This window comes from Ranitomeya variabilis, chromosome 2 (assembly GCF_051348905.1).
Source record: "Ranitomeya variabilis isolate aRanVar5 chromosome 2, aRanVar5.hap1, whole genome shotgun sequence".
Taxonomy (NCBI): Eukaryota; Metazoa; Chordata; class Amphibia; order Anura; family Dendrobatidae; genus Ranitomeya; species Ranitomeya variabilis.
This window is the reverse complement of record NC_135233.1, coordinates 561,338,874-561,483,052: the sequence shown is the minus strand read 5'-3', so window position 1 is coordinate 561,483,052 and position 144,179 is coordinate 561,338,874.

Sequence of the window (144,179 nt, the reverse complement as noted above, 5' to 3'; positions counted from 1 at the left end):
CGTGGCAGAAGGTGGCTGGCTGATATACGACAAACTAACAGAACTGACGTATATCCACTTTGTGACAATTTGAATCTCCATTTTTTTGTGGGAGACTGCACCAAAACTCAGGCAGCCCAGTGTATAATACAACACAATGTAAGTGTCAGAACGTGGCTGGCTGATATACGACAAACTAACAGAACTGACGTATATCCACTTTGTGACAATTTGAATCTCCCTTTTTGGGGAGGAGACTGCACCAAAACTCAGGCAGCCCAGTGTATAACACAACACAATGTACGTGGCAGAACGTGGCTGGCTGATATACGACAAATTAACAGAACTGACGTACTGTATATCCACTTTGTGACAATTTGAATCTCCCTTTTTTTGGGGGGAGACTGCACCAAAACTCAGGGCCAGTGTATAACACAACACAATTTAAGTGGCAGTACGTGGCTAGCTGATATACGACAAACTAACAGGACTGTAGTATATCCTCTTTGTGACAATTTGAATCTCCCTTTTTTGGGGGGGAGACTGCACCAAAACTCAGGCAGCCCAGTGTATAACACAACACAATGTAAGTAGCAGAAAATGGCTGGAAGATATATGAAAAAATACAAGGACTGTAGTATAATTTCAATCTCCCTACAATGATCTCAGGACAAGTATGGCAGCAAAACAAAGGACTGCTGCACACAAAAGTGTGGACAAATAAACAAGATAACTGTGCAGAAAGGAGCAACAGGATTTTTGCTTTTAAAAAAGCAGTTGGTTTGCACAGCAGCGTGCAAACAGCAATGCAGCTATCAGGGAGCCTTATAAGGCAGCCTAATAAGCTACAGAGCTGATGCACAAAAATATAGCCTCCACTGTCCCTGCAAAAAAAAGGTGGTGTTGGACAGTGGAAATCGCTACAGCACAAGCAGTTTGGGGGTTAATCTTCCCTCCCTAACTATATCCCTTCTTCTGATGAAGCTGCAGCAATCGCTCCCTATGCTTCGATCGGCAGAAGTAAGATGGCGGTCGGCATGCACGCCCCTTTATACCCCCTGTGACGCCGCAGAAAGCAAGCCAATCACTGTCATGCCCTTCTCTAAGATGGTGGGGCCAAGACCTATGTCATCACGCTGCCCACAGTCTGCGTCCTCCTTCATTGGCTGAAAAATGGCGCTGAACGCATCATATGAAACGCGACTTTGGCGCGAAGATCGACGACCGCATGGCTGATCCCACACTAGGATCGGGTCGGGTTTCATGAAACCTGACTTTGCCGAAAGTCGGCGATTTTTTAATTTGTCCATTCCGTTTCGCTCAACCCTAGTCATAATCACATAAGGAGATGACATCGAGCACATTTATAAAAAATTCTTTCATGTTTCTCCGAATGAAAAGGTGCATATTAAAAGCTATAGTTGCTGGACAAAAAGCCACCAAAAAAGGGCACCATTATAATCCCTGCACTACATTCATGTGCTCCATATTGACTATATCAGAGGTAACCTAATTAATAGTCCTGCATATACATAGTAACAGAGTAATTATCCTTGCTGCAGGCCAGCACTAGTTCTCCCCAGTGCTTACTTAAAACTAATTTTACATTTATTCATGTCATCAACTCTGCAATATATTCTGAATAATGGTTGCAGTCAATAAATGTAATGGGTTAATTTTATTCTGGACACCAACATAGCAATCAATTGACTTCAAATGCAAAGCTATTCTTCCCATATAGTTAGTTAATTATATAGATGGTGGCTTGTATTCAAATAGATTGTTTGTTTTTTTTTTTTTAAGAAAGTCTGTCAGCCCAAACAGAAGCATATAACCCTGTAGGGGACATAGCCCCTGGGCATTCAGGGATCATTATTTTTTTTCAGGGGGCATTATTTTTTCAAGGGGATGCTCAGGAGAAATTATTATTTTTAAAAGTCACCCATGGATACTAAGGGTGGCACCCTACATTAAGGTGGCACTCAGGAGAAATGTTAATATAAGATTGCCTGTAAGGAAAGCTATTCAATGCAAACATGGGCTTACAGTATTTTTCAGATTATAAGATGCAGCTTTTTCCTCCAAATTTGGGAGGAAAATGGGGGTGCATCTTATAATCCGAACGTAGCTTACCAGGGGGCGTGATGGGGGTGGATCAGGGTCACAGGAGGCAAGGTCTCTGCTGCAGGAAGGCGGTGAAAATGTCGGTGGTGAGGCAGGAGCGGAGTCCCCGCTCTATACATTGATTTCCTGGTGGTGGCCTTTGGGAAAATGCCCACCATCATTGAGCTGAGATCATGTATGAAGAGAGGAAATGATCCAACTTCCAAAAATGTATTAGATTTAAAAAAATTAATAAATTCAATCATGAGTGTAGATACAGCTACGTGTTTTGAACATCCATTGCATTCTTTTACATAGCTTTGTTAAAGAACACAATGGATGTTAGAAACATGTTGCTGTGTCTACACTCATGATGGAATCTATTAATGTTTTTTTAATCTAATACATTTTTGCAAGCTTGGAAGCTGGATCATTTCTTCTCTTCATTTCTACAAGTGGTTGCTTGCAGATCCGTGCCTCCTGGGACGCCTAGCTGGGGTGAGCTGGTTAATCCTTTTCTCTTTGTCAAATATACAAGGATATCACAAAAGGCGGGTTTATATAGTGTGGAGACCCAATCTGTACCAATCACCATAGAAGCCGAACCCACAAGCATAAATTAAACAATTTATATACAAACTCAAAGGAATTGCACTTATATTATTTCTAAACATCATAATTCATACAACGAGACAACATCAAATGAGGCAAAATGGTAGATTCCGTTACCTCAATGTCATTCATTTTCTTTAGAAAATCACTAGTATCCCAAATGTGATTTGTGATATAGTGTTTACTTGATGAAGACCTGTTATAGGTCGAAACGTTGTATATTTCTATGGTGGATGAACAACCAGGAGACAAGCAGCCCTGGAGATTCAAACATATTTTTCAAGCACGCCGAAGACACTCGATTAGCACACGAGCATGCACGGATAACACCTTATCCCCAAGCACATTCGCTCATCACTATATATTGTACAAAGAATAATAATATACTTTTAGAAGGTAGACACCTGGTATTTCTGAAGTAAAACAGTGAAAATGACACTGCAATTTAGCACTTGCAGGTGACTTCATGCAATTTTGCATAAAGGTGTACTGTTTTATAGGAAATTTGATAACTGCTCATTTTCTAATTCCTTAGTAAACAGAAAGATCGCCACTATCTGACATGTAATTAGAATGACCCATACCGCTATTATTGATAATAGAGGTTATGAGTTATAGTACAGTTCTTGTTTGAACCCCTGGGTCACTCTACGTTGTACAGGGGGAGAGGTGACGGTGTTGAGCATTTGGTGCAGAAATTTCTGCATCTCTTGGCAGAAAAAATGCAGTGGCAAAATTAGAACTTTTGCAGCATTTTGTAATTTTGCTTTTGGTACAGATTTTTTCCCACTCATTAGTGTGGGTGAAATCTGCACATCACAAATAAGCAACGTGTGCATGAGACTTCAGGATTCTCATTCACTATGCTGGTATAAGGAAACCCCTTAGGACTTGTGACAAACCTGGACTGAAAAAATGCAGCAAAAATGCAACACAGTCTTGTGATTGGCAAAAGAGGAGAAAACATGAAGAAAAGTGGACAAATTCCCATCCATGGGATTGTTACAAGGTTATAAAGGTGAGAGCTCTGATTTCATCCTGACATCTTTTTAGCTAACATCTTCTAGACGTATCCTTGATGGTAAAATATTAAATGTTTTTAATTCGGTATACAAACAGATTATATATATATATAAAAAATACATAGACTGACCCCAATACCATGCAGCTCATGATTCCACTCCATCAGGGCATCATACCATTAATTATAACTGTGCCGAATTTCTACCGGTGAGACTGGACATATTTTCACAGTGATATATTTGGCTGTTTGGAAGATATATGTAGTTAGCTGCACTTGTCTCCTGGTCAATTGTGTAATGTTATTTAAGGCATCATGAAATGTGCAGAATTCATGAATGTGCAGTAAAAATGCTTCACCTTAATGGAGATCTATTAGTGTAATGGACTGACCGTAAACACCAAGTCTGCAGAGTTTCATAAGGATTGAATGTCACCCTTGTGATGTGTTGCACCCATATTACATGAAACCAAAATATTAGTGATGACCGAATATACTTGTTACTTGAGATTTCCCGAGCACGCTCGGGTGACCTCCGAGTATTTTTTAGTGCTCGGAGATTTAGTTTTTATTGCCGCAGCTGAATGATTTACATCTGTTAGCCAGCATAAGTACATGTGGGGATTCCCTAGCAACCAGGCAACCCCCACATGTACTTATGCTGGCTAACAGATGTAAATCATTCAGCTGAGGCGATGAAAACTAAATCTCCGAGCACTAAAAAATACTCGGAGGACACCCGAGCGTGCTCGGGAAATCTCAAGTAACGAGTATATTCGCTCATCACTACAAAATATGTTTCTATGTACAGCAGCATGATGAATGCAATATACTAAATACATTTTATTGCACTAGAAATAAGTAAACTCAGAAATCAGAGACAAGGCCACATAGAATTATTAACAGATTATGCTGCCATACATAGCATATGGCAATACTAAAGTATTGCAGGTTATTAATATATGACTGATCAAAACGTGGGACTAAAAAAAGAAAAAAAGAAAAAGAATAATAATGTGTGAATACGTGCATACCAGGAGCCGCTACCTCCATATATAATATACAAAAAAAGGTTGCACTCTATCGTGCCAAAACACGTCAAATCTGAAATACATGAAATATGAATAGCAAAATATATATATGGAGGTAGCTGCTCATGGTATGCACCTATTCACACTAGTTTGGATGTGCCAGTCGTTTTTCTGTCATTTCTATGTTAGCTTACTGACTGAGCACTCCTCCCTTCACCATCTGGTTTTTAATTACATCTAGTCACACTTGGTTCCGGCCAACCCATATATGTAGGCTTTGCTGAGAGAGGTGTCCATATTCACCCAGGCATACAGACATTAGCCTTCAGTAAGTGTTCACATTTGGACAGGGAGGTCAGGTACCCAGTTTAATGAGACCACCTTGACGATGGTTGATGGGCTCACACTATTTGTCCAAATTCTGTGCTAAGTGTCTCAAAAATTTTTTTCCTAATGTTCAAAAAGCCATTTTGCTATTCATATTTCATGTATTTCATATTTGACATGTTTTGGCACAATAGAGTGCAACCTTTTTTTGTATACACTCAGATGTCATCCGGGTGAGGTTTAATGTTCCCTACTGACCAGTAGACCTGAATTGGTGAGAGTCATCCGACTATCAGAGACAAATCGTGCATGCCACAACTTTGTTCCTCGGGTCACTCGTTCTGAAAAAAAACAATCGAACATATGCACTGCCTCATAAAATAACATTTGTTCAAGTTGTGTGTCTGCACAAGCTCTTATAAAGAAAAGAAAATTAATCAACTCACCAATTCAAGGTAACAGTTGCTTCTTGGATGTGGTGCACTGACAAAGGTGAGGGCTGGTTCTTAGGATGTGTATGAGGTAAATTGGATCATTTCAACATCCGTAATTAAATAAAAAATAAAACATTTTATTTATTTGATTTCTCTAAAATTTCAATGGCAAAAAATGCAAAGATTAAAATGAACACTTGGCCAAAAGCTCATATGACATGTAATGAAGAGTTACTGTGTTATTGTCTGTGTCTATAATGCCAAAATGCCAACATATTGATCAGTGTTACAAAAAGATTATTATCACTCACAGTAATTTCAATCCAATTTCTAGTCAAATCTAGCTTTATCAGTATAGACTTGGAGCATGAAAAACACAAATATCTAGAAGAAACCCATGCAAACATGTTACAAAAACGTACAGTATACAAGCAATTATTCACTTTGCTTCGATTCCCAGGAACCATGAACTCCAAAGTGGGCTACTAACTATTCTGAAATTCCTGGACAGTCCATGAAAATTGGGCAGTTTTTTTTGCAAAATTAAGACTTTTTGGAGACTGAAGGAAATTATACAGATTATTTTGACTGTAATTGTCACCTTTTTCAGTTTGCAGTGAACTCAGCTGATGTCTTCATATCCAAATTATGGGCTAAAGACATATATTGGCTGCCACTGATTATTTGATAAACTGTCCAGAAAAATTTAAAAAGTCAAGTTGATAACCCCGGCTCTAAACAATCTTTGCTGTTCAACCCATATAATAATTTTTCTTACCTCTTACACTGAATCACCACTATATCCAAAAATATAAATGCATATTAGAGGAAAGTCAAAAACTGCAACCATAAAGTGTGTAAGGTAGACATACTTGACATATCCAGACATCTTTTGGCAGGAAAAGGAGACTAAGATTGGGATGATTAAAAATATTATTAAAATTCTCAACACTTTTGGGAACAAAACAGAATATACAGTAAATAATTTTTTTTTCTGTATCAAATTTTCTTACCTTCTTTGTGCCACCTGAAAAGGACAATAATAAGTGGTAAAAAAAAACCCTGCCAGTATAACTATCGCCAAATAAGTCTGAATCAGGCATACAGACAAGGTTTCAAATTGCTTCTTTTCTTGGTTACCTGGACCCCTCTCGTTATAGTCTTCCGTTAATTCCATTCTGCTGGCATCACTTGACAAGATACAAATGATGGCACTTTGCTTCATTATTTTGTAACATACAGATATAATTTGTTATTTATGACCACAAAATATAGAATCTTACATTAAAAGAGATTTAAAGACTGCAACAGAATGATTTTCAAACCAAAGTAAACCTAAAAAAAGGAAATCAAGAAAAAAAACCCGCAATGTAATCTACCTTTCTTATTCAGTTATCTGCCCATTTCAAAGACCCTCTCAAGCATTAACATATGGATTCATTGTGTTTTATATGAAAGTAAATTCTTCAAGTCTAAAAGATACACTATGAATAATTCTGGTGTCTTAATGGTTTGGACATAATGCAGTACTCAACTTAAACCATAAGGGAATAGGGCACTTAAGTGGCGTGTCACATTTCAAGGTAATAAATAGCAGATTGATTCAACCTCCAAGTTGATCCTAAAGTTTACTTCTATACAAAATGGAAAATACTGAAGACATAGTGATTTACTTGATAGAAATAAGACACTGTGTATTAGCTTAAATGGATGCAAAAGTCCAGAATTGAACATTTACTGCATTCTTTGTCAAAACACCATATAGATCAAGTTGCATTCTCTCTTCCCACACAATTTACTTTGTCTCGTTTTCAAAAGGATGGCATGTCTTTTACTTCTTAAAGGCTAGATTCTCCTGAATTTGTAACCTTAAAATATATATTTTTACGCCTCCATAAAATATGATGACCATCTTGTGTTACATGTTAGATTTTTATGCTTCATAAACTGAACAATTATTCACTCTTCAATCTATTGTATCTTTTCTTACAGAAAATACCTTGATGAAATCTATTTCTCAAACATATGCAAATTGTCTCTTCTGATAGGAAGAGGACTAGAACTCTGGTGCCACCTATAGGAAGTAGCAATCCTAAAAAGTCAATGTCAACCCTTTAACGAGCCTTGTCACATGACAAAGGATAAAAGCCAAACCAGAATCTCAATTTGCAGACACTTTGTTTCGAGGTACTGCCCCTCCTCAGTGCAAAGAGTGAGATCTGGTTTGGCTGGGTAAGAGGCGTCTGATCAGGATCCAAAGGGTAACATTTCTCCTTGCGGAGAGTGACATGTCAAGCATGCTGAGATGAGGAGACTTTGAAGCCACAATGCTCCTCTGGGAAATTCTCAAACATAGAAACGTAGCTGTATTTTTTTTCAGCCTGCTCATTTTTTTGTAGATACAAATGGCAAATATTTTGAAATATGAATTTGCTGAAATCGCCAAATTTTCCCCCAAAATTTATTTTACAATTAATTAAGTTGCACACATTTCACTACTGGAAAGCTTATGATTTCTTGTAAAATACACTTGGGAGAGAGGAGAGAGAGAGCTTCCTTGACCATAACTCACACTTTACAGCTAAGGAAGAGAGACCCGGCCGCTACTATTTAAAGCTTACACTTTACAGGAAAGAGAGAGGACCATGCTGACAATAACAACTTACACTCTATAGGAAAGAAGACCCCACTGACCATAAAAGCTTAAGCTCTGCAGAAGACAGAGATGTACACTTACCTGTACAAGATATAATAATCCGTCAGGCCACTCTGCCATAAAGGCCCGACTGTTAGAGAGCTGCAGTGATAGTTGACTTTGTGGGACTTTCTACCATCTCCCTACTGCATCTCTGGAGCTCAGCCACAGTGATCTTGGGGTTCTTCTGTACCTCACTCACCAAGGCTCTTCCCCCACGATTGCTCAGTTTGGCTGGATGGTCAGATCTAGGAAGACTTCTGGTGGTCCTAAACTTCTTCCATTTAAGGATTATGGAGGCTACTGTGCTCTTAGGAACCTTAAGTACTGCAGAATTTCTTTTATAACCTTGGCCAGATCTGTGCCTTGCCATAATTATGTCTCTGAGCTCCTTGGCCAGTTCCTTTGACCTCATGATTCTCATTTAGTGTGACATGCACTGTGAGCTGTGAGGTCTTATATAGACAGGTGTGTGCCTTTCCAAATCAAGTCCTATCAGTTTAATTAAATACAGCTGGACTCCAATTAAGGAGTAGAACCATCTCAAGGAGAACCACAAGGAAATGGACAGCATGTCTCTTAAATATGAATGTCTGAGCAAAGGGCCTGAATACTTATGATGTGATATTTCAGTTTTTCTTTTTTTAATAAATTCGCAAAAATTTCTACATTTATGTATTTCTTTCAGTCAGAATGGGGTGCAGAGTGTACATTAATGTGAAAAAAATGAACTTTTTTGATTTTTCCAAATGGGTGCAAAGAAACAAACAGTGAAAAATGTAAAATGGTCTGAATACTTTCCGTACCCACTGTATATAAATGTATTTCAATATTCTGATAATGGATTTACTTGATGGGAACACATGCTGCACATTTACTACCAAGTCAATGTGGATAGGCATTGATTGTGTGTCTATGCTGCTGTGAAAATGGGCGATGTGATGTCATCACCTAATTTGATCTTTGGTAATGTGACTCTGTGCGTCTTCCCTCTTGATCTGTGTCATCATACCAGAAGTGCACTCGATATTGCTGGGTGGATCCACCTTTGTACAGCGTAAAAATGCACTGTTGTTCTTTTGTATATTTCTTTCCTGATGAAGCCTTAGTGGGATGGTGAAACACTTGTCAGAAAAATTAGTATTAGGCTGGGGTCACACATGGCGTAAGACAATACGCCACGTATTATACGTCCGTACTACGGCCGTAATATGGAGAAATGTTCCCAAAATATTGATCCGTAGTCAGGGTGTGTCAGCGTATTTTGCGCATGGCATCCTCCGTATGTAATCCGTATGGCATCCGTACTGCGAGATTTTCGCGCAGGCTTGCAAAACCGACATCTAATGGATTTATGTGCTCAAATGTTCATTAAAACATATATACAGTATGTATATATATATATATATGTCATTGAGACACATACATATATATATATTCTGTATTTATATTTCATTCAGCGCGATATCTGTGAACAGCCGGTAATTCAATTGCCGGCTTTGCATTTCTCCTTCACAAACCCGACAGGATATGAGACATGGTTTACATACAGTAAACCATCTCATATCCCCTTTTTTTTTTTGCATATTCCACACTACTAATGTTAGTAGTGTGTATGTGCAAAATTTCAGCGCTGTAGCTGCTGAAATAAAGGGTTAAATGGCGGAAAAAATTGGCGTGGGCTCCCGCGCAATTTTCTCCGCCAGAGTGGTAAAGCCGGTGACTGAGGGCAGATATTAATAGCCAGGAGAGGGTCCATGGTTATTGGCCCCCCCCTGGCTACAAACATCTGCCCCCAGCCACCCCAGAAAAGGCACATCTGGAAGATGCGCCTATTCTGGCACTTGGCCACTCTCTTCCCACTCCCTGTAGCGGTGGGATATGGGGTAATGAAGGGTTAATGCCACCTTGCTATTGTAAGGTGACATTAAGCCAGATTAATAATGGAGAGGCGTCAATTATGACACCTATCCATTATTAATCCAATTGTAGGAAAGGGTTAAAAAACACACACACACACATGATTAAAAAGTATTTTAATGAAATAAACACAGCGGTTGTTGTAATAATTTATTGTTCTCGCAATCCATTTGCAAACCCTCGCTTGGCAAAATAATAAACGCACAATATACATACCTTCTGATGTCAGATCATGTCCCACGATGTAATCCATATGAAGGGGTTAACTAATATTACAGGCAGAGCTGCGATAATCCACTCGCTCGTGCCTGTAATCCCCGGGTGCTGAAAGGAAAGCAGTGATCTATACTTACATTGAGTCGCGGTGATGCGCCCCTGCTGGATGTTCTCATGAACTGCAGCCTGGGAACTTTTTCCCACGCTCCAGGTCATATGAGGACATCCACCAGGGGGCGCATCACCGCGACTGAAGGAAATGTAGGTCAATGACCTACATTTCATTCATTCGCTGGGGATTACAGGCACGGAGCACCGCTGCATTAGCAGGGCTCCTGCCTGTAATATTAGTTAACCCCTTCAGATGGATTACATCGTTGGACGTGATCTGACATCAGAGGGTATGTATTTTGTGCGTTTATTATTTTGCCAAGCGAGGGTTTGCAAATGGATTGCGAGAACAATAAATTATTACAACAACCGCTGTGTTTATTTCATTAAAATCCTTTTTAATCATGTGTGTGTGTGTGTTTTTAACCCTTTCCTACAATTGGATTAATAATGGATAGGTGTCATAATTGACGCCTCTCCATTATTAATCTGGCTTAATGTCACCTTACAATAGCAAGGTGGCATTAACCCTTCATTACCCCATATCCCACCGCTACAGGGAGTGGGAAGAGAGTGGCCAAGTGCCAGAATAGGCGCATCTTCCAGATGTGCCTTTTCTGGGGTGGCTGGGGGCAGATGTTTTTAGCCACGGGGGGCCAATAACCATGGACCCTCTCCTGGCTATTAATATCTGCCCTCAGTCACTGGCTTTACCACTCTGGCGGAGAAAATTGCGCGGGAGCCCACGCCAATTTTTTCCGCCATTTAACCCTTTATTTTAGCAGCTACAGCGCTGAAATTTTGCACATACACACTACTAACATTAGTAGTGTGGAATATGCAAAAAAAAGGGGGATATGAGATGGTTTACTGTATGTAAACCATGTCTCATATCCTGTCGGGTTTGTGCAGGAGAAGGAAAAAGCCGGCAATTGAATTTCCGACTTTTCACTAACAGAGCTGCGTATTTCTCGCAAGTCACACTGCTGGTCCGTGTGGAATCCGTATTTTTCTCGCCCCCATAGACTTTCATTGGCGTATTATTTGCGCAGTACGCTGACAAACGCAGCATGCTGCGATTTTGTACGGCCGTAGAAAGCCGTATAATACTGAACCGTAATATACGGCTGATAGGAGCAGCCCCATTGAGAAGCATTGTGCCGTATGTAATGCGAGTTTTACGGACGTAGTTTATGCGCTCTTACGTACGTAAAACACGCATGTGTGACCCCAGCCTTATAGTTCAAAAGTAACAGGATGATACACAGAAAAAAGTATATTGAAGAATTGCATGTTTTATGTGTTTTGGCTTACAAATATTGATGTGAAATACTGACCAAATTATTTATGTGAAAGTGGTCCAACAATTCCCTAGATTTCTTTGCTAAAGATTGATAGATTCATTGATTGATTGATATAATGGGACAGCAAGTTAAATGACCTTCTACTATCCTTAATGCTTTGTAAATACACATAAAGTAAATTGAGCTTTCTAAAGGTACCTTCACACTGACCAACTTTCCAACGATAACAATAGCGATCCGTGACGTTGCAGCATCCTGGATAGCGATATCATTGTGTTTGACACGCAGCAGCGATCTGGATCCTGCTGTGATATCGTTGGTCGGAGCTAGAAGGCCAAAACTTTATTTGGTCGTCAGATCGGCGTGTATCGTTGTGTTTGACAGCAAAATCAACGATGCCAGCAATGTTTTACAATGGTAACCAGGGTAAATATCGGGTTACTAAGCGCAGGGCCGCGCTTAGTAACCCGATATTTACCCTGGTTACCATTGTGAAAGTAAAAAAAAAACCACTACATACTCACCTTCTGATGTCTGTCATGTCCCCCGGCATCCGCGCTGCTTCTCAGAGCTTCCTGCACTGACTGTGTCAGTGTCGGCCGTAAAGCAAAGCACAGTGGTGACATCACCGCTGTGCTTTAGGGCCGGCGCTTACACAGTGCAGGGAAGCGGTCGTCGGGGGACACGACAGGCACCGAAATGTAAGTATGTAGTGGTTTTTTTTTTTTTCATTTACACTGGTAACCAGGGCAAACATCGGGTTACTAAGCTCGGCCCTGCGCTTAGTAACCTGATGTTTACCCTGGTTACCCAGGGACTTCGGCATCGTTGGTCGCTGGAGAGCTGTCTGTGTGACAGCTCTCCAGCGACCACACAACGATGAAACAGCGACACTGCAGCGATCGGCATCGTTGTCTATATCGCTGCAGCGTCGCTTAGGCTACTTTAACACTAGCGTTAACTGCAATCCGTCTCAATGCGTCGTTTTGCAGAAAAAACGCATCCTGCAAAAGTGCTTGCAGGATGCGTTTTTTTCTCCCTTGACTAACATTAACGATGCATTGCGACGAATTGACACACTTCGCAACCGTCGTGCGACGGTTGCGCCGTGTTGTGGCGGACCGTCGGCTGCAAAAAACGCTACATGTAACGTTTTTTGCTGCCGACGGTCCGCTTTTTCCGACCGCGCATGCGTGGCTGGAACTCCGCCCCCACCTCCCCGCACTTCCCCACACCTCACAATGGGGCAGCGGAGGCGCTGGAAAAATGCATCCGCTGCCCCCGTTGTGCGGCGCAGAGAACGCTAGCGTCGGTAAACTCGGCCTGACGCACTGCGATGGGCCGAGCCCGACGCTAGTGTGAAAGTAGCCTTAATGTGACGGTACCTTAAGACTTTTCATGAAAGTTTTGCTTTTAGATTACAAATAATTAATTATATACATTTTGTATTAATCCAGTGAGTATACATGGCTCAAAAAATTAAATGAACGCAAATAACACATTGGGCCTCAATGAACAAAGCTTTAAAGACTGAAAAAAAAATACTACTATAAATTGTGTAATTAGCGGAAAACAAAATTACATATCAAGGGTCCATGGAAACCAGTAGCGTAGCTAGCAGGGGGGCAGAGGGTGCGGTCGCCCCGGGCCCACCACACACAGGGGCCCACCCGGAGCTATGCATTGCTACACTTAATTATATCAGCGTGCACAGCCCGCCGATATAGTTACTGTAAGCTCCGTGGTAGAGAAGAGGGAGACATGATCTCCCTGCACTACCGCGGGCAGTGGCTGAAGAGAGAGGAACAGATTCCCCAAAGCACCCACCCCCCCATGCAGTGCCAGCACTGTACCTGACCTGACAGCTGCCTGCCTCCAGTATACTGAAGACATGCCCACATTGCACGCTGAGTACTGGGCATGTCTGCTGCAGAGCAGACAGGAAGAAGGAGCATCTTTTTCCAGTGAGTGAGAGAGGAGCAGGAGTCAGGACACAGGGGTGTAAGTACAGCTCACACTACTACTCTACTCTGCTGCTCTCCTGATAAGACCCAGCAGGATTCCTGCACTGTATCTGCAGTTTTTAAGGCACTGAAGATTTATGGGTGCTGGTCAGTAATGTGATGTGCACCCACCCTGGATGCAGGACCCCACAGAGGAGGATATACGGTATGTCTCTTTCCTATATATACCATATATGGGAAAGGGTCAAATATCCTCATGTGCGGGGTCCTGCAGCCAGGGTCATGTCCATGAGTGCACATTACTGACCAGTCTTGTCAGTATATATATATACACACACACACACACACACACACACTGTATATACACATACTACTGGTCTGATAAGACCCCAACCCATTTATATGTTCTATCCTGTAGCCTGGGTCAGGATCCCATCAGACCAGTGTCTGCAGGATTTCATATCAGTAAATCTAAGGTGGTAAACATGAAAAATACAAAACACGAAATATGAAAAATAAAAGCTAAAACCTTTTATTAAAAAAGTTGAGGATGAATATATATTTACTATATGGAGACCCGATGCTATCGCTTCGGGAGGGCAGTAATGTCACGATGGGGGCAGGCTTTGTAGCGTTGATAATCTCTCCCCCCATGTGCTCACCCACCTATCCACTCCCTCTTTCCCCCGTCTGTGATCTCTTCTTTGACCTGACTACCCCATGTGCTATGCGCTCCTCTTGTACAAAGATGGCGGCGGTCAGTGAGTCATTCGGCTGATCCCAGCAGTGGCATGTTTGCAACAGTGTTCCGCTGGTGGTACTGCACAAGAGGATGAGTATAAAGTGTGTGTGTGTGTCTGCTGCCTACGGCGTATACAGTGTGTGTGGGTGTGGTGCGTATGGCGTATACTGTGTGTGTGTGTGGTGCGTACGGCGTATACAGTTTGTGTTTGTGTGTGGTGCGTACGGCATATACAGTGTGTGTGGTGCGTACAGCGTATACAGTGTGTGTGGTGCGTACGGCGTATACAGTGTGTGTGGTGCGTACGGCGTATACAGTGTGTGTGGTGTGTACGGTGTATAAAGTGTGTCTGTGTGTGGTGTGTATGGTGTATAAAGTGTGTCTGTGTGTGGTGCGTACAGTGTATATAGTGTGTGTGTTGCATATGGCGTATACTGTGTGTGTTTGTGTGTGTAGTGCGTACAGTGTATACAGTGTGTGTTGCATATGGCGTATACTGTGTGTGTGGTGTGTACGGTGTATACAGTGTGTGTGTTGCGTATGGCGTATACTGTGTGTGTGGTGTGTACGGTGTATACAGTGTGTTTGTGTGTGTGGTGCGTACGGCGTATACAGTGTGTGTGGATGTGTGGTGTGTACGGTTTATACAGTGGGTGTGGTGCGTATGGTGTATACGGTGTGTGGTGCGTACGGCGTATACAGTGTGTGTGGTGCGTACTGTGTATACAGTGGGTGTGTGGTGAGTACGGCGTATACAGTGTGTGTATGGGTAAATGGGTGCGGGTCCACTTACATATACTCAGTCTAGACCACAAGATCCCCAAGGGGCAGAAGAGGAAAGAGGAACAGAAGAGCCAGAGGGTGTACTTTTTTCTTTAGATTGGTAATATTCTACCTCCCCCTCTTTTTTCTGGTTCCCTCATTTCCGTTTCCCTCTTTGCGGTCTTGTCCAGACAAGGGTATTCCTTTAGGGATACCTGGACACATTCAGGGAGCTATACCCATATGATGGCCTCTATACACACACCCACTGGCAGTTTCTTCTATTTAGGTCTTTGTCATATATTTCAGGGCTGTGCAAGTATCAGCCCACAGAGAGGGACAGACAGTGACCAGAATCCAAGGAGTGGGAGCTACAGCGGGTTCCATTATACAGCGTGGAAGCTAATGCGGAGGTCATTATACAGCGTGGACACTAATGCGGGGGTCATTATACAGTGTGGAAGCTAATGAAGGGGTCTTTATAAAGTGTGGTAGATAATGTGGGGGCCATTACACAGCGTGGGACCTAAGGCAGGAGTCATTATACAGTGTGGAAGCTAACGCAGGGGTCACTATACAGTTTGAAGGCTGCTGTCGGGCCATCATACAGTGTAGGCCATCATACAGTGTGGGGACTACTGTGGGGGCCTGTGAAGAGTATGGGGCTACCGTGAGAGCACAAAGGAGACATTGTACTATGTAAGGGCACAGTGGTGGCATTACTATGAGATGCTGTATGAGGAGCATTGCATTTGTATCACACAGCAGGAGCAGTAATAGGGACACATACGGCAGCAGCTCAGTATTGGGATATCAGCAGGATGAGGAGTTTGTGCAGGCTGGGAATAGATGGTGATGGGGCTGGAATATGAGAAGTGAAATATGTCTTTGCTGTATTCTCTGCAGCTGAGTCCTGGGTGGAAGAAGTCGCCATCTCGGTCTGGGCCAGATGGAAAAGACGGGAAAAGTGAACGATTCCATCAGAAAGAACGTCAGTGGTAAGTCACCATCTGTAACTGTGCTGTGATCTCTTGTATGCTTTGTAGGACTGGTATCTACCCCTATATGGTCACAATATGGTGGTAATATCAGTATTGGTCTTGTGGAGATGTTTTTTTTTTTGTTGAAGCAGGATCATCTGATGAGGTTCTCCTACGTCCACTATTAGGGTGCATCACCATGTAATCAAAGGTTAGGGGCCCACTCAGATGTCTCGCCCCCCTGAGTTGAACTCCTAGCTACGCCTCTGATGGAAACCCAAACCATCAATCATTAGAAAGCTGTATTCCAAATCATTTTGAAAAACAAAGTATACAATTGAAAAAATAGTCAGATCCAATTTGTATGAATTTCATCGTAGCAACTCGTAATGTGAATCAGTTTTGTCCTAGGATCTATGTGCCGGTATGCTTTCATGACAATGTTTGGACAATGTTTGGGCATGGTATCAGATGTTGTCCTGGGGGATCTTCTGCCAGACATGGATCTTGTTGGCATTAATTACACAGATACATAATTATTAGGGCTAGTAGAACGCACCAAATAATTATGGTATAAATAAAGGATGGTATAAAGTGCGTTCGCAGCTCGGGGTCCACCGTGCAGAGATGGAACCTGCTGCTGAGTAATGACAGACTATATAGAGGTATAATGTGGATACACACATGGGTTAGCTTCATCCGGTATGAAGGAAGTGAATTCTGTTACGTTGCAGGCCGCGGTACCGCACTGGCGGTCACTGCTATCAGACGCAGTATCGTGTGCTACCTGTGCGGGATAGCACTGTCAGGCACTAGGTAGCTTCCACCATTCACGAACAGTCAACAACACTAGGGATGGGAATGATTCGGAGCTTTCATCCATAGACAGGCATACATCCATACACACACGTTAATAAGTTTATACTAGCGCATGGCCGTGCGGCCATGCGAACCTTTTATAGCAGAAGCTCTCCAGAACCTTCCTAGTGGTTCAATAGGAGCTGCTACAGGACCTGAGCATGTTACCCCCGATCTCCAATGAGAGGTCGTCCCATGGGCATGCTCAGAAGAAGAAAAGCAGGACTTAGTCCCAGGGACGCCTGGTCGCCGCTGATCAGTACTGGTTACAATGGCTGAGGCTGGAAGGACAGCAGTAACCAGCTGCATAGTATCAGCTTGAGCCTGATGCTGGGACTGATGTCTCTCCTGAGCTGGCTCCACTGCGGCTGGAGGAGAATGGGAGACCGCAGCGAAGATGGTTCAAAAAAATAATTAAAAAAATAAAAAATAATAGCTACTCCTGTATTAGCACTGTTTCTTCTTATGTGAACATGGTCTGGAAGGCGAGTAGTTTTCTTTCTTTCAACCACTTTGAGTCCCATTTAAGTGTTACCTTAAATTTTCAGAGCAGTGTATTTTGCAGCAACCTTATCTGCAGCATCCATTTTCATTTTGCTTGTTTTTATTTCTCTTCTTCCAACAGCCAGAACAGTTTTTTAATTTTCTGTCAAAAATAGTAATTTGAGGGATTATTTTCTGTAGGACAAGAAATAGATCTTATTTTATTTTACGACATTCACTTGGCAAAATAATAACTTGGTACCTTTATTCTGCAGGTCAGTACAATTATGACAGTGTGAAGGAGAAAATGTCTAATGAAATGAATTATTAAACCTTATATAAGTCAGTTCAGAGATGGCGATTGTGTCTTCGAAACTGTCTTGAAGATCCTTGAAATGGTCTTGGAAGAAATCTTTGGAATGCAGGAGTGAAGGCACTGGAATACCCCATATTTGAAAATGAAGTTGGAATGAACCAATCAGAGGGACACTAACTATTCTGAAGTTGTGCGACCTCCCCCATTTCGTGTTTTTAGTATGTTCCTTTGTTCAGAATAAACCAGTTATGAGTGAGCCATCACTGAGAGAGGCTGTGTGTGTATCGTCTTTGTGAATCTGATACATTCTGGGCCTCTAAGTTAGCACTCAGCTTATATTTGGTCAGGTACAAGCAATCATATAGATCTCCCTTTAAGAGATCACCCTCACATTTTGGCTCCCAACGTGTGGCCCATCGAGGATGTACACTCCCCAGACATTGACACTCAGAATGGATCGAGGAAGAGCATCCAGAGTGGTTCGACTAGGAGACTGATCACCTCCATAAAAACATGGTAAGTCTGCTGATTCCTTTATGAATCTGTAGTACTTGCCTGTGTTTCTCGAACCATCCTGTGTGTTCTGTACTCGTGTTTGCCGAGTGTCTGTGCCGCCCTGACACGGTGGGTGTGGGATACATACACCTGGTGACCTTAAAAGAACCCACAGCTACTGGCTGTGAGGAACACAAACCGTGATTGATTACTTGTAACCTGCATGTCATGTCTCATACCAGCACTGTGTGCTGGGCTATCTGAGTCTCTGCCTGTGTGTAGCAGGCAGGGGGATAGGAGGTTGTCTATGATACGGTGAGCGCAAAGTTGCTCCTAGAAGTCTCGGGTGCGGAGCATGGCGTGATAGAATCATGGGTGGTCGAACCACGTAGTGCAAAAAACGGTAGAAACCTCTTTGAACCCTAGCATTGTGCACAAGGTCTGAGATAGAAATCCCAGTTACAGAGGATGGTCAGTTTTTGTGTTTGTCTGTCCATCTGGTTATGTGTGTCTGAGAGTGTTGTCCCTCTTCCAGAATTAGCCATCCTGTCTCTGACCGCACGTGAGATACGGCGAGATTTTGTGTTGGTGCTGGGGTGTGCGCAAATTCTGTGTGGTACCAGGTAACTCGACCCAGTCCGAGGGGAGACACGGCGTTAATACAGCAAACATGACTCTTTCTTTGTGCGGTTCATTGATTTGGGCTGGGACTTCTGGTGAATGGATAACAACTCCGTCTTTTTGTTTGTCTAAAGCCAGCAGAAAATGGAGACGTGTTTGCAGTTCTGTAAAAGAGGAGGGAATGTGATGATGGCAGATAAGACTGCTGTATGATAGTGTTTGCCAGAGGGGGGAAGAAGTCTATATATATAATATGAGGTGATTTGATGAAAATATGTGTATTCCCCGAGAAAGGCAGATTACAGTAGTTAAACCGGCAGGGAGTTATTAAAGGAAAGAAAGGAAGTTGGAAGATGAGGAATTGCTGCAAGTAAGTTTAGCATGGTGTAGAACAACAGAAAATCTTTCTGTCTAAGGAAAGTTGGGTGACTGACTTAATGAGGGTTTTCTGGAAATGTATTGAAGTAAAAAAGAGGATCTTTAAATGATGCTGGCTTGTTAGATTAGGCTGAGATATTATGGAAAAAACCTGCGTAATTAGAGGTGATGTGGAGGAAGAAAAACATGGTGATAAGTTTTAGAATGAAAAAGTATGAAACAAGATGGTGCTGAACGCCATGCTGCTCCCAGTTTGTCTCCACCCCTTTCCCCTTGTCCCTAGAGGATGAACATGTTGTGTATGTAGGAACTAGAATTTAGTTTGGGTGGAGACCTGTCCTGTATGTGGTGCCCCCTGTTGGCACATAGGAACTATTAAACCTATTTCTAAGCTAGGATTGTATCCTTTGTTATGCCCCCCCACCATTCATGTGCATAGTGTGCCTCTTGTCCAGTGCCCCAAATGCTACGCCCCCATAAGTCTTGGCCATGCCCTCAATGAGTATTATACCTGCACTGGATGGCACCAGCACCCCCTTCAGGCCCTGCCCTCTAGTTCTTTTCTTGATAAAATCCAAATGGATTCAGCAGTTATTAATACGTCTGTCTTTTACTGCCATATGAGACTCACTAGGACGATTACTCAGCCAGGGTGGGCAGCCCACCTCAACCCCCTTCTGTTCTTTTGCAGTGCTTATCTGGGTTATAGCCACGAGACCTTACATCTCAGCCTAGGGGATCAGTTATGGTGGAGCCCCAGGAGAGTGTATGGCGTCCCTGGGATCCTAGTGAAATGCTGGCCATAATGAGTAGAATGAAAGACCCTGGAATATTTCCCATGTCATTTGTTACAGAGGATAAAGAAAAAAAAATAGGAATGCTTTCTGCTGTTGCTGGTGAGATTTAGAGGAACAGATTAGCCTTCCAGAAAGTCATTCTTCATGATATCCAACAGGATTCTACTGAATCAGGAGAAAATATTATACCCGGCTCTGGCAAAGTTAAAGGTTTAAAATCTGTGAGTATAGAGTCACTAATAATGTCCCACTTAGAGTATTAAAGTCATATTCCCAGCTCTGATAATGCAAAAACCTGGTCTAGAACCCCTCTTACATAGACCAGGCAAGGGCAAAGCAATTTAATGTGTAAAGTAGAAAAATATTTAGAACTGAGAGTCCCCAGTGGTTGATATATATCTTTCCTATATGTGTAAAGTATGCACACAGATGCTGCGCAGGGGGATAGTCCCCTCCTTCTACCTTCAGTCTCTTTGGGTCAGTCGGGGTCATGAAGCCGTGCTGCTGGGATAGCCCCCCTCCCTCTCTCCCCCTTCTCTCAGTGCTGAGATCTCAGGTTTCACTGTGTCTGATAACATCAGCATTCATGGCGCACTACTGATCTCAGCAATCCTGCTCCCTCTGGGGGAAGAGGAAGGAAGTGGGTGGTAATGGAACCTGCCTGACCTGCTAGTGGAACTATAACAAGACCATGACTGTGCACATATAATGTCCTACAGGGGGGGTTCAGTCATGGTGCCGATGTCCCACTAGATTACCCAGTCCATGAGCTCTTTGTGGATGGATTGCAGTATTGTGTGGATGACCAGTTCTATGCCGAATATGCTGTTGGTCCATGAAACCATAAATGTGGAACCGTTGCCCCCACACATGGCGGCCCAGAAAGAGTACTCTGACGTGACGCACAAACATGACTGCATAGATGAGTCAGGAGACAGTGGGTTTTGCACATGTCCATGATAAACCTGATCCTAATGCAGATTTTGAGTTTTTTCTTGTAGATGGCTCCAGATACCACCAGGATGGGCGATTCTACATTGGATATGCAGTAGTATCCTCACATGAGGTAATCTGAGCTGAACCACTTGCTCCTCACATGTCGGTGCAGGAGGCAGAGTTGAAGGCACTCACTGAGACGTGTAGAGCCGCTGCAGGTAAAGTCGCTAATATTTACACAGATTTGAGTTATGGATGGGAAATATCCCATGATTATGGCCCTATCTGGAGAAGCAGAGCGTTTCTTACATCGGCTAGTAAGCCCATTAACAATGCAGAGCTGGTGAAACAATTAATGGAGGCATTGATGTTACCAGTCCAGGTTGGCATAATCTAGGTAAAAGCACACACAAATGGTGACTCCCTGGAGGTAGAGGGCAACAGAAGGACGGACGAGGCTGCTAAATTAGCAGCAAGGCGGCCTAGGGAGCAGTGGACGGTGGCGAGGAGTCAGCGTATTCCAGCCACACTGAGCCTAGATGTCCTGAAATCCCTCCAGCTGCCCAAACAGAGAAGGAACACGGGGGAGAATGGGAGCTGAACTCGAATGGAGAATGGGAGAATAAGGATAAATTGTATATACCAAGGTCCCTGTTCCTAATTATGGCGCAAGCAATATATGGCCCCACTCACACCTCAAAATGTCACATGTGTACCATGGTAAATGCCTTCTGGATCTCTCCTGGTTTCAGTTACGTAGCGGTGAAATTCGTACAGTCATGCCTCATCTGTGCACAGCACAACCCAGGTAAAACTGTAAAAAAAAAAAAAGTCCCTAAGAAAGTGACACTCAGGCCTCTCTACCCATTTCAGAGACTGCAGACTGACTACATACAGCTACCCAAGGTAGGAATGTGTGAATATGTCCTAGTATGTGTAGATCTGTTCTCTGCTTGGCCGGAAGCCCATCCTGTAAAATGTGCTAATTAATGTTAAAATGACACTTAAACTTAAAAATTCAGAAGGCTATGACAGACACATGAAAGAATTAAAGAATTGGGTAGAGCGTTTGTCTCTTGCACTCTCTTCAGTCAGATGCAATCCAAATAGAAAGACAGGCTTATCTCCTCCTGAAGTCCTGCTTGGTAGTGCCCCAAAGACGTGTCTGTACTTCCTATAAGTACTACAGACTATGTCCAGGCCTTGCAGAAAAAGACGTAATGTGGTGCATAAACCTGTATTGTCATCCATTCCAGATCCTAATGAAAGTGCAGATGTGCATCAGCTGAATCCATCCACCCTACTTCCTCTTTCCAGGGGGGGATTCAGTGGACCTCGACCACCCATGGCCAGAAACCACCAACCCTCTAAATGACCTTTTATCAGATGAACTAGGTCCCTTCAATCATGATTATCTGGAGCACATGCTATCAGCGACTCAACATTTACCTAGGGTATCGGAAACACCGCTACCAGGAGCCGACCTTGTGGTGTATACAGATGGATCCAGATATGCTGATGATATTGGACGATTTCACACCGGATGAGCTGTAGTGACCCAAGAAGAACTTATTTCAGCTGGATCCTTGCCACCTTCAATGTCAGCACGGGAAGCCGAACTCAAAGCTGCAACTGAAGCCTGCAGGATTGCAGAGGAGAAGGTGGTTAACATCTACACAGACTCCAGATATGTTTTTGGAGTTGCCCATCATTTTGGATGACTGTGGGCCACTAGAGGGTTCCAAACCTCAGTTGGGACCCCTGTGAAGAATGCCGAAGCAATTCGCCAGTTAATGGAGGCTCTGACGCTCCCAAAGACAATAGCAGTCCAAGGCTCATGGCAAGTTGGGCTCTGCAGAAGCAAAAGGAAACTACTTTGCAGATCAGATGGCAAAACAGGCAGCCCTGTGGGAACCAGGGAAAGAGGAAGTAGGGGTGTATGTGGTTACAAGAAGTAAAAACAAAGCTATGCGGGAAAAATGAAGAACCACAGCTACCTCCCGTGACCAAACTAAAGAAACATCAGGACCAAATGGAGCCTGAGGAAATAGACCAATGGATCAGCAAGAAGGCACTGAAAGGTCAAAATGGATTATGGCAAATAGATCCTGACCAAGACGAGTCTACCCACAGTTTGCAACCCGGGGACTTCGTCCTGGTTAAAAGGTTCACTAGAAAATCACCTCCTGAGACCAGATACGAGGGTCCGTACTAAGTTCTCCTGGCAACGCCTACCTCAGTGAAACTCGAAGGGAGATCAACATGGATCCACGCTTCACATTGCAAAAAAAGTGGACCAACCTCCCGAGTAATACATATCCTTGCCATCATCTACCTAATGTTGTTATGTATAGGAAATGGGTAACAGGTAGCTGTAACTAAAGAAAAGGGAAATATTACTTTCTGGTAAAATTCCTCGAGTACAGTGGTAGCTACTTATGGGTTTGATGCCCGTTATATATTACAGGGAAGTGGGTGTGGGGAGCCAGAAGCGTCATGACTCTCGCGAAAGACAACAGTTTGTATTCTTTATTTGTGGTAATTGGGAAAGAAGAAATATAAACTGTGGTTCTTGGACATCTATAGGATGGGATGCAAGTGATAAAGGGTGGGCATATAAACCGACCCCTGCCTTCAAACAAAAGAGTAGTAAAGGGAAGTCCTTACTTACGCGGAAGGCCATCATGCCTTTTCATCTTATCCCTGAAGGTTCGCTTCTGACTAATCAGACACAGCCCCAACATATTAAAGGGGAATTGCCCCCAAAGAAAGATTTGACCCTCATGTGTATGTTGATGCTATAGGGGTACCAAGGGGGACCCCTGATGAGTTTAAAGCAAGGGACCAGGTTTAAACTGGATTTGAGTCTATAATCCCTATTGTAACTCAATAAAACGTAGGTTGGAATAACTACATATATTATAACCAACAAAGATTCATAAATTATACTAAGGGGATAGCTGAACAGTTGGAAGCTACATCCACTCTGGCTTTCCAAAATTGGATATGTTACTAGCAGAGAAAGGAGGGGTATGTAAAATGATTGGAGAAACTTGTAACTTCGTCCGCGATAACACAGGTCTGAATGGAAAGGTTACCTTAGCTAAAAAAAAAAACAACTTGAATCCCTATCTGAGGAACTTAAGAATAAATCAGGAATTGCTGATCTTTAGGATACTTGGTTTGGGTGGATGGCAGGATGGCAGAAATCGTTGACACAGATTGATACAATTATTATAGTAATCCTTATTTTCATGTCTGTGGTTTCTTGTTGTATATTTCCTTGTGTTAAACAGATGGTTACCAAGAGCGTGGACAGCCAACCCCTATGCTGGTTTTCCAAGAAGATGGTGATGGCCATGATTCCACTATAAAACCCCTGAAGACCAATTCGATTTATTAAACAGGGATACATATATATATATATATATATATATATATATATATATATATATATATATATATATATATATATATATATATATATATATAATTGATTATATATGATTTCCACATGAATAAAGACTGTATCAAGTGGGGTAAAAGTTCAATATTGCCCATCTAATGGACAGAACAGATGTCACAAACTATATACTGTGTTTTCTATTTGTCTTTTTGTGTTTGTCACTGTCCCCTGTGTGTATTATTTGCAGTGGTGAGGCTAGCATCCCTTGCCGGCCAGTGCACTAGTCAGGTTAGAGTTAGGTAACAGTGAGGGACGAAGATCCTGGTGGCGGTGGGGGGAAGGACCCACTTAGGGCGTTAGGGCAGTGCAGGGACAGGTTCAGGTTAAATTCAGGTGGTGACCATTCCCCATTTCCCTATCGGTAAGGCCTTCCTTTCCCCATTTTCCATCCCTTTCTGTGTGTTATGCATTCATGGACTGACCAGCTATTGGGTCATATTATATTGTGACATCAGGTTAATAATTGATTTAGGGGGGACTGTGAAGGAGAAAATGTCTAATGAAATCAATTATTAAACCTTATATAAGTCGGTTCAGAGATGGCGATTGTGTCTTCGAAACTGTCTTGAAGATCCTTGAAATGGTCTTGGAAGGACTCTTTGGAATGAAGGAGTGAAGGCACTGGAATACCCCATATTTGAAAATGAAGTTGGAATGAACCAATCAGAGGGACACTAACTATTCTGAAGTTGTGCGACCTCCCCCATTTCGTGTTTTTAGTATGTTCCTTTGTTCAGAATAAACCAGTTATGAGTGAGCCATCACTGAGAGAGGCTGTGTGTGTATCGTCTTTGTGAATCTGATACATTCTGGGCCTCTAAGCTAGCACTCAGCTTATATTTGGTCAGGTACAAGCAATCATATAGATCTCCCTTTAAGAGATCACCCTCACAACAGTATTGAATTGATATAGTTTTTTCTGCTCTATTACTCTTAAAAAAATAATGATAATAAATACATAGAACTATTTCATATGTAAAAATAGAGTTGCAGTCTAAAACTTTACTTTTTACGCCAATTGAGATGTGTGTGGGTTTGTTTACTGTGGAGAATAATGTTTTTATTGTCACCAAGAAGAAGTTTTTAATGATTGTCTGAGTAATATGCACAGAGAGTATCAAGATCCGCTGCTGGCAGCTCCCTTTGCAATTGCCAGATTATGATTTTCCAGATGTGCTTGATAGGACACACTGTCCAGCAACACTGCAGGCCATGGTAGCACAGTAAAACCACACAGGTTGTGAAAAGGTCTCAGGATTCAACACTCGGTGGAATGATGAAAAGATGCCATGAGTGGTGACAAGTGAGTATACTTTGTTTTTTTAACCTTTTGATGGACCTTTGCGGCTCATTAAAATGAATCTGTATCTAAATGAATTGCAAAAAAAAAAATGTTGATGTTATATTTCCTGAAGAAGGAGTCATATAGAATAAACCACCATTAATTTCTTCACTACGTCTGGCTTCGAATTGACAAGCAGTGCGGACATAATCCACAAATCTTCCATTATAACAAAAAAGCGCATTTTGTTGAATTCGTAATTTTGTAATATTCAATACCACTTGAATATATTCTCCCATCGCTAGTTTAAATTAAAAAGAATATTGAGTGAAAAATCAGCTCGCCAAAAGAAGTCAGGGCAAATGTATATAGACGTCCAAGAAATGATGCTCAGATGTAGTATCCCTGACAGCAGGAACATGAGAAAAAAGAGGAAATCCAACATCACGAGTAGTGTTGAGCGATACCGTCCGATACCGGTATCGGTAAGTATCGGTATCGGAAAGTATCGGCCGATACCGGCAAAGTATCGGATCTAATCCGATACCGATACCCGATACCAATACAAGTCAATGGGACTCAAGTATCGGACGGTATCCCTGATGGTTCCCAGGGTCTGAAGGAGAGGAAACTCTCCTTCAGGCCCTGGGAACCATATTAATGTGTAAAATAAAGAATTAAAATAAAAAATATTGCTATACTCACCTCACCGAGGGAACCGGCAGCGTTGTTTGCTTAAAATGTGCGCTTTTCCTTCCTTCCGTGACGTCACGGCTTCTGATTGGTCGTGTGCCGCCCATGTGGCCACGACGCGACCAATCACAGCAAGCCGTGACGTAATTTTCAGGTCCTACTAGGCATTCAGTATTTTAAAATTACGTTCCGGCTTTGTGATTGGTCGCGTCGCGGTCACATGGGCGACGCGACCAATCACAAGCCGTGACGTCACGGGAGGCAGGAGACGCGCGCATTTTAAAATGCGCACGTGTCCAGCCTCCCGTGACGTCACGGCTTGTGATTGGTCGCGTCGCCCATGTGGCCGCGACGCAACCAATCACAGCAAGCCGTGACGTAATTTCAGGTCCTTCAGGATTTTAAAATTACGTTCTGGCTTGTGATTGGTCGCGTCGCGGTCACATGGGCGACGCGACCAATCACAAGCCGTGACGTCACAGGAGGCAGGAGACGCGCGCATTTTAAAATGCGCGCGTCTCCTGCCTCCTGTGACGTCACGGCTTGTGATTGGTCGCGTCGCCCATGTGACCGCGACGCGACCAATCACAAAGCCGGGACGTAATTTTAAAATACTGAATGCCTAGAAGGACCTGAAAATTACGTCACGGCTTGCTGTGATTGGTCGCGTCGCGGCCACATGGGCGGCACGCGACCAATCAGAAGCCGTGACGTCACGGAAGGAAGGAAAAGCGCGCATTTTAAGCAAACAACGCTGCCGGTTCCCTCGGTGAGGTCCAGGCTGCGTCGGAGAGGTGAGTATAGCAATATTTTTTATTTTAATTCTTTCTTTTACACATTAATGTTGTTTCGATATCAATACCCGATACCACAAAAGTATCGGATCTCGGTATCGGAATTCCGATACAGCAAATATCGGCCGATACCCGATACTTGCGGTATCGGAATGCTCAACACTAATCACGAGGAATGAGAAAAAATATAAAAAATTCAATTTATTTAAATACACTAAAGCACAACAAAGTGCAATAAAAGGTAAAAAGGAGGTAAGAGGGGGAATCTAAATGAAGCATCTGATTCATTTTGGGCATCCGTGTCCTTACTCAAAGGCATAGTGAGTGAAACTTCCCAATAAATTTGTACACATATAATTCCCACAGAAACTAATCAAAAAGAAGGGCCACACCCCTTAATTAAATGTGCATAAATACGCAGACTAATGACTTCAATTGATAATCAAAAATGAAAAAATCAGCCAAAAACAACTAATAAGTACACATGGATTTTCATCCTTCAAAAAATACACTACATCAGAGCAGTAAATTAGGCCCACAGGAAAGTAACATAGTAACATAGCTTTTAAGGTTGAAGGAATACTCTAAGTCCATCTATTTCAACCCATAGCCTAACATGTTGATCCAGAGGAAGGCAAAAATAAACATGTGGCAAACACTAAGCTACACATTGGGGAAAAAAAATTCTTCCCAACTCCACATACGGCAATCAGACTAGTTCCCTCGATCAATGTCCTATCAAGGAATCTAGTATGTATAACCTGTAACATTGCACTTTTCCAGAGAGGCATCCAGGCCCTTCTTAACTTTTAGTAGTGAATCACTCATTACAACATCATGCGGCAGAGAGTTCCATAGACTCACTGACCTTACAGTAAAGAATCCGCGTCAGTGATTATGATTAAACCTTCTTTCTTCCAGCCGTAGAGGATGCCCCTTGTCTCCGTTTCAAGTCTAAGAGTAAAAAGATCATTAGAAAGGTCTTTGTACTGTCCCCTCATATATTTATGCATTGTAATATGATCACCCCTAAGCCTTCATTTTTCCAAACTAAATAACCCCTAGTATAATAACCTGTCTTGGTATTGCATACATCCAAGTCCTCTAATAACCTTGTTCTTCTCTGCACCGACTTTAGTTCAGCTATGTCTTTCTTATAAACTGGAGACCAGAACTGCACACAGTGTTCTAAGTGTGGTCCTACTAGCGACTTGTATACAGGTAAAATTATGTTTTCCTCATAAGCATCTATGCCTCTTTTAATGCATCCCATTTTGCTATTTGCCTATGCAGCAGCAGCTGCCTGACACTGGCCACTAAATTTGAATTTGTAGTCCACCCATACACCCAGGTCTTTCTCAGTGACAATTTTGCTCAGTGTTTTACAGCTAAGCACATAGTTATACTTCTTATTACCACTGCCAAAGTGCATGACCTTACATTTATCCCCATTAAAGTGCTTATCCCTCATTTGCCATTTATCAGCCCAAGCTTCCAGTTTACAAAAATCTTCCTGTAATAATACTGAAGAGGACAATTTGCTTATTCCAGATGCATTCTGGGAAAAGCGAAGAGTCTCCCCTCAACAAGAAGATTGATGGGTACAATCAGGACCAGGTGCTTGGAAAGCATCGCCAAACCAGGAATTGAAGCTTAAAGGGAACCTGTCACCTGAATTTGGCGGGACCGGTTTTCGGTCATATTCATGCTCTGTCCTCTGTAGTACACAGCGAAATACTTCTGGCACCGGCACACTATGTCCCAGAAGTATTTTGCTGTGTTCCGGGACATAGTGCGCCAGCGCATGCGCACTAATGCTTTTTGGCTTTGCCTGCAGTTGGGCAAAGCATACTGCGCGTGCACAAGGCAAGATTGCTTTGCACAGGCATGTACTACAGAGGACAGAACATGAACTTCAATCCAATATTGCGGCCAGCATGCAGCCAGCGGGTAAGGAAAGGGTGAATCAAACACCCGAAAAGTCCCCGATAAATTGGACAATTTGCATATTCCAGGTGCCTTCTGGTAAAAAACAAAGAGTCTTCCCTCAGCAAGAATATCATTCGGTACAGCCATGACCAGCTGCTTGTAAAGCATCGCCAAATGAGGGACTGAAGCTTGACGAGGATAATTTGCATATTGCAGGTGACTTCTGGGAAAAGCAAAGAGTCTACCCTCAGCAAGAACATTGTTAGATTGAAGCTTGAGGAGGACAATTTCGATATTCCAAGTGCGTTCTGGGGAAAGCAAAGAGACTCCTCTCAGCAAGAAGTTTGTTGGGTACTGCGGGGACCAGCCGCTTGGAAAGCATTGCCACACAAGGGATTGAAGCTCGAGGAGGACAATTTGCATATTCCAGGTGCCTTCTGGGAAAAGTGAAGAGTCTTCCCTCAGCAAGAAGATCATTGGGTACAGCTGGGACCAGCTGCTTCGAAAGTTTCGCCAAACTAGGGACTGACGCTTGAGGAAAATAATATGCATAAGCCAGGTTTCTTCTGGGAAAAACAAAGTCTCTCCCTCAGCATGAAGATCGTTAGGTACAGCCGGGACCAGCTGCTTGAAAAGCATCACAATGCTAAGGATTGTAGTTTGAGAATGACAATTTGCATATTCCAGGTGCCTTCTGGGGAAAAGGAAATAGTCTCTCTTCAGCAAGAGGATCATTGGGTACAGCCAAGATCAGATGCTTGGAAAGCATTGCCAAACCATGGATTGAAGCTTCAAGAGGTCAATTTGCATATTCTAGGTGCCTTCTGGGAAAAATGAAGAGTCTTCCCTCAGCAAGAAGATCATTGTGTACAGCTGGGACCAGCTGCTTGTAAAGCATCACCAAACTAGTGATTGAAGCACGAGGAAGATAATATGCAAATGCCAGGTGTCTTCTGGGAAAAAACAAAGAGTCTCCCTCAGCAAGAAGATCGTTGGGCACAGCTGCGACCAGCTGGTTGGAAAGCATTGCAAAACCAAGGATTGTAGTTTAAGAAAGATAATTTGCATGTTCCAGGTTCTTCTAAGAAAAGCAAAGAGTCTTCTCTCAGCAAGAAGAACATTGGGTACAGCCAGGACCAGCATCTTGTAAAGCATAGCCAAATTAGGGATTGAAGCTTGAGTAGGTAATTTTTCATATTCCATGTGACTTCTGGGAAAAGCGAAAATCCTCTCCACAGCAAAAAGATTGTTAGATTGAAGCTTGAGGAGGACAATTTGCATATTCCAGGTTCATTCAGGAAAAAGCAAAGAGTCTCCTTTCAACAGGAAGATTGTTGGGTACAGCCGGGATCAGCTGCTTGGAAAGCACGCCAAACCATGGATTGAAGTTTCAGGAGGACAATTTGCATATTCCAGGTGCCTTCTGGGAAAAGAGAAGAGTCTCCCCTCAGCAAGAAGATCATTGGGTACAGTGAGGACCAGCTGCTTGTAAAGCATTGCCACACTCAGGATTGAAGCTTGAGGAGGACAATTTGCATATTCCAGGTGCCTTCTAGGAAAAGTGAAGAGTCTCTCCTCAGCAGGAAGATCAATGGGAACCATTGGGACCAGCTGCTTGGAAAGTATTGCCAAACTAGGGATGGAAGCTTGATGAAGATAATGTTCATATGCCAGGTGTCTTCTGGGAAAAGCAAGCAGTCTCCCTCAGCAAGAGGATCATTGGGTACAGCCATGACCAGCTGCTTGGAAAGCATTGCAAAACCAGGAATTGTAGTTTGAGAAGGACAATTTGGAAAGTCTACGTGCCTTCTGGGAAAAGCATAAAGTCTCTCCTGTTGGGTACAGCCAGGACCAGCTGCTTGGGAACCATTGCTAAACAAGGGATTGAAGCTTGAGGTAGACAATATGCATATGCCAGGTGTCTTCTGGGACAAGAGAAGAGTCTCCCCTCAGCAAGAAGATTGTTGGTTACAGCGGGGACCAACTGCTTGGAAAGCATCACCAAACCAAGGATGGAAGCTTGAGGACAATAATTTGCTTATTCCAGTTACATTCTGAGAAAATCAAAATGTCTCCTCTCAGCAAGAAGATCGTTGGGTACAGCCAGGACCAGCTTTTTGGAAAGCATCAACAAACCATTCATTGAAGCTTGAGGAGGACCATTTGCACATTTCAGGTGTCTTCTGTGAAAAGCAAAGATCATTGGTACAGCTGCTTGGAAAGCATCTCCAAACCAAGGATTGAAGCTTGAGGAGGACAATTTGCATATTCCAAGTGCCTTCTGGGAAAAGCAAAGAGCCTCCTCTCAGTAAGAAGATCATTGGATACAGCAGGGACCAGCTGCTTGGAAAAAGCATTGCCAATCCTTGGATTTAAGCTTGAGGAGAACAATTTGTATATTCCAGGTGCCTCCTGGGGAAAGCAAAGAGTCTTCTCTCAGCAAGGACATCATTGGATTGAAGCTCGAGGAGGACAATTTGCATTTTCAAGGTGCCTTTCGGGAAAAGCAGAGTCTCCTCTTGGCAAGAAGATTGATGGGTACAGATGGGACCAGTTGCATGGAAAGCATCACCAAACCAGGAATTGAAGCTTGAGGACAATTTGCATATTCCAGGTGCCTTTTGGGAAAAGCAAAGAGTCTCCTCTCAGCAAGAAGATCATTGGGTACAGCCAGGACCAGCTGCTTGGAAGGCATCACCAAGCCAGGAATTGAAGCTTGTGGAGGATAATTTGCATATCCCAGGTGACTTCTGGACAAAGCAAAGAGTCTCCCCTCTGCAAGAAGATCGTTGGGTATATCCAGAACCAACTGCTTGAAAAGCATTGCAGTACTAAGGATTGTAGTTTGAGAATGACAATTTGCATATTCCAGGTGCCTTCGGGGGAAAAGGAAATAGTTTCTCTTCAGCAAGAAGATCATTGCGTACAGCCAAGATCAGATGCTTGGAAAGCATTGCCAAACCATGGATTGAAGCTTGAAGATGCCAATTTGCATATTCCAGGTGCTTTCTGGGAAAAATGAAGTCTTCCCTCAGCATGAAGATCATTGGGTACAGCTGGGACCAGCTGCTTGTAAAGCATCACCAATCTAGTGATTGAAGCTCGAGGAAGATAACATGCATAAGCCAGGTGTCTCAGCAAGTAGATAGTTGGGTACAGCGGCGACCAGCTGGTTGGAAAAAATTGCAAAACCAAGGATTGTAGTTTGAGGAGGATAATTTGCATGTTCCAGGTGCTTTCTGGGAAAAGCAAAGACTCTTCCCTCAGCAAGAAGAATACTGGGTACAGCCAGAATCAACATCTTGTAAAGCATCGCCAAATTAGGGATAGAAGCTTGAGGAGGAGGATTTGCATATTCCATGTGACATCTTGGAAAAGCAAAGAGTCTCCCCTCAGCAAAAAGAATGTTAGATTGAAGCTTGAGGAGGACAATTTGCATATTGTGATGAGGGAACAGCCGCCATCTTGGACGGGCATACTAACAGAGATTGGCGTGACTCCATTTTGTCTCCTGGTCACAGGTCTGCAGAGAGGAGTGCTCCTGGCCCCCACCTTTTCTAATGAATAAAGTTCTTTTCAGTATGTTAACGGGCTGAGCACAATGAAGCAGGCAGATAGCATTTCAAAGCCTGACTGAGGAAGCCACCCCAGCAGGGAGCTGGGAAGTGCTTAGAAGTGCTTGGGGGCTTAATTAAAGCACGCATGTCAAGTGGCCACTGGATACACATCTATTATGGCTGTCCATTCGAACCATCTCCAACATGGAATCGTGAATTATAGAGGCATCATCCGAGGTACCGGCTCATAAAAAATATTCCCCTCGCCCTAAAGAAATTGCGCATCTAACAGTGCGACTCCCATGTCCGTGGGAGGTCTGAAACCCGAGATATAGAGATCAGCCTCCCACAGGGACCGAATGGGTCCAGGTTTGATCCCAGTACGACCGGCAGAACAAACCACAGGCGCTGGTACTGCCCGTGTGCTGACCCGATCATCCTGAGAGAAGTTATCCCATTTATTAGATATTGGAATAAATCTCACAGGGAGGCAGAGGGGTGGAGATTGCTAAGCCTACCCAGCTACAGGGGGAGGGACACAGCAGGGTTAAGAGCTGGAACACTTGGAGAGTGGGCTAGAACAGAGGAAGATGACTAACTAAGGGACAGGGCATATGCCAGCCAGAGGGGAGCAAGCACACGCTTTCTGGTGGCTGCCCGGCAACTAAGTTTTGGACCTGCGGAACGCTGAGCCCCCCGGCTTCCACAAGCGACCTTCAACCTGGTAAATTGACCTCCAGCTTTATACCTTTAAGCCTTGTATTATTATTGTTATATTGTACTCTGACTGTAACTATTGATATATTGTGATTGTATATTTCTTGTAATTACCTAGTGCGCCCTTAATGCAATTAAATCATAAATTAATTTTGGGCTGATCCTTTTACTCTGATTGCGAATCTTAGAATACCAAGTGTGGGTATCAGGGCAGTCTCCCCGGCGGCCATTTGCTGTAGGTGCAGTTCCGTTACTGACCTGAGAGACAAAGGGGGCGCCGGAGAGCTGTGCCTGTGTAGTGACGTCACGGATTGGTGACGTGGGAGGAACAGGGCTTCCTTCACACATATTCTGGGTGTATTCAGGAAAAAGCAAAGAGTCTCCTCTCAGCAAGAAGAATGTTGGGTACAGCTGGGACCAGCTGCTTGGAAAGCATGCCAAACCAGGGATTGAAGCTTGAGGAGGACAATTTGCATATTCCAGGTGCCTTCTGGGAAAAGCGAAGAGTCTCCCCTCAGCAGGAAGATCACCAATTTTTTGCCTCTAGGACATTATTGCAAAAAAGCTTGGCTGATTGAGTAGATTACACACGAAGAAAGACACACAGCAAGTCAGCCAGATCTAGGAGCAACATGGCTGATGTGACAATCTACATGGTGAGCTGCCGCATGTGCTACATGTTCACAGATCGACCAGAACAAGAATCCAACTTCAGCTGCCAGAAGTGTAGATTACTGGCCCTTTTAGATGAAAAGGTGAGGGGTCTGGAAGAAAGAATTGCAACTTTGAAACTCATCAAAGAAAATGAAGACTTTCTAGACAGAACAGAAGCATCTCTATTGGTCACAGAAGGTGAATAAAGTGTCAGGGAACCTTCAAAAGCAGACGAGTGGAAGCATGTGACAAAAGAAGGAAAAAGACCATGGAGACATCACCAACCACACAACTGATAAACCAATAACAAGGCCTTGTGGAGGACGAAGATGGCACACCTAAGGATTAGGCACTACCAGCAAGCAAAGAAGAAAAGGGCACACTTTTGCAACACCCAGAAGTGACAACAAAAAGTATAACAAAGAAGTGTGGTAGTGGTGGGAGACTCACTACTGAGAGGCACAGAAGCAGCCATTTGCAGACCGGACATAACCGCAAGAGAAGTATACTGCCTCCCAGGTGTGAAGATCAAGGATGTGACAAATAGGATACCAAAGCTCATCAATTACAAAGACTTCCACCCATTTCTACTGATACATGTTGGCACTAATGACATTGCAAGGAAGGAGCTACCAACAATCTGCAAGGACTTTGAAGAGTTGGGGAAGAAAGTATAGGAACTGGATGCACAGGTAGTTTTTTCTTCTATCCTTCAAGTAGACGGGCATGGCACCAGGGGATGAAACATGATCCTTGATGTGAACATCTGGCTAAGACGATGGTGCAAACAACAAGGATTCAGATTCCTGGACCATGGTGTGAATTACCTGTATGATGGACTCCCCGCCAGAGACAAACTACACCTCAACAAACCTGGAAAGCAGACATTCGCCAGAAGACTCGCTATACTCATCAGGAGGGCGTTAAACTAGAAGACAAGGGGACGGGAAGAAAAACGTTGGACATGAACATAAAGCCAGAAATATACTGATGAAGGATATGAGGTGCGGCAAAGAAGACCCAAGACATCATACTCAAAAAGGAGGTAAGAAAATTTCTAAAGCAATCCACGGGGAAGAGTTTGAAACAAAACAAAATCTTCTAAACAGCATGCTGCCAGAAGCCTGACAAACAAGATGGAAGAACTAGAAGCAGAAATATCTACAGGTAACTGACAGTGGGAATAACCGAGACATGGTTAGATGAAAGCTATGACTGGGCAGTTAACTTACAGGATTACAGTCTGTTTAGAAAGGATTGTAAAAATTGGAGAGGAAGAGGGGTTTGTCTTTATGTAAAATCTTGTCTAAAGTCTACTTTAAGGGAGGATGTTAGCGAAGGGAATGAGGATGTCGAGTCCATATGGGTCGAAGTACATGGAGGGAAAAATAGCAACAAAATTCTCATTGGGGTCTGTTACAAAACCCTAAATATAACATAAATCAGGGAAAGTCTACTACTGAGAGCTCATACTCACTTGCGCAAAACTCGGATGAGTCTCGCATGGCAATACCCGGCACAGAGGAGCGGAGTGTGCGGCTGCATGTATTCCTATGTGGCCGCACGCTCCAATCTGAGTGCCAGCAGCAGCGCCGAGAATTAACATGCGAGACTCATCCGAGTTTCGCGCAAGTTAGTATGAGCCCTTAAGCAGATAGATGAAGCTGCAACCCAAAATGAGGTCCTTGTTATGGGTGACTTTAACTACCCAGATATCTACTAGGAAACAGAGACCTCCGAATCCAATAAAGGCAACAGGTTTCTGCTAATAACCAAGAAATATTATCTTTCACAATTGATGCAGAATCCAACCAGAGGAGCAGCACTTTTAGACCTAATACTATCTAACAGACCTGACAGAATAATAAATCTGCAGGTCATGGGGCGTCTAGGAAATAGCGACCACAATATTATACAGTTTGACTTGTCTTTCGCTAGGGGGACTTGTCAAGGAGTACAAAAACACTGAAGTTTAGGAAGGCAAAGTCTGACCAGCTAAGGCCTCTTTCACACTTCCATCTTTCTTTTTCCATCACAATGCGTCGTTTTGTGAAAAAAACGGATCCAGCAAATGTTTCTGCTGGATCCGTTTTTTTCTCATAGACTTGTATTAGCGACGGATTGTGACGGATGGCCTTCCGTTTCATCCGTCGTGCACTGGATCCGTCGTAAAAATGCTGTCTGTCAGCCGGAGACAACGCACAGAGGAACGTTTTTTTGTGTACGTCGGAAAATCACTCAGCGACGGATCCCGCACTGACTGTCATTGGCTATAATGGAAGCCTATGGATGCAGGATCCATCGCTGACTGTCAAAAGCAGGAATCCAGTGACGGGTTCCGTCTTTTGAAACTGAGCATGCGTGGAAGAATTTCCAGTTAGGGAAATTTTCTCTTGCTCGCTCTCTCTCTCTTTTTACTATTAATGCTGCCTATGCAGCATCAATAGTAAAAAGATATCATGTTAAAAATAATAAAAAAAAATCTTGATATTCTGACCTTTCGGCGTCCCTTTCAGCCTTCCCGATGCTCGTGACGCTCGTGATGCTCCCATTCCCAGTAATGCATCACGGCAATTACCCCAGATGACGTAGTGGTCTTGCGAGACCGCTACGTCATCGGGTCATTTCGCAAGGCATTATTGGAAACGGGAGCATTGGGTAGGCTGTGGGTGACGCCGGAAGGTTCTTACTTTTTTATCTTTTTTATTATTTTTAACATGGGATGTGTTGTGTATGAGTTTTTGCAGTGGAAAACCGCTGCGAAGACGCATACACAACAGGTACACATAGCCTCGACGGGTCCATTAAAAAAATGGACCCATTGTACCTGTTTTTTACAATCTGCACAGGATCCATCTTTTCAACATTTTGACGGATCCTGTGCAGATTGTAAAAAAGGAAGTGTGAAAGAGGCCTTAGAGAGACACTTAATCTGATTGACTGGGACAATGTCCTCAGAAATATATAGATAATAAATGGGAAATGTTTAAGAACATCCTAAATAGGCACTGTAAGCAGTTTATACCTTGTGCAAATAAAAGGACAAGAAATAGGAAAAACCCAACGTGACTAAACAAAGACGTAAGAGGGGCAATAAACAGTAAAAAGAAAGCAGTTAAACTACTAAAGCAGTATGGCACTATTGAAGCTCTAAAAAACTACAGGAAGAAAAATACCGTACATACTTGAGTATAAGCTGAGATTTTCAGCCCATTTTTTTGAGCTGAAAGTGCCCCTCTCGGCTTATACTCGGTGTTATGATCCTAGTGGTAGAGGATCGCTGAAGTTCCAGCTAAGTCTGCAAACACAAAAACTAGCTCATAGGGAGGTGGTAACTTGGCTGACCGTATACCTGATCCTAGCACAACAACTAGAAGTAGCCGGGGATCGTACCTACGTTGATTCTAGACGTCTCGCACCAGCCGGAGAACTAACTAACCCTTTCAGAGAAAATAAGACCTCACTTGCCTCAAGAGAAAGGACCCCAAAGTTAAAATACAAGCCCCCAACAAATAATAACGGTGAGGTAAGAAGAAAAGACAAACGTAAGAATGAACTAGATTTAGCAAAGAGAGGCCCACTAATTAATAGCAGAAAATAGGAAGAGGACTTATGCGGTCAGCAAAAACCTTACAAAAATATCCACGCTGAATATCCAAGAACCCCCGCACCGACTAACGGTGTGGGGGGAGAATATCAGCCCCCTAGAGCTTCCAGCAAAAATCAGGAATCACATTATGAACAAGCTGGAACAAAATAGAAGCAATGCGAATAAACAAAAATAAGAAAGCAGGACTTAGCTTATCTTGCAAAAAACAGGAGACCAGGAGTCAGGAGCAAACAGACATAGACTGACTACATCGATTCCAGGCACTAGACTGAGTTTCCAGGAAGTCTAAATAGGAACACCCAAGGCCTAACGAACCAGGTGGGTACCAACCTGGAGAAAGATAATCCAAGAGTAATACCGCTAGTGACCACAAGAGGGAGCCAAGAAATATAGTTCACAACAACTCGGGTTGCTGTCCCAGGGGGGTCGGTGGGGGAGCGGCAGCTGTCAAATCATACTCACCTGCTCCTGGTGCGTCTCTGCATCTCTGGCGCTGGCAGCTCTTCCTGTGTTCAGCATGCACGTGGTACCGCTCATTAAAGTAATGAATATGGACACATATTCATTACTTTAATGAGCGGTACAATGTGACCGCTGAACACCCGGAGCAAGCTGCCGGCACCGGAGACCATCTGTCACTGACAAGCAGGGACCGTGCCAGGAGCAGGTGAGTATAGCGGGGGAGGGTGAGCATTGCGTGATATTTACCTCTCCCCGTTAAACTGCCGGGCGCCGCTCAGTCTTCTGCATCCCCTGGCTGTGACTGTTCAGGTCATAGGGTGCAATGACATGTTTAGTGTGCGCCCTTTGCCTGTACAGTCACTGTGGAAGACAGAGCGGTGACCAGCGGTGGAACGAGGAGAGGTGAATATCGCACGTGCCGAGGGCCTGAGGGATGAGGGGTGAGTATGTGATTTTTTTTTTTAATTGCAGCAACAGCATATGGGGCATAATCTATGGAGCATTTTATGGGGCCATCAATCTTTGAGCAGCATTATATGGGGCTCATGTTTCTATGGAGCATCTTATGGGGCAATTATTAACCTTTATTCAGCATTGTATGGGGCACATGTTTCTATGGAGCATCTTATGGGGCTATTATTAACCTTTATGCACAATTGTATGGGGCACTTGTTTCTATGGAGCATCTTATGGGGCCATTATTAACGGTTATGCAGCATTTTATGGGGCAAATGTTTCTATGGAGCATCTTATGGGGCCATCAACCTTTGTGCAGCATTGTATAGGGGCAAATGTTTCTAAAGAGCATCTTATGGGGGCATTATTAACCTTTGTGCAGCATTGTATGGGGCATATTTTAATATGGAGCATCTTATAGGGCCCATCATAAACTGTATGGAGCATTATATGGGGCCTATTTTGTATGGAGCATTTTATGGGGCCCACCATGAACTGTATTGAGCATTATATGGGTTTCCTGATTCAATATGGATATTCAAAACACTTAACCTACTGTTGCCTCAATTAATTTTACTTTCATTGCTATCTATTTTTATTTTTGAAATTTACAGTAGCTGCTGCATTTCCCACCCTAGGCTTATACTCGAGTCATGAAGTTTTCCCAGTTTTTTGTGGCAAAATTAGGGGGGTCGGCTGAGCCAGACACTGAGACCGACATCTCTGCTGAGCAGGCTCCACGGCGGCTGGAGAAGAATGGGAGACCGCAGCGGAGATGGCTCGAGACTCCCCCTGTGCAGAAGCGGGAACTTGACCGCTAACATTAACCCCCTCCTAGGCCCTCCTCCTTGGACCTTGCTATGCTCGAAGGCCACAATGAGCTGCGGAGCTCAAATGTGCTCAGCAGGCTCCCAAGACCTGTCCTCTGGGCCATAACCCTTCCAGTCCACCAAATAAATTTTTTTGCCACGTACCACCTTGCACCCCAAAGTAGCGTTCACCTCGTAATCATCCTTAGACGACCCCGATGTCCCAGCATATGACTCGGAGAACCGGGACATGTAAACGGGCTTCAAAAGGGACACATGAAATCTGTCAGTGATACCTAGGTGTGGAGAAAGGGCCAGACGGTAGAACACAGGGTTAACCTGTTTGAGGACCTAGAAGGATCCCAAGTAGTGAGGTGCAAACTTAGTGGACTCACCTCGCAGCCTGATGTTATGGACGGAGAGCCAGACAAAGTCACCAGAAGAAAAGGTTGGAGTGGGGCGCTGATGTGTATCAGCGGAGGACCTCATTCTCTCCTTGGAGACCCGGATGGCATCCTGACTGCGGTCCCAAATGTCCCGTGCCTCCACAGCCCAGTCTGCCACCCTGGAGTCAGCGGAAGACACGGGCATAGGCACAGGAACCCGCAGATGCTGACCGTAGTTAAGAAGGAATGGAATCTGCCCAGTGGAGTCGGCTACGGCGTTGTTCAGCGCAAACTCCGCCCATGGTAGCAAGGATGCCCAGTCATCCTGCCTGGCTGAAACAAAATGTCGCAGATATGTGACCAGGGTCTGGTTGGCCCTCTCTACCAACCCATTCGTCTCGGGATGGTATGATGAAGAGAGATTCAACTCGATGCTGAGTAGACGACAAAGCTCTCTCCAGAACCGAGATGCAAACTGGGGACCCCGGACACTGACAATTTTGTCCAGCATGCCGTGTAGGTGGAAAATGTGTTTTATATGCAACGCTGCCAAGGCCCGCGCAGAAGGTAGCCGTGGAAGCGGCACCAAGTGCACCATTTTAGAAAAATTGTGTCGGTGATTACCCAAATGATGGTGCAGCCAATGGACTTGGGTAAGCCCACCACAAAGTCCATCCCGACCATCTCCCAGGGCCTATCTGCCACCAGCAAGGGATAAAATAACCCAGCTGGCCGTTGTCGATTAGACTTATTTTTGGCACAGGAGACACACGCCAGAATATAGTCTCCGATGTCCTGGGCCATATGCGGCCACCAGTACGTCCTCGTCAGAAGCTCACATGTCCTTTTGGTCCCAAAGTGTCCACCCACCCTGGACGAGTGAGCCCAAGAGAGAACCTCCGGTCACAAATTTGATGGCACGAAGGTCTTGCCCAGGGCCACAGACTCTAGCAAAACTGGAGCCACAGACCTTAGGCTCTCAGAAGGGGCAATAAGCCAAGGTTCCTCCTCCTCCACTGATGACACTACGGAGTGGGAGAGAGTGTCGGCACAAATGTTCTTCTCCCCGGAGAGAAAATGGAGGGTGAAATGGAACCAGGAGAAGAACGGGACCATCTGGCCTGGTGGGAATTTAGCCGCTGGGCAATCTGAATATAGACCAAGTTCTTGTGGTTGGTGTAAACTTGGAAGGGAAAGCGAGCCCCCTCCAGGAGGTGACTCCACTCCTAGAAGGCCAACTTCATAGCTAGCAACTCCCTGTCTCCGATGGAATAATTCCTCTCCGCCGGTGTGAAGGTCTTAGAGAAAAAAAAGCAAGGATTCTTCCGACCTTGAGCATCCTTTTGGAATAGGACAGCTCCAGCACCGACAGATGAGGCATCCACCTCCATTATGAAATGTTTATCTACATCGGGGTGATGTAGAATGGGAGCACTAGCAAAGTGGGACTTAATAGAGAGGATGGCCTTGGAGACCTCCTCCTACCACAATTTGGGATTTGCTCCCGTTTTGGTGAGGGCAACCAAAGGAGCTACCAAAGTTGAGAAGTGGGGAATGAACTGGTGATAGTAATTAATGAACCCCATAAAGCGCTGCACCACTTTGAGAGAATGGGGTTCCTGCCAGTCCATCACAGCCTGTAGCTTGGCGGGATCCATAGCCAATCCTTGGGCCAAGATAATATAGCCCAGGAAAGGCAAAGACTCCCGCTCAAACACACACTTCTCCAACTTGGCATAGAGGGAATTTGCCCTTAGGAGGTCGAAGACTTTGCAAACATCTCTCCGGTGGGAGTCTACATCTGGAGAGTAGATGAGAATATCATCCAGGTTGACTGCAAATGAGGTGGAGAGCATATTCCAGAAGATATCGTTCACAAAGTCTTGGAAAATGGCTGGGGCATTACAGAGCCGAAAGGGCATCACCAGAAATTCATAGTGCCCATCCCTGGTGTTAAAAGCCATCTTCGATTCGTCCCCCTCACGGATGCGAATCAGGTTGTAAATAACCCGCAGATCTAGTTTAGTAAACACCCTTGCTCCCCAGAGCCTATTAAAAAGCTCAGATATCATGGGCAATGCGTACTTGTTCTTAATGGTAATGGCGTTAAGACCCCTGTAATCTATGCATGGATGTATTTCTCCGTACTTCTTCTGCATGAAGAAGAACCCAGCCCCTCCGGGCAGGGCCGGACTGGGACTAAAATTCAGCCCTGGCATTTGAAGGTACACAGGCCCACTTGTCACATGGTGAATATGTAATATCTTTGTGCACCTGTAGGTCTCAAGAAGTGAGGGGAGTGTAACACGACTATATCACATATAGTCACAGCTGTGCCCAGTATTACAGCTCAGTCCTATTTAGTGCTCTTAGGTGTAGGAGCGGGTAAAACTGCTATTTTACACACAGAGTGGGGTCTCATAGATAATGAAGATGATGCTGCGGCCTCTTCATACACAGTAGCTGATGGACAGTGATGCAAAGGGTCAGATACCAATGAGCTAATATTTATGTATTTATTTTACTCACTGATATAGCACCACAGGTCTTTACAGACGTTATCATCACTGTCCCCATTGGGGCTCACAATCTACATTCCCTATGAGTCTTTGGAATGTGGCAGGAAACCAGAGAACCGGAGGAAACCCACACAAACACGGGGAGAACATACAAACTCCTTGCAGATGTTGTCATTGGTGGGATTTGAACTCACGACCCCAGCGCTGCAAAGCAACAGTGCTAACCACTGTGCCACCAAAAATCTCTACAAAGGCCAAGATCTGTATTAACGCCATATCGTGACCATATAGCAGTAGATATCAGCTCTGCAGAACATATAAGAGATCACAGCACAGTTAAAGATAACTTACAGATTACTTTCTTTCTGATTGACTCGTTCACTTTTCCCATCTTTTTCATCTGGCCCAGACCGACATGACAACTTCTCCAGCCACAACTCGTCTGCAGAGAATACAACAAAGACACATTTCACTTCTCATATTCCAGCCCCATCACCATCTATTCCCAACCTGCACAATCTCCTTATCCTGCTGATACCCCAATACTGAGCCACTGCTGCCGTATATGTCCCTATTACTGCACCTGATACCCCAATACTGAGCTGCTGCTGCCGTATATGTCCCTATTACTGCACCTGATATCCCAATACTGAGCTGCTGCTGCCGTATGTGTCCCTATTACTGCCCCTGATACCCCAATACTGAGCCTCTGCTGCCGTATGTGTCCCTATTACTGCACCTGATACCCCAATACTGAGCCGCTGCTTCCGTATGTGTCCCTATTACTGCACCTGATACCCCAATACTGAGCCGCTGCTGCCGTATGTGTCCCTATTACTGCCCCTAATACCCCAATACTGAGCCGCTGCTGCCGTATGTGTCCCTATTACTGCACCTGATACCCCAATACTGAGCCGCTACTGCCGTATGTGACCCTATTACTGGCCCTGATACTCCAATACTGAGCTGCTGCTGCCGTATGTTACCCTATTACTGCCCCTGATACCCCAATACTGAGCCGCTGCCGCCGTATGTGTCCCTATTACTGCCCCTGATACCCCAATACTGAGCCGCTGCTGCCGTATGTGACCCTATTACTGCCCCTGATACCCCAATACTGAGCCACTGCTGCCGTATGTGTCCCTATTACTGCACCTGATACCCCAATACTGAGCCGCTACTGCCGTATGTGACCCTATTACTGCCCCTGATACCCCAATACTGAGCCGCTGCTGCCGTATGTTACCCTATTACTGCCCCTGATACCCCAATACTGAGCCACTGCTGCCGTATGTGTCCCTATTACTGCACCTGATACCCCAATACTGAGCCGCTGCTGCCGTATGTGTCCCTATTACTGCCCCTAATACCCCAATACTGAGCCGCTGCTGCCGTATGTGTCCCTATTACTGCACCTGATACCCCAATACTGAGCCGCTACTGCCGTATGTGACCCTATTACTGGCCCTGATACTCCAATACTGAGCCGCTGCTGCCGTATGTTACCCTATTACTGCCCCTGATACCCCAATACTGAGCCGCTGCCGCCGTATGTGTCCCTATTACTGCCCCTGATACCCCAATACTGAGCCGCTGCTGCCGTATGTGACCCTATTACTGCCCCTGATACCCCAATACTGAGCCACTGCTGCCGTATGTGTCCCTATTACTGCACCTGATACCCCAATACTGAGCCGCTACTGCCGTATGTGACCCTATTACTGCCCCTGATACCCCAATACTGAGCCGCTGCTGCCGTATGTTACCCTATTACTGCCCCTGATACCCCAATACTGAGCCACTGCTGCCGTATGTGTCCCTATTACTGCACCTGATACCCCAATACTGAGCCGCTGCTGCCGTATGTGTCCCTATTACTGCACCTGATACCCCAATATTGAGCCGCTGCTGCCGTATGTGTCCCTATTACTGCCCCTAATACCCCAATACTGAGCCGCTGCTGCCGTATGTGTCCCTATTACTGCACCTGATACCCCAATACTGAGCTGCTGCTGCCGTATGTGTCCCTATTACTGCCCCTGATACGCCAATACTGAGCCGCTGCTGCCGTATGTGTCCCTATTACTGCCCCTGATACCCCAATACTGAGCCTCTGCTGCCGTATGTGACCCTATTACTGCCCCTGATACCCCAATACTGAGCCACTGCTGCCGTATGTGTCCCTATTACTGCACCTGATACCCCAATACTGAGCCACTGCTGCCGTATGTGTCCCTATTACTGCACCTGATACCCCAATACTGAGCCGCTGCTGCCGTATGTGACCCTATTACTGCACCTGATACCCCAATACTGAGCTGCTGCTGCCGTATGTGTCCCTATTACTGCCCCTGATACCCCAATACTGAGCCTCTGTTGCCGTATGTGTCCCTATTACTGCACCTGATACCCCAATACTGAGCCGCTGCTGCCGTATGTGTCCCTATTACTGCACCTGATACCCCAATACTGAGCCACTGCTGCCGTATGTGACCCTATTACTGCACCTGATACCCCAATACTGAGCCGCTGCTGCCGTATGTGTCCCTATTACTGCACCTGATACCCCAATACTGAGCCGCTGCTGCCGTATGTGTCCCTATTACTGCCCCTGATACCCCAATACTGAGCCTCTGCTGCCGTATGTGTCCCTATTACTGCCCCTGATACCCCAATACTGAGCTGATGCTGCCGTATGTGTCCCTATTACTGCCCCTGATACCCCAATACTGAGCCTCTGCTGCCGTATGTGTCCCTATTACTGCACCTGATACCCCAATACTGAGCTGCTGCTGCCGTATGTGTCCCTATTACTGCCCCTGATACGCCAATACTGAGCCGCTGCTGCCGTATGTGTCCCTATTACTGCCCCTGATACCCCAATACTGAGCCTCTGCTGCCGTATGTGACCCTATTACTGCACCTGATACCCCAATACTGAGCCGCTGCTGCTGTATGTGTCCCTATTACTGCCCCTGATACCCCAATACTGAGCCGCTGCTGCCGTATGTGTCCCTATTACTGCCCCTGATACCTCAATACTGAGCCGCTGCTGCCGTATGTGTCCCTATTACTTCCCCTGATACCCCGATACTGAGCCGCTGCTGCTGTATGTGTCCCTATTACTGCACCTGATACCCCAATACTGAGCCGCTGCTGCCGTATGTGTCCCTATTACTGCCCCTGATACCCCAATACTGAGCTGCTGCTGCCGTATGTGTCCCTATTACTGCCCTTGATACGCCAATACTGAGCCTCTGCTGCCGTATGTGTCCCTATTACTGCCCCTGGTACCCCAATACTGAGCCGCTGCCGCCGTATGTGTCCCTATTACTGCCCCTGATACCCCAATACTGAGCCGCTGCTGCCGTATGTGTCCCTATTACTGCACCTGCTGTGTGGTACAAAAACAGCACTCCTTTTACTGCCCTACATAATAATGCCACCACTGTGCCCTTTAAATAGTAATAATGCCTTTGTGCCGTCTATATGGTAAAATTGCCCCCACTAGAAAATATTAATGCACTGTGCAAATGCACTTGAAAACAGTATCCACATTTTTCCCCTAGAAAGTAATAATGCCCCTTGTGCACATGACTGCCATAATACTCTGAGTGCCCCTATAACAATGATGCTTCTTAAGTGCCCAGTTAACATCTACTAAAGTCCCCTGAGTCCCCAATGTACAACTGCTTTATATACATTATGATGGGCAAACAGCTTCCCTATATACAGTATAATACACCCACAGTTACTCTATACACAATATGATGTTCCCACAACTGCCCTCTACACAGCATTATGGGCCTTAAACTCCACTATACATAGTATGGTGGGCCCACAGCTTCTCAATGCACAGTATGGTGGTCCCACGGCTCCCCTATACACAGTATATTGGGCCCACAGCTCCGCTATACAGAGTATGATGTCCCCACTGCTCCCCCAAAATACTGAATACCACAGTAGCCCTCAGACTGTATAATGGCCTCCAAATTAGTCACCAAACTGCATAATGGCCCCCGCACATTAGCTCCCAAACTGTTCACTATAATGCTCCTCCACATTAGCTCTCAAACTGTATAATGGTCCCCGCATTAGTCCCCAAGCTGTATAATGGCCCCCGCATTAGTCCTCAAGCTGTATAATGGCCCCTGCATTAGTCCCCAAGCTGTATAATGGCCCCTGCATTAGTCCCCAAACTGTATAATGGCCCCTGCATTAGTCCCCAAGCTGTATAATGACCCCTGCATTAGTCCCCAACCTGTATAATGGCCCCTGCATTAGTCCCCAAGCTGTATAATGACCCCTGCATTAGTCCCCAAGCTGTATAATGGCCCCTGCATTAGTCCCCAAGCTGTATAATGGTCCCTGCATTAGTCCCCAGCTGTATAATGGCCCCCGCATTAGTCCTCAAGCTGTATAATGGCCCCTGCATTAGACCCAAGCTGTATAATGGCCCCTGCATTAGTCCTCAAGCTGTACAATGGCGCCTGCATTAGACCCAAGCTGTATAATGGCCCCTGCATTAGTCCCCAAGCTTTATAATGGCCCCTGCATTAGTCCCCAAGCTGTATAATGGCCCCTGCATTAGTCCCCAAGCTGTATAATGGCCCCCGCATTAGTCCTCAAGCTGTATAGTGACCCTTGCATTAGTCCACAAGCTGTATAATAGATGGTGAATTAGTCCCTGAATTGTATGAGGGCCCCCCACAAAGTTTCAGAGTCCCACACACTACGTAGAAGGGTCTCCCATTGTTTATGATGCCCCCACATCACATCACATCACAAGTTTTAATAAAAAATAAATCATATACTCATCTAACCCAGGATCCTGACAAGTCCAGTGGCAAGGCAACGCAGTGTAGCATGTGCCAGAATTCTGAGGCCCCCAGCGTGCGTCGGCGCCTCAGTCATTCTGTAGACCTGAGGCATAAAGCGATCTGCGGTCTACAGAACAGAGAGCGTTAGTGCAGGGAGATCTACTGCAGGGATCAACTGTACGTATATGCACTGTTGTGGATTCTGTTTGTGGGCTCCCTCTGGTGGTTACTGCTGGTACTGGGTGACTTTGGTGGGTTGCGGCCTTTGGTTTCCACCTGTCCATCAGTGGCTGGGTGTTTCCTATTTTACCTGGCCTTTCTGTCATTTCCCTTGCCGGCTATCAATGTATTCAGATGTGCTCTGTTTGGTTCCTGCCTACCTGCTCCCAGATCTTTCAGGATAAGCTAAGTGCTGATTTTCAGTTGTTTGGTTTTTTGTCCAGCTTGCTTATTATGTCTCTATGCTAGCTGGTAGCTCTAGTGGACTGAGGTTCTCCCCATGTGCCATGAGTTGGCACATGGGTTCTTGTAATCTCAGGATGGTTTTTTTGATTAGGGTTTTTTGCTGACCGCTCAGTCCCCTTTTGTATCGTTCTGCTTTCTAGTTTACAGCGGGCCTCAATTTGCTAAAACTATATATATCATCTCTATGTGTGTGCCTTCCTCTCATTTCACCGTCAATACATGTGGGGGGCAACTATATCTTTTGGGGTTCATTCCGCTGGAGGCAAGTGAGGTCTTTATTTTCTCTGCAGTGCTAGTTAGCTCTTAGGCTGGTGCATGGCGTCTAGAACCAACGTAGGCACGCTCCCTGGCTATCTCTAGTTGCGTTTGTCAGGCGTAGGGCAGCGGTCAGCCCAGGTTCCATCACCCTAGAGCTCGTCCGTAATATATTTGTACTTTGCTTGTCCTGTGCTATCCCTAGCCATTGGGATTCATGACAGTATAGCCGGCCCACAAAGTGTTAATTGTTTGGGCTGAAGCAGGAGAAAGAGAAGTGTTTAAGGGAAATTTTTATTTTTTATTTTTTTTTCCCTTCAGAGTTTTGCTGCCTAGCCCTTAATTGCTGTCTAGCTGCTTCTTACCTCCTCTTAACCCTTGAATGGCTCTGATCTTAGCTGTTTAACATGGATGTCCAGAGTTTGGCTTCCAGCCTGAGTAATCTCGCGGCAAAAGTTCAAAACATACAGGATTTTGTTGTTCACACTCCCATGTCTGAACCTAGAATTCCTATTCCAGAGTTCTTTTCTGGAGATAGATCTACCTTCCTGAATTTCAGGAACAATTGTAAATTGTTTCTTTCTTTAAAATCTCGCTCCTCTGGAGACCCTGCTCAACAGGTCAAGATTGTAATATCTTTCCTGCGGGGCGACCCTCAGAATTGGGCATTTGCATTGGCACCAGGGGATCCTGCATTGCTCAGTGTGGATGCGTTTTTTCTGGCATTGGGATTGCTCTATGAGGAACCTAACCTGGAGATTCAGGCTGAAAAGGCTTTATTAGCCCTCTCTCAGGGGCATGATGAAGCGGAGATATATTGTCAGAAGTTTCGGAAATGGTCGGTGCTTACTCAGTGGAATGAGTGCGCCCTGGCTGCAAACTTCAGAAATGGTCTTTCTGAGGCCATTAAGGATATTATGGTGGGGTTCCCTACGCCTACAGGTCTGAATGAGTCTATGGCTATGGCCATTCAGATTGATCGGCGTTTACGGGAGCGCAAACCCGTGCACCAGTTGGCGGTGTCTTCTGAACAGGCACCTGAGACTATGCAATGTGATAGAATTCAGTCCAGAAGTGAACGGCAAAATTATAGGCGGAAAAATGGATTGTGTTTCTATTGTGGTGATTCAGCTCATGTTATATCAGCATGCTCTAAACGCACAAAAAGGGTTGATAAATCTTTTGCCATTGGTACTCTGCAGCCTAAGTTCATTTTGTCTGTGACTCTGATTTTTTCACTGTCTTCCATTTCCGTCGATGCCTATGTGGATTCGGGCGCTGCCCTGAGTCTTATGGATTGGTCATTTGCTAAACGCTGCGGTTTTAGTCTGGAACCTCTGGAAGTTCCTATTCCTCTGAAGGGAATTGACTCTACACCATTGGCTATGAATAAACCGCAGTATTGGACACAAGTGACCATGCGCATGACTCCCGTTCATCAGGAGGTGATTCGCTTCCTTGTACTTTATAATTTACATGATGTACTAGTGCTTGGTCTGCCATGGTTACAAACTCATAATCCTGTCCTGGACTGGAAAACAATGTCTGTGTTAAGCTGGGGATGTCAGGGGGTTCATGATGATGCACCTCCGATTTCAATCGCTTCATCTACTCCTTCTGAGATCCCTGCGTTTTTGTCTGACTATAGGGATGTTTTTGAGGAGCCTAAGCTCAATTTGCTCCCTCGCATAGAGATTGTGACTGTGCTATAGAATTGATTCCTGGCAGTAAGTTCCCTAAGGGTCGTTTATTTAATCTGTCACTGCCAGAGCATACTGCTATGCGGAATTATATTAAGGAGTCCTTGGAAAAGGGACATATTCGTCCATCTTCGTCCCCTCTGGGAGCAGGTTTTTTTTTTGTGGCAAAAAAGATGGTTCCCTGAGGCCTTGTATAGATTATCGCCTTCTGAATAAGATTACAGTCAAGTATCAGTATCCATTGCCATTATTGACTGATTTGTTTGCTCGCATTAAGGGGGCTAGGTGGTTCACTAAGATAGATCTTCGCGGTGCGTATAATCTGGTGCGGATAAAACAGGGTGATGAGTGGAAAACCGCATTTAATACGCCTGAGGGCCATTTTGAGTATTTGGTAATGCCTTTTGGACTCTCCAATGCTCCGTCAGTCTTTCAGTCCTTTATGCACAATATTTTCCGTGAATATCTGGATAAGTTTATGATTGTGTATTTGGATGATATTTTGGTGTTTTCTGATGACTGGGAGTCTCATGTTCTACAGGTCAGGAAGGTGTTTCAGGTTCTGCGGGCCAATTCTCTGTTTGTGAAGGGCTCAAAGTGTCTCTTCGGAGTCCAGAAGATTTCTTTTTTGGGGTACATTTTTTCTCCTTCTACTATTGAGATGGATCCCGTCAAGGTTCAGGCGATTTGTGACTGGACACAACCTACATCTGTTAAGAGCCTTCAGAAGTTCTTGGGGTTTGCTAATTTTTATCGTCGGTTCATTGCTAATTTTTCCAGTATTGCTAAACCTTTGACTGATTTGACTAAAAAGGGTGCTGATGTTGCTGATTGGTCTCCTGCGGCCGTGGAGGCCTTTCAGGAACTTAAGCGCCGGTTTTCTTCTGCTCCTGTGTTATGTCAACCAGATGTTTCACTTCCTTTTCAGGTTGAGGTTGATGCTTCCGAGATTGGAGCGGGGGCGGTTTTGTCACAGAGAAGTTCTAATGGCTCGGTGATGAAGCCATGTGCATTCTTCTCTAGAAAATTCTCGCCCGCCGAGCGCAATTATGATGTGGGTAATCGGGAGCTTTTGGCCATGAAGTGGGCATTTGAGGAGTGGCGTCATTGGCTTGAGGGTGCTAAACATCGTGTGGTGGTCTTGACTGATCACAAGAATCTCATTTACCTTGAGTCTGCCAGGCGTTTGAATCCTAGACAGGCTCGTTGGTCGTTGTTTTTTTCTCGTTTCAATTTCGTGGTTTCATACCTGCCAGGTTCAAAGAATGTGAAGGCAGATGCTCTTTCCAGGAGTTTTGTGCCTGACTCTCCTGGAGACTCTGGGCCTACTGGTATCCTTAGGGATGGGGTAATATTGTCCGCCGTATCCCCAGACTTGCGACGTGCATTGCAGGAGTTTCAGGTGGATAAACCGGATCGTTGTCCACCAGAAAGACTGTTTGTTCCGGATGATTGGACCAGTAGAGTCATCTCCGAGGTCCATTCTTCTGTGTTGGCTGGTCATCCTGGAATATTTGGTACTAGAGACTTGGTGGCCAGGTCTTTTTGGTGGCCTTCCTTGTCTAGGGATGTGCGTACCTTTGTGCAGTCTTGTGAAGTGTGTGCTCGAGCTAAGCCTTGCTGTTCTCGGGCCAGTGGGTTGTTGTTATCCTTGCCCATCCCGAAGAGGCCTTGGATGCACATTTCCATGGATTTTATTTCTGATCTCCCGGTTTCACAGAAAATGTCCGTTATCTGGGTTGTGTGTGACCGCTTTTCTAAGATGGTTCATTTGGTGCCCTTGCCTAAGTTGCCTTCCTCCTCTGAGTTGGTCCCTTTATTTTTTCAGAACGTGGTTCGTTTGCATGGGATTCCGAAGAATATCGTTTCTGACAGGGGATCCCAGTTTGTGTCTAGATTTTGGCGGACGTTTTGTGCCAAGATGGGCATTGATTTGTCTTTCTCGTCTGCATTCCATCCTCAGACGAATGGCCAGACGGAGCGAACTAATCAGACCTTGGAAACTTATTTGAGGTGTTTTGTTTCTGCTGATCAAGATGACTGGGTTGCTTTTTTGCCACTGGCCGAATTTGCTCTTAATAATCGGGCTAGTTCGGCCACGTTGGTCTCTCCTTTTTTTTGTAATTCGGGATTCATCCTCGTTTTTCCTCTGGTCAGGTGGAGCCTTCGGATTGTCCTGGAGTGGACGTGGTGGTGGACAGGCTACATCAGATTTGGAATCAGGTGGTGGACAATTTGAAGTTATCTCAGGAGAAGACTCAGCAGTTTGCTAATCGCCGTCGCCGCGTGGGTCCCCGACTTCTTGTTGGGGATTTGGTGTGGTTGTCTTCTCGTTTTGTCCCTATGAAGGTCTCTTCTCCTAAGTTCAAGCCTCGGTTCATCGGTCCTTATAGGATCTCGGAGATTCTTAACCCTGTATCTTTTCGTTTGGATCTCCCAGCATCGTTTGCTATTCATAATGTGTTCCATCGGTCGTTGTTGCGGAGGTATGAGGTGCCCGTTGTTCCTTCGGTTGAGCCTCCTGCTCCGGTGCTGGTGGAGGGAGAATTGGAGTATGTTGTTGAGAAGATCTTGGATTCTCGTGTTTCCAGACGCAAACTCCAGTATTTGGTTAAGTGGAAGGGTTATGGTCAGGAGGATAATTCCTGGGTGGTCGCCTCCGATGTTCATGCGACTGATTTGGTCCGCGCCTTCCATAGAGCTCACTCTGATCGCCCTGGGGGTTCTCGTGAGGGTTCGGTGACCCCTCCTCAAGGGGGGGGTACTGTTGTGGATTCTGTTTGTGGGCTCCCTCTGGTGGTTACTGCTGGTACTGGGTGACTTTGGTGGGTTGCGGCCTTTGGTTTCCACCTGTCCATCAGTGGCTGGGTGTTTCCTATTTTACCTGGCCTTTCTGTCATTTCCCTTGCCGGCTATCAATGTATTCAGATGTGCTCTGTTTGGTTCCTGCCTACCTGCTCCCAGATCTTTCAGGATAAGCTAAGTGCTGATTTTCAGTTGTTTGGTTTTTTGTCCAGCTTGCTTATTATGTCTCTATGCTAGCTGGTAGCTCTAGTGGACTGAGGTTCTCCCCATGTGCCATGAGTTGGCACATGGGTTCTTGTAATCTCAGGATGGTTTTTTTGATTAGGGTTTTTTGCTGACCGCTCAGTCCCCTTTTGTATCGTTCTGCTTTCTAGTTTACAGCGGGCCTCAATTTGCTAAAACTATATATATCATCTCTATGTGTGTGCCTTCCTCTCATTTCACCGTCAATACATGTGGGGGGCAACTATATCTTTTGGGGTTCATTCCGCTGGAGGCAAGTGAGGTCTTTATTTTCTCTGCAGTGCTAGTTAGCTCTTAGGCTGGTGCATGGCGTCTAGAACCAACGTAGGCACGCTCCCTGGCTATCTCTAGTTGCGTTTGTCAGGCGTAGGGCAGCGGTCAGCCCAGGTTCCATCACCCTAGAGCTCGTCCGTAATATATTTGTACTTTGCTTGTCCTGTGCTATCCCTAGCCATTGGGATTCATGACAATGCACATTATACATGCTGATTATACATGCTGATTAATTAAGGGCAGTGCAGCTTTGGGTGGGCCCCCTGAGGCCCAGGGTAACCGTCCGCTCTGCACCCTGGTAGCTGCGCTGCTGTATACTGTGGCTACAGACATCAGATGTTACACCAGTCACATAGTTCCCTGTATATAACATCCGATGTCTGTGCACCACTTATATCATATCCCTGATATATCCTAAACTATGTGTACAGACATCAGATGCTATATACAGGATTATATGTCATGTTGTATATTACACTATGAGTACAGACATCAGATCTTATATCATCACATATTATTGTGTATATAAGATCAGATGTGTGTGCACATTGTATAGGATATGAGTGACATATTCTCCTGTACAGTATGTGTACTATGTGCACTGTGTATACTATGTGCACTGTGTATTGTATATTATGATATATGCATTGCTCCTGGACCGGGCTACAGGACATACATGATATAATATACAGTAGCTATATATATATATATATATATATATACAGTGCCTACAAGTAGTATTCAACCCCCTGCAGATTTAGCAGGTTTAATAAGATGCAAATAAGTTAGAGCCTTCAAACTTCAAACAAGAGCAGGATTTATTAACAGATGCATAAATCTTACAAACCAAAAAGTTTTGTTGCTCAGTTAAATTTTTATAAATTTTAAACATAAAAGTGTGGGTCAATTATTATTCAACCCCTAGGTTTAATATTTTGTGGAATAACCTTTGTTTGCAATTACAGCTAATAATAGTCTTTTATAAGACCTGATCAGGCCGGCACAGGTCTCTGGAGTTATCTTGGCCCACTCCTCCATGCAGATCTTCTCCAAGTTATCTAGGTTCTTTGGGTGTCTCATGTGGACTTTAATCTTGAGCTCCTTCCACAAGTTTTCAATTGGGTTAAGGTCAGGAGACTGACTAGGCCACTGCAACACCTTGATTTTTTGCCTCTTGAACCAGGCCTTGGTTTTCTTGGCTGTGTGCTTTGGGTCATTGTCTTGTTGGAAGATGAAATGACGACCCATCTTAAGATCCTTGATGGAGGAGCGGAAGTTCTTGGCCAAAATCTCCAGGTAGGCCGTGCTATCCATCTTCCCATGGATGCGGACCAGATGGCCAGGCCCCTTGGCTGAGAAACAGCCCCACAGCATGATGCTGCCACCACCATGCTTGACTGTAGGGATGGTATTCTTGGGGTCGTATGCAGTGCCATCCAGTCTCCAAACGTCACGTGTGTGGTTGGCACCAAAGATCTCGATCTTGGTCTCATCAGACCAGAGAACCTTGAACCAGTCAGTCTCAGAGTCCTCCAAGTGATCATGAGCAAACTGTAGACGAGCCTTGACATGGCGTTTTGAAAGTAAAGGTACCTTACGGGCTCGTCTGGAACGGAGACCATTGCGGTGGAGTACGTTACTTATGGTATTGACTGAAACCAATGTCCCCACTGCCATGAGATCTTCCCGGAGCTCCTTCCTTGTTGTCCTTGGGTTAGCCTTGACTCTTCGGACAAGCCTGGCCTCGGCACGGGAGGAAACTTTCAAAGGCTGTCCAGGCCGTGGAAGGCTAACAGTAGTTCCATAAGCCTTCCACTTCCGGATGATGCTCCCAACAGTGGAGACAGGTAGGCCCAACTCCTTGGAAAGGGTTTTGTACCCCTTGCCAGCCTTGTGACCCTCCACGATCTTGTCTCTGATGGCCTTGGAATGCTCCTTTGTCTTCCCCATGTTGACCATGTATGAGTGCTGTTCACAAGTTTGGGGAGGGTCTTAAATAGTCAGAAAAGGCTGGAAAAAGAGATAATTAATCCAAACATGTGAAGCTCATTGTTCTTTGTGCCTGAACTACTTCTTAATACTTTAGGGGAACCAAACAGAATTCTGGTGGGTTGAGGGGTTGAATAATAAATGACCCTCTGAATAAACTTTTCCCAATTTAAAAAAAAAATCAACAAAGAAATAACATTCTTTTTTGCTGCAGTGCATTTCACACTTCCAGGCTGATCTACAGTCCAAATGTCACAATGCCAAGTTAATTCCAAATGTGTAAACCTGCTAAATCTGCAGGGGGTTGAATACTACTTGTAGGCACTGTATATATATATATATATATATATATATATATATATATATATATATATATATACAGTGTATGATGTCCTGCAGCCAGGCTCAGGAGCAGTCAGCCTATGATCCTGTATACAGCTGCCTGCTGTGAGTTATTGCTGCAGCTTGTTCCTGCACACAGATCAGGCCACACTGGAGCTGATGACCCCACTGACAGCGCGACCCCATCTGTGTGAAGCTTCAAGCTGGACAATAAATCATCTCACCGGCCTCAGCTCGACTGCAGACACCACGGCCAGACAAGATCCGATTCTGTCAGAGACCTCCTGCCCAGCCCCCTGCTCTGCTGACCTCATCACTGAAGCTCCTCTCAGCCCGGCCGGCTCGCAGGTGACGTCCACCCTCACATCATGTGGTGTGTCTGCAATGCTGGGATGTCCGGGCCGGCACTTGTACAACTTGATGGTACAGTGCCGGGAGGCCTAAAACTTCTGCACGGGGCAGACCTGCACAGCGCCCCCTGCTTGTGTGCATGATCGCGCTGCAGAATTGAAATCAGCAGAGCCAAGGGGCGGCACAGAACAGCACAGTGCAGCCCCTTTCCTGGTCCTGCTGGTTTCATCAGTGCAGCGTGATTGTGTGTGCAGGCAAGCTAATGCTGCGCCTGCCAGACATGCATGCTGAAGAGGGAGTGGAGGTGATCGAGCGGCCCATTAGAGGGACCGGCCGTTCTGGCATTTGCCAGAAGTTCCCGATGGCCAGTCCGGCCCTGCCTCCGGGTGACACTGACTTCCTAATGAATCCCCTTGCCAGATTCTCCTGGATGTACTGAGACATCGCCACCATGTCTGAGAGAGACAATGCATAGACTCGACCCCGGGGAGGCTCAGCACCAGGCAAGAGGTCAATAGGACAGTCATAGGGGCGGTGAGGCGGAAGGGTCTCCGCATCCCTTTTGGAGAACACATCTGCATAGGGCCAATATTGCTTGGGGAGAGAGGAGAGATCTGCGGGTACCTCAGTAGTAGCAACCTGAACACATTCCCTCTGACATCTACCCCCACAAGATTCACTCCATCCCAAAATCCTGCCTGTGGACCACTCAATATGAGGAGAGTGATACCGTAGCCAAGGTATCCTAACAGAACCTCATCAATTCCCTCAGTAATGACAAGCAGAGATATTATCTCCTGATGAGATGGCGACATGGATAGAGTAAATGGGATGGTCTGGTGTGTAATCTGTGAGGGCAGTGTTGACCCATTCACCATTCGTACAGTCACTGGTTGGTCAAGCATCACCATAGGTATTGCGTGTCATTGGGCGAAGGCAGAAGACATAAAATTGCCCTCCTCCCCGGAATCCACGCAAAGCTCTACCGAATGAGTGGATGGGCCAATGGTAATTGTCCCCTTAACCCCTTTCTGACATCTGACGTACTATCCCGTCGAGGTGGGGTGGGCCCGTATGACCACCGACGGGATAGTATGTCATATGCGATCGGCCGCGCTCACGGGGGGAGCGCGGCCGATCGCGGCCGGGTGTCAGCTGCCTATCGCAGCTGACATCCGGCACTATGTGCCAGGAGTGGTCACGGACCGCCCCCGGCACATTAACCCCCGGCACACCGCAATCAAACATGATCGCGGTGTACCGGCGGTACAGGGAAGCATCGCACAGGGAGGGGGCTCCCTGCGTGCTTCCCTGAGATGATCGGTACAAGGTGATGTACTCACCTTGTACCGAGCGTCTTCTCCCTGCAGTCCCCGGATCCAAAATGGCCGCGGGGCTGCATCCGGGTCCTGCAGGGAGTACTTCCGGGTCAGGGTCCGGAGCCGGCTGCAGAGCTTCCTGCTCCGATGAAAGTAAGATCGCCCATCTGACAGAGTGCTGTGCAAACTGTCAGATGGGAGATCAGTGATGTCCCCCCCTGGGACAAAGTAAAAAAGTAAAAAAAAAAATTTCCACAAGTGTAAAAAAAAAAAAATTCCTAAATAAAGAAAAAAAAAATATTATTCCCATAAATACATTTCTTTATCTAAAAAAAACAAAAAGAAAACAATAAAAGTACACATATTTAGTATCGCCGCATCCGTAATGACCCAACCTATAAAACTGTCCCACTAGTTAACCCCTTCAGTGAACACCGTAAGAAAAAAAAAAAAAAGAACCAAAAAACAACGCTTTATTATCATACCGCCGAACAAAAAGTAGAATAACACGCAATCAAAAAGACGGATATAAATAAGCATGGTACCGCTAAAAACGTCATCTTGTCCTGCAAAAAACGAGCCGCAATACAGCATCATAAGCAAAAAAATAAAAAAGTTATAGTTCTCAGAATAAAGCGATGCCAAAATAATTATGTTTTCTATAAAATAGCTTTTATCGTATAAAAGCGCCAAACATAAAAAAATTATATAATTTAGATATCACTGTAATTTTACTGACCCGAAGAATAAAACTGCTTTATCAATTTTACCAAACGTGGAACGGTATAAATGCCTCCCCCAAAAGAAATTCATGAATAGCTGGTTTTTGGTCATTCTGCCTCACAAAAATCGAAATAAAAGTGATCAAAAACTGTCACGTGTCCGCAAAAGTTACCAATAAAAACGTTAACTCGTCCCGCAAAAAACATGACCTCACATAACTCTGTGGACCAAAATATGGAAAATTTATAGGTCTCAAAATGTGGTAACGCAAAAAATATTTTTTGCAATAAAAAGCGTCTTTCAGTGTGTGACGGCTGCCAATCATAAAAATCCGCTAAAAAACCCGCTATAAAAGTAAATCAAACCCCCCTTCATCACCCCTTTAGTTAGCGAAAAATAAAAAAAATTAAAAAATGTATTTATTTCCATTTTCCCGTTAGGGCTAGGGTTAGGGTTAGGGCTAGGGCTAGGGTTAGGGTTAGGGCTAGGGTTAGGGCTAGGGTTAGGGTTAGAGCTAGGGTTAGGGTTAGGGCTAGGGTTAGGGCTAGGGTTAGGGCTAGGGTTAGAGCTAGGGTTAGGGATAGGGCTAGGGTTAGGGCTAGGGTTAGGGTTAGAGCTAGGGTTAGGGCTAGGGTTAGGGTTAGAGCTAGGGTTAGGGTTAGGGCTAGGGTTGGGGCTAAAGTTAGGGTTAGGGTTGGGGCTAAAGTTAGGGTTAGGGTTTGGATTACATTTACAGTTGGGATTAGGGTTGGGATTAGAGTTAGGGGTGTGTCAGGGTTAGGGGTGTGGTTAGGGTTACCGTTGGGATTAGGGTTAGGGGTGTGTTTGGATTAGGGTTTCAGGTAGAATTGGGGGTTTCCACTGTTTAGGCACACCAGGGGCTCTCCAAACGCGACATGGCGTCCGATCTCAATTCCAGCCAATTCTTCGTTGAAAAAGTAAAACAGTGCTCCTTCCCTTCCGAGCTCTCCCGTGCGCCCAAACAGGGGTTTACCCCAACATATGGGGTATCAGAGTACTCAGGACAAATTGGACAACATCTTTTGGGGTCGAAGTTCTCTTGTTATCTTTGGGAAAATAAAAATTTGGGGGGCTAAAAATCATTTTTGTGGGAAAAAAAAAGATTTTTATTTTCACGGCTCTGCGTTGTAAACTGTAGTGAAACACTTGGGAGTTCAAAGTTCTCACAACACATCTAGATAAGTTCCGTAGGAGGTCTAGTTTCCAATTTGGGGTCACTTGTGGGGGGTTTGTACTGTTTGGGTACATCAGGGGCTCTACAAATGCAACGTGACGCCTGCAGACCAATCCATCTAAGTCTGCATTCCAAATGGCGCTCCTTCCCTTCCAAGCTCTGCCATGCGCCCAAACAGTGGTTCCCCCTCACTTATGGGGTATCAGCGTACTCAGGACAAATTGGACAACAACTTTTGGGGTCCAATTTATCCTGTTACCCTTGTGAAAATACAAAACTGGGGGCTAAAAAATCATGTTTGTGGAAAAAAAAAAAGAATTTTTATTTTCACGGCTCTGCGTTATAAACTGTAGTGAAACACTTGGGGGTTCAAAGTTCTCACAACACATCTAGATAAGTTCCTTGGGAGGTCTAGTTTCCAATTTGGGGTCACTTGTGGGGGGTTTGTACTGTTTGGGTACATCAGGGGCTCTACAAATGCAACGTGACGCCTGCAGACCAATCCATCTAAGTCTGCATTCCAAATGGCGCTCCTTCCCTTCCAAGCTCTGCCATGCGCCCAAACAGTGGTTCCCCCTCACTTATGGGGTATCAGCGTACTCAGGACAAATTGGACAACAACTTTTGGGGTCCAATTTATCCTGTTACCCTTGTGAAAATACAAAACTGGGGGCTAAAAAATCATGTTTGTGGAAAAAAAAAAAGAATTTTTATTTTCACGGCTCTGCGTTATAAACTGTAGTGAAACACTTGGGGGTTCAAAGTTCTCACAACACATCTAGATAAGTTCCTTGGGAGGTCTAGTTTCCAATATGGTGTCAACTGTGGGGGGTTTGTACTGTTTGGGTACATCAGGGGCTCTGCAAATGCAACGTGACGCCTGCAGACCAATCCATCTAAGTCTGCATTCCAAATGGCGCTCCTTCCCTTCCGAGCTCTGCCAGGTGCCCAAACAGTGGTTCCCCCCACATATGGGGTATCAGCGTACCCAGGACAAATTGGACAACTTTTCGTGTCCAATTTATCCTGTTACCCTTGTGAAAATACAAAACTGGGGTGCTAAAAAATAATTTTTGTAAAAAAAAAAAAGAATTTTTATTTTCAAGGCTCTGCGTTATAAACTGTAGTGAAACACTTGGGGGTTCAAAGCTCTCAAAACACATCTAGATAAGTTCCTTAGGGGGTCTATTTCCAAAATGGTGTCACTTTTGGGGGGTTTCAATGTATAGGCACATCAGGGGCTCTCCAAACGCAACATGGCGTCCGATCTTAATTCCAGTCAATTTTGCATTGAAAAGTAAAAATGGCACTCCTTCCCTTCCGAGCTCTGCTATGCGCCCAAACAGTAGTTTACCCCCACATATGGGGTATCGTAGTACTCAGGACAAATTGCACAACAACTTCTGTGGTCTAATTTCTTCTCTTACCATTGGGAAAATAAAAAATTGGGGGCAAAAAGATCACTTTTGTGAAAAAATATGATTTTTTATTTTTACGGCTCTGCATTATAAACTTCTGTGAAGCACTTGTTGGGTCAAAGTGCTCACCACATATCTAGATAAGTTCCTTACGGGGTCTACTTTCCAAAATGGTGTCACTTGTGGGGGGTTTCAATGTTTAGGCACATGAGGGGCTCTCCAAACCCAACATGGCGTCCCATCTCAATTCCAGTCAATTTTGCATTGAAAAGTCAAATGGCGCTCCTTCCCTTCCCAGATCTGCCATGCGCCCAAACAATGGTTTACACCCACATATGGGGGTATCAGCGTACTCAGGACAAATTGTACAACAACTTTTAGGGTCCATTTTCTCCTGTTACCCTTGGTAAAATAAAACAAATTGGAGCTGAAATAAATTTTGTGTGAAAAAAAGATACGGTAAATGTTCATTTTTATTTAAACATTCCAAAAATTCCTGTGAACCACCTGAAGGGTTAATAAACTTCTTGAATGTGGTTTTAAGCACCTTGAGGGGTGCAGTTTTTAGAATGGTGTCACACTTGGTTATTTTCTATCATATTGACCCCTCAAAATGACTTCAAATGAGATGTGGTCCCTAAAAAAAAATGATGTTGTAAAAATGAGAAATTTCTGGTCAAATTTTAACCCTTATAACTCCCTAACAAAAAAAAATTGTTTGCAAAATTGTGCTGATGTAAAGTAGACATGTGGGGAATGTTACTTATTAAGTATTTTGCGTGACATATCTCTGTGATTTAAGGGCATAAAAATTCAAAGTTGGAAAATTGCAAAATTTTCTAAATTTTCGCCAAATTTCCATTTTTTTCACAAATAAACGCAAGTTATATCGAATAAATTTTACCACTAACATGAAGTACAATATGTCACGAGAAAACAGTGTCAGAATCGCCAAGATCCGTTGAAGAGTTCCAGAGTTATAACCTCATAAAGGGACAGTGGTCATAATTGTAAAAATTGGCCTGGTCATTAACGTGCAAACCACCCTTGGGGGTGAAGGGGTTAAAGGACAATTTGGATTGGCCAGGGTTGGCTGAACGCACCGATTATATTTAGATATAATTATTGGTGCATTCGTAGCCTGGCGTCCACCGTGCAGGAGACGAACCTGCTGCTAGCAAATGGTGGCACAATATGGCAGTATAAGCGAACTCTCTTATTTCACAGAGTCGCACAGAAGGGAAAACGCTGTGCCCTGTTAGCGTCACAGGGGAACACAGCTGCCTAACAGAGCAAAAGCAATCAGTGGTCAGGGAGTAGCAAGCACTCAACACCTCCTCTCCGGTGGAGCCGGAATTCTAATGGCTTTACGCCAGCCCTGAATTCACCACACAAAACTCCTCACCGGAGATGCAGGTATTCTAGTGGCTTATTTCAGCCGGACCCTGACCACAAGCAGACAAGACCACTGAATAGCAAAAGCTCATGACATAAGCTGATCCTAACGCATGGCCGTGCGGCCATGCAAACCTTTTATAGCTGCAGTAACTTCAGGACCTTCCTAGAGGACCAATGGGAGCTGCCACAGTGCCTGAGCAATTTCAGGACCTTCCTAGAGGGCAAATGGGAGCTGCTGCAGTAACTGAGCATGTGATCCATGACCTCAAATGAGAGGTCTTACCTTGGGCATGCTCAGAAGGGGAAAAGCAGGACTTAGTCCCAGAGACGTCTGCTCGCCGCTGACCAGTAATGGCTACAATGGCTGAGCCTGGAAAGGCAGCAGTAACCATCTGCACAGGATCAGGCTGAGCCAGACTTTGGGACCGACGTCTTCACTGAGCAGGCTCCACTGCGGCTGAAGAAGAATGGGAGACCGCAGCAGAGATGGTTTGAGACTCTCCCTGTACAGAGGCAGGAACTTGACCTCTAACAAGAGACAAAGAACACCCTATACTAAGAGTCACCAATCTAACCCAAGAATTGGTGCAAAACCGGCTAAATAAGATTAAAATAGATAAATGTCTGGGTCCTGATGGCATATACCCACAAGTGCCAAGAGAACTAACTAATGTAATAGATAAACAATTATTTCTTATATTTAGGGACTCTATAGTGATGGAGTCTGTTCCACAGGTCTCAGTGAATTATATCGTGGCACAGCTGTGTTGGTGCACTAGATAGGTTCCCCAAACCAGTAAACATATAGTAGATAATTAGGCGCTCAACTTATTCGTGGTTGTAGCTTTGAAAAAAGTTTTTTTTATTGCAGTCCAAAATAAAACGTTTCGGTCAACACGAGACCTTCTTCAGTAAACTGCGTTCAAAATATATACAAAAAAGAATAATAAGATACATAACTATGTATACAACAATAGGTATCATGAACAAAAAAATAAAAAAATTTAATCTCATAACAAATAGGTGCAGGGTGGTGGAGGTGAGGGTTGGAACAATAAGGAGAGGAGAGAAGGAGTATCTTACATACCCGACTGATCAAGTGGTAAGTATAGTAGGTGTCCCTTAACATCGGAAAACGGACCTTTACACTAAACCAACTGACAAAAATAGTCTTTTACGCTTTCAGAGTCTCCACCCCATTGCTATTAAGAAATCTATTCCCCGGTCACAGTTTAAAAGAGTGCAAAGAATAGTGACGGAACCAAATCTCTTAAAAACCAGAACGGACAAAATGTACACCAAATTTAGAGAACGTGGTTACCCACCCAATCTATTGACTGACGCTATTAATCCTCCTACTACACCATGTTCACCTGCCAATAAGAGAATTCCATTTGTCCACGTACACCATCCATACGTGCATATCTTACATCATACCATTAGACAACATTGGAATATACGACGCACAGCTCATCCTGGTATTACTGAGTTTCAGGAACACTTTTTACCATGTTATAAACGTCCTGCTAATGTTCAGGACTCTCTAGTCAGGGCCGACTTTGTGGGTACCAAACATAATACAACCCAACAATTTCTTAATAATCCCAAGAATGGCACTTTCCCGTGCCTACACTGCAATCAGTGTAACAACGTGATTAGGGGTGATTCTTTTTGCCATCCACATTCTGGCAAAAGATATAAGATTAAATGTTTTTCGACTTGTGACGCTTCCTTTGTAGTATATTCCATCAAGTGTCCTTGTGGCCTTCTTTATATTTGGGAAACTACCCAGCCTATTAAGGTCCGCATCTCTAAACATAAGTCTACTATTCGGTGTCAAAACATGTTGCTTCCGCTCCCATTTCACTTCATTTCCAAAGGACATAATATTTCACAGCTCAAATTCCAGGTCTTAGAGCACATCCCAATACCTAGACGAGGGAGCAACAGGATCCACCTCCGTAAGAAAAGGGAAGCCTTTTGGATCCATGAACTTCAGACCCTTGCACCAAAGGGTTTCAATAGAGAATATGATCCACTGGCCTTCTCCTGAGTTACATCTCTACACATACGTACTATTAAGGTTAAATCCGAGACAGGTCTCTTATATATAATCTTATATGCATAACTTAGGATATACTGTCTAGTTCAAACCCTCATACCTGTATGTATTTGTATAATATACTGCTCCTATGATGTTACTAATATATTTGTCTTTCTCTACAGAGTCGCCTATATTGATTACTCCATGCAAGTCACCTCCTGGTCTCTCCCCACCCTTGGACTCTCCCCTCCTTTTTTTCCCCACCCGACTGCTCCTTATCTCTCAATTGTCTCACATTACCATCACTCTAGTACATCCAGACACTGTATATATACATTACATTGCCCCAGTTGTCTTCTCAATATATGCTGTTTTTCCTGACTATTGTGATCATGTGCCTATTCTGTGTCACATTACTCGCATTTGGACCACATACCTGGGACAAATTCTCCCATTGTTACCATTTACGAGCACTTCAGTACTTGTTTCCTAGTTACAGCGATCATGTGACCACCTTAGGTCACGTGGTACACAGTCTGGCATTGCTTTTAGTTACCATGACCACAGAGCATGCTCAGTACAGTCCTATGACTGCATCACAAGCTATGACTCACTTCCTGTATCGGCACCATCATTGGTCCCGCCCACAGCCTATTTCACTGCATTCAGTATGCCCCTACGTTATCTAACCAGCGGCGGACACCGCGTTAGAGGCGCAACACTACAGACACTTATGGGTAAGCATTACTTACATGCTGCATACATCTTAGCGACTGCACTCTTATCTCCTATGTATATTAGAGGCACGCATATCTACCGAGTTCGCCCTCCTTTATCCAAGTGACGTATTCTACTATAATCCGCTAACCTGGTGAGCTACATATTGGACACAACATTATGGTGTTATTGTATCTATCTTACGTTAGGCCCTCACACCACGGATTCTCCATTACTCACATTTAGTTTTGCATTTATTCATATGCTTCATTACTAGTGTTGAGCATTCCGATACCGCAAGTATCGGGTATCGGCCGATACTTGCGGTATCGGAATTCCGATACCGAGTTCCGATACTTTTGTGATATCGGGAATCGGTATCGGAACCATATTCATGTGTAAAATAAAGAATTAAAATAAAAAATATGGATATACTCACCTCTCCGGCGGCCCCTGGATCTTACCGCTGTAACCGGCAGCCTCCGTTCCTAAGAATGAGCGCATGAAGGGCCTTCGATGATGTCGCGGCTTATGATTGGTCGCGTGAGTGTTCATGTGACCGCTCACGCGACCAATCACAAGCCGCGACGTCATCGCAGGTCCTTCACGCGCTCATTCTTAGGAACGGAGGCTCCCGGTTACGGCGGTAAGGTCCAGGGGCCGCCGGAGAGGTGAGTATATGGATATATATATATACACTCACCGGCCACTTTATTAGGTACACCTGTCCAACTTCTTGTTAACACTTAATTTCTAATCAGCCAATCACATGGCGGCAACTCAGTGCATTTAGGCATGTAGACATGGTCAAGACAATCTCCTGCAGTTCAAACCGAGCATCAGTATGGGGAAGAAAGGTGATTTGAGTGCCTTTGAACGTGGCATGGTTGTTGGTGCCAGGAGGGCTGGTCTGAGTATTTCAGAAACTGCTGATCTACTGGGATTTTCACGCACAACCATCTCTAGGGTTTACAGAGAATGGTCCGAAAAAGAAAAAAAATCCAGTGAGCGGCAGTTCTGTGGGCGGAAATGCCTTGTTGATGCCAGAGGTCAGAGGAGAATGGGCAGACTGGTTCGAGCCGATAGAAAGGCAACAGTGACTCAAATCGCCACCCGTTACAACCAAGGTAGGCCTAAGAGCATCTCTGAACGCACAGTGCGTCGAACTTTGAAGCAGATGGGCTACAGCAGCAGAAGACCACACCGGGTACCACTCCTTTCAGCTAAGAACAGGAAACTGAGGCTACAATTTGTACAAGCTCATCGAAATTGGACAGTAGAAGATTGGAAAAACGTTGCTTGGTCTGATGAGTCTCGATTTCTGCTGCGACATTCGGATGGTAGGGTCAGAATTTGGCGTAAACAACATGAAAGCATGGATCCATCCTGCCTTGTATGGAGCATCTTTGGGATGTGCAGCCGACAAATCTGCGGCAACTGTGTGGACCAAAATCTCTGAGGAATGCTTCCAGCACCTTGTTGAATCTATGCCACGAAGAATTGAGGCAGTTCTGAAGGCAAAAGGGGGTCCAACCCGTTACTAGCATGGTGTACCTAATAAAGTGGCCGGTGAGTGTATATATATATTAATTAGGTCACTTAGGGCTGTACCCCATATACTTGGACCCAACTGATGTACAGGGACACCTGCTATACTTACCACTTGATCAGTCGTGTATGTAAGATACTCCTTCTCTCCTCTCCTTATTGTTCCGACCCTCACCTCCACCACCATGCACCTATTTGTTATGAGATTTAATTTTTTTATTTTTTTGTTCATGATACCTATTGTTGTATACATAGTTATGTATCTTATTATTCTTTTTTGTATAAATTTTGAACGCAGTTTACTGAAGAAGGTCTTGTGTTGACCAAAACATTTTATTTTGGACTGCAATAAAAAAACTTTTTTCAAAGCTACAACCACGAATAAGTTGAGTGCCTAATTATTTACCATATGTTCCACAGGTCTGGCGCATAGCAAATGTGGTATCAATATTCCAAAAGAGCTCTAAAAGTGAACCTGGAAATTATAGGCCAGTAAGCTTAACCTCTACTGGAGGGCATTCTAAGAGATGCTATATTGGAGTATCTGAAGAGGAATAACCTCATGACCCAATACAAACATGGGTTTACGAGGGACCGTTCCTGTCAAACTAATATGATAAGTTGCTATGAAGAGGTAAGTTCCAGACTGGACCAAAGAAGCGCAGTGGACATGGTGTATATGGACGTTTCAAAAGCGTTTGATACAGTGCCACACAAAAGGTTGATACATAAAATGAGAATAATGGGGATAGGGGAAAATATGTGTAAGTGGGTCGAGAGCTGGCTTAGGGATAGGAATCAAAGGGTGGTTATTATTGGAGCACACTCGGACTGGGTTGCGGTTAGCAGTTGGGTACAACAGGGGTCAGTATTAGAAATATTTTGGAAATATTTTTACGCTCTCTGGCAATGAGTCTCTGTCTCAATTTTTGCTGCCTTGATTTGCTTTTTACAGAATTTTATTAATTTCCTGTATTTATGTAATGCCTCATCACTAGTGTTGAGCATTCCGATACCGCAAGTATCGGGTATCGGCCGATATTTGCTGTATCGGAATTCCGATACCGAGATCCGATACTTTTGTGGTATCGGGTATCGGTATCGAAACAACATTAATGTGTAAAAGAAATAATTAAAATAAAAAATATTGCTATACTCACCTCTCCGACGCAGCCTGGACCTCACCGAGGGAACCGGCAGCGTTGTTTGCTTAAAATGCGCACTTTTCCATCCTTCCGTGACGTCACGGCTTCTGATTGGTCGCGTGCGGTCCATGTGGCCGCGACGCGACCAATCACAGCAAGCCGTGACGTAATTTTCGGGTCCTTCTAGGCATTCAGTATTTTAAAATTACGTCCCGGCTTTGTGATTGGTCGCGTCGCGGTCACATGGGCGACGCGACCAATCACAAGCCGTGACGTCACGGGAGGCAGGAGACGCGCGCATTTTAAAATGCGCGCGTGTCCAGCCTCCCGTGACGTCACGGCTTGTGATTTGTCGCATCGCCCATGTGACCGCGACGCGACCAATCACAAGCCAGAACGTAATTTTAAAATCCTGAAGGACCTGAAATTACGTCACGGCTTGCTGTGATTGGTTGCGTCGCGGCCACATGGGCGACGCGACCAATCACAAGCCGTGACGTCACGGGAGGCAGGAGACGCGCGCATTTTAAAATGCGCGCGTCTCCTGCCTCCCGTGACGTCACGGCTTGTGATTGGTCGCGTCGCCCATGTGACCGCGACGCGACCAATCACAAAGCCGGAACGTAATTTTAAAATACTGAATGCCTAGAAGGACATGAAAATTACGTCACGGCTTGCTGTGATTGGTCGCGTCGCGGCCACATGGGCGGCACGCGACCAATCAGAAGCCGTGACGTCACGGAAGGAAGGAAAAGCGCGCATTTTAAGCAAACAACGCTGCCGGTTCCCTCGGTGAGGTGAGTATAGCAATATTTTTTATTTTAATTCTTTATTTTACACATTAATATGGTTCCCAGGGCCTTAAGGAGAGTTTCCTCTCCTTCAGACCCTGGGAACCATCAGGGATACCGTCTGATACTTGAGTCCCATTGACTTGTATTGGTATCGGGTATCGGTATCGGATTAGATCCGATACTTTGCCGGTATCGGCCGATACTTTCCGATACCGATACTTTCAAGTATCGGACGGTATCGCTCAACACTACTCATCACTACCTATTTGCTTTAATTCTCTAAATGCTTTCTTTTTGTCACTTAATGCGCCCCTTACAACTCTTTTTAGCCATAGTGGTTTTCTCCTATTTCTAGCATGTTTATTCCCATAGGGTATATAATGTGCACAGGTCCTATTCAGAATGCTAATAAACGTCTCCCATTTTCTTTGCATACTTTTATATCTCAAGATATCGTCCCATTTGATTGCAAAGTGTGCATTCTGTTTTTTTTTCCTTTTTGGATTGTCTATTGTAGTCATTAGTATGTGTATTCATGTATAACACTGGTCAACAGCATTTTTGGTGCCAAAGATATTTCATCGAATTTAGGGTATTTTTGGGGTGCTGATTCTGAATATGTCATCAGTTTTGCCAGATTGGCTCAAGTTTTTGAGATTTTTGGTATCTTATTTATAGCACATGTGGGTAAATGCGACGCATCATCTCATTAATTTCTTTGGATTAGTACTTGAACTGAGCAGTTCTCAATATAGTTTTGTGTTAATTAGTGTTCTAAAAGTTTGTTCATAGCTTGATTTTTGCACTAACTTTATGTTGTTGTCTGTTTTCCAGTGAAAAGCATGAACTCATCAAGAAGAAGTTGTCTTAACGATCCAGACTCATTCTGTTACATTTGTGGTGAATACACACTGCCAAAACATAGAAGAAACATAACAGACTTCGTAAAAAAAGTGTATTTTGCCTATTTTGGGGTTATGCTTGGGGACCAAGACAAGTTTTGGGCACCACACATAGTGTGCAAAGCATGTATCGAATTATTACGAAAATGGAGCAAAGGAAAAAGAAAAAGCTTCAAATTTGGTGTTCCAATGGTGTGGAGAGAGCCAAAAAATCATCATGATGACTGTTATTTATGGTAAACACAGGTACAGGCACATCTTCACAATGAGGGACAGGCCTTCTTGCAGATTCCATGTTACTCCCATTTTCGTTTCTTATGCTTATTGAATCCTTGCACTTGCACTGCACAGAAATAACAGTCATCATGATGATTTTTTGGCTCTCTCCACACCATTGGATCACCAAATTTGAAGCTTTTTCTTTGTCCTTTGCTCCATTTTCGTAATAATTCGATACATGCTTTGCACACTATGTGTGGTGCCCAAAACTTGTCTTGGTCCCCAAGCATAACCCCAGAATAGGCAAAATACACTTTTTTTACGAAGTCTGTTATGTTTCTTCTATGTTTTGGCAGTGTGTATTCACCACAAATGTAACAGAATGAGTCTGGATCGTTAAGACAACTTCTTCTTGATGAGTTCATGCTTTTCACTGGAAAACAGACAACAACATAAAGTTAGTGCAAAAATCAAGCTATGAACAAACTTTTAGAACACTAATTAACACAAAACTATATTGAGAACTGCTCAGTTCAAGTACTAATCCAAAGAAATTAATGAGATGATGCGTCGCATTTACCAACAAGTGCTATAAATAAGATACTAAAAATCTCAAAAACTTGAGCCAATCTGGCAAAACTGATAGCATATTCAGAATCAGCACCCCAAAAATACCCCAAATTCATTAAAATATTTTGGACACCAGAAAAAAAAAAATTTTTTTGTTGACCTGTGTAATTAAGCATTTAATTAAAGGGTATCATCCATCTTTTTGATTAATTTCCAGGAACCAAATACCGTATATACTCGAGTATAATCCGACCCGGGTATAAGCCGAGACCCCTAATTTTGCCACAAAAACTGGGAAAACTTATTGACTCGAGTAAAAGCCTAGGGTGGGAAATGCAGCGGCTACTGGTACATTTCAGAAATAAAAATAGATACCAATAAAAGTAAAATTGATTGAGATATCAGTAGGTTAAGTGTTTTTGAATATCCATATTAAATCAGAAAGATGTTTAGAATTGAGTGTCCTCAATTCTAAACATTTTTCTATCTACTGGCTAACATGGTACCAAGATATATATCTTTCCCATATTAAATCAGGAGCTCCAAATAATGCTCCATACAGTTCATGATGGGCCCCATAAGATGCTTCATACAAAATACGCCCCATATAATGCTCCATAAAGTTCATGATGGGCCCCATATAATGCTGCATAAAAGGTTAATGATGGCCCCATAAGATGTTCCATAGAATATTATGCCCCATATAATGCTGCACAAAGGTTAATGATGGCCCTATAAGAGGCTCTATAGAATATTATGTCCCATATAATGCTGCACAAAGGTTGATGGCCCCATAAGATGCTCCATAGATTATACCCCATATTATGATGCACAAAGGTTGATGGCCCCATAAGATGCTCCATAGCATATTATGCCCCATATGCTGCTGCTGCGAGAAAAAAAAAATTACATACTCACCTCTCATCGCTCAGGACACTGGCACTTGCGATATTCACCTGTCCCTGTTCCACCACCGCGCGCCGCTGTATCTTCCAGCTCTCTGCTGTGACTGTTCAGGCAGAGGGCGCGCACTATACACGTCATCACGCAGTCTGACCTGAACACAGCCCGAGGACCCGGAAGACGGAGCCCGGCGGTGGAACGGGGACAGGTGAATATTGCATGGCTCACCCACACCTGTCATACTCTCCCTCCTAGCACGGTCCCTGCTTCTCCGAAGCGATGGTCTCTGGCGCCGGCAGCTTGTTCCTGTGTTCAGCAGTCACACGGTACCGCTCATTAAAGTAATGAAAATGAGCTCCTCCCCCATGGGAGTGGAGTCGCGTCCATATTCATTACTTTAATGAGTGGTACCACGTGACCGCTGAACACAGGAACAAGCTGCTGGTGTCGGAGACAATCTGAGATGCAAGGACCACTTCGGGAGCAGGTGAGTATGTGACAGCCGCTGCTCCCCCTCCCCCACCGAACCCCTGGGACAATGACTCAAGTATAAGCCGAGAGGGGCACTTTTAGCCTAAAAAAAATGGGCTGAAAATCTCGGCTTATACTCAAGTGTATACGTATGTATAAATCTATATAGAACATTCACATTCATATGCCTATGATTAAGGACATGGATGTCCGAAACACATAAGGTTGTTTATTTAGAATCCCCTCTATTCCCCTTTTCACACTTTTCAATGCACCTTGTTGTTTTTAATGGATTGAAATAAATTTAATTTGAAACATATTTTTTTATTCCTTATGATGCCGGATTTCCTCCTTTTTCTAATATAATAAAGCCCGGGTAAAGACACAGTTGTAGTTATTGGAAATCCCTAGGTGTAAAGAGGTGAGATGTTCCAAACTATTGGGCTATGATCTGATTGTTAATTAATTTGAGGATAAACATTAAAACATGAAGTATCACCATTTTTTAAAACTCATTTTCTTGTATTATTATTATTATTTAAGAAGCCATTATTGGCTGTCAGATAAAATCTCCAAACACTATATTTTACAAGTTACAAGTGAAACTGTAAGCTCCTTCCATGTTGGGCCTTAAGAAAATTCTCATTTGCCCCCTTATCAAATGACTCACTTATGGTTACTCACAAATACAGCATGAAGCCAGAACCTTATAATTAGGCAGAAATTAAAAATTAAATGTATCTAATTTGTGCAGCTATTATGTCCAGTTAAAGATCTGGTTAACTGCAAATGAGCCACTCATTCCAAACCAAGTCAATATCCTCTACGCCTCTGCACTGCAAATTGTGTAAAAGATACTTGTAAATTATATTATATAGTATAAAACATTTCTACGCCAATGGATTTCTCTGTCATAAATACTCTGATTAAAATGTAAATGTTGCCACCCTATCAGGTTTCCATTAAGACAGCTCTTTAAACCTCACATTAATCAGCAGAGATATGGAAAAAAAAACAGAGGCGCTCAGCTCATCCATTCTAACTGCTTATGACAGATAACAAACCTCTATATTTACCCCAAACATGTTCTGATCTATCAATTATGCCACGGTTCACCCTTGTGCTAATTGTGCATTTTCTCCTCTAATGCATTTGTGCTGTTATCTCATAAGATAATGAAAGCCAGGAAATCAATAAATATAAATTATACATGCAAAGGAGGACTGCTGCGAACATAAAGTTTCTAATTAATTGCACTTGATTAATTTATATCCTTTAATTATCTTGCTAAGCCACAGACAGCATAAATATCGAAACAATCTGCGTATTGCTATGTCAGTCATAAAAAAAGCAGACGTAGTAGATCACTGGATCCTCACAAACTGCCGAGCCAGTATACACGAAAAGGCAGAGTCATAGCGTATAATTATCCCAAGGCTTTGAAGACAAGTAGTAATAATCTATCTTGTGACAGAGAAAATATGGTATAAAACTGTTTGACTTAAGTTAAAACAATGATTTAATTGCAGGTTGCATGAAGAGAAATGAGATTGTAACTTAGATATGATGCGAAAATTATTACTGTAATATTAATATCATTATTATGTTTTGCATGTTTTGCATGGTATTACTTTTCTGTAAAACAAAGTTGAAAAGAGTATGTGTAAAGAACATTGTGCACTCTTCTTTTAAGCTTTCTGTATTGTAAAATAAAGCATTGTTTTATGAAAGCTTTGGAAAATTGTTAGAAAAATATATTACATGGATTTCATAAGACATACTATATGGAAATATTTGGCCAAAACTAGAGATGAGCAAATCTGGCGAGATTCAAATCCGATATCTTTTTGATTTTGCACACAGCGAATTACAAAAGTTTGCATTCTGGAGAATACAGATTTTTGTAAAATTGGAGAAAATACCAATGGAGGATAGAAAACAAAGAAAGTGACACTCACCACAGGCAATTCAGTATAAGGCACTTTCAAATCATAGCAAAAAGAGACATAAATGAAATGAGCATCAGCTGTTTCGCATGAGTACATGCTTCTTCCAGCTCTCACACAAGACCCAGAAGAAGTGTGTACTCAGGCGGAACAGAAGTTGCTTTATTTCATTCATATCTTTGTTTACAATCCTGCAACAAACATACAGTGCCTTTTAATGAACTGTCGGTGGTGAGTTCCACTTTCCTCATTTACTATCCTCCATTGTTATTTACTAGCTCTATATCAACCTGAGCACCACAAGATATGGCTATTTTATCTGGATATTTTTTGCTTGGTCCTATTATTTCTTCAATGTGAGTGTGGTGGTAGTTGATAGTGTCGGCATTTTTCTTTTGCCTCCTGTAAAATTCAAAAAGTAACTTCCACTACAATTACTTTGCCCAACTATAGTAAAAACATATTCTCACTAGTGATGAGCGAATATACTCGTTGCTCATGTTTTCCCGAGCAGCTCGGGTGATCTTCGAATATTTGTTAGTGTTCGGATATTTAGCTTTCATCGCGGCAGCTGAAAGATTTACAGCTATTAGCCAGCTTGACTACATGTGGGGATTCCCTAGCAGCCAGGTAACCCCCACATGTACTCTGCCTGGCTAGTAGCTGTAAATCATTCAGCTGAGGCGCTGAAAACTAAAACTCCAAACACTAACAAATACGGTTGAGCGAAACGGATCGGACAAATTGAAAAATCGCCGACTTTCGGCAACGTAGGGTTTCATGAAACCCGACCCGATCCCAGTGTGGGATCGGCCATGCTGTCGGCAATCTTCGCGCCAAAGTCGCGTTTCGTATGACGCTTTCAGCGCCATTTCTCCGCCAATGAAGGAGGACGCAGAGTGTGGGCAGCGTGATGACATAGGTCTCGGTCCCCACCATCTTAGAGAAGGGCATGACAGTGATTGGCTTGCTTTCTGCGGCATCACAGGAGCTATAAAGGGGCGTGCACGCCGACCGCCATCTTACTTCTGCCGATCTGAGCATAGGAAGAGGTTGCTGCAGCTTCGTCAGAAGCAGGGATATACTTAGGGAGGGAAGATTAACCCCCAAACCGCTTGTGCTGTAGCGATTTCCACTGTCCAACACCACCTTTTCTTTGCAGGGACAGTGGAGGCTAGATTTTTGTGCATCAGCTCTGTAGCTTATAAGGCTCCCTGATAGCTGCATTGCTGTTTGTACGCCCCTGTGCAAACCAACTGCTTTTTTAAAAGCAAAAATCCTGTTGCTCCTTTCTGCACAGTTCTATTGTTTATTTGTCCACATATACATATCTTCCAGCCATGTTCTGTCACTTACATTGTGTAGTGTAATACAGTGGGCCTGGTTTTTGCAGCAGTTTCCCACACAAAAAAGGAGATTTAAATTGCCCCTAAGTGGATCTGCGTCACTTCTGTTTGTCGTATATATCTGCCACCCACGTTCTGCCACTTACATTGTGTAGTGTAATACAGTGGGCCTGGTTTTTGCAGCAGTCTCCCACATAATAAAGGGAGATTTAAATTGCCAATAAGTGGATCTGCGTCAGCTCTGTTTGTCGTATATCTGCCAGCCACGTACTGCCACTTACATTCTTACATTGTGTAGTGTAATACAGTGGGCCTGGTTTTTGCAGCAGTCTCCCACACAAAAAAGGGAGATTTAAATTGCCACTAAGTGGATCTGCATCAGTTCTGTTTGTCGTATATCTGCCAGCCACTTTCTGCCACTTACATTGTGTAGTGTAAGGCTGGTTTCACACTTGCGTTTTGATCTGCAGCGTTTTTACCGAAAAAAACGCATGCTTTTTTTTCCCCTATGTTTAACATTAAAAACGCATGCGTTTTTTTGTACGCGTTTGGCCGCGTTTTACGACGCATGCGTTTTTTGCTGCAGGCGTTCTTTTGCAGAAATGCAACATGTAGTAATTTTCAGAGGCTTTTTTTGCCGCAAAAAAACACATGCGTTCATTTGCGTTTGATTTGCGTCAAAAAATACATTGATGTCTATGGAAACGCATGCGTTTTTGCGTACATGCATTTGCTTGCATTTTAAAAATATGTGTTTTTATAGAAAAAAACAAGAATACACTCTGATAAGCCACCCCCCACCATCAGGGTGATAAAGGGATCCTAACCCTAAACCTACCCCTAACCCTAGGGATCCAAACACTAACCCTAACCTTAACCCTACCCCTACCCCTAACCCTACCCCAAACCCTAACCCTACCCCTAACCCTAACCCTAACAATATGACAGTGAATACTCTCCGAGTTTATATTTTTAGTACTCTATAGCAATACCATATTTCTTGGGGTTTCCACATTGAACAAAGCTTTTTATTAGAAGAATGTCCTGGTCTCCAGGTCAACATAATAGCCAATCCCTATGGATCCCTAGGATCCCTTGGGTTAGGGTTAGGGGTAGGGTTAGGGGTAGGGTTTGGATCCCTAGGGTTAGGGTTAGGGGTAGGGTTAGGGTTAGGGTTAGGGGTAGGGTTAGGGTTTGGATCCATAGGGTTAGGGGTAGGGTTAGGGTTAGGGTTTGGATCCCTTTATCACCTTGATGGTGGGGGGTGGCTTATCAGTGACCTGGTGACCAGGACATTCTTCTAATATAAAGCTACCCCTAACCCTAACCATAACCCTAGGGATCCTAACCCTAACCCTAACCCTATCTAATTCTATTAATAGTGTGTTTTCTAGTTGATTTTGATGATTGGCAGCTGTCACACACTTCTCAGCATGCGTTTCAAAAACGCAAACGCAGGAAAAAACACATGTAAACGCGTCAAAACGCCGCGGTTTTTTTTCTGCATGCAAAAATGCATGCGTCTAAAAAAAAAAGCATTTGCACGCGTTTACATGCGTTTTTTCACCACCTGCATTTTTTTTTACAAACGCTGCAGATCAAAACGAAAGTGTGAAACCAGCCTTACACAGTGGGCCTGGTTTTTCCAGCAGTCTCCCACATAATAAAGGGAGATTTAAATTGCCCCTTAGAGGATCTGCATTTGTTCTGTTTGTTGTATATCTGCCAGCCACGTTCTGCCACTTACATTGTGTAGTGTAATACAGTGGGCCTGGTTTTTGCAGCAGTCTCCCACACAAAAAGGAGATTTAAATTGCCCCTAAGTGGATCTGCGTCAGTTCTGTTTGTCGTATATCTGCCAGCCACGTTCTGCCACTTACATTGTGTAGTGTAATACAGTGGGCCTGGTTTTTGCAGCAGTCTCCCACATAATAAAGGGTGATTTAAATTGCCCCTAAGTGAATCTGTGTCAGTTCTGTTTGTTGTATATCTGCCAGCCACTTTCTGCCACTTACAATGTGTAGTGTAATACAGTGGGCGTGATTTTTGCAGCAGTCTCCCACACTAAAAGGAGATTTAAATTGCCCCTAAGTGGATCTGCGTCAGTTCTGTTTGTCGTATATCTGCCAGCCACGTTCTGCCACTTACATTGTGTAGCGTAATACAGTGGGCCTGGTTTTTGCAGCAGTCTCCCACATAATAAAGGGTGATTTAAATTGCCCCTAAGTGGATCTGTGTCAGTTCTGTTTGTCATATATCTGCCAGCCACGTTCTGCTACTTACATTTTGTAGTGTAATACAGTGGGCCTGGTTTTTGCAGCAGTCTCCCACATAATGAAGGGAGATTTAAATTGCCCCTAAGTGGATCTGCGTCAGTTCTGTTTGTCGTATATCTGCCAGCCATGTTCTGAATCTTACATTGTGTAGTGTAATACAGTGGGCCTGGTTTTTGCAGCAGTCTCCCACACAAAAAAGGGAGATTTAAATTGTCACTAAGTGGATCTGCGTCAGTTCTGTTTGTCGTATATCTGCCAGCCACTTTCTGCCACTTACATTGTGTAGTGTAATACAGTCGGCCTGGTTTTTGCAGCAGTCTCCCACATAATAAAGGGAGATTTAAATTGCCCCAAAGTGGATCTGTGTCAGTTCTGTTTGTCGTATATCTGCCAGCCATGTTCTGCCTCTTACATTGTGTAGTGTAATACAGTGGGCCTGGTTTTTGCAGCAGTCTCCCACACAAAAAAGGGAGATTTAAATTGCCACTAAGTGGATCTGCGTCACTTCTGTTGGTCGTATATATGCCAGCCAAGTTCTGCCACTTACATTGTGTAGTGTAATACAGTGGGCTTGGTTTTTGCAGCAGTCTCCCATACAAAAAAGGGAGATTTAAATTGCCAACAAGTTTATATACACCTTCTACCATGTTTTATAGTACCATATAACGGTTGTTAGTTTGGTTACATTTTCCCAAAAATGAGGAAGTCTGGTGGAAGAGGCCGTAGGCGGTCATTGCCAGCTGGTAATGATGGTGGTGGTGGTTGTGGTGGAGCATCTGGTGGTAGTGGGAAAAGCAAAATAGCACCTAAGACTCGAGTTGTTCAGACAACATCATCGTCTGGCTACACAAGGCCTCAAAGGCTCCCTTATCTGGGAGTAGGAAAACCGCTTTTAAAGCCGGAGCAGCAGGGACAAGTTTTGTTTTTTATTGCTGACTCAGCCTCTAGCTCTTTCGCCTCCTCTTCAGAAAGTTCGAAATATAAAAGCAGCGAGTCGTCAGTGGTTGCTCCCGGTCAGGAACAAGTCGCTTCCTTGTGTCCTTCACCCAAAGCAAAAGTGAAGGATGCCGCAGGCGACACTACAGTTTACTCCATGGAGCTCTTTACACATACCGTGCCAGGGTTAGAAAGGGAAATAGTTAACAGCCCATTACAAGATGAATCGGACATGGAGTGCACAGATGCACAGCCACAGCTAGATTATTATGTTGTTCCATTGACTCAGATCACTACATTGCCCTCGCAGTGTACTGAGCCAGAATCTGACCCTGATGAGACTATGGTGTCCCGTCCTGAATGCTATAGCACCTTACACAGTGACACATAGGAAGGTGCACAGGACATTGAAGAGGAGGTGATAGATGACCCAGTTGTTGACCCAGATTGGCAGCCATTGGGGGAACAGGGTGCCACTGCCAGTGGCTCTGAAGCGGAGGAGGATGATCCGCAGCAGGCATCAACATCGCAACAGCTTTCATCTGGCAGGCCCGTATCAGGCCAAAAACGTGTGTCTAAAACAAAAACAGTTTTAGGACAGCGTGGCCATCTGGTGAAAGTAGCACAGCGTGCAATGCCTGAAAAGGTATTTGATAGTAGGAAGAGTGCAGTGTGGCAATTTCTTAACCAAGATCCGAATGATCAGTGCAAAGTTATCTGTAAGAAATGCTCAAAGACCTTTAGCAGAGGGAAGAATCCCCTAAATTTAAATACAACGTGCATGCGTAGACATTTAACCAGCATGCACTTGCAAGCCTGGACTAACTACTAGGGTTGAGCGACTTTCATTTTTTTAAGATCGAGTCGGGTTTTGTGAAACCCGACTTTGTCCAGAGTCGAGTCGAGTGCAGTCGGCCGATTATCGCTAAAAGTCGGGGATCGACCGAAACACGAAACCCAATGCAAGTCAATGGGGAAGCGTAGTCGGCAGTGAGTGGAGGCCAGGAAAACACCTACAGTGCCCATTTTAATGCCAAAAACATCCATTCTTGTTTCTGAAGCTTGTCAATCTTAATTAACTTTATAATAATAGTTGGGCATTGGAACTTGGGGGTCATTTGGCAAAAGTTGTGGGGGGTAGGGCTGGTTCAAGGTTTTAGTGGGCCCAGGAAACGTGGACTACGTCACGGCGGTGGAGCAGGGAGAGGCAAGTATTTCAACGTTGCAAGTGCTGTGATCCTGAGCAAGCAGGGGGGGCCCACTCGTTCGCATTGGCACTGGCACAGGGCCCCTCAAAGTACAGCGGTGTGTTTGCATGGCGGGGGCGCCTCCCACCAGCAGCGACACTTTTGCGTACTCTGAGGGGCCCTGTGCCAGTGACGTCGCCAACGAGTATGCCCCCCACACCTGATGAAGGAACCTGCACTTTCATCTGCACCTTCCTCTTTGTCCCTGTGTAAGGCGGTATAACATGCGGGAAGGGGAACCTTACTTTCAGCAGGGTCAGATTCTGGCTGTGTAGAGTGCAAGGGGAATGTAGTGGTCTGGGTCAATGTACCAGCAGACTAATCTAGCAGTGGCTGGGCAATGGGCAGGATGAGGAGGAAACAGATATAGGGCCAAAGAATAAAGTAGGCTAAATGCAGTTCAAAATTGGTAACCGGACTAAACAGGCGGCACTGCTTTGTTCAGTGGAGTAGCAAACCCAAGAGCAGCAGACACTGTTTTAAGGGCGCAACCACACTAGTAGGCCAAATGCAGTTTAATATCTGATACTACAGGCCGAAAGCCAGAAGGTAGAAGCTCAGCTGTATTCAGTTGAGGGCAACACCAGGGAGGGGCAGACACCGTTAGTAGGCCCTAACCACCAATTTTTAAAAACACAGAACTTAATGAGAGCCAGAAGGTTGAAGCACAGCTGTATTCAGTTGAGGACAAACACCAGGCAGGGGCAGACACCGTTAATAGGCCCTAAACACAATTTTTTTATTTAAAAACAGCACTTAATGAGAGCCAGAAGGTTGAAACTCAGCTGTATTCAGTTGAGGGCAACACCAGGGAGGGGCAGACACCGTTAGTAGGCCGTAACCAAAGTTGAAGGCCAAATGCAGTTTAATATCTGATACTATGGGCCGAAAGCCAGAAGGTTGAAGCACAGCTGTATTCAGTTGAGGACAAACACCAGGCAGGGGCAGACACCGTTAGTAGGCCCTAAACACCATTTTTTTATTTAAAAACAGCACTTAATGAGAGCCAGAAGGTTGAAGCACAGCTGTATTCAGTTGAGGACAAACACCAGGCAGGGGCAGACACCGTTAGTAGGCCCTAAACACCATTTTTTTATTTAAAACACAGCACTTAATGAGAGCCAGAAGGTTGAAGCTCAGCTGTATTCAGTTGAGGGCAACACCAGGGAGGGGCAGACACCGTTAGTAGGCCGTAACCAAAGTTGAAGGCCAAATGCGGTTTAATATCTGATACTATAGGCCGAAAGCCAGAAGGTGGAAGCTCCGATTTAGACAGTGGAGGACAATTTGAATTAGGGACTGCAGACAGACTTAGTAGGCTGTCCCCTGTGGACCATGCATCCACCACATTAACCCATTGCGCCTTAATGGACACGTAATCTTCCGTGGCCATTCCTACAGGTCCATGTGTCTGTTGTCAGGTGCACCTTTGTACTCACCGATTGCCAGAGTGCATGGACAATGCGGTCTTTTACATGCTGGTGGAAGGTTGGGATGGCTTTTCTCGCAAAAGAAGTGTCGACTGGTTAGCTTGTAGCGTGGTACAGCGTAGTCCATCATGGCCTTATTAATAGTAATTAAATATATAATTAGGCTCTATGAACTTTTAAATAGGTTCCAGGGGTACACGGGCAGCATTGGTGTGGTCAGTGGAGGAGTATTGCAAGTAGGGGCCGCAGACAGGCTAACAAAGGCCTAAAATAACTAACAATAGGCAGGCATGGCAGTTTAAAATCGGTTACATGGATACACAGGCAGGCAGTATTGTGGTCAGTGGAGGAGTATTGCAAGTAGGGGCCGCAGACAGGCTATCAAAGGCCTAAAATAACTAACAATAGGCAGGCATGGCAGTTTAAAATCGGTTACATGGATACACAGGCAGGCACTCCAGGCAGTATTGTGGTCAGTGGAGGAGTATTGCAAGTAGGGGCCGCAGACAGGCTATCAAAGGCCTAAAATAACTAACAATAGGCAGGCATGGCAGTTTAAAATCGGTTACATGGATACACAGGCAGGCAGTATTGTGGTCAGTGGAGGAGTATTGCAAGTAGGGGCCGCAGACAGGCTATCAAAGGCCTAAAATAACTAACAATAGGCAGGCATGGCAGTTTAAAATCGGTTACATGGATACACAGGCAGGCACTCCGGGCAGTATTGTGGTCAGTGGAGGAGTATTGCAAGTAAGGGCCGCAGACAGGCTATCAAAGGCCTAAAATAACAAACAATAGGCTCATGGCAGTTTTACATCGGTTACATGGATACACAGGCAGGCAGTATTGTGGTCAGTGGAGGAGTATTGCAAGTAGGGGCCGCAGACAGGCTATCAAAGGCCTAAAATAACTAACAATAGGCAGGCATGGCAGTTTAAAATCGGTTACATGGATACACAGGCAGGCAGTATTGTGGTCAGTGGAGGAGTATTGCAAGTAGGGGCCGTAGACAGGCTATCAAAGGCCTAAAATAACTAACAATAGGCAGGCATGGCAGTTTAAAATCGGTTACATGGATACGCAGGCAGGCAGTATTGTGGTCAGTGGAGGAGTATTGCAAGTAGGGGCCGCAGACAGGCTATCAAAGGCCTAAAATAACTAACAATAGGCAGGCATGGCAGTTTAAAATCGGTTACATGGATACACAGGCAGGCAGTATTGTGGTCAGTGGAGGAGTATTGCAAGTAGGGGCCGCAGACAGGCTATCAAAGGCCTAAAATAACTAACAATAGGCAGGCATGGCAGTTTAAAATCGGTTACATGGATACACAGGCAGGCACTCCAGGCAGTATTGTGGTCAGTGGAGGAGTATTGCAAGTAGGGGCCGCAGACAGGCTATCAAAGGCCTAAAATAACAAACAATAGGCTCATGGCAGTTTTACATCGGTTACATGGATACACAGGCAGGCAGTATTGTGGTCAGTGGAGGAGTATTGCAAGTAGGGGCCGCAGACAGGCTATCAAAGGCCTAAAATAACTAACAATAGGCAGGCATGGCAGTTTAAAATCGGTTACATGGATACACAGGCAGGCATCATTGTGGTCAGTGGAGGAGGATTGCAAGGAGTGTCTGACACAGTTAGTACTCCAAAAAAAAAAAACAATTTAATGTCTCGCAAAACAACTATAAGTAAAAAAAGGGTGGCATGCTTAGGTACTGGGGTGGGCTCATCTGCAGAGTTTATGACAAAGTAATTTGGCAGTAAATTAGTATTTACTGGTGTCAATCTAGGACACTGCCCCAGACTACTTTAACTAGCATCATAGATGCAAACAAATTGGTATTGTTTGTCAGTACCAGGCATTGAATGATGTCAGTGCATAGACTAAACATTGGTGGACCTGTGTGAGATAATTTTGCACGTGGTACAGCACAGTTTGAGCTGGGGGGGGGGACTCTCTTGTGGCCGGCGGTACCGCCCCAGGGCCCCTCATGTTACAACGGTGTGTCTGACGTTGGGTGCGCACCACCACTGCCAGAGACACTACATTGTACTATGAGGGACCCAGTGGCAGTGCCGTCGACCAAAAGCGGCCACACCCACCTCTTCAGACAAACAGCACTGTAACGGGTGCTTGCGCCAAGTGGCGAGACAACGGCCCCGTGGGGGGAGTTTTCCCATTGAGGGAGGTGTAAACATGTCGTATGGACAAACAGCTGCTGCAAATTAAGAGATAGGAAGACTCAGTAAGACCAGTCCAGAAGCAAGACCTTTTTATAGGAAAGCTAGGTGTCAGCCGAGAAAGGTGGGGCAAAATAATTTGAAATCCAGGAGTGGTTCATTTTAATGAAGGTGAGATCATCCACATTTTGGGTAGCCAGACGAGTCCTTTTTTCGGTTAATATTGAACCAGCAGCACTGAATACTCTTTCTGACAGCACACTAGCTGCTGGGCAAGCAAGCTCCTGCAACGCATATTCTGCCAATTCAGGCCAGGTGTCTAATTTGGATGCCCAGTAATCAAATGGGAATGACGGTTGAGGGAGAACATCGATAAGGGTTGAAAAATAGTTAGTAACCATACTGGACAAATGTTGTCTCCTGTCACTTTGAATAGATGCTGCAGTACCTGTCCTGTCTGCGGTCATTGCGAAATCACTCCACAACCTGGTCAGAAAACCCCTCTGTCCAACGCCTCTTCTGATCTGTGCACCTCTAACACCTCTGCCCTGTAGCCCCCTGCAGCTTGTGTGAGAACCACCACCGGCGCTGTGTGCTGGGAGTGCCTGAATCAAACGGTCTACAAGAGTAGCTTGTTTGGTTGCTAATATTTGTTCGAGGTTCTCATGTGGCATAATATTTTGCAATTTGCCTTTATAGCGAGGGTCAAGGATGCAGGCCAACCAGTAATCGTCATCGCTCATCATTTTAATAATGCGTGTGTCCCTTTTGAGGGTACGGAAGGCATAATCCGCCATGTGTGCCAAAGTTCCAGTTGTCAAATCTGCGGTTGTGCTGGTTGGAGGGGCTGTTACAGGCAAATCTACGTCACTTGTCTCCCTTAAAAAAACAGAACCCGGCCTTGCAACGCCACTAATTTCTGTTGGCCCAGGAGAAGCTTCCTCATTCAAAAAGTACTCATCCCCATCATCCTCCTCGTCCTCCTCCTCCTCTTCGCCCGCTACCGCGTCCTCTACACGGCCCTGACCAGACAATGGCTGACTGTCATCAAGGCTTTCCTCTTCCTCGGCTGCAGATGCCTGCTCCTTTATGTGCGTCAAACTTTGCATCAGCAGACGCATTAGGGGGATGCTCATGCTTATTATGGCGTTGTCTGCACTAACCAGCCTTGTGCATTCCTCAAAACACTGAAGGACTTGACACAGGTCTTGTAGCTTCGACCACTGCACACCTGACAACTCCATGTCTGCCATCCAACTGCCTGCCCGTGTATGTGTATCCTCCCACAAAAACATAACAGCACGCCTCTGTTCGCACAGTCTCTGAAGCATGTGCAGTGTGGAGTTCCACCTTGTTGAAATGTCGATGATTAGGCGATGCTGGGGAAGGTTCAAAGACCGCTGATAGTTCTGCATACGGCTGGAGTGTACGGGCGAACGGCGGATATGCGAGCAAAGTCTGCGCACTTTGAGGAGCAGGTCGGGTAACCCCGGGTAACTTTTCAGGAAGCACTGCACCACCAGGTTTAAGGTGTGAGCCAGGCAAGGAATGTGTTTCAGTTGGGAAAGGGCTATGGCAGCCATGAAATTCCTTCCGTTATCACTCACAACCTTGCCTGCCTCAAGATGTACAGTGCCCAGCCATGACTGAGTTTCATTCAGCAAGAACTCGGACAGAACTTCCGCGGTGTGTCTGTTGTCGCCCAAACACTTAATTGCCAATACAGCCTGCTGACGCTTGCCACTAGCTGTCCCATAATGGCACACCTGGTGTGCAACAGTGGCAGCTGCGGATGGAGTGGATGTGCGACTGCGGTGTGTGGACGAGCTCTCGCTTCTGCATGAGGAGGAGGAAGAGGAGGAGGGGGGGCTAACGCCTACAGCCAACTCTTTCCTTGACCGTGGACTAGGCAAAACTGTCCCAATATTGCTGTCCCCTGTGGAGCCTGCATCCACCACATTCACCCAGTGTGCCGTGATGGACACGTAACGTCCCTGGCCATGCCTACTGGTCCATGCATCTGTTGTCAGGTGCACCTTTGTAGTCACAGACTGCCTGAGTGCATGGACGATGCGGTCTTTAACATGCTGTTGGAGGGCTGGGATGGCTTTTCTAGAAAAGAAGTGCCGACTGGGTAGCTCGTAGCATGGTACAGCGTAGTCCATCAGCGCTTTGAAAGCTTCACTTTCAACTAACCGGTAGGGCATCATCTCTAATGAGATTAGTCTAGCAATGTGGGCGTTCAAACCCTGTGTACGCAGATGCGAGGATGAATACTTCCTTTTCCTAACAAGAGTCTCATGTAGGGTGAGCTGGACTGGAGAGCTGGAGATCGTGGAACTAGCGGTGGTGCCGGTGGACATGGCAGACTGAGAGAGGGTTGGAGATGGTATTCTTGCCGGTGCCCTACATGCAGTGTTTCCTACTGCAAACCTGGTGATTCCCTGACTGCTTTGGCCTGGCGACAAAAGTTGCACAGATACTGCCGGTGGTGCGGGAAATGGTGGGTTTACAGTGAGGGAAGGGATGTAGCGTTGCTGACTAGCTTCATTGGCCGAGGGTGCTGCAACCTTTAGGGACATTTGGTAGTTATTCCAGGCTTGCAAATGCATGGTGGATAAATGTCTATGCATGCAACTTGTATTTAGACTTTTAAGATTCTGACCTCTGCTTAAGGTAGTTGAACATTTTTGACAGATGACTTTGCGCTGATCATTTGGATGTTGTTTAAAAAAATGCCAGACTGCACTCTTTCTACTATCGGATAACTTTTCAGGCATTGCAGACTGAGCTTCTTTAACCAGATGGCCACGCTGTCCTCCAACAGGTTTTGGTTTTGCCACGCGTTTTTGGCCAGATACGGGCCCGGTAGATGAAACCTGTTGTGATGTTGATGCCTGCTGCGGCTCCTCCTCCTCCGCTTCTGAACTACTGCCGCCTGCACCCTGTTCCCCCAATGGCTGCCAATCGGGGTCAACAACTGGGTCATCTATGACCTCCTCTTCTATGTCGTGTGCAACTTCGTCTGTGTCACCGTGTAAGCCGGTGGTATAGCGTTTGTGACGGGGCACCATAGTCTCCGCTGGGTTTGATTCTGCCTTAGTACACTGCGAGGGCAATGTTCTTGTCTGAGTCAAAGGAACAGCATAGTAATCTGGCTGTGGCTGTGCATCTGTGCACTCCATGTCTGATTCAACTTCTAATGGGCATGGCCTGTTAACTGTTTCACTGTCTAACCCAGGAACGGTATGTGTAAAGAGCTCCATGGAGTAACCTGTTGTGTCGACTGACGCATCCTTCACTGTTGTTCTGGGTGAAGGACACAAGGAAGTGACTTGTTCCTGACCGGGAGCATCTACTGATGATGCACTGCTCTGACATTTGGCACTTTCCGAGGAGGAGGCGAAAGAGCTAGAGGCAGAGTGAACAATGAAAGCCAATACTTGTTCCTCCTGCTCCGGCTTCAAAAGTGGTTTTCCTACTCCCAGAAAAGAGAGCGTTCGAGGCCTTGTGTAGGCAGACGACGTTTTTGGCTCAACAACTCGAGACTTAGGTGCTGTACTGCTTTTACCACGACCACCTGATGCTCCACCACCACTACCATCATTACCAGCTGACAATGACCGCCCACGGCCACGACCTCTTCCACTAGACTTCCTCATTGTTTGCAAAACGTAACCAAAGTAACGCTATTTGTTACTGTAAAACAACTTATAAGGTGAACTCAAACTTCTGTAGAATTTATATATACCTTTATAGGTGCCTGACACTGAAAGGAAAATCAGGCCCAATGTTACACACTCGGTTTTCTGTGCCCCAAAAATTTGAGACAGATGGCACACACAGGAGCAGCACTCAAGCAGACTTGCCAATATTTATCTCCCACTAATTTTTTTTTTTTTGAAAAGGGAGAATTTACCAAAAAAAAAAAAAAGGCCCAGTATTACACACACACTGCTTTTCGGTGGGACACAATGAGAGACAGATGCCACACACAGGACTGGCACGGAGGCAGACTTGCCAAGATTTATCTCCCACTAACTATTTTTTTTTTTTTAAAAGGGAGAATTTACCACCAAAAAAACAAAAAGGACCAGTATTACACACTGCTTTTTGGTGGAACACAATGAGAGACAGATGCCACACACAGGACTGGCACGGAGGCAGACTTGCCAAGATTTATCTCCCACTAACTATTTTTTTTTTTTAAAAGGGAGAATTTACCCCAAAAAAACAAAAAGGACCAGTATTACACACTGCTTTTCGGTGGGACACAATGAGAGACAGATGCCACACACAGGACTGGCACGGAGGCAGACTTGCCAATATTTATCTCCCACTAACTATTTTTTTTTTTGAAAAGGGAGAATTTACCCCCCAAAAAAAAAGGACCAGTATTACACACTGCTTTTCGGTGGGACACAATGAGAGACAGATGCCACACACAGGACTGGCACGGAGGCAGACTTGCCAAGATTTATCTCCCACTAACTATTTTTTTTTTGAAAAGGGAGAATTTACCAAAAAAAAAACCAAAAAGGCCCAGTATTACACACACACTGCTTTTCGGTGGGACACAATGAGAGACAGAAGCCACACACAGGACTGACACGGAGGCAGACTTGCCAAGATTTATCTCCCACTAACTATTTTATTTTTAAAAGGGAGAATTTAGACAAAAAAAAAAATGGCCAAGTATCACACAGTGGTTTTTTCGGTGCCACACAATGAGAGTGAGATGCCACCCACAGCAATGGCACGGAGGCAGACTTGCCAATATTTATCTCCCACTAACTATTTTTTTTTTTAAAAGGGAGAATTCACCCCAAAAAAACAAAAAGGACCAGTATTACACACTGCTTTTCTGTGGGACACAATGAGAGACAGATGCCACACACAGGACTGGCACGGAGGCAGACTTGCCAAGATTTATCTCCCACTAACTATTTTTTTTTTTTAAAAGGGAGAATTTACCCCAAAAAAACAAAAAGGACCAGTATTACACACTGCTTTTCGGTGGGACACAATGAGAGACAGATACCACACACAGCAATGGCACGGAGGCAGACTTGCCAAGATTTATCTCCCACTAACTATTTTTTTTTTTAAAAGGGAGAATTTACCCCAAAAAAACAAAAAGGACCAGTATTACACACTGCTTTTCGGTGGGACACAATGAGAGACAGATGCCACACACAGGACTGGCACGGAGGCAGACTTGCCAAGATTTATCTCCCACTAACTATTTTTTTTTTTTTAAAAGGGAGAATTTACCCCAAAAAAACAAAAAGGACCAGTATTACACACTGCTTTTCGGTGGGACACAATGAGAGACAGATGCCACACACAGGACTGGCACGGAGGCAGACTTGACAATATTTATCTCCCACTAACTATTTTTTTTTGAAAAGGGAGAATTTACCCCCCCCCAAAAAAAGGACCAGTATTACACACTGCTTTTCGGTGGGACACAATGAGAGACAGATGCCACACACAGGACTGGCACAGAGGCAGACTTGCCAAGATTTATATCCCACTAACTATTTTTTTTTTGAAAAGGGAGAATTTACCAAAAAAAACCAAAAAGGCCCAGTATTACACACACACTGCTTTTCGGTGGGACACAATGAGAGACAGAAGCCACACACAGGACTGGCACGGAGGCAGACTTGCCAAGATTTATCTCCCACTAACTATTTTTTTTTAAAAAAAGGGAGAATTTACCCCCCCCCCCAAAAAAAAAAAAAAGAACCAGTATTACACACTGCTTTTTGGTTGTGACACAATGAGAGACAGATGCCACACACAGGACTGGCACGGAGGCAGACTTGCCAAGATTTATCTCCCACTAACTATTTTTTTTTTGAAAAGGGAGAATTTACCAAAAAAAAACAAAAAGGCCCAGTATTACACACACACTGCTTTTCGGTGGGACACAATGAGAGACAGAAGCAACACACAGGACTGGCACGGAGGCAGACTTGCCAATATTTATCTCCCACTAACTTTTTTTTTTTTGAAAAGGGAGAATTTACCCCCCCCCCAAAAAAAAAAAAAGAACCAGTATTACACACTGCTTTTTGGTTGTGACACAATGAGAGACAGATGCCACACACAGGACTGGCACGGAGGCAGACTTGCCAAGATTTATCTCCCACTAACTATTTTTTTTTTGAAAAGGGAGAATTTACCAAAAAAAAAAAAAAAAAGGCCCAGTATTACACACACACTGCTTTTCGGTGGGACACAATGAGAGACAGAAGCCACACACAGGACTGGCACGGAGGCAGACTTGCCAAGATTTATCTCCCACTAACTATTTTTTTTTTTGAAAAGGGAGAATTTAGCCAAAAAAAACAAAAAATGGCCAAGTATCACACAGTGGTTTTTTCGGTGCCACACAATGAGAGTGAGATGCCACCCACAGCAATGGCACGGAGGCAGACTTGCCAAGATTTATCTCCCACTAACTTTTTTTTGGAAAAGGGAGAATTTAGACAAAAAAAAAAAATGGCCAAGTATCACACAGTGGTTTTTTCGATGCCACACAATGAGAGACAGATGCCACCCACAGCAATGGCACGGAGGCAGACTTGCCAATATTTATCTCCCTGCAGTTATCTCAGAAAAGTATGGCAGGCAGCTAGAAAAAGGACTGCTGCACACAAAAGTGTGGACAAACACACAAGATAGCTGTGCAGAAAGGAAGGAAATACAGGATTTGTGCTTTGAAAAAAGCAGTTGGTTTGCACAGCATCGTACACACACAGGCACAGCAACGCAGCTATCAGGGTCAGGGAGCCTTCTAGGGCAGCCCAATGAGCGACAGCGCTGAGGAAAAAAAAATGTAGCTTCCACTGTCCCGGCAAACAAAAGGTGGTGTTGGACAGTGGAAATCGCTACAGCACAAGCGGTTTGCAGCTTTATGTACCCTGCCTATCACTATCCCTGCTTCTGAAGAAGTGGCAGTAACCTCTCCCTACACTCACATCAGCAGCAGTAAGATGGCGGTCGGCGGGAACGCCCCTTTATAGCCCCTGTGACGCCGCAGAAAGCAAGCCAATCACTGCAATGCCCTTCTCTAACATGGTGGGGACTGAGATCTATGTCATCACGCTGCCCACACTCTGCGTCCACCTTCATTGGCTGAGAAATGGCGCTTTTAGCGTCATTGAAACGCGACTTTGGCGCGAAAGTCGCGTACCGCATGGCCGATGCAACGCTGGGATCGGCTCGGTTTCATGAGACGCCGACTTTGCCAAAAGTCGGCGACTTATGAAAATGAACGATCCGTTTCGCTCAACCCTAGTAATCAGTGCTACTCAGATTCCTTCTGACTACCTTGCTCCCAGTCCATCCAGGATAAGCTAAGTTTTGTTTGCTCATTTTTTGATCAGCAGTGTTTATCATGTTTTCTGTTCCAGCTTGCTAAAATGTAATTCCCTCGCTTGCTGGTTGCTCTAGTGGGCTGAGTTTCTCCCCACACACCGTTAGTTGGTGTGTGGGTTCTTGAAATCTCAGGATGGATATTTTGTAAGGGTTTTTATTGATCGCATAGACCCCTGCTCTATTTTCTGCTTTCTAGTACTAGTGGGCCTCTTTTGCTGAATCTGATTTCATCCCTAAGTATGTGCCTTCTTCTTACTTCACCGTTAATATTTGTTGGGGGCTTCTATATCTTTGGGGATTATTTCTCTGGAGGCAAGCGAGGTCTTTCTTTCTCTTTAGTGGTAGCTAGTTCCTCAGGCTGGCTCGAGACGTCTAGGAATTTTTTAGGCACGTTCACCGGCTACCTCTAGTTGTGTTGGATAGGTTCAGATTTGCGATCAGTCCAGTTACCATCTCCCTAGAGCTCGTCCTTAGTTTAATCACTTGCTGATCTATTTGTGATCCTCAGCCACTAGGGATCATAACAGCCCAAATAAGTAAGTGGACTAAATGCAGTTCAAAATTGGTAACAGGAATAACCAGGCACCATTGCTTGGTTCAGCAGAGGACAATTGTAAGGAGTGCCTGACACAGTGAGTAGGCCCAAATAAGTAAGTGGGCTAAATGCAGTTCAAAATTGGTAACAGGAATAACCAGGCGGCATTGCTTTGTTCAGCTGAGGACAATTGTAAGGAGTGGCTGACACAGTGAGTAGGCCCAAATAAGTAAGTGGGCTAAATGCAGTTCAAAATTGGTAACAGGAATAACCAGGCGGCATTGCTTGGTTCAGTGGAGGACAATTGTAAGGAGTGGCTGACACAGTGAGTAGGCCCAAACAAGTAAGTAGGCTAAATGTCTGCCAACATTTTTTTCAGAAATAACCAGGTGGCATAGCTAGGTACAGGGGTGGGCTTCTCTGCTGAGTAGCAGACAGTGGTAGTAGGCGCAACGTATTAACTGGTCTAAATGGAGGCCAGGGCCCCTGTATATTTTAACTATCATCTATCATTTCAACAAATTTGTATTGGCAGTGCCATTGAAGGATTTAACAGCACAGACTACACAGAAGGGGAGGAGGGAGAGGTAAGTATTGCAAGTGGTAGAGCACTGTTTGAGCTGGGGGGAACACTCTCTCGTGGGCTGCGGTACTGGCACAGGGCCCCTCATATTACGACGGTGTGTCTGACGTTGGTTGTGCACCACCACCGTCAGAGACACTTCATTATACTATTAGGGACCCTGTGCCAGTGCCGTTGCCCAAGTGTGGGCACACCCACCTGTCCAGGCAAACGACACTCGCACGGGTGCTTGCGCCAGGTGGTGACCACGGCCCTGTGGAGGGAGTCAGCCCATTTAGGGAGGCATTAAAATGGCCTGTGGTGGACATTCAGCAGCTGCAAATGGAGGAATTGGAGATGTCAGTAAGAGGAGGCCAAAAGCAAGACATTTTTCAGGCAAGCTACGTGTCAGCAGGGGAAGGTGGGGCCAAATAATTTGAAATCCATGATTGGTTCATTTTAATGAAGGTTAGATCATCAACATTTCGGGTAGCCAGAGGTGTCTTTTTGAGCATTTCTTACAGATAACTTTGCACTGATCATTGAGATCTTGGTTAAAAAATTGCCACGCTGCACTCTTCCTACTATCGAATACCTTTTCAGGCATTGCACGGTGTGCTACTTTCACCAGATGGCCACGCTGTCCTAAAACTGTTTTTGTTTTTGACACACATTTTTGGTCTGATACGAACCTGCCAGATGACAGCTGTTGCAATGTAGATGGCTGCTGCGGATCATCCTCCTCCGCTTCTGAGCTACTGGCAGCGGCACCCTCTTCCCCCAATGGCTGCCAATCTGGGTCAACAACTGGGTCATCTATCACCTCCTCTTCAATGTCATGTGCACCTTCCTCTGTGTCACCATGTAAGGTGCTATAGCGTTCGGGATGGGGCACCATAGTCTCATCAGGGTCAGATTCTGGTTCAGTGCACTGCGAGGGCAATATAGTGATCTGAGTCAATGGAACAGCATAATAATCTAGCTGTGGCTGTGCATCAGTGCACTCCATGTCCGATTCATCTTGTAATGGGCAGTTAACAATTTCCCTTTCTAACCCAGGCACGGTATGTGTAAAGAGCTCCATGGAGTAACCTGTAGTGTCGCCTGACGCATCCTTCACTTCCGGTTTTGGTGAAGGACACAAGGAAACGTCTTGTTCCTGACCGGGAGCATCCACTGACGACTCGTTGCTTTTATATTTGGAACTTTCTGAAGAGGAGGCGAAAGAGCTAGAGGCTGAGTCAGCAATGAAAGCCAAAACTTTTTCCTGCTGCTCTGGCTTTAAAACTTGTTTTCCTACTCCCAGATAAGGGAGCCTTCGAGGCCTTGTGTAGCCAGACGATGACGCTGGCTCAACACCTCCAGCCTTAGGTGCTATTTTGCTATTCCCACTACCACCAGATGCTCCACCACCACCACCACCATCAGTACCAGCTGGCAACAACCGCCCACGGCCTCTTCAACCAGACTTCCTCATTTTTGGGAAAATGTAACCAAAATAACAACCATTATATGGTACTGTAAAACAAGTTAAAAGGTTTATATAAACTTGTTGAGAATTTGAATCTCCCTTTTTATTTTGGGGAGATTGAACCCAAACTCAGGCCCAGTGTATAAAACAATGCAATGTGAGTTGCAGCAAGTGGCTGGCTGATAAACAACAAACTTAGAGGACTGAGGTATATCCACTTTGTGAGAATTTAAATCTCCCTTTTTATTTTGGGGAGACTGAACCCAAACTCAGGCCCAGTGTATAAAACAACACAATGTGAGTGGCAGAAAGTGGCTGGCTGATATACGGCAAACTAAGAAGACTGAGGTATATCCACTTTGTGAGAATTTGGATCTCACTTTTTTGGGGGGGGAGACTGAACCCAAACTCTGGCCCAGTGTATAAAACAACGCAATGTGAATGGCAGCAAGTGGCTGGCTGATATACGACAAACTAAGAGGACTGAGGTATATCCACTTTGTGACAATTTAAATCTCCCTTTTTATTTTGGGGACTGAACCCACACTCAGGCCCAGTGTATAAAACAATGCAATGTGAGTTGCAGCAAGTGGCTGGCTGATAAGCGACAAACTTAGAGGACTGAGGTATATCCACTTTGTGAGAATTTAAATCTCCCTTTTTATTTTGGGGAGACTGAACCCAAACTCAGGCCCAGTGTATAAAACAACGCAATGTGAGTGGCAGCAAGTGGCTGGCTGATATACGGCAAACTAAGAGGACTGAGGTATATCCACTTTGTGAGAATTTGGATCTCACTTTTTTGGGGGGGAGACTGAACCCAAACTCTGGCCCAGTGTATAAAACAATGCAATGTGAGTGGCAGCAAGTGGCTGGCTGATATACGACTAACTAAGAGGACTGAGATATATCCACTTTGTGAGAATTTGAATCTCACTTTTTTTGGAGGGAGACTGAACCCAAACTCTGGCCCAGTGTATAAAGCAACGCAATGTGAGTGGCAGCAAGTGGCAGGCTGATATACAACAAACTAAGAGGACTGAGGTATATCCACTTTGTGAGAATTTCAATCTCACTTTTTTTTGGGGGAGACTGAACCAAAACTCAGGCACAGTGTATAAAACAACACAATGGATGTGGCAGAAAGTGGCTGGCTGATATACGACAAACTAAGAGGACTGAGGTATATCCACTTTGTGAGAATCTAAATCTCCTTTTTTATTTTGGGGAGACTGAACCCAAACTCAGGCCAAGTGTATAAAACAACGCAATGTGAGTGGCAGCAAGTGGCTGGCTGATATAGGACAACCTAAGAGGACTGAGGTGTGATCCACTTTGTGAGAATTTAAATCTCACTTTTTTGGGGGGGAGACTAAACCCAAACTCAGGCCCAGTGTATAAAACAACACAATGTGAGTGGCAGCAAGTGGCTGGCTGATATACGACAAACTAAGAGGACTGAGGTATATCCACTTTCTGAGAATTTAAATCTCTCTTTTTATTTTGGGGAGACTGAACCCAAACTCAGGCCCAGTGTATAAAACAACGCAATGTGAGTGGCAGCAAGTGGCTGGCTGATATACGACAAACTAAGAGGACTGAGGTATATCCACTTTCTGAGAATTTAAATCTCTCTTTTTATTTTGGGGAGACTGAACCCAAACTCAGGCCCAGTGTATAAAACAACGCAATGTGAGTGGCAGCAAGTGGCTGGCTGATACACTGCAAACTAAGAGGATTGAGGTATATCCACTTTGTGAGAATATCAATCTCACTTTTTTGGGGGGACACTGAACCAAAAGTCAGGCACAGTGTATAAAACAACACAATGGAACTGGCAGAAAATGGCTGGCTGATATACGACAAACTAAGAGGACTGAGGTATATCCTCTTTGTGAGAATTTGAATCTCACTTTTTTTTTTGGGGGGGGGAGACTGAACCCAAACTCAGGCACAGAGTATAAAACAACGCAACGTGAGTGAAGATATATGAAAAAATACAAGGACTGTAGTGCAATTTCAATCTCCCTACAATAATCTCAGGACAAGTATGGCAGCAATAAAAATGACTGCTGCACACAAAAGTGTGGACAAATAAACAAGATAACTGTGCAGAAAGGAGCACCAAGATTTTTGATTTTAAAAAAGCAGTTGGTTTGCACAGCAGTGGTGCAAACAGCAATGCAGCTATCAGGGAGCCTTATAAGGCAGCCTAATAAGCTACAGAGCTGATGCACAAACATATAGCCTCCACTGTCCCTGCAAAAAAAGGTGGTGTTGGACAGTGGAAATCGCTACAGCACAAGCGGTTTGGGGGTTAATCTTCCCTCCCTAACTATGTCCCTTCTTCTGACAAAGCTGCAGCAACCTCTCCCTATGCTAAGATCGGCAGAAGTAAGATGGCGGTCAGTGTGCACGCCCCTTTTATAGCCCCTGTGATGCCGCAGAAAGCAAGCCAATCACTGTCATGCCCTTCTCTAAGATGGTGGGGACTGAGACCTATATAATCACACTGCCCACAATCTGTGTCCTCCTTCATTGGCTGAGAAATGGCGCGGATCCGTTTTGCTCAACCCTAAACGCAGCTCCTCTAAAGCTAACTTAATAGCCAGTAGTTCCTTATCTTCTATGGAATAATTCCATTCAGGGAAAGAGAAGGCTTTGGAGAAGAAGCCACAAGTAACTAAGTGGCCAGAGGAGGATCTTAGCAAGAGGACTGCACCAGCTCCAACGGAAGATGCGTTGACCTCGATGATAAATGGCCTATTCACATCAGGGCGATGAAGTACAGGAACCGCAGCAAACTTTTGCTTCAGAGACTGGAACGCATCTTCAGCTTCAGAGGTCCAAAGATTGGAGTTGACTCCTTTGCGAACAAGAGCAGAAATAGGCTTGACAATCGAAGATAAATGAGGGATGAACTGTCTACAGTAATTGGCAAAGCCAAGAAAATGTTGGATTGCTTTTATTCCAAGAGGACGAGGCCAGTTAAGAACAGCAGATACCTTCTCAGGATCCATCTCCAGACTGGACTTCGAGATGATGTAACCAAGAAAGGGCAGAGAGGACTGCTCGAAGATTCACTTCTCAATCTTTGCAAAAAGATGATTTTCCCTTAGTCATTGCAAAACCTGACGAACGTCTCATCTATGGGTGGAAAGATTTGGAGAGAAGATGAGAATGTCGTCAAGATATATCATGACACTGGAGTAGAGGAGATCCCGGAATACATTGTTTACAAACTTTGGGAATACCGCTGGAGCATTGCAAAGGTCAAACGGCATAGCTAGGTATTCATAGTGAACATCGCGAGTGTTAAATGTGGTCTTCCACTCATTCCCAGCATGAATTCGAACCAGATTGTACGCTCCACGCAGATCAAGTTTGGAAAAATCTACGCTCCCCTCAGGTGACCGAAGAGTTCAGGAATAAGTGGCAGTGGGTATTTGTTCTCTGTAATTTGTTCTCTGTAATGTTGTTTAGACCTCTATAATCAATACAAGGATGAAGAGAGCCATCCTTCTTCTTCACGAAGAAGAAGCCTGCTCCGGCAGGGGAAGAGGACTTCCGAATAAAACCCTTAGCAAGATTCTCTTGAATATATTCCAACATGGCTTGTGTCTCTATAGGTGAGAGGGTATAGATCCTACCTCTAGGAGGGGTAGCACCAAGAACGCGATCAATGGGACAATCGTAGAGTCTGTGAGGAGGAAGACTCTCAACCTCCCTTTTGTTGAAAATATCCGAGAAAGAACTGTAGACAAAGGGTAAAGCGGAGGAGGAAGAAGAAGAAGAAGAAACACCCACAGGACGCACCGGCAGCAGACAACGTTCCCGGCAGAACTCTCCCCAGCGCAAAAAATTACCACTATGCCAAGCTAAAGAGGGCTCGTGGTTCCGCAACCAAGGAAGACCAATAAGTGCAGGATGAGAAAGACTGGCTAAAATAAAATGCCATTTTCTCCTTATGCAAAGCCCCTACTTGAAGCTCCACCTCATGTGTAACTTGCGTAATGGTCTCCTGTAAAGGTTTACCATCTACGGATGCAAGGATCAGAGGGTTCTCCAAGGTCCTGACAGGGACAGAAAATTTAATGACCTCCTCGAGCCTAAGAAAATTCCCTGCAGTGCCTGAATCCACATAAACGTCTAAAGAGAAACCCTTACCACAAATGTACAATAAAACAGACAAAGTGAGGGGTAGAGAGGTATCACGTACATCCAGGGAGGCCTCTCTTACCTGACCTAAGCGGAGAAGTTTTCCGGACATTCAAGACAAGTCCGCAACAGATGAAAGGCGCTGTGTTGTGGATTCTGTTTGTGGGCTCCCTCTGGTGGTTACTGCTGGTACTGGGTGACTTTGGTGGGTTGCGGCCTTTGGTTTCCACCTGTCCATCAGAGGCTGGGTGTTTCCTATTTTACCTGGCCTTTCTGTCATTCCCTTGCCGGCTATCAATGTATTCAGATGTGCTCTGTTTGGTTCCTGCCTACCTGCTCCCAGATCTTTCAGGATAAGCTAAGTGCTGATTTTCAGTTGTTGGGTTTTTTTTGTCCAGCTTGCTTATTATATCTCTATGCTAGCTGGTAGCTCTAGTGGACTGAGGTTCTCCCCATGTGCCATGAGTTGGCACATGGGTTCTTGTAATCTCAGGATGGTTTTTTGATTAGGGTTTTTTGCTGACCGCTCAGACCCCTTTTGTATCGTTCTGCTTTCTAGTTTACAGCGGGCCTCAATTTGCTGAACCTATATATATCATCTCTATGTGTGTGCCTTCCTCTCATTTCACCGTCAATACATGTGGGGGGCAACTATACCTTTTGGGGTTCATTCCTCTGGAGGCAAGTGAGGTCTTTATTTTCTCTGCAGTACTAGTTAGCTCTTAGGCTGGTGCGTGGCGTCTAGAACCAACGTAGGCACGCTCCCTGGCTATCTCTAGTTGCGTTTGTCAGGCGTAGGGCAGCGGTCAGCCCAGGTTCCATCACCCTAGAGCTCGTCCGATATTTTGTATTACTTTGCTTGTCCCTTGCTATCCCTAGCCATTGGGATTCATGACAGTATAGCCGGCCCACAAAGTGTTAATTGTTTGGGCTGAAGCAGGAGAAAAAGAAGTGTTTAAGGGAAATTTATTTATTTATTTTTTTTTTCCTTCAGAGTTTTGCTGCCTAGCCCTTAATTGCTGTCTAGCTGCTTCTTACCTCCTCTTAACCCTTGAATGGCTCTGATATTAGCTGTTTAACATGGATGTCCAGAGTTTGGCTTCCAGCCTGAGTAATCTCGCGGCAAAAGTTCAAAACATACAGGAATTTGTTGTTCACACTCCCATGTCTGAACCTAGAATTCCTATTCCAGAGTTCTTTTCTGGAGATAGATCTACCTTCCTGAATTTCAGGAACAATTGTAAATTGTTTCTTTCTTTAAAATCTCGCTCCTCTGGAGACCCTGCTCAACAGGTCAAGATTGTAATATCTTTCCTGCGAGGCGACCCTCAGAATTGGGCATTTGCATTGGCACCAGGGGATCCTGCATTGCTCAATGTGGATGCGTTTTTTCTGGCATTGGGATTGCTCTATGAGGAACCCAACCTGGAGATTCAGGCTGAAAAGGCTTTATTAGCCCTCTCTCAGGGGTATGATGAAGCGGAAATATATTGTCAAAAATTTCGGAAATGGTCGGTGCTTACTCAGTGGAATGAGTGCGCCCTGGCTGCAAACTTCAGAAATGGTCTTTCCGAGGCCATTAAGGATATTATGGTGGGGTTCCCTACGCCTACAGGTCTGAATGAGTCGATGGCTATGGCCATTCAGATTGATCGGCGTTTACGGGAGCGCAAACCCGTGCACCAGTTGGCGGTGTCTTTTGAACAGGCACCTGAGACTATGCAATGTGATAGAATTCAGTCCAGAAGTGAACGGCAAGATTATAGGCGGAAAAATGGATTGTGTTTTTATTGTGGTGATTCAGCTCATGTTATATCAGCATGCTCTAAACGCACAAAAAGGGTTGATAAATCTTTTGCCATTGGTACTCTGCAGCCTAAATTCATTTTGTCTGTGACTCTGATTTTTTCACTGTCTTCCATTTCCGTCGATGCCTATGTGGATTCGGGCGCTGCCCTGAGTCTTATGGATTGGTCATTTGCTAAACGCTGCGGTTTTAGTCTGGAACCTCTGGAAGTTCCTATTCCTCTGAAGGGAATTGACTCTACACCATTGGCTATGAATAAACCGCAGTATTGGACACAAGTGACCATGCGCATGACTCCCGTTCATCAGGAGGTGATTCGCTTCCTTGTACTGTATAATTTACATGATGTACTAGTGCTTGGTCTGCCATGGTTACAAACTCATAATCCTGTCCTGGACTGGAAAACAATGTCTGTGTTAAGCTGGGGATGTCAGGGGGTTCATGATTATGCACCTCCGATTTCAATCGCTTCATCTACTCCTTCTGAGATCCCTGCGTTTTTGTCTGACTATAGGGATGTTTTTGAGGAGCCTAAGCTCAATTCGCTCCCTCCGCATAGAGATTGTGACTGTGCTATAGAATTGATTCCTGGCAGTAAGTTCCCTAAGGGTCGTTTATTTAATCTGTCACTGCCAGAGCATACTGCTATGCGGAATTATATTAAGGAGTCCTTGGAAAAGGGACATATTCGTCCATCTTCGTCCCCTCTGGGAGCAGGTTTTTTTTTCGTGGCAAAAAAAGATGGTTCCCTGAGGCCTTGTATAGATTATCGCCTTCTGAATAAGATTACAGTCAAGTATCAGTATCCATTGCCATTATTGACTGATTTGTTTGCTCGCATTAAGGGGGCTAGGTGGTTCACTAAGATAGATCTTCGCGGTGCGTATAATCTGGTGCGGATAAAACAGGGTGATGAGTGGAAAACCGCATTTAATACGCCTGAGGGCCATTTTGAGTATTTGGTAATGCCTTTTGGACTCTCCAATGCTCCGTCAGTCTTTCAGTCCTTTATGCACAATATTTTCCGTGAATATCTGGATAAGTTTATGATTGTGTATTTGGATGATATTTTGGTGTTTTCTGATGACTGGGAGTCTCATGTTCTACAGGTCAGGAAGGTGTTTCAGGTTCTGCGGGCCAATTCTCTGTTTGTGAAGGGCTCAAAGTGTCTCTTCGGAGTCCAGAAGATTTCTTTTTTGGGGTACATTTTTTCTCCTTCTACTATTGAGATGGATCCCGTCAAGGTTCAGGCGATTTGTGACTGGACACAACCTACATCTGTTAAGAGCCTTCAGAAGTTCTTGGGGTTTGCTAATTTTTATCGTCGGTTCATTGCTAATTTTTCCAGTATTGTTAAACCTTTGACTGATTTGACTAAAAAGGGTGCTGATGTTGCTGATTGGTCTCCTGCGGCCGTGGAGGCCTTTCAGGAACTTAAGCGCCGGTTTTCTTCTGCTCCTGTGTTGTGTCAACCAGATGTTTCACTTCCTTTTCAGGTTGAGGTTGATGCTTCCGAGATTGGAGCGGGGGCGGTTTTGTCACAGAGAAGTTCTAATGGCTCGGTGATGAAGCCATGTGCATTCTTCTCTAGAAAATTCTCGCCCGCCGAGCGCAATTATGATGTGGGTAATCGGGAGCTTTTGGCCATGAAGTGGGCATTTGAGGAGTGGCGTCATTGGCTTGAGGGTGCTAAACATCGTGTGGTGGTCTTGACTGATCACAAGAATCTCATTTACCTTGAGTCTGCCAGGCGTTTGAATCCTAGACAGGCTCGTTGGTCGTTGTTTTTTTCTCGTTTCAATTTCGTGGTTTCATACCTGCCAGGTTCAAAGAATGTGAAGGCAGATGCTCTTTCCAGGAGTTTTGTGCCTGACTCTCCTGGAGACTCTGGGCCTACTGGTATCCTTAGGGATGGGGTAATATTGTCCGCCGTATCCCCAGACTTGCGACGTGCATTGCGGGAGTTTCAGGTGGATAAACCGGATCGTTGTCCACCAGAAAGACTGTTTGTTCCGGATGATTGGACCAGTAGAGTCATCTCCGAGGTCCATTCTTCTGTGTTGGCTGGTCATCCTGGAATATTTGGTACTAGAGACTTGGTGGCCAGGTCTTTTTGGTGGCCTTCCTTGTCTAGGGATGTGCGTACCTTTGTGCAGTCTTGTGAAGTGTGTGCTCGAGCTAAGCCTTGCTGTTCTCGGGCCAGTGGGTTGTTGTTATCCTTGCCCATCCCGAAGAGGCCTTGGACGCACATTTCCATGGATTTTATTTCTGATCTCCCGGTTTCACAGAAAATGTCCGTTATCTGGGTTGTGTGTGACCGCTTTTCTAAGATGGTTCATTTGGTGCCCTTGCCTAAGTTGCCTTCCTCCTCTGAGTTGGTCCCTTTATTTTTTCAGAACGTGGTTCGTTTGCATGGGATTCCGGAGAATATCGTTTCTGACAGGGGATCCCAGTTTGTGTCTAGATTTTGGCGGACGTTTTGTGCCAAGATGGGCATTGATTTGTCTTTCTCGTCTGCATTCCATCCTCAGACGAATGGCCAGACGGAGCGAACTAATCAGACCTTGGAAACTTATTTGAGGTGTTTTGTTTCTGCTGATCAAGATGACTGGGTTGCTTTTTTGCCACTGGCCGAATTTGCTCTTAATAATCGGGCTAGTTCTGCCACGTTGGTCTCTCCTTTTTTTTGTAATTCGGGGTTTCATCCTCGTTTTTCCTCTGGTCAGGTGGAGTCTTCGGATTGTCCTGGAGTGGACGTGGTGGTGGACAGGCTGCATCAGATTTGGAACCAGGTGGTGGACAATTTGAAGTTATCTCAGGAGAAGACTCAGCAGTTTGCTAATCGCCGTCGCCGCGTGGGTCCCCGACTTCTTGTTGGGGATTTGGTGTGGTTGTCTTCTCGTTTTGTCCCTATGAAGGTCTCTTCTCCTAAGTTCAAGCCTCGGTTCATCAGTCCTTATAGGATCTCGGAGATTCTTAACCCTGTATCTTTTCGTTTGGATCTCCCAGCATCGTTTGCTATTCATAATGTGTTCCATCGGTCGTTGTTGCGGAGGTATGAGGTGCCCGTTGTTCCTTCGGTTGAGCCTCCTGCTCCGGTGCTGGTGGAGGGAGAATTGGAGTATGTTGTTGAGAAGATCTTGGATTCTCGTGTTTACAGACGCAAACTCCAGTATTTGGTTAAGTGGAAGGGTTATGGTCAGGAGGATAATTCCTGGGTGGTCGCCTCCGATGTTCATGCGACTGATTTGGTCCACGCCTTCCATAGAGCTCACCCTGATCGCCCTGGGGGTTCTCGTGAGGGTTCGGTGACCCCTCCTCAAGGGGGGGGTACTGTTGTGGATTCTGTTTGTGGGCTCCCTCTGGTGGTTACTGCTGGTCCTGGGTGACTTTGGTGGGTTGCGGCCTTTGGTTTCCACCTGTCCATCAGAGGCTGGGTGTTTCCTATTTTACCTGGCCTTTCTGTCATTCCCTTGCCGGCTATCAATGTATTCAGATGTGCTCTGTTTGGTTCCTGCCTACCTGCTCCCAGATCTTTCAGGATAAGCTAAGTGCTGATTTTCAGTTGTTGGGTTTTTTTTGTCCAGCTTGCTTATTATGTCTCTATGCTAGCTGGTAGCTCTAGTGGACTGAGGTTCTCCCCATGTGCCATGAGTTGGCACATGGGTTCTTGTAATCTCAGGATGGTTTTTTGATTAGGGTTTTTTGCTGACCGCTCAGACCCCTTTTGTATCGTTCTGCTTTCTAGTTTACAGCGGGCCTCAATTTGCTGAACCTATATATATCATCTCTATGTGTGTACCTTCCTCTCATTTCACCGTCAATACATGTGGGGGGCAACTATACCTTTTGGGGTTCATTCCTCTGGAGGCAAGTGAGGTCTTTATTTTCTCTGCAGTACTAGTTAGCTCTTAGGCTGGTGCGTGGCGTCTAGAACCAACGTAGGCACGCTCCCTGGCTATCTCTAGTTGCGTTTGTCAGGCGTAGGGCAGCGGTCAGCCCAGGTTCCATCACCCTAGAGCTCGTCCGATATTTTGTATTACTTTGCTTGTCCCTTGCTATCCCTAGCCATTGGGATTCATGACAGCGCTGCTGCAATAGAAGCATAGTCATTGAGTACGTCTCTCCTTATGTCGTTGTTCAGACATCCTGAGATGATCAACTTGCATCAGTTCAGGAGCAGATGCCATGGAAGATGTTCCGGATCGAGGACTGAATGCTCTGCGAGTAGCAGGGGACGGCCAAAGAAGTCTCCTCTCTCGGGCACGCTACTGGAAACGAAGATCAATATGGGTAGCCAGGGAAATCAAAACTTCCAAGACCATTGGAGTATCCCGACCGGTAAGCTCATCCTTTATACGCCCGGAGAGGCCCCGCCAGATGGCACCCACCAAAGCCTCCTTTTTCCAGCCTAAATCAAAAGATAGGGTGTGAAACTGGATGACGTACTGGCCTACAGTTAGGGACCCTTGATGGAGATTAAAGAGAGCCTCCGTAGTAGAGGCCAGACATCCCGGTTCATCGAAAACACGATGGAAAGTCTCCAAGAATACAAACAACTGGGAGACTATGGGATCGTCTCGCTCCCAGAGGGGATTAACCCATGCCAAGGCATCACCTTCCAAATGGGAAATCAAAAAGGCTACTTTTGCCCGATCAGTAGGGTATTGCTGGGGCAAAAGTTCAAAATGGAGGCAACATTCATTTAAAAAACCTCGACACAATTTGGGATCACCATTGTACCGCGGAGGTTTTGCCAAGCGGGGAGGAGGGTGGGGAGCAGAGACAGAGGCAGGAGTGGAAGCGGTCGATTGTAAAGAAAGCAACCGGTCATCCACCAATGCCATATAGCTAAGAATATGTGCCTGGGTGTCTCGCTGCTGATCCAACTCCTGCTGTAGGCCAGCTAAATGAGAAGCATTCCCAGGATCCGAAGACTGAAGCGAGGAAAGACGGGTATCCATAGTCTTCATGAAGGCCTTAATACGGGTCTGAATCTCCTGTAAAAAGACCAGCTCTTTTTGTGCAGCAGAAGCTCCAGCAGGGTCCATGGCCTGAGCTTACTGTGAGGATTCTGAATAGAACCCAAGAGTGGACCCTCTGGGTCATGGCTCTAGAGCCCCCGAGGACAAGCGGGACATATGGAACCACCCCCTATACAGAAAGCGTTTGGAGCAGGACCAAGGCTAATGGAGGCACAACTGCCAGAGCTAAAGGGGTGACTGCAAGTCAGAGAAAAGGAAACTGAAGACAGAAAGGAAAGGACTGGAACTGGGAAAACTAGGTATATGATGAAACTTCAGGAGCCGGACATGGCACAGGGCAGGTAAGGTGGAGACATGGAGTACAGGCACAGGACAGGTATGGCGGAGACACGGAGCACAGGCACAGGGCACATAAGGCATACACACAGAGGAGCCTGAAAGGAAATGAAAGGAAAAAAGAATGCTGACAGCAAGGTACAGCGAAAACCTCAGAAGCTCAGGCGTCTTACCTGGGAAGAGGCTGAGAAGAAATACTCGATGGGCACCGCCATGTTGGGGCAAAGCCATCGGGTCGCAACCTCTCAGGGAGCCCTGCGGCAAAGAAACAATGTGTGGGGAAAAAGCCAAGACAGAGGAGGAGCAGCGAGGGATGGGAGAAGGCAGGTAAGTATGCGCAGTCGTGACACCTTGTTTCTTCATTCAGCACATTTAACTCTCTCTTCCAACCACCACTGAAACCTCAAACTTCCCTCATCTTTTACTTTTACTTTAAAAACAAGATCGATCAAACAAGGCAAACCTTTACTGTTCCACCACCCCAACCACTCCATATACCAGACCTCTGCCTTTCCCTAATAATCTCCCTCTCCAACATTACTGAAGGAGAGCTTAGGCTACTTTCAAACTAGCGTCGGTACGGGGCCGTCGCGCTGCGTCGGCCCGACGTACCGACGCATACTGTGCAAGCGCCGCACAACGAGGGCAGCGGATGCTGTTTTTCCACGCATCCGCTGCCCCATTGTGAGGTGCGGGGAGGTGGGCGCGGCCGGAAATGGCGGACCGTCGGCATAAAAAAATGTTACATGTAATGTTTTTTGCTGCCGGCGGTCCGCCACAACCCGACGCAACCGTCGCATGATGGTTGCGACGTGTGTCAATACATCACAATTAGTGTTGAGCGATACTTTCCGATATCGGAAAGTATCGGTATCGGAAAGTATCGGCCGATACCGTCACAGTATCGGAATCCAATCCGATACCGATACCCGATCCCAATGCAAGTCAATGGGACTCATGTATCGGACGGTATTCCTGATGGTTCCCAGGGTCTGAAGGAGAGGAAACTCTCCTTCAGGCCCTGGGAACCATATAAATGTGTAAAAGAAAGAATTAAAATAAAAAATATCGCTATACTCACCTGTCCGACGCAGCCGGGACTTCAGCGAGGGAACCGGCAGCGTTGTTTGTTTAAAATTCGCGCTATTACTTGGTTACGTGAATTCCCGGCTTGTGATTGGTCAGGTCGGCCATGTTGCCGGGACGCGGACCAATCACAGCAAGCCGTGACGAAATTACGTCACGGCTTGCTGTGATTGGTCCGCGTCCCGGCAATATGGCCGCCCTGACCAATCACAAGCCGTGACGTCACGGGAGGCTGGACACGCGCTCATTTTAAAATGGGCGCGTGTCCAGCCTCCCGTGACGTCACGGCTTGTGATTGGTTGCGCCGCGGTCAACCAATCACAAGCCGGGAGGCTGGACGCGCTCATTTTAAAATGGGCGCGTGTCCAGCCTCCCGTGACGTCACGGCTTGTGATTGGTTGCGCCGCGGTCAACCAATCACAAGCCGGGAGGCTGGACGCGCTCATTTTAAAATGGGCGCGTGTCCAGCCTCCCGTGACGTCACGGCTTGTGATTGGTCAGGGCGGCCATATTGCCGGGACGCGGACCAATCACAGCAAGCCGTGACGTAATTTCGTCACGGCTTGCTGTGATTGGTCCGCGTCCCGGCAACATGGCCGACCTGACCAATCACAAGCCGGGAATTCACGTAACCAAGTAATAGCGCGAATTTTAAACAAACAACGCTGCCGGTTCCCTCGCTGAAGTCCCGGCTGCGTCGGAGAGGTGAGGATAGCGATATTTTTTATTTTAATTCTCTCTTTTACACATTTTAACATTAATGTTGTTGCGATACCCGATATCCGATACCACAAGAGTATCGGAATCCCGGTATCGGAATTCCGATACAGCAAGTATCGGCCGATACCCGATACTTGCAGCATCGGAATGCTCAACACTAATCACAATGCGTCGCTAATGTTAGTCTATGGGGAAAAAACGCATCCTGCAGATGACTTTGCAGGATGCGTTTTTTTGCCAAAACGACGCATTGCGACATATGCAAAAAAAACGCTAGTGTGAAAGTAGCCTTACTCACCTCCTTTCCAAATCACACCACACCTCACCACCTGTGCACTTGACCCCATCCCTTCCCACCTGCACCCCAACCTCACTAACATACTCATTCCAGCCCTAACCCATCTCTTCAACCTATCCCTATCTTCTGGTACCTTCCCCACTGCCTTCAAACATGCCACCATCACACCCATCCTCAAAAAAAACTAACCTTGACCCAACTGCTTTGCCCAGCGATTGCCCCATATCACTGCTCCCATTTGCTTCAAGACTCCTTGAGCAGCATGTCCATGCTCAACTTTCCTCCCACCTCTCATCTAACTCTCTCTTCGTCAACCTTCAATCTGGCTTCCGCCCCAACCACTCCACCGATCCACCCTTGGATCGTTCAAGCGGAACCTGATAACCCATCTCTTCAGGAAAGCCTACAGCCTGCAATAACTATTCTGCCACCTCACCACCACCCGAGCTGCTGCCTCACCACCACCCGTGCTGCCGCCTCACCACCAGGGCCGGTTTTAGACAATGTGGGGCCCTAGGCAAAAGTTTAAAATGAGGCCCCCAATGCTCACATACTGCACCGTGACTCTCAAACATTTTGGTTGTATTGACATGAGCTGAGTTCAGGCCGTTCAATGCGTGTCATCTACAATATTGAAGTCGTTTGGCTCTTGTTTCTCGGCCTCTTTACACTGGCTAATGAAGAACGATGGGGACAGAACACTAGTAGATGAATCTGTCCCCATACAGTTTCATGTTATAAGCAGCAGGGCTGGAGAGTCGGAGTCAGTGTCCATTTTGGTGGAGTTGGTATCAAATGGACAGACTCTGTCTCCTTAAATATATTATACAATACACTGGGTGCAGGATGTGCTGTAATTTTTTCATAATAATGTGGGAAAGTTATGAAATGTCCTATATATGAGCATTTTGCTCATTTGCTGCATGATTGCCAACATGTTATATATATATATATATATATATATATATATATATATATATATATATATGTATATGTATATGTATATGTATATATATATATATATATATATATATATATATATATATATATATATATATATATATATATATATATATATATAGGAAAACAGCACAAAAATTAAAGAAAAAAACGTGCTTTATTGCCTGAACGGCGTGGCAACGTTTGGGATATAGTATACTATATATAGGATACTATATCCGAAACGTTGCCACGCCATTCAGGCATTAAAGCACGTTTTTTTCTTTAATTTTTGTGCTGTTTTCCTTTTTTTAGCTTTATTACTGGAGGCCAACTGAACTTTGGTTGGGAAAGCGCTGCACGACAACTGCGGTAATATGTGATGCTGTTCCAATTTTGACATTATATATATATATATATATATATATATATATATATATATATATATATAAACTCTCGTCTGTTCTTCAGCCAGTATTTAAAAATGAGCATGACACACAAACACACACCACACCCACACGCTATCACTGTGTGTCTATACCCAGCCATATACATATACTAACATATATTCAAGTTAGAGTAATGCAAAAAATGTGTGTGTGTATATATATATATATATATATATATATATATATATATATATATATATATATATATATATATATATATATATATATATATATATACATACACACACACACATGGCACGCACTTATACACACATACTCATACATGGCACACTTACACGCACACGCCATTCACTTATACACACACACATACATACATGGCATGTACTTATACACAAACACGCATGGCACATACGTACATGTACATGGCACGCACTTATACACATACATGGCATGCATTTATTCACACACATACATACAAACATGGCACACATTTATATATACATACATGACATGCACGTATATACACACACACGGAACGCACTTATATACACACACACGGCACGCACTTACAGTATATACACACACATGGCACGCACTTACAGTATATACACACACATGGCACGCACTTACAGTATATACACACACATGGCACGCACTTACAGTATATACACACACATGGCACGCACTTATATACACACACACGGCACGCACTTATATACACACACACGGCACGCACTTACAGTATATACACACACACGGCACGCACTTATATACACACACACGGCACGCACTTATATACACACACACGGCACGCACTTACAGTATATACACACACACGGCACGCACTTACAGTATATACACACACACACGGCACGCACTTACAGTATATACACACACGGCACGCACTTATATACACACACGGCACGCACTTACAGTATATACACACACACACGGCACGCACTTATATACACACACACGGCACGCACTTACAGTATATACACACACGGCACGCACTTATATACACACACGGCACGCACTTACAGTATATACACACACACACGGCATGCACTTACAGTATATACACACACATGGCAGGCACTTATATACACACACACGGCACGCACTTACAGTATATACACACACACGGCACGCACTTATATACACACACGGCACGCACTTATATACACACACACGGCACGCACTTATATACACACACATGGCACGCACTTATATACACACACACACGGCACGCACTTATATACACACACACGGCACACACTTATATACACACACACGGCACGCACTTACAGTATATACACACACGGCACGCACTTATATACACACACGGCACGCACTTACAGTATATACGCACACATGGCAGGCACTTATATACACACACACGGCACGCACTTACAGTATATACACACACACGGCACGCACTTATATACACACACGGCACGCACTTATATACACACATACACCTATACACACAGCTGCTGCACAACAAATGCTCATTTGATACATGTGATTCACATAACCACACACACAGAGCTCACAGACAGCACACACTATACACTGCACACACCTTAGATACATGCTTTATGCTGGAGGGAATGAGATGTTCCACACTATAAGCTGCAGCCCTCCTGCTCCCAGCAGCACTGTCCCAGCAGACACCTTCCTGCCCTCTCCTCTGCTGGGACTGCCGACAAGAGCAGGAGTTGCTGACAGCAGGACAGGAGCCACCATCACCAGAAGCAGCACACACAGTGGGACGGTGCACTTCTACTTATCTGCCGGCTCAGGTTGGTAGCTGCCATCTCTAGCTCCCCCTCAGAGGCTCTGTGCAGGAGGACAGGGCGCTGGCCAATGAGCACTTCTATCACTCTGATGGGGGAGGTTCAGTGGCTGCTGCCTGCTCCTGTGCTTCATTGCACGCTCCTTTTTCCACTGCAGAAACATCCAGACAGTCCCTGAGTACATGGCCTGTGGTGACATCACGGTCACATTGCAGGTCACCTGATCGTGATGTCACTACAGGTCCTTAACCAGTCTCTGCATCGGAAGCTTCACTGATAATGCTATTATCAGTGAAGCGTCTGCTGTAGATGCTGGGGGCCCCCAAGGGAGTGGGGGCCCCAGGCAGCTGCCTAGTCTGCCTGGCCCTAACGCCGGCCCTGCTCACCACCACCAGAGCTGCCACCTCACCACCACCACAGCTGCAGCACCCCAGACCTTCTGTCTCTTCCCCATTATCTCACAGAATGTAAGTCCGTAAGGACAGGGTCCTCTCCCCTCTGTACCAGTCTGTCATTGTAAATTTGTTTACTGTAAACGATATCTATAACTCTGTACATAACCCCTTTCTCATGTACAGCACCATGGTATTAATGGTGCTATATAAATAAATAATAATAATAATGCACAAACATCACCAAAATATTAGACATACACAGCACTTACATATCAGACTCATGCAGCACATACATAACTGACATATTAGACACACAGCACACACATCACTGATATATTAGGCTACGTTCACATTTGTGTTGCGTCGGGCGCAGCCGCGGCGACGCATGCGTCATGCGCCCCTATATTTAACATGGGGGCGCATGGTCATGCGTTGTGTTCCGTTTTGTGACGCATGCATTTTTTTGGCGCAAGCGTCAGGGCGCAGGTCCTCTGCATGTTTTTTGATGCACAAAAAATGCAACTTGCTGCGTCCTGCAGCAAGTTGCATTTTTTGTGCATCAAAAAACATGCCAAAAAAGGACGCATGCGTCACAAAACAATGCGTTTTGCATGCGTTGTGCGTTGCGTCGCCGATGCGTCGCCGACACAACGCCCAACAACGCAAATGTGAACGTAGCCTTAGACACACACAGCACACACACACCTCTTGCATGTCAGGCACATACAGCACACACACATATCACTTGGATATTAGCCTTATGCAGCACATAGATACAAACTACTTTTCAGACACAAGCCACACATGTCAAGTTTTGCAAGACAGCTGATTTCATCATTAATAACACTAAATCAAAATGTAATACTTACCTGCATAGATTTGAACTTTGCTGGCAGCAGGCTGGCCCTGAGCCTAAACGCCGCGCCCCAACACATGCTTGTTAATCAAAACACCTGTCACATTACTATGCTCCATCTCCAATCTATTGGCGGCTAGTCCCCTTTAATTTATTTGTTGTCCTGGACCCTGACTGCAGCACTGCTAGTACTGCCCTAATGGTGGCCATGTCTGGTGCGAAAAGCCATGTTTTCTCCCTCTATGAATTGGTTATTTGCATTATTTTTTTCCCCAAGGAAGTAATGCATGACCTTTAGGTTTCCCTAAGGTAACGGGATGATCAAGGAGAATCTTCACACCTTAGACTTTATAAGGCCACGTGCACACTGCTTTTGAGCACTATGTTGAAGGGACACATACATTAAACAAATGACTAAAAAGGATGCCATACAGCCACCATATGGAAAAATGAGTTCAAAAAATATTTATTTATATCTTTATTTACTCGCAATGTGCTCTATTTCTAGTATTGATATACAGTGGGAAAAGAAAGATATGTTAAATGTAAATATTTTTATTAATAGGAGTCCATAGTGATGGATGCCACTGTACGACATTTGCTAAATACATCAGTGTATCTGTTATTCATAAAAGCAGTGTGCACTTACCCTTTAGTAAATGATAATCTTTGGAAGATTCCCATAACAGCCTGATCACAGTGATCTGCTGTGTCTGGGCCCAAACTTGTTGAAGATTTCAGTTCTGAGCAGAAGCAGCAAGATTACATTAGTAGAGTGCAAGGCACAATATCTTTAGAAGATATCTTTATTACGTTTAATCCAATAGTAAATAATTAAAATTGCACATGCAATGCCAAGACATTAAACATACTACAGATCAGTGAGTATTGACATTATAAACTTTCAAATAGGTGCAAAAATGATTGAATAGAGTTCAAATATTGTAAACAATATTGAAAACATATACTTCAATAGATGATGGATCCAAGAACAATAAGTATTAGACATGTAATATGCAAATGAAGTCCAGACAGAAGAAATAAAAGAAGGGGTAAATCTAATATATAAAGCTGAATGTGTGTATGTATGTGTGTATGTGTGTATGTCCGGGATTGGCATCTGAACCGTCGCAGCTATAGCCACAAAATTTTGCACAGTCACACGTCTGGACCCCGAGAGCGTCATAGGCTATGTTGTGAGGTGAAATTTTAACCCCGCGCTTTCCAATTCACCAAACAATTTTGCCCCTATCTACATAATGGGGAAAAAGTGAAAGGAAAAGTGTTGGAGGCGTCGCAGCTACAGGCACAAAATTTTGCACAGTCACACGTCTGGACCCCGAGAGCGTCATAGGCTATGTTGTGAGGTGAAATTTTAACCCCGCGCTTTCCAATTCACCCAACAATTTTGCCCCTATCTACATAATGGGGAAAAAATGAAAGGAAAAGTGTTGGAGGCAAATTAACAGCTGCCAGATGTGACCAAGGGGGACTTAAAGAATGAGAGCGATGGCGCCAAAGAGTATATACTGTACAGTTGCTAAGGTGGGGCCCCGACATGGGATAAACACCACACCACCACGGGGATATGAACACACACACAAAATGCGCCACACACTACCACGTGCTCAAACACATATACCACCCTCAGCGCACATTTCACCACACATACACCAACCTCGCCACATAAAAGTTGAAACACAAAAGTCGCCGCTCAAAACTCGCCACACGCAAAACTCTCCACATGCAAGACTCGCCACACGTGCAAAACTCACCTCATGGAAAACTCGCCACACGCAAAACTTGCACACGCGGAAACATTGCCACATGCACAAAAGTTACAACACATGCAAAAGTTGCCTCACACAAAACTTGCACATACTCAAAAGGCACCACACATAAAACTCGCCACGCGCAAAACTCGCCATGCGCAAAACTTGCTGCACACAACTTGCTACACTAACCTGTCACATGCAACTCGACACACAAAAAGTTGCTACACGCATGTCGCCAAACAAAACTCATCTCACAAAAGTCGCTGCATGCATGTCGCCACACGCAACTCAACACATACAACTTGACACACAAAACTCGCCCTAAAACACACACAAGTCTGGTATTATCCTTCAAAAATAAAAATCTGATTAATAAGCTGACAAACTACAAGAGCAACAAATGTACCATATAGGAATACGGCAGCTGTCAGTCACATGACCAGTCTATTATGTGTATGTGTGAGCTAATATATACAGCCAGGGGGTGGGCTTACTGTTGGCTGGGGATTTATCAGGCTGCCAATTTAGCTTACAAATACTGAGGTAAAAATACTGACCAAATAACGTGTGAACGAGGTCTAATACAGGAGGAGATGACATACAGATATATACTATATACAGGAGGAGATGACACACAGGTATATACTATTTACAGGGGAGATGACACACAGGTATATACTATATGCAGGAGGAGATGACACACAGATATATACTATATACAGGAGAGATGACACACAGGTATATACTATATAGAGGAGGAGATGACATACAGGTACATACTACATACAGCAGGAGATGACATACAGGTATATACTATATACAGAAGGAGATGACACACAGGTATATAATATATACAGGAGCAGATTAACTACAGGTATATAGTATATACAGGAGGAGATGACATACAGGTATATGCTAAGTATAGGAGGAGATGACATACAGTTATATACTATATACAGGAGGAGATGACACACAGATATATACTATATATAGGTGAGATGACACACAGGTATATACTATATACAGGAGGAGATTACATACAGGTATATACTATATATAGGAGGAGATGACATACAGGTATATACTATATACAGGGGAGATGACACACAGCAGGTATATACTATATACAGGGGAGATGACATACAGGTATATACTATATACAGGAGATGACATACAGGTGTATACTATATATAAGGGAGATGACAAACATGTATATACTGAGGTGAAAATGAGAGGTGTGAGGTGAAAATGAAAAGGTGTGAGTGCAAAATGAGAGGAGTGAGGGAAAATAGTGAAGTGATCGGAAAATGACAGATGTGAGGTCGAAATTACAAGTGTTAGGGGGGAATGAGAGGTGTGAGGGAGAAAATGAGAGATGTGAGGGGGAAAATGAAAGATGTGATGGGGAAAATGAAAGATGTGATTGGGAAAATGAGAGGCGTGATGGGAAAATAAGAGAAGTGAGGTGCTATAACTAACCACAGATATTTACTATGCCCAGGCAACGCCGGGCTCTTCAGCTAGCTTAGATTTACAATCTCCATGCTTTTCTCATGGTCAACTTTATGTGGCCTGTTCAAGAGTTGGAACAGCCAAAAATCTGTTTGTCTTTGCACCTGAAGGAAAAACTAAGAATGTCGTTTATCAAAAGGCTCTCGAATAAGTAGTAGAAGATTACTTCACATTACTTGGCCAATTTAGTTAAATCTGTGTGGAATATCTCTGGTGTTGAAATATATGTTGTAAAAAGCTTCTATTAGCTTAGTTTTTGCCTTTTAATAATTACATTTCTATCTATTTGTTTTGTGGGTTTTTTGTGCAGAATAAATTTTTGTTAACACATTCTATTTTGCTAACAGCAGTTATTACCCCGGGCGAAGCCGGGTAGTACAGCTAGTCTAATATATAAAGCTGAATGTGTGTATATGTGTATGTGTGTATGTCCGGGATTGGCATCTGAACCGTCGCAGCTACAGCCACAAAATTTTGCACAGTCACACGTCTGGACCCCGAGAGCGTCATAGGCTATGTTGTGAGGTGAAATTTTAACCCCGCGCTTTCCAATTCACCAAACAATTTTGCCCCTATCTACATAATGGGGAAAAAGTGAAAGGAAAAGTGTTGGAGGCGTCGCAGCTACAGGCACAAAATTTTGCACAGTCACACGTCTGGACCCCGAGAGCGTCATAGGCTATGTTGTGAGGTGAAATTTTAACCCCGCGCTTTCCAATTCACCAAACAATTTTGCCCCTATCTACATAATGGGGAAAAAATGAAAGGAAAAGTGTTGGAGGCAAATTAACAGCTACCAGATGTGAACAAGGGGGACTTAAAGAATGAGAGCGATGGCGCCAAAGAGTATATACTGTACAGTTTCTAAGGTGGGGCCCCGACATGGGATAATCACCACACCACCACGGGGATATGAACAGACACACAAAATGCGCCACACACTACCACGTGCTCGAAAACATATACCACCCTCAGCGCACATTTCACCACACATACAACAACCTCGCCACAAAAAAGTCGAAACACAAAAGTCGCCGCTCAAAACTCGCCATGCGCAAAACTCTCCACATGCAAAACTCGCCACACGTGCAAAACTCACCTCATGGAAAACTCGCCACACGCAAAACTTGCACACGCGGAAAAATTGCCACATGCACAAAAGTTGCAACACATGCAAAAGTTGCCTCACACAAAACTTGCACATACTCAAAAGGCACCACACATAAAACTCGCCACGCGCAAAACTCGCCACGTGCTAAACTCGCCATGCGCAAAACTTGCTGCACACAACTTGCTACACTAACCTGTCACATGCAACTCGACACACAAAAAGTTGCTACACGCATGTCGCCACACAAAACTCATCTCACCAAAGTCGCTACATGCATGTCGCCACACGCAACTCAACACACACAACTTGACACACGAAACTCGCCCTAAAACACACACAAGTCTGGTATTATCCTTCAAAAATAAAAATCTGATTAATAAGCAGACAAACTACAAGAGCAACAAATGTACCATATATGAATCCGGCAGCTGTCAGTCACATGACCAGTCAATTATGTGTATGTGTGAGCTAATATATACTGCCAGGGGGTGGGCTTACTGTTGGCTGGGGATTTATCAGGCGGCCAATTTAGCTTACAAATACTGAGGTAAAAATACTGACCAAATAACGTGTGAACGAGGTCTAATACAGGAGGAGATGACATACAGATATATACTATATACAGGAGAAGATGACACACAGGTATATACTATTTACAGGGGAGATGACACACAGGTATATACTATATACAGGAGGAGATGACACACAGATATATACTATATACAGGAGAGATGACACACAGGTATATACTTTATAGAGGAGGAGATGACATACAGGTACATACTACATACAGGAGGAGATGACATACAGGTATATACTATATACAGGAGGAGATGACACACAGGTATATACTATATACAGGAGCAGATTACCTACAGGTATATAGTATATACAGGAGGAGATGACATACAGGTATATGCTATGTATAGGAGGAGATGACATACAGGTATATACTATATACAGGAGGAGATGACACACAGATATATACTATATACAGGTGAGATGACACACAGGTATATACTATATACAGGAGGAGATTACATACAGGTATATACTATATATAGGAGGAGATGACATACAGGTGTATACTATATACAGGGGAGATGACACACAGCAGGTATATACTATATACAGGGGAGATGACATACAGGTATATACTATATACAGGAGATGACATACAGGTGTATACTATATATAAGGGAGATGACAAACATGTATATACTGAGGTGAAAATGAGAGGTGTGAGGTGAAAATGAAAAGGTGTGAGTGCAAAATGAGAGGAGTGAGGGAAAATAGTGGAGTGATCGGAAAATGACAGATGTGAGGTCGAAATGACAAGTGTTAGGGGGGAATGAGAGGAGTGAGGGGGAAAATAAGAGGCGTGAGGGGGAAAATGAGAGGTGTGAGGGAGAAAATAAGAGATGTGAGGGGGAAAATAAAAGGTGTGATGGGGAAAATGAGAGGCGTGATGGGAAAATAAGAGAAGCGAGGTGCTATAACTAACCACAGATATTTACTATGCCCAGGCAATGCCGGGCTCTTCAGCTAGTCTAATATATAAAGCTGAATGTGTGTATGTGTGTATGTGTGTATGTGTGTATGTGTGTATGTCCGGGATTGGCATCTGAACCGTCGCAGCTACAGGCACAAAATTTTGCACAGTCACACGTCTGGACCCCGAGAGCGTCATAGGCTATGTTGTGAGGTGAAATTTTAACCCCGTGCTTTCCAATTCACCAAACAATTTTGCCCCTATCTACATCATGGGGAAAAAGTGAAAGGAAAAGTGTTGGAGGCGTCGCAGCTACAGGCACAAAATTTTGCACAGTCACACGTCTGGACCCCGAGAGCGTCAAAGCTATGTTGTGAGGTGAAATTTTAACCCCGCGCTTTCCAATTCACCAAACAATTTTGCCCCTATCTACATAATGGGGAAAAAGTGAAAGGAAAAGTGCTGGAGGCGTCGCAGCTACAGGCACAAAATTTTGCACAGTCACACGTCTGGACCCCGAGAGCGTCAAAGCTATGTTGTGAGGTGAAATTTTAACCCCGCGCTTTCCAATTCACCAAACAATTTTGCCCCTATCTACATAATGGGGAAAAAGTGAAAGGAAAAGTGTTGGAGGCGTCGCAGCTACAGGCACAAAATTTTGCACAGTCACACGTCTGGACCCCGAGAGCGTCAAAGCTATGTTGTGAGGTGAAATTTTAACCCCGCGCTTTCCAATTCACCAAACAATTTTGCCCCTATCTACATAATGGGGAAAAAATGAAAGGAAAAGTGTTGGAGGCAAATTAACAGCTGCCAGATGTGAACAAGGGGGACTTAAAGAATGAGAGCGATGGCGCCAAAGAGTATATACTGTACAGTTGCTAAGGTGGGGCCCCGACATGGGATAATCACCACACCACCACGGGGATATGAACAGACACACAAAATGCGCCACACACTACCACGTGCTCGAACACATATACCACCCTCAGCGCACATTTCACCACAGATACACCAACCTCGCCACATAAAAGTTGAAACACAAAAGTCGCCGCTCAAAACTCGCCACGCGCAAAACTCTCCACATGCAAAACTCGCCACACGTGCAAAACTCACCTCATGGAAAACTCGCCACACGCAAAACTTTCACACGCGGAAAAATTGCCACATGCACAAAAGTTGCAACACATGCAAAAGTTGCCTCACACAAAACTTGCACATACTCAAAAGGCACCACACATAAAACTCGCCACGCGCAAAACTCGCCATGCGCAAAACTTGCTGCACACAACTTGCTACACTAACCTGTCACATGCAACTCGACACACAAAAAGTCGCTACATGCATGTCGCCACACGCAACTCAACACACACAACTTGACACACGAAACTCGCCCTAAAACACACACAAGTCTGGTATTATCCTTCAAAAATAAAAATCTGATTAATAAGCAGACAAACTACAAGAGCAACAAATGTACCATATAGGAATCCGGCAGCTGTCAGTCACATGACCAGTCTATTATGTGTATGTGTGAGCTAATATATACTGCCAGGGGGTGGGCTTAATGTTGGCTGGGGATTTATCAGGCTGCCAATTTAGCTTACAAATACTGAGGTAAAAATACTGACCAAATAACGTGTGAACGAGGTCTAATACAGGAGGAGATGACATACAGATATATACTATATACAGGAGGAGATGACACACAGGTATATACTATTTACAGGGGAGATGACACACAGGTATATACTATATACAGGAGGAGATGACACACAGATATATACTATATACAGGAGAGATGACACACAGGTATATACTTTATAGAGAAGGAGATGACATACAGGTACATACTACATACTGGAGGAGATGACATACAGGTATATACTATATACAGGAGGAGATGACACACAGGTATATACTATATACAGGAGCAGATTACCTACAGGTATATAGTATATACAGGAGGAGATGACATACAGGTATATGCTATGTATAGGAGGAGATGACATACAGGTATATACTATATACAGGAGGAGATGACACACAGATATATACTATATATAGGTGAAATGACACACAGGTATATACTATATACAGGAGGAGATTACATACAGGTATATACTATATATAGGAGGAGATGACATACAGGTGTATACTATATACAGGGGAGATGACACACAGCAGGTATATACTATATACAGGGGAGATGACATACAGGTATATACTATATACAGGAGATGACATACAGGTGTATACTATATATAAGGGAGATGACAAACATGTATATACTGAGGTGAAAATGAGAGGTGTGAGGTGAAAATGAAAAGGTGTGAGTGCAAAATGAGAGGAGTGAGGGAAAATAGTGGAGTGATCGGAAAATGACAGATGTGAGGTCAAAATGACAAGTGTTAGGGGGGAATGAGAGGAGTGAGGGGGAAAATAAGAGGCGTGAGGGGGAAAATGAGAGGTGTGAGGGAGAAAATGAGAGATGTGAAGGGGAAAATAAAAGATGTGATGGGGAAAATGAGAGGCGTGATGGGAAAATAAGAGAAGTGAGGTGCTATAACTAACCACAGATATTTACTATGCCCAGGCAATGCCGGGCTCTTCAGTTGGTCTAATATATAAAGCTGAATGTGTGTATGTGTGTATGTGTGTATGTGTGTATGTCCGGGATTGGCATCTGAACCGTCGCAGCTACAGGCACAAAATTTTGCACAGTCACACGTCTGGACCTCGAGAGCGTCATAGGCTATGTTGTGAGGTGAAATTTTAACCCCGTGCTTTCCAATTCACCAAACAATTTTGCCCCTATCTACATAATGGGGAAAAAGTGAAAGGAAAAGTGTTGGAGGCGTCGCAGCTACAGGCACAAAATTTTGCACAGTCACACGTCTGGACCCCGAGAGCGTCAAAACTATGTTGTGAGGTGAAATTTTAACCCCGCGCTTTCCAATTCACCAAACAATTTTGCCCCTATCTACATAATGGGGAAAAAGTGAAAGGAAAAGTGTTGGAGGCGTCGCAGCTACAGGCACAAAATTTTGCACAGTCACACGTCTGGACCCCAAGAGCGTCAAAGCTATGTTGTGAGGTGAAATTTTAACCCCGCGCTTTCCAATTCACCAAACAATTTTGCCCCTATCTACATAATGGGGAAAAAATGAAAGGAAAAGTGTTGGAGGCAAATTAACAGCTGCCAGATGTGAACAAGGGGGACTTAAAGAATGAGAGCGATGGCGCCAAAGAGTATATACTGTACAGTTGCTAAGGTGGGGCCTCGACATGGGATAATCACCACACCACCACGGGGATATGAACACACACACAAAATGCGCCACACACTACCACGTGCTCAAACACATATACCACCCTCAGCGCACATTTCACCACACATACACCAGCCTCGCCACATAAAAGTCGAAACACAAAAGTCGCCGCTTAAAACTCGCCACGCGCAAAACTCTCCACATGCAAAACTCGCCACACGTGCTAAACTCACCTCATGGAAAACTAGCCACACGCAAAACTTGCACACGCGGAAAAATTGCCACATGCACAAAAGTTGCAACACATGCAAAAGTTGCCTCACACAAAACTTGCACATACTCAAAAGGCACCACACATAAAACTCGCCACGCACAAAACTCGCCATGCACAAAACTTGCTGCACACAACTTGCTACACTAACCTGTCACATGCAACCCGACACACAAAAAGTCGCTACATGCATGTCGCCACACGCAACTCAACACACACAACTTGACACACGAAACTCGCCCTAAAACACACACAAGTCTGGTATTATCCTTCAAAAATAAAAATCTGATTAATCAGCAGACAAACTACAAGAGCAACAAATGTACCATATAGGAATCCGGCAGCTGTCAGTCACATGACCTGTCTATTATGTGTATGTGTGAGCTAATATATACTGCCAGGGGGTGGGCTTACTGTTGGCTGGGGATTTATCAGGCTGCCAATTTAGCTTACAATTACTGAGGTAAAAATACTGACCAAATAACGTGTGAACGAGGTCTAATACAGGAGGAGATGACATACAGATATATACTATTTACAGGGGAGATGACACACAGGTATATACTATATACAGGAGGAGATGACACACAGATATATACTATATACAGGAGAGATGACACACAGGTATATACTATATACAGGAGGAGATGACACACAGATATATACTATATACAGGAGAGATGACACACAGGTATATACTATATACAGGAGGAGATGACACACACATATATACTATATACAGGGGAGATGACACACTGGTATATACTACATACAGGGGAGATGACATACAGGTATATACTATATACAGGAGGAGATGACACACAGGTATATACTATATACAGGAGCAGATTACCTACAGGTATATAGTATATACAGGAGGAGATGACATACAGGTATATGCTATGTATAGGAGGAGATGACATACAGGTATATACTATATACAGCAGGAGATGACACACAGATATATACTATATATAGGTGAGATGACACACAGGTATATACTATATACAGGAGGAGATTACATACAGGTATATACTATATATAGGAGGAGATGACATACAGGTACATACTATATACAGAGGAGATGAGACAGAGCAGGTATATACTATATACAGGGGAGATGACATACAGGTATTTACTATATACAGGAGATGACATACAGGTGTATACTATATATAAGGGAGATGACAAACATGTATATACTGAGGTGAAAATGAGAGGTGTGAGGTGAAAATGAAAAGGTGTGAGTGCAAAATGAGAGGAGTGAGGGAAAATAGTGGAGTGATCGGAAAATGACAGATGTGAGGTCGAAATGACAAGTGTTAGGGGGGAATGAGAGGAGTGAGGGGGAAAATAAGAGGAGTGAGGGGGAAAATGAGAGGTGTGAGGGAGAAAATGAGAGATGTGAGGGGGAAAATGAAAGATGTGATGGGGAAAATGAGAGGCGTGATGGGAAAATAAGAGAAGTGAGGTGCTATAACTAACCACAGATATTTACTATGCCCAGGCAACGCCGGGCTCTTCAGCTAGTCTAATATATAAGGCTGAATGTGTGTGTGTATGTCCGGGATTGGCATCTGCACCATCGCAGCTACAGCCACAAAATTTTGCACAGTCACACGTCTGGACCCTGAGACCATCACAGGCTATGTTGTGAGGTGAAATTTTAACCCCACGCGTTCCAATTCACCAAACAATTTTGCCCCTATCTACATAATGAGGAAAAAGTGAAAGGAAAAGTGTTGGAGGCAAATTGACAGCTGCCAGATGAGAACAAGGGGGACATAAAGAGTGAGAGCGATGGCACCAAAGAGTATATACCTTACAGTTGCTAAGGTGGGGCCACAACATAGGATTCTCACCAAACACGGGGATATGAACACACACACACAAAATGCGCCACACACTGCCACGTGCTTGAACACACATATTACCCTCAACACACATTTCACCACACATACACCAACCTCGCCACATAAAGGTCAAAACAGAAAAGTCGCCGCTCAAAACCCGCTCACGCAAAACTCGCCACACGTGCAAAACTCACCTCATGGAAAACTCGCCACACGCAAAAATTGCACACGCGGAAAAATTGCCACATGCACAAAAGTTGCAACACATGCAAAAGTTGCCTCACACAAAACTTGCACATACTCAAAACACACCACACATAAAACTCGCCATGCCCAAAACTCGCCATGCGCAAAACTTGCTGCACACAACTTGCTACACTAACCTGTCACATGCAACTCGACACAAAAAGTTGCTACACGCATGTCCCCACACAAAACTCATCTTACAAAAGTCGCTACATGCATGCCGCCACACGCAACTCAACACACACAACTTGACACATGAAACCCTAAAACACACACAAGTCTGGTATTATTCTTCAAAAATAAAAATCTGATTAATAAGCAGACAAACTACAAGAGCACCAAATGTACCATATAGGAAATATGGCAGCTGTCAGTCACATGACCTGTCTATTATATGTATGTGTGAGCTAATATATACTGCCAGGGGGGAGGGCTTCCTGTTGGCTGGGGATTTATCAGGCTGCCAATTTAGCTTAAAAATACTGAGGTAAAATTACTGAGCAAATAATGTGTGAACGAGGTCTAATAAAGAAGGAGATGACACACAGATATTTACTATATACAGGAGGAGATGACACACAGGTGTATACTATATAAAGGGGAGATGACACACACATATATACTATATACAGGGGAGATGACACACAGGTATATGCTATATACAGGAGGAGATGACATACAGGTACATACTATATACAGGAGGAGATGACACACAGGTATATATTATATACAGGAGCAGATGACACACAGGTATATACTATATACAGGAGGAGATGACTTACAGGTATATACTATATACAGGAGGAGATGACACACGTATATACTATATAAAAGAGGAGATGACACATAGGTATATAGAAGAGGAGATGACATACAGCAGGTATATACTATGTACAGGGGAGATGACATACAGACATATACTATATACAGGAGATGACATACAGTTATATACTATATATAGGAGGAGATGGCATACAGGTATACAGTATATACAGAAGAGATGACATACAGGTATATACTATATGCTGGAGGAGATGACACATAGGTATATACAATATACAGGAGGAGATGACGTACAGAAGGTATATACAATTTACAGGGGAGATGACATACAGGTATATACTATATACAGGAGATGACATACAGGTGTATACTATATATAAGGGAGATGACAAACCTGTATATACTGAGGGGAAAAAGAGACCTGTGAGGTGAAAATGAGGGGTGTGAGGTGAAAATGAAAAGGTGTGAGTGCAAAATGAGAGGAGTGAGGGAAAATAGTGGAGTGATCGGAAAATGACAGATGTGAGGTCGAAATGACAAGTGTTAAGGGGGAATGAGAGGAGTGAGGGGGGAATGAGAGGAGTGAGGGGGAAAATAAGAGGAGTGAGGGGGAAAATGAGAGATGTGAGGGAGAAAATGAAAGATGTGAGGGGGAAAATGAGAGGCATGATGGGAAAATAAGAGAAGTGAGGTGCTATAACTAACCACAAATATTTACTATGCCCAGGCAACGCCGGGCTCTTCAGCTAGTATATAAAATATAACAGAATTTTGATATAAGTCTAAATATAAATAAGGATGCATTGCAGAATAGCTTAAATAATACCTCATCAGTCCAGAAAACGCATCCAATGCTCGTTTCACTCTTAGCTTCATCAGGGGGTCACAATGTCTAAACAGAAACTTTGTGTCAAAAAGAACTGTTTTACTTGTGACATGCAAAAATCATCATCATTAATATGTAGGACGTAGAAGTAAATGACACAAAAAAACCATAGAGAACATATACAATTGAGGAACAACGTACTTATAATAATATTGGTTAACACAAAGCCATCAGCTGTCTGACTTATAAAGTTGCACGAGCATTAGCTGAAGCTCTTGCTATAAACTTCAAAAGTAATGGTAATGATTAGTTATTTGACCATAAAGAACAATCTGCAATGAAAAACTTCATATATAGTTATAAGAAGACTAGATGGCAGCCCGATTCTAAAAAATCGGGAGTCTAGAATCCATATATACTTTATTTATTCAAATGTAAGAATAATACAATTAATAAATAATAGTAAGAAAGAACAAAAAATGGCTGCACTCACCAGCTCTTGACAATTCTTGACAGTACGGCACATTTCTGATTGGTCGCTCGCGGCAGGCGGCAACCAATCAGAAAAGTGCCGCGCACCACGAAGGCATATATCTTTGTCCACCCTGAGCGGGTGTAGGACGCTGGTGACGTCACTTATCTCCGGACATTATCTCCGGACAAAGCCACGGAAGTTGGCACAAATTGCCGGAAGTAGTATTCTAGGCAATTATATATTAGATTTTAATGTTATCAGTGTTTACCTTTGAACGTTTATATTGTATTGTCCTGTCACCAGCCATGTGTACGATTATCGGCCGAAAGCCTCTCTGGAACCAATAATCACCCCATGTAAAGGTATCTTTATAAGTTAAAGATTCAGAATACTATGACTTTTATCATATCCTGAACAGTCAAGTTTTTTATGAACCGTTAAGGTTTTCTGGTTGAAGTAAAAAAAACTCTGTGTTTACAGTTTGAAACCATAAAATGTTGAAAAATTATGTCATTCTTGAGTATATCACTCAACGGTGCTCATAAACGTGTCAAATTTGATCTATAATATACTTTAATATACGTTACTTTAATCTTTAATATACTTAAGAACAGGGCCCCAGACATCACACAGGGGGTCTGAAACACCGCACAGTGGTCCAAAATATCGCTGTGCTCTGCCTGGGGCCCCATATGCTGCCTGGGGCCCCGGTGCTCTGCCTGGGGCCCCATATGCTGCCTGGGGCCCCTGTGCTCTGCCTGGGGCCCCTGTGCTCTGCCTGGGGCCCCATGTTCTGCCTGGGGCCCCTGTGCTCTGCCTGGGGCCACTGTGCTCTGCCTGGGGCCCCATATGCTGCCTGGGGCCCCTGTGCTCTGCCTGGGGCCCCATATGCTGCCTGGGGCCCTTGTGCTCTGCCTGGGGCCCCATAGGCTGCCTGGGGCCCCTGTGCTCTACCTGGGACCACTGTGCTCTGCCTGGGGCCCCATATGCTGCCTGGGGCCCCTGTGCTCTGCCTGGGGCCCCTGTGCTCTGCCTGGGGCCCCATGTTCTGCCTGGGGCCACTGTGCTCTGCCTGGGGCCCCATAGGCTGCCTGGGGCCCCTGTGCTCTGCCTGGGACCACTGTGCTCTGCCTGGGGCCCCATATGCTGCCTGGGGCCCCTGTGCTCTGCCTGGGGCCACTGTGCTCTGCCTGGGGCCCCATATGCTGCCTGGGGCCCCTGTGCTCTGCCTGGGGCCCCATATGCTGCCTGGGGCCCCTGTGCTCTGCCTGGGGCCCCTGTGCTCTGCCTGGGGCCCCATGTTCTGCCTGGGGCCCCTGTGCTCTGCCTGGGGCCACTGTGCTCTGCCTGAGGCCCCATGTTCTGCCTGGGGCCACTGTGCTCTGCCTGGGGCCCCATAAGCTGCCTGGGGCCCCTGTGCTCTGCCTGGGACCACTGTGCTCTGCCTGGGGCCCCATATGCTGCCTGGGGCCCCTGTGCTCTGCCTGGGGCCACTGTGCTCTGCCTGGGGCCCCATATGCTGCCTGGGGCCCCTGTGCTCTGCCTGGGGCCCCTGTGCTCTGCCTGGGGCCCCATGTTCTGCCTGGGGCCACTGTGCTCTGCCTGGGGCCCCATAGGCTGCCTGGGGCCCCTGTGCTCTGCCTGGGACCACTGTGCTCTGCCTGGGGCCCCATATGCTGCCTGGGGCCCCTGTGCTCTGCCTGGGGCCACTGTGCTCTGCCTGGGGCCCCATATGCTGCCTGGGGCCCCTGTGCTCTGCCTGGGGCCCCATATGCTGCCTGGGGCCCCTGTGCTCTGCCTGGGGCCCCTGTGCTCTGCCTGGGGCCCCATGTTCTGCCTGGGGCCCCTGTGCTCTGCCTGGGGCCACTGTGCTCTGCCTGAGGCCCCATGTTCTGCCTGGGGCCACTGTGCTCTGCCTGGGGCCCCATAAGCTGCCTGGGGCCCCTGTGCTCTGCCTGGGACCACTGTGCTCTGCCTGGGGCCCCATATGCTGCCTGGGGCCCCTGTGCTCTGCCTGGGGCCACTGTGCTCTGCCTGGGGCCCCATATGCTGCCTGGGGCCACTGTGCTCTGCCTGGGGCCCCATATTCTGCCTGGGGCCCCTGTGCTCTGCCTGGGGCCCCATATGCTGCCTGGGGCCCCTGTGCTCTGCTTGGGGCCCCTGTGCTCTGCCTGGGGCCCCATGTTCTGCCTGGGGCCCCTGTGCTCTGCCTGGGGCCACTGTGCTCTGCCTGGGGCCCCATATGCTGCCTGGGGCCCCATATGCTGCCTTGGGCCCCTGTGCTCTGCCTGAGGCCCCTGTGCTCTGCCTGGGGCCCCATATGCTGCCTGGGGCCCCTGTGCTCTGCCTGGGGCCCCTGTGCTCTGCCTGGGGCCCCATGTTCTGCCTGGGGCCCCTGTGCTCTGCCTGGGGCCACTGTGCTCTGCCTGGGGCCCCATATGCTGCCTGGGGCCCCTGTGCTCTGCCTGGGGCCCCATATGCTGCCTGGGGCCCCTGTGCTCTGCCTGGGGCCACTGTGCTCTGCCTGGGGCCCCATAGGCTGCCTGGGGCCCCTCTGCTCTGTCTGGGACCACTGTGCTCTGCCTGGGGCCCCATATGCTGCCTGGGGCCTCTGTGCTCTGCCTGGGGCCACTGTGCTCTGCCTGGGGCCCCATATGCTGCCTGGGGCCCCTGTGCTCTGCCTGGGTGTAGGACACTGGTGACGTTACTTATCTCCGGACATTAGCTCCGGACATTATCTCCGGACATTATCTCCGGACATTAGCTCCAGACAAAGTCACGGAAGTTGGCACAAATTGCAGGAAGTAGTATTCTAGGCATTTATATATTAGATAAGTTTAGCTAGCCAACAATGTGTACCTTTGACTTGAACAAATATATAACTTTTTTCAATTTTATTTTTCCCAATATTGATACACTGAAATGATTATATACTGTGTGCAGAATTATTAGGCAAGTTGTATTTTGATCACATGATACTTTTTACAGTATACATGTTGTCCTACTCCAAGCTGTTCAGGCTTGAGAGCCAACTACCAATTAAGTAAATCAGGTGATGTGCATCTCTGTAATGAGGAGGGGTGTTGTCTAATTACATCAAAACCCTATATAAGGTGTGCATAATTATTGGGCAACTTCCTTTCCATTGGCAAAATGGGTTAGAAGAGAGATTTGACGTGCTCTGAAAAGTCCAAAATTGTGAGATGTCTTGCAGAGGGATGCAGCAGTCTTAAAATTGCCAAACTTTTGAAGCGTGATCACCAAACAATCAAAATTTCATGGCAAATAGGCAACAGGGTCGCAAGAAGCATGTTGGGCAAAAAAGGCGCAAAATAACTGCCTGTAAATTGAGGAAAATCAAGCGTGGAGCTGCCAAGATGCCATTTGCCACCAGTTTTGCCATATTTCAGAGCTGCAACGTTACTGGATTAAGCACAAGGTGTGCGATACTCAGGGACATGGCCAAGGTAAGGAAGGCTGAAAAACGACCACTTTGAACAAGAAACATAGGATAAAACATCAAGACTGGGCCAAGAAATATCTTAAGACTGACTTTTCAAAGGTTTTATGGACTGATGAAATGAGAGTGGTTCTTGGGCCAGATAGATGGGCCAGAGGCTGGATCAGTAAAGGGCAGAGAGCTCCACTCCGACTCAGACACCAGAATGGTGGAGGTGGGGTACTGTTTTGGGCTGGTATCATCAAAGATGAACTTGTGGGACCTTTTCGGCTTGAGGATGGAGTGAAGCTCAACTCCCAGACCTACTGCCAGTTTCTTCAAGCAGTGGTACAGGAAGAAGTCGGTATCGTTCAAGAAAAACATGATTTTCATGCAGGACAATGCTCCATCACATGCCTCCAACTACTCCACAGCGTGGCTGGCCAGTAAAGGTCTCAAAGAAAAAAAATAATGACATGGCCCCCTTGTTCACCTGATCTGAACCCCATTGAGAACCTGTGGTCCCTCATAAAATGTGAGATCTACAGGGAGGGAAAACAGTACACCTCTCGGAACAGTGTCTGCAAGGCTGTGGTGGCTGCTGCACACAACATTGATTGTAAACAGATCAAGCAACTGACAGAATCTATGGATGGAAGGCTTTTGAGTGTCATCATAAAGAAAGGTGGCTATATTGGTCACTAACTTTGGGAGGTTTTGTTTTTGCATGTCAGAAATGTTTATTTCTATATTTTGTGCAGTTATATTGGTTTACCTGGTGAAAACAAACAAGTGAGATGGGAATATATTTGGTTTTTATTAAGTTGCCTTATAATTCTGCACAGCAATAGTTACCTGCACAAACAGATATCCTCCTAAGACAGCCAAATCTAAAAAAAAAAAACCCACTCCAACTTCCAAAAATATTAAGCTTTGATATTTATGAGTCTTTTGGGTTGATTGAGAACATAGCTTTTGATCAATAATAAAAATAATCCTCTAAAATACAACTTGCCTAATAATTCTGCACACAGTGTAGTATTCACAGATGTAGAAGCATTCAAGATCAAATTTTTGTGACATTTGCTCAACTTTTTAAGTTACAGTAGACTCAGTGACTTTGGAGTAATGTTAACAGCTTAGCATGTTTTAGTGCTCGACAATATTTGCATGGCATGGAAATTCCAATTTGTTTTGCATGAGTGGTCCTGATGTGTTTATAATCCCTTTTTCCTTCGATGTCATAGTTCAGTTTGGGGATTCAATATGCTGACCTGTTGCTCCATGGTCAGTTCCTCTTTCTGCTGAGCTATTGTCTTTTCTTACCTGCCAAATGCTGATGTTCCAATTGCCTTTGTTCCTCCTTCATGGTGTGCCCTTGTCTAGGTGTTTTCCATTTTCCCATTTTGGTCTGCCCTATCACATTTTAGGCTGGTTTTTACATATTCATTCTTCACTGCACTTCTTTGCTGGCTATACCTCTAGGTGGACTTGGGTTTAGGCACTCCAGCTTTTTATCTAAGGGGTTTATCTTGCATGGTAAACACCAGTTGAATTTCTGAAGTAAGTCTGTTTGTTTTCCTTCACAGTTCCACTTCATTTAATCTCTTTAGGTTTCTAGGAGTTTATTGTTGTTTTATTCTCTTTAGCCTTCCTCTCTACTTTATATGAACATGTTTTAATTTTCTCACTCTGGGTTTTCAAATCTTCCTGCACATTTGTCTCTCCTCTTGTTGGCAGTGTGTTGTGGCCTCCGCTCTGGTTCCTCAGAAGGTACAAGAAACCTCTCGATGGCTATTTAGGTAGCCAAATCCAATATGTTATTTTTGAGTTGAGCGGGTGTGGGTGTGATGACTCTTGGTAGTAGATCCTCCCATTTTCCTTTACCCGTGAGTGAGTGTGTGTTACGTTCATAAAATCAATTTGGATGATGTAAATATACAGTAAAAAGTGATTGTATATTTTCCATAAAGAAGGGGTTGCTCCTCAAAACATGTTGTTTTAGACAATAAACTTTTTTTTATTGTAACCTTTATCTGATTTTTTTAGGCAATTGTTTAGTTGTTTATAAATACAAATATTAAGAAAATCCGTCACATTGTATAGAGGAAAAAGTACATTATAGCATTGTAGCATATGCTATTCCATTATTTGGATTACAATTTAAAAAAGAATCAAAAGAGAAATTAAAATTAATCTATGGATAATATATATTCTGGTTTGTTTCACAGTAGTTTTACACCTTGTCTCCATATGTATTCCTACATGGTTTTGCTGCCTTCGGTCTGAATCTACACGTGCACATTCCATTAAGAACATGGAAAACCATTGCATGAACAGGTGTGTCCAAACTTTTGACTGATACTTTAAGTAGATTTGAATACCCCTTTACACTTCATCTCAGGCCCAAAAATTACTTTGTCATATGTTATCATTTTTATCTTACCAGACTCTGTTTAGTTTGGTGTAATCTTAAAGCAGAAAGGAACATTCAGGCGGAGCTGCACCCACATCTTTCAGAACACTATTAAGCCCGCTATAAATAATCATTAAAAACTGAATAAGTAATTCTTATATACTGAAACATGACGGGGGCACATATATTTTTACATGTTTCATTATAAAAGCATCCACTCCAGAATTATTGAAGTTCTCACAATCATATTTATGTCCCTAGTAACCATCCTCGTTTCCCTAAACAGATGAATAGTATTTAATTTCTTTATCAGACTCTGTCTAACAAACCATCTGTCCCCAAGTGAAATACAATCCAAAGCCCTGGTAAGATTGCTCATTGTTTCTTTTCTGGGGCATATTACTGAATATCTATATCAGCAACTTTCATAAATGTAATAAGAAACTGTATCTTTCAGGCCACAGAGTTTCAGACATAGACCATCTGTTGCAGCAACAACGCTAAGAATTGAGATTTTTCCCTTATGTTTCACCTTACAAGATTAACTGTCATTTATGAGCCATTGAAATAAATAATCTAAAAGCTGGATTAACATATGTTAGATGTAAATATGATTGCTGACAAGTGGGTTTAAAAGCAAACTCCTCTATCATGAATGCAAAAGTGGGGATACTGTATTACATAAATGTAAAACATTATAGACAAGGGCAAACTTTTTCACTATAAAATATGTTTACATGCCGGGGTCACATTTGCGAGTGCAAGGTGAGAAACTTGCGCGAGTCTCTCTCTTCAATACCCGGCACCCTTGCCGGCACTCGGGACCGGAGCGTGCGGCTACATGTATTTCTATGCAGCTGAATGCTCCTGTCTCGAGTGCCAGTGGCAGTGCCGAGTATTGAGGCTAGAGATTCTCTCAAGTTTCTCGCCTTGCACTCGCAAGTGTGACCCCAGCCTTAGTCTTTGTCTCCTTTTTTACCTTTGTTTCTTATACTTGGCACATTTTGGGGTAGGGACCACTCCCCTTTGGGCTGCGCATCTTGTCAATTTAGTTTTCCACAGATAGGTGTAAAACACAAACAGGTCTAGGTCTTGCTCTGCCCCTCAGTATTCTGATGCCTGTTAGCACATAGTTTGGTAAGTCACTAGAGTTAGGGATCATCCTGATTACAGGACGAGGGTCATCAGGTGGATTACGAGTATAATAAAATATTAAAACACCCTGTGTCTTTATTTCATTAAAATACTTTTAATTAATGTGTGTGTGTTTTATTAACCATTATGTACGATTGGATTAATAATGGATAGGTGTCATAATTGACGCCTCTCCATTATTAATCTGGCTTAATGTCACCTTACAATAGCAAGGTGACATTAACCCTTCATTACCCAATATCCCACCACTACACGGGAGTGGGAAGAGAGTGGCCAAGTGCCAGAATAGGCGCATCTTCCAGATGTGCCTTTTCTGGGGTGGCTGGGGGCAGATGTTTGTAGCCAGGGGGGCCAATAACCATGGACCCTCTCTAGGCTATTAATATCTGCCCTCAGTCACTGGCTTTACCACTCTGGCGGACAAAATTGCGCGGGAGCCCACGCCATTTTTTTCTGTGATTTAACCCTTTATTTTAGCAGATACAGCGCCCAAATTTTGCACATACACACTACTAACATTAGTAGTGTGGAATATGCAAAAAAAAAGGGATATGAGATGGTTTACTGTATGTAAACCATGTCTCATATCCTGTCGGGTTTGGGAAGGAGAAATGAAAAGCCGGCAATTGAATTACCGGCTTTTATGATATCTAGCGCTGTATGAAATATAAATATATATATGTGTCTCACTGACACACACACATATATATATATATATATATATATATATATATATATATATATATATATATATTCTATGTGTAGACATTTATTCTACCTATTCTATTCTGTCAGTGTGATTTTACTGAATTGCCGGCTTTTCTCTGTAACACCGCTGCGTATTTCTCGCAAGTCACACGCATGGTCCGTGTGTAATCCGTATTTTTCTCGCCCCATAGACTTTCATTGGCGATTTTTTTGCGGTGACAAACACAGCATGCTGCGATTTTGTACGGCCGTACTAGACCGTATAATACGGATCAGTAAAATACAGCAGATAGGAGCCGGGACATAGAGGATCATTGTACTGTATGCAATCCGTATTTTCTGCACCTCTCATACGTCCGTAAAAATCGCTAGTGTGATGCCGGCCTAATAGAAACATATGCACCACTTCTGCATTTATCACCCACTCCTGGTTTTGACTTGCAAATACTGATGTAAAAAACTGACCAAATACAGCTAGTGTGACGGCAGCCTTACTGGTACAGTATACCAAAAATCCACAAATCCCCAACTCACCCTCCCGGACGTCCCATCGTGTCAGGCATCAATTCCATCACCGAACCTCTCTCACAATACCTGGATTGGTGCTTAAAACCTTTATTAACTAAGATTCCATCTTTTGTAAAAGATTCGGGAGATTTTTTGACAGCAATGGAATCTATTGAATGGCAGCCAGGCTATGCTTTGGCATCATTTAGTTCATTGTAGAAGGGTTAAATTTTGTCTTGACACATAATGCATTCAAATTCTTAAATCAATGGTACCTACAGGTATCCGGTACCGCTATGGGTACACCGGCAGCATGCGTTTATGCAAATTTATTTTTAGCGGGTTTCGAAGAAAAAATCATCACCTGTATTAATAACCCATTCCTGAAACACATCAAACACTATATTCGCTATGTGGATGATGTATTTTTGGTTTGGGAAGGCGACCACATCATCTTTGACAATTTTGTTCAATATTTAAACACTACGAATGACGAAAATATGCAATTCACTGATTGCTTTGGGCAAGATAAATTAAACTTTTTGGACGTAGAAATTAATATTTCTGAAGGGAATTTGCTTACAAAAGTGCACAGAAAATCCACTGCATCTAATTTGTTATTGAGATATGATTCAGCTCACCCTGACTATACTAAAAAGGGTCTCCCTTATAGTCAAATGTTACGCTTGAGGAAAATCAACAATGATGAGGCTTGTTTTAAACAACAAATTGATGAACTAAAAGGCCGGTTCCTTGATAGGGGCTACCCAATAGAACTCTTGAATGACGCTGAATAACAAGTGAGTCATACACACACAAAAAGAGTTGTTATTTGATAGATTAAAACAAAGAAAAAAGCATTCCTATATAACACCTCATGAAAAAAAATTTCAATTTCAGTTTTAAGTATACCCGGTGGACAGAATAATTCATGCCTCGATCCATAAAAATTGGCATGTCCTTGAGTCCGATAATGATTTAACCAAGTCTGGAGTAATTAAACCTAGATTCGCTTATAAACGCACAAATAATCTTTCCGACCTTTTGGTACATAATCGCATAGAGATTATACAAAACAGAAACTGGCTTACTGCGGGTACCCCCAAAGGTAATTATAGATGTGAAATTGTAATTTTTTTAGATATCATCTAATAGGGACATCTATAAAAATTGGACATATCCAACATCGGGTTCTTGATTTAATCACTTGCAGAACAAAATTTGTGGTCTATATTATTTTTTGCCTATGCTTATTTTTTTATATTGGGAAAACCATAAGATCTATGTTCATAAGATTGCGGGAACACTTCAATTCCATCTCCACAGGGAAAGGTTTGCCGCGGTTTATAAAACATATCCAGGAGGTGCATGGTTCTGATCCCCATTGCCTACGATTTGCAGGGTTAGAAGTGGTTAAACCACCAAAAAATGGGGGGACCATAATAAAATTCTCCTACGTCAGGAAGCTAAATGGATTATTAAATCTAATGCGCAGGGCCCCATAGGTCTTATTGAGAGGTTGGACTTTTTGTGTTTCTTATAATTTTCTATGCCTGTTTAATAGTTTTTGGAAAAAATGTTTTGATATTTATGTGGATTGGTGACATTATCAACAAAACACAATGTTGGTGGTTGTTTTTATATGTTTTGCTCATGTGTTTTGCATGTTTTAATTATTTCAATTTTATGAGGTCATGTGATGACGTTTAAAAGGAAATGACATACCATCTGTTTCATCTGGACCCGTTGAAGCATTTAACACGTGAAACGGCCGTAGTCCATTCACCTAACCAGCTTGCTCTGCATCTATCCTGCCCTCTGTACCATGTCCACAGCACGTTGTTGAAATAAAGGACAAAGGCTTTTTTATCGGAAGATTTGTGCGGTGCTGCTACTTTCTTTCCTATTTGGATTTATACATAGATGTATTACATCTTCCAAGATGCAATGCTAGGGCTTGTCTGCTGCTGTTTGATGTAGACTAGTTTTTAGATACAGTCCTTCTGTTTGTCCTGAATATCGGGTAGCGGTATTACTGTCAATACTTGCACATAGCAGTGAAAAAGAATTTTTGCTATATGACCCAAATAAGGGCATTAATGACTAGAATAAGTATAGACTCTTTCTCGGTAATGTATGTGCAAACCTTGGATATAAATGTGGTTAAAAAGACCTATCTGGTGTCTGTAAAACATCTTTTTTGAATGGGATTGCCACAAGAATAATTGGCATCCCATTTATCTGGAGCAAATAAAGGATAATTTATAGTTTCCCTAAAAATTCTGGACTGTGTAAACAGCATTCCAGGATAGTTCCATTTGTGTATACTAGAGCCTTCAGTGGAAGGAGTTAAAGGGATGGGACACTTAGCCTAATTGGGTATCTTGGAATGAGACTGTGATTTATCACAAATAGTGTTGCAAGACAGTCCCATTTGCATACTTTCGAACCTTCACTGGAAGGTGCTTAGGACATTTAACCCAATTGGGGAGTTGGATACTCTAAGCAGGTTAACGCTACATTTTTGCTTATTACACTGATTTGGTTTGGATTTTGAGCATGAGTGCAAATTATTCTTATAGTGTTGAATTTTATAGTATGATTCAATAAAAGTTATATTGTATTTTTTTCCCAAACCGCTACTAGTATCAAACCCAAAACAGAACACAACAGAGAATGATGAGCCTAGAGGAAGGTAGCAGAATCTGGTTCTGGAGCCTAGATAGGTGCATAAAAGGAAATTTGACTCAGATATTTTTTTTGTTCATCTTCTTTATTGATCTGCAGGCTAGTAACATTCTAGCTGCCTCACTTAAATCCCAGCTAACCAGGAGAAATGACCATTATTCCTCCCAGCAGTCTCCAGCTTTTGATAATGGAGGCATGGCTGGCATGGTTACACTCACCACTTAGTACATAGTAAGAGGCGCCTATAACCATGGGACTTTATGAGTTGTCCCAGGCCAAGTGTATAGATTGAGAAGAATAGGGGTCCTTGAACAGAGCCTTGAGACACTTCAACAGAGGGTGAGATGAGGAGGTAGTGTGGGAGGGGGAGACGCTGAATGTGTGGTTGGAAAGGTATGAGGAGATCCAGGATAGGGCGAGGTCTTTGATGCCAAAGGAGGAGAGGATCTGTAGAAAGAGACAACTGTGTTGAAAGCAGAGGACAGGTCTAGAAGGAGGAGTACAGAGTATTGTCCGTTAGCTTTGGCAGTAAGCAGGTCATTAGTGATTTTGGTCATGGCTGTCTCAGTTGAGTGATGGGGGCAGAAAACCAGATTGTTGATTGTCAAAGAGCAAGTTAGATGAGAGGTGGGAGGAAAGTTCAGGATGGACATGCTGCTCCAGGAGTTTGGAAGCGAATGGGAGCAGCGATATTGGGCGATAGCTGGACATAGCTGTTGGGTCGAGGGTTGGCTTTTTAAGGATAGGCGTGATTGTGGCATGTTTGAAAGCAAAGGGAAGGTGCCAGAAGTTAGTGATAGGTTGAAGAGGTGGGTTAGGGATGGGATACATTCAATAGCCATCCGTTCTTCTTCCATGAGAAACTGATCTGTGTTTTGCTTACTGAATGAGTTCCAAATGGATGATAACTTCACACATCCAGGAGTCATCTGTCCGAAACTGATCCAATAAGTAAAAAATGAATCCATTTCAAATGGAAGAAGAACGGATGGCTATTTATCAGATTGGTTTTCCATAGGCATCAAAGTTCCAGCTACAATAAAAAATTGTGTTTCACAATATGATTGTTGCTTGATCCATGCTAACTCTTTATTACTGGACCTGTGAACATAGTCTAAGATAACTGATTGTTGCCGGATCTGTTACAAACGGATGATAACTGGACATGTGAACCTACAGAAATACCAAAGCCTTTTAGAATCAAACATACCTGGGTGATTCATGCTGTAGCATGTAGTCCGTGGGGCATGAAGCTAATAAGTTTCCTTTAACTTGTGTAATGACAACATGTTAGAAACAGTAAATATGATTTATAAAAATCCAAATATTTTTTCTCTACTGTAAAAAGAAATGTGAGAATAAAGATTCAATCAGAATACAATTATCAGGTATTTCTGAGACATTTCTTTTCAAGCTGTTACCAATGAAATATTATTATTTTTTTTAATTTTGCAGTATTATAGCTTAGACCCAAAAACTTTAACATATATTCGCACCAGTTGGACACTAGATACAGTGTTATTGCCAAGGTAAGCAATCTATAAATACAGACATCCTGCTGACTTGCTTTCCCATTAATATATTTGTTTATGGATTGAAGCTTGTGTTTGCTTGTTTTCCATTGCCATTATAATCAATTGTAAAGGCTCCCATGTTTAAGCACTTGGTCTTTGTATTTTTAGGTATAATTAACTACCCAATAAAAGTATCCAAAGATTCTTCCCATCTCTGTTCTCCGTCCATCACCTTTTTTTCAATCCATGCTTTTAAATAATATGCAGATTCGGTATGGATGTTCTATTACACAGAGAAATGGATTCATATACTAATGTAGATATTTCCAAAATCTTGCAAATCTTGCCTGTCTCATCAGGAGCTTTAAGTTATTTTTTCTGATAATTAAGTCAACAAAAGCTTGAATAACTAGAATGCCAGAAATAACAAGTCCAATAAAAATTTAACATAAAAGAGTTAGTATTCAGCTACATCTTATCAGAATTACAAAATTCTGAAAAATTGGAGTCAATACTACTGTCTACAAATTACAAAATAGAATTTAATAAATGACAATATCACATAATAGAGTAAAAATTACAACAGTACATTTAAATACGTATAACCATCTGATGAGTATCAAGAACAGGAAGGACCCCCAAAGAAGCCTACTCAAATCGCGTGTAGGGGCTGGCAGTCTGCTTCCACACTGCGACCATTATGGGTGAGAATCAATCTTTTGCTAACCTATCTGACTAGTTGTTTTTTAGGACATATACATGTTTTACTATACGGTTTACTAGCCTTAAGAACTTGATTCCGCTGGTTGGACTTTACCTTATCAGTGTGGTTTTCTGGACTTTTTATCTGTGTCCTTCCTGTTCTTGATACCCATGAGATGGTTATGCGTATTTAAATGTACTGTTGAAATTTTTACTCTATTATGTGATATTGTTATTTAATAAATACTATTTTGCAATTTGTAGGCAGTAGTCTTGACTCCAATTTTTCTTAATTTTTGTATGTATTTAGGAGTTTCTGTCAACTTTTCCAGATTTTGTACAATATTTGTGTTGCTCTGATCTATATACCGTATTTTCCGCTTTGTAAGACACACTTTATTCCCCCAAATTTGGGGGGGAAATGGGGGTGCGTCTTACAAAGTGGATATACTGCTTACCGTTACAGGCTGGGATGAAGGGGTGTCCTCTGCCGCCCGCTGCCGCCCACCACCGCTGCTGCTGCCGCCCACCACCGCTGCTGCTGCCGCCCGCCACCGCTGTTGTCCGCTGCTGCCCCGGGTGATGCTGGAAACTCCGATGCTGCGGGGGACTCTGGCGACATTTTGTGAAAGACCAGAGCCCTCCCTGCAGTTCGTCCATGCGTTCCTTCCTGTATGACTGACTCCGGGAAAATGGCCGCCGGAATCTCGGGAGATAAGATTTCAGCGCTGAGATCTCATCTCTCGAGATTCCGGAGGCCATTTTCCCGGAGTCAGTCATACAGGAACACATGGACGAACTGCCGGGGGGCTCTGGCCTTTCACAATATGTCGGCAGAGCCCCCGCAGCACCGGAGACAGCCCTGCAGCTCCGGAGACAGCCCTGCAGCCCCGGAGCCCCCTGCAGCCCGCCTCATCCCAGCCTGCTGCACAGGAGCCCCCCCTGCAGAACCCCTCATCCCAGCCTGCTGCACAGGAGCCCCCCCTGCAGAACCCCTCATCCCAGCCTGCTGCATAGGAGCCCCCCTGCAGACCCCCTCATCCCAGCCTGCAGCAATGATCCACTCCTGCCTCCAGCAACGACCCTGGGACCCTGATCCACAGCAGCCACAACCCACCAATTTATTAAAAAAAGTTTTTTCCTATTTTTCTCCTCAAAATTTGGGGTGAGTCTTATAATCCGGAGCATCTTACAAAGCGAAAAATACGGTATTTACATTTTACCAGAATTGCAGAGGCAGTTATCTCCAATTTGTCCAGCCAACAATTAGTAGTTTTAAATACCACCAATTAATTTACCACATAAGGCGATGAAAACGTGAGAAAAAGTATTTGAGGAATAGAATCAAGAAATAAAAAAACAGTTGTACCAAAGTTGCTCGAATTTTGATTTTGCAATGTTCATTGTGCTGTAAAGATGAACTGGTAATTTCCTGCTACAGGTCAGTATGATTGAAGCATTATATAGTTTTTATCATGTTACACTGCCTTTTAGGGCTCACTCACACAAGCGTATAAGTCGGATGAGTGTAATGCGAGAAAACCTCACATTTCACTCTGACCAATGTTAGTAAATGATTCCCTACTCATCTACAAGTTTTTTCTCAGCTCGGATCGGTCTGAGAAAAAAAATCGCACCATGCTGCGATTGTCTGCGAGAATTGGATAGCACTCTCCAATGCAAGTCAAAGGGAGCGAGAGAATATCACACGGCACACATACCATGCGTGTACCATGCAATTTTGACTTACTCATCTCAAGGGAAACCTGACATTTAAGCCAAGTGCAGTAAGTTCACAGACCGAACTGTCAGAGTAGAGTAAATAGAATAAATGTATACCGTAGACAGTATAGATAGATAGAAATATGTCTGTGAGAAATATAATAATTGCAGTGCAATAACAAGTGCAATGCATGTGTAGTTTACTGTAAATGTATTTAGCTAATAAATAGAAACATAAATGAAAAAAATGATGTGGGGTTCCCCTTATTTTTAATAACTAGCTGAGGGAAACCCGACAACTGTGGGATGATATTAATAGGCTAGTAAGGGGCCATAGATATTGGCCCCCTTCTAGACAAATAATACCAGCCCACAGCTGCCCCAGAAATGGAATATCCATTAGATGTACCAATTCTGGCACTTAGCCTCGGCTCTTCCCGATTGCCCTGGTGCATTGGCAATCAGGGTAATAGTTTTGGGGTTGATGTCAGCTATGTAATGTCCACTGACATCAAGCCCGAGGGGTTAGTAATGGAGAGATGTCTAAAGACACCCTGATTATTAACCCCATATTCAAAATAAATAAACACACACACAAAGAAAGAAGTCCTTTAAATGTAAAAAGCACTCTCTTTTACCCATTCAATACTTAAATCCATAACAATGAGATCCCACCACAATCCCTGACTCTGCTACATCTGGAAGCAGTGCTGAGCGGTGACATCAGTAATGCAACCAATCAACACGGCTGTCAGAACACACTAAGAATATTGTGTGTATCCGGATGCTGTAACGAGCACTGATGTCATTACACTTATCGCAGTTAAGAGCTGATAAACTATGGTAAACTTTCTGACATCTCCGATTGCAGTGCAGAAATGACTGCCAGCTCTCACTCTGCGAGCAGTGACATCAGTAAGGTTACAGAAGTTCATCAGCTGTGAATTGCGATAACCTTACTGACATCAGCGCTTGTCAGAGCAGGCGGGTTCACACGCTACTCCCAGTGTGTTGTGGTATAATCACTTAACTGATGTCACCGACCAATAGAATTGTATTGTTAATTTTGTTTTGACACTTGGATCAAAACCAGAGTGTGACCACGTGTGACCAAGGAAAAAATTGGACTTTTGAATGGCCTCATAGAATATCATTGGTATGAGTGCTATCTGTGAGAACCACAGATAGCACTCTTAAGCCAAGGCAACATGAGCGTATATTGAGAGAGATTTGAATCAATTATGGAAATTACACCTGGATCAAATTTTGATCAGAGTTTGATCCAAGTTTCGGCTTAGTGTGATCAGATTCTTTCGGATGACAGACTCATAGCACAGGTGAGGAGAAGATGGAGAAAAAAAATTCTCCATCTTAGAATCATAGAATGGTAGAGTTGGAAGGGACCTCCTGGGTCATCTGGTCCAACCCCCTGCTCATCATCTCCACTCTAATTCCACAGAAAATGGACTGAATTCAGATGTCATCCAATGTTTTCCACACACCCATAGACTTGAATGGCCAAATACGGTCCAATTTATGGTTCAAATCATAGCATGCTGCCATTTTCTTTCTCATGCTGAATCGGCATGAGGAAAAAAGATGCTGATCAGCACTGCCCCATGGAATAACATTGGCCTGAGTGCTATCAGATATAACATTGTATAGCACTCTTTCGATGTATGTGAATACTTCGGAAGAGTGCTATCCAATGTTATATCCGATGCCTATCAGACCAATGTTATTCTAAGGGGCAGTGCTGATCAGCATTTTTTTATTATGCCAAGCTCCTATGTGAGCAAGTAGGGTTGAGCGACTTTCATTTTTTTAAGATCGAGTAGGGTTTTGGGAAACCCGATTTTGTCCAGAGTCGAGTCGAGTGCAGTCGGCCGATTATCGCTAAAAGTCGGGGATCGACCGAAACACGAAACCCAATGCAAGTCAATGGGGAAGCATAGTCGGCAGTGAGTGGAGGCCAGGAAAACACCTACAGTGCCCATTTTAATGCCAAAAACATCCATTCTTGTCTCTGAAGCTTGCCAATCTTAATTAACTGTATAATAATAGTTGGGCATAGGGAATTGGGGGTCATTTGGCAAAAGTTGTGGGGGGAGTAGGGCTGGCTCAAGTTTTTCGTGGGCCCAGGAAATGCGGAGTACGTCACGGCGGTGTTGCAGGGAAAGGTAAGTATTTAAACGTTGCAAGTGCTGTGATCCTGAGCAAGCAGGGGGGGGCCCACTCGTTCGCATTGGCACTGGCACAGGGCCCCTCAAAGTACGGCGGTGTGTTTGCATGGCGGGGGCGCCTCCCACCAGCAGCGACACTTTTGCGTACTCTGAGGGGCCCTGTGCCAGTGACGTCGCCAACGAGTATGCCCCCCCACCTGATGAAGGAACCTGCACTTTCATCTGCACCTTCCTCTTTGTCCCTGTGTAAGGTGGTATAACATGCGAGAAGGGGAACCTTACTTTCAGCAGGGTCAGATTCTGGCTGTGTAGAGTACAAGGGGAATGTAGTGGTCTAGGTCAATGTACCAGCAGACTCATTTAGCAGTGGCTGGGCAATGGGCAGGATGAGGAGGAAACAGATATAGGGCCAAAGAATAAAGTAGGCTAAATGCAGTTCAAAATTGGTAACAGGACTAAACAGGCGGCATTGCTTTGTTCAGTGGAGTAGCAAACCCAAGAGCAGCAGACACTGTTTCAAGGGCCTAACCACACTAGTAGGCCAAATGCAGTTTAATATCTGATAGTATAGGGCGAAAGCCAGAATGTGGAAGCTCAGCTTTGTTCAGTTGAGGACAACACCAGGCAGGGGCACACAGACAGACACCTTTAGTAGGCCGGAAAAGCCTATTGCATTTTTTAAAATGGTAATTTGGAGCAGAAGGTTGAAGCTCAGCTTTATTCAGTTGAGGACAACACCAGGCAGGGGCACACAGACAGACACCTTTAGTAGGCCGGAAAAGCCTATTGCATTTTTTAAAATGGTAATTTGGAGCAGAAGGTTGAAGCTCAGCTTTATTCAGTTGAGGACAACACCAGGCAGGGGCACACAGACAGACACCTTTAGTAGGCCGGAAAAGCCTATTGCATTTTTTAAAATGGTAATTTGGAGCAGAAGGTTGAAGCTCAGCTTTATTTAGTTGAGGGCAACACCAGGGAGGGGCAGAAGCCGTTAGTAGGCCCTAACCACCATTTTGTTTTTTACAAACCACTTAATGAGAGCCGGAAGGTTGAAGCTCAGCTTTGTTCAGTTGAGGACAACACCAGGCAGGGGCACACAGACAGACACCTTTAGTAGGCCGGAAAAGCCTATTGCATTTTTTAAAATGGTAATTTGGAGCAGAAGGTTGAAGCTCAGCTTTATTTAGTTGAGGGCAACACCAGGGAGGGGCAGAAGCCGTTAGTAGGCCCTAACCACCATTTTGTTTTTTACAAACCACTTAATGAGAGCCGGAAGGTTGAAGCTCAGCTTTATTCAGTTGAGGACAACACCAGGCAGGGGCACACAGACAGACACCTTTAGTAGGCCGGAAAAGCCTATTGCATTTTTTAAAATGGTAATTTGGAGCAGAAGGTTGAAGCTCAGCTTTATTTAGTTGAGGGCAACACCAGGGAGGGGCAGAAGCCGTTAGTAGGCCCTAACCACCATTTTGTTTTTTACAAACCACTTAATGAGAGCCGGAAGGTTGAAGCTCAGCTTTATTCAGTTGAGGACAACACCAGGCAGGGGCACACAGACAGACACCTTTAGTAGGCCGGAAAAGCCTATTGCATTTTTTAAAATGGTAATTTGGAGCAGAAGGTTGAAGCTCAGCTTTATTCAGTTGAGGACAACACCAGGCAGGGGCACACAGACAGACACCTTTAGTAGGCCGGAAAAGCCTATTGCATTTTTTAAAATGGTAATTTGGAGCAGAAGGTTGAAGCTCAGCTTTATTTAGTTGAGGGCAACACCAGGGAGGGGCAGAAGCCGTTAGTAGGCCCTAACCACCATTTTGTTTTTTACAAACCACTTAATGAGAGCCGGAAGGTTGAAGCTCAGCTTTATTCAGTTGAGGACAACACCAGGCAGGGGCACACAGACAGACACCTTTAGTAGGCCGGAAAAGCCTATTGCATTTTTTAAAATGGTAATTTGGAGCAGAAGGTTGAAGCTCAGCTTTATTTAGTTGAGGGCAACACCAGGGAGGGGCAGAAGCCGTTAGTAGGCCCTAACCACCATTTTGTTTTTTACAAACCACTTAATGAGAGCCGGAAGGTTGAAGCTCAGCTTTATTCAGTTGAGGACAACACCAGGCAGGGGCACACAGACAGACACCTTTAGTAGGCCGGAAAAGCCTATTGCATTTTTTAAAATGGTAAATTGGAGCAGAAGGTTGAAGCTCAGCTTTATTCAGTTGAGGGCAACACCAGGCAGGGGCACACACACAGACACCTTTAGTAGGCCGGAAAAGCCTACTGCATTTTTTAAAATGGTAATTTGGAGCAGAAGGTTGAAGCTCAGCTTTATTTAGTTGAGGGCAACACCAGGGAGGGGCAGAAGCCGTTAGTAGGCCCTAACCACCATTTTGTTTTTTACAAACCACTTAATGAGAGCCGGAAGGTTGAAGCTCAGCTTTGTTCAGTTGAGGACAACACCAGGCAGGGGCACACAGACAGACACCTTTAGTAGGCCGGAAAAGCCTATTGCATTTTTTAAAATGGTAATTTGGAGCAGAAGGTTGAAGCTCAGCTTTATTTAGTTGAGGGCAACACCAGGGAGGGGCAGAAGCCGTTAGTAGGCCCTAACCACCATTTTGTTTTTTACAAACCACTTAATGAGAGCCGGAAGGTTGAAGCTCAGCTTTATTCAGTTGAGGACAACACCAGGCAGGGGCACACAGACAGACACCTTTAGTAGGCCGGAAAAGCCTATTGCATTTTTTAAAATGGTAATTTGGAGCAGAAGGTTGAAGCTCAGCTTTATTCAGTTGAGGACAACACCAGGCAGGGGCACACAGACAGACACCTTTAGTAGGCCGGAAAAGCCTATTGCATTTTTTAAAATGGTAATTTGGAGCAGAAGGTTGAAGCTCAGCTTTATTTAGTTGAGGGCAACACCAGGGAGGGGCAGAAGCCGTTAGTAGGCCCTAACCACCATTTTGTTTTTTACAAACCACTTAATGAGAGCCGGAAGGTTGAAGCTCAGCTTTATTCAGTTGAGGACAACACCAGGCAGGGGCACACAGACAGACACCTTTAGTAGGCCGGAAAAGCCTATTGCATTTTTTAAAATGGTAATTTGGAGCAGAAGGTTGAAGCTCAGCTTTATTTAGTTGAGGGCAACACCAGGGAGGGGCAGAAGCCGTTAGTAGGCCCTAACCACCATTTTGTTTTTTACAAACCACTTAATGAGAGCCGGAAGGTTGAAGCTCAGCTTTATTCAGTTGAGGACAACACCAGGCAGGGGCACACAGACAGACACCTTTAGTAGGCCGGAAAAGCCTATTGCATTTTTTAAAATGGTAATTTGGAGCAGAAGGTTGAAGCTCAGCTTTATTTAGTTGAGGGCAACACCAGGCAGGGGCACACA